The 144,179-nt window shown below is 43.9% G+C and overlaps 2 protein-coding genes across 3 annotated transcripts in view; both read left to right on the plus strand.

Annotated features, from left to right (window-relative positions):
• Positions 1 to 27,474: 27,474 nt before the first annotated feature.
• On the plus strand, positions 27,475 to 92,047 carry LOC143923852 (lactase/phlorizin hydrolase-like). The gene is made up of 17 exons (XM_077447774.1): positions 27,475 to 28,052; positions 31,475 to 31,545; positions 34,782 to 34,862; positions 41,817 to 41,922; positions 43,077 to 43,152; positions 50,728 to 51,397; positions 54,224 to 54,869; positions 57,166 to 58,719; positions 60,978 to 61,246; positions 63,919 to 64,209; positions 67,713 to 67,911; positions 69,830 to 70,029; positions 77,868 to 77,977; positions 79,173 to 79,307; positions 80,783 to 81,003; positions 88,805 to 89,047; positions 91,716 to 92,047. Exons 1-17 carry the CDS (start codon positions 27,500 to 27,502, stop codon positions 91,967 to 91,969), a joined length of 5,679 nt encoding a protein of 1,892 aa, XP_077303900.1. The 5' UTR covers positions 27,475 to 27,499; the 3' UTR covers positions 91,970 to 92,047.
• A 10,576-nt stretch (positions 92,048 to 102,623) lies between these two features.
• LOC143923851 (lactase/phlorizin hydrolase-like) overlaps positions 102,624 to 144,179 on the plus strand; it is a 94,747-nt gene continuing 53,191 nt past the window's right edge. For both annotated transcript variants that reach the window (XM_077447772.1, XM_077447773.1), the window contains exons 1-6: positions 102,624 to 103,211; positions 121,556 to 121,626; positions 127,015 to 127,095; positions 130,963 to 131,068; positions 133,512 to 133,590; positions 138,512 to 139,187. In XM_077447772.1, coding sequence (XP_077303898.1) covers positions 102,641 to 103,211; positions 121,556 to 121,626; positions 127,015 to 127,095; positions 130,963 to 131,068; positions 133,512 to 133,590; positions 138,512 to 139,187 — 1,584 coding nt within the window. In that variant the 5' untranslated portion in view covers positions 102,624 to 102,640. The remainder of the gene's footprint in view (positions 103,212 to 121,555; positions 121,627 to 127,014; positions 127,096 to 130,962; positions 131,069 to 133,511; positions 133,591 to 138,511; positions 139,188 to 144,179) is intronic.

Here is a 144,179-nt window from a genome sequence, read left to right on the forward strand (position 1 = left end):
TAGAGGTGGGCAACTTCTTAAGTGGAATACAATGACACATCTTTGAGAACCGGTCAACCACCATAAGGATAACAGTGTTGCCTTGGGAGTTGGGCAATTCCACAATGAAATCCATAGACAGGTGAGTCCAGGGCCTCTCTCCATTGGGTATGGGTTGTAGGAAGCCCACTGGAAGGTGTCATGGAGTCTTACTCTGAGCACACACGGGACAGGCAGCTACGAAGGCAGTAACATCAGCCCGTAGACTAGGCCACCAGAATTGTTGGGAGATGGCCCAAATGAGTTGATTCTTCCCAGGATGGCCAGCTGCCTTTGGAGAATGGTAAGTCTGGAGCACTGCAGTACGGAGACTCTCTGGGAGAAAGCAGCGGTCACAAGGTTTATCAGGAGGAGCATGGACCTGAGCAGCAAGAATTTTGTCACCCAAAGGAGAAGTAAGACTGGTGCGAACCGTAGCAAGGATACGATCAGGAGGAATCATAGGAACCGGAACCGACTCCAACTTGGAAGTGGAGGAAAATTGTCGTAACAAGGCATCAGCCCTTACATTCTTAGTACCGGGTAAGAATGAGACAATGTAATTAAAGCTTGACAAGAAAAGAGCCCATCGCGCCCTTCTGGGAGAGAGTCGCTTAGCCTCAGACAAAAATGTAAGATTCTTAGCTTTAGACAAAAATGTAAGATTCTTATGGTCAGTAAGAATAAGAACAGGCACAGTGGTACCTTCATTCTTTCAGGGCTAAAATGATCGCCAACAGCTCTCTGTCACCAATCTCATAATTGCACTCAGCAGGTGACAATTTCTTGGAAAAGTAGCCACACGGATGCATAGCGCTCTCAGAGTTGGGACGTTGAGACAGAAAGGCGCCAACTCCAGTCTCAGAAGCCTCAACTTCTAGGATAAAAAGCAACGTAGGATCAGGATGTGCCAACACAGGAGCAGAAACAAAGGCAGCCTTGAGAGTCTCAAAGGTCTTAATGGACTCCGGAGACCAACTCTGTGGGTTACCGTCCTTTCTGGTCATATCAGTCAGAGGCTTGACCAGAGACGAGAAGTTACGAATAAACTTCGATAGTAGTTGGCAAAGCCCAGGAAACGCTGCAGAGGGCGTAAACCCACGGGTCGAGGCCACTGTAGGACTGACGAAAGTTTCTCTGAGTCCATCGAAAAACTAGCAGTGGAAATGACATAGCCCAGGAATGTAACCTGTTCACGATGGAACTCGCACTTCTCCAGTTTACAATAGAGATTGTTCTCTCTTAGTTTCTGAAGCACACGACAGACATCTGTGTGGTGGCTCTCCAAGGACTTGGAAAATATGAGGATATCATCGAGATAAACCACCACACACAATTGCAACAAATCTCGGAGGACATCGTTAATACATTTCTGGAAAACTGCTGGGGCGTTACAAAGGCCAAAAGGCATTACCAGGTATTCATAATGGCCTGTTCTGGTATTAAACACAGTTTTCCACTCGTCGCCCTCCTTAATGCGCACAAGATTGTATGCCCCTCTCAAGTCAAGCTTCGTGTAAACGGTTCCTCCCTTGAGGCGCTCAAATAACTCTGTAATCAATGGAATCGGGTAGGCATTCTTAATCGTGACATGATTGAGACCCCTATAATCTATACAAGGTCTCAGTTCACCGCTCTTCTTTTTCACAAAGAAGAAACCAGCACCAGCAGGAGACGAGGATTTGCGGATGAAACCTTGAGAAAGTCAATGAGCAACATACTCCTCCATGGCCTTATCCTCCAAGACTGACAAAGGGTAAACCCGGCCACGAGGAGGTATGGCACCAGGTTGAAGATCAGGTGCACAATCATAAGACTGGTGTGGAGGCAAACTACCGGCTTGACCTTTATCAAAGACATCGCCAAAATCACAGTACTCCTCCGGCATGGAGGGGAGTGAAGCGGTGCACAGGACCTTGAATACCTTCAGGAAGCATGTCTCACTGCATTGTGGTGACCAGGAGAGAACCTCAGCATGGAGCCAATCAAAAGAGGGGTAGTTCCTCTGTAACCAAGGATAACCAATAACCAGCGAAAACCTGGGTGAGGAAATAACTTGGAATTGGATTATCTCATGGTGAAGAGCCCCTACGGCCATGGACAACGGAACCGTCTCGAGAGTCACATGGGCAGGCTGTAAAGGAAAAGGAGGTTCCTGCACTATTTTTTTGTGATTTCAGGTGTGACTTGCATAGACATCTGTGCATGACGTGGCACAGATGTCATCCAAGTAGCACCTGAAATCGCGCTACTACTTTCAAATTGTGCCTAATTCAAGTGAAGTAACACAATTTAACATCAATGTGAACCAGGACTAAAACTGAGACACAGGATCCCCTTCCATAAGTAAACTCTTCATGCTCTGTGTATATACTTTTTGGACTATTGAACTATACGTGTCTTTTTTAATCTTTTAAAGTCCATTCTTAGGATAATATGCTAATAGGAAAGTTCCAAAAGGAATGTAGCACTGTTTACATAGATATATGATTGCAGACTTATCTTTATACCTAATGCACTTTAAATATCTAAATGGTTATGAAAACATGAAAGTGGCCCGAAACACTATCCTTTGCCTCCCTATACTGTATAACCCATACACATCCACTACTTATTGGCACTGTAATACATTTTTCATGAAATCGTTTCTTACGTCTCAACAATTTTTATTGCATTTTCAAAGAAAAAGAACAACAACAACAACAAAAGACAAAAGAAATAAAGCTCAATGAACGAAATAATCAGATAATGGAAGAAAGAAGGAAAAAAGAAAAAAAAAAGGAAAGGGGGATGGAAAAAAAGAACAGAAAAGAAGGGAAAAAGGAGGAAAATGCTTGCAGGCTGCCATTCATTGTCAGGACAAAGTTGTGTATCAGTCAGGGCCGACTAAATTTAAGCTATAGATATGATTAAAAGGTGTCCAAGTCCATATTTATCAACCGCAGACACCAAATGTCAAAGTGGACTTATGTCCTCTCATGCATCTGGGCTGTCAGTTCCTCCATGCACATGATATGAAATAACTCCTTGGCCCACTCAGAAATCATTGGGATTAAATCATTTCTTACTGTGTTTTAGTGTTTCTTTGTTATGTCCTCCATAAACTTCATGAAACCCCCCCCCCCCCCCCCTCAAATTACTGTTTGACTCAAGGCTAAGCCTGAGCCATGGAATCTGGGTCATGGTTCATTAGAGTTCAAGGCTGGATGACTCACCCAAGCAGCTCTATGGTGCCTCCCCTGGTTCTAGAATGTTGGAGAATGTTCTAGAAATTTGTGGGTGTAAGCTAGGAGGGTTGTCTTGTATATTTAGGGGCCTTTAGGAAGTAGGCCTGGCAGAAGACTAAGTAAACCCTTAAATAGACATGAGTCATGCCAACAAGAGGCGTCAAGTGGAAGATGAACATGCAGTGCTGAGGAAGCTGTCAGTGGCCCTCGAGGGGTTTTTGCGGGCAATTTATCAGGGAAATGGCTAGTGTTGGTGCTTCAATCTTCCTGGCACCATGGTTGATATGGTGTCAGGATGATTGAAGCGCATTATTTCTATTATTACATTGTTATATAAAATGAAATAGTTCAAGTCACCATAATGCAGAATCAGTGGGAGCCCTGTGCATGTCACTTGCCACCGTCGCCTGCCACCAGATGTGGATTGTCACTTGCCTCGTCACTGAAGGGATATTTAGCTTAACCGCTTTCATTCTTTAAGAAATTCAGTGTCCATTTTGTGTCTCTCTAACATCCATTTCACAAATAGATATGCTCAAGTTTTGCTAATCTAGTTTTGTTTCTCATGTTACTGTTATCTTATTTAGTTGTTTAGTTTCTTGGAAAGCACATGATTTTTAGTAATCACTAGTTTCACTTTTGTTGTAGGCTGTACTTGTATATGATTGGATAATCTGTATGACACATTCAAAGGGCGGTGCTTTCTGAAAGCCCCCTTTAAATATTCACACCAAAGAATAAAGATTAGATTTGCTTGGAGAGACTTTGCTGTTTTGTGTCATTGTCTCAATGGGCTAATCTCACAGGCCTGTTGGGATTGGACATCACACTTTAACAGACATCAAAGGGGTTAAAAAACCACCTCTAGACAATCTACATTCCTTTCAGTCACCTGCCACAAGTTGCAGATTGTCATTTGCCATGTTGCCTGCCACCAGATGCAGATTGTCATTTGCCACATCACCTGCCACACGTTGTGGATTGTCACCTACTACGTCACCTGCCACACGTTGCGGATTGTCACCTGCCATGTCACCTGCCACATGTTGCAGATTGTCACTTGCCATATCGCCTGTCACCAGATGCAGATTGTCACTTGCCACATCAACTGCCACACATTGCGGATTGTCACTTGCCATGTCACCTACCACACATTGTGGATTGTCACTTGCCACGTCACCTGCCACACATTGCGGATTGTCATCTGCCTGCTACAATTGTCATTTGCTGTGTTACTTTCCTGCTAAGGTGGGGATTGTCACTTGCTGTGTCCCAGTCAGGAATCAGAGAGATTATGTAATTTCTCTGCTGTCCGCGGCTGCCTGCATAGTGAGGGTGGAACTGCAGGGCTGCAGGGTGGGAGCCGGGTGGTGAAAAATTATATCATCTCTCTGCTCCCCCACCTGCTGGCGGCTCACCCACAGAGCTGCCCAGTTGCCCACCCGCATGCTCACCCGTCCGCCGAGCTGCCTGCCCGTCGAGCCGTCCGCTCACTCACCCGCGACTAATTTTATCGGGGGTGGGGAATTTCCCCATTGCCCCCACTGGATCCACCCCTGGCGTGTATACCCATGTTTACTGGGTGTACATCAGTGTAACATTACTTTAATGAGACACATAGAGGAGTTCAGCCCACGAGTGGCGCTTCTAGTCTGGGTGTGGCTGTAGTGAAGTACAAAGAGTTCCACAAGTTTGTGATAAAGGCTGGAGCCTTGATTTTGGCCAATAAAGGGAATTCTTCCTGAATGTTTTGTTTTCAACCCACAGGATTGGAAGCCAGTTTTGCAACCTCTGCAGCCACTCTGAAAATGTTCATCAGGAACTTCTGAATTTACCGGAGACGTAAGGGTTTGTATATCAACCCCAACAATAAACTGATCTTGGTCTGTCAAATAGATGGTTTAATCAGTTGTTATATTTTGTTCCATGAGTGCAAAAAAAAACTATTAACCTAAACTCTTCCTGTGTTATTTCAAGGAGTCCTCCCAGTTCTTACCTTGTTCTACATAGCGTTTAGTCCCTATGCTATGGAGTGAGAAAAATGGGCAGATTCAGTAGCTTAACAGACAATTAGGCAGGGTGACATCAAGTCTTGCAGTTTTCATGCTTATAATGTGGTGTCATTTCACAAAAGGAATTTACAAGCTGAATGCCTCTCTGGCAGATAAAAATGTATTTTCCTGTACTTGCAGTTTCTTAAAAGGGATAAAGTAAAAAAAAATTGTCTCGTGCTATGTTCAATCGCAGAAGCTAAAAGGACCAAAATATTGGATAGGATGGCCTACAGGATGGTAAGGCCCGGCTGCTGTTTAATGTGAGCCAGAAATCATAGTCCAATACACTGAAACCAATACACTCAAGGTCCTCAACAATCCAAACCAATATGTGAATATTCCTTAAAATAGATGAATACAGTACAAGAACTTCCACAACACTGTACAAAAATCACAAAGTATTTATTATAAAAACACATCAATGTCCCAAGAGTCATATGACTCATACAGTAAAATAGCTAATCCATGGTATAAGGATCAATGTAGCAGTTGGGCAAAAGAAAATTATATAATTGAACAGTTTTCTGCAATCCAAGCAAGCTTACATATTCCGGGGGGGGTGTTTTGGCAGCAGTGACGGAAATGCAACCTCCCAGCAGTAGTGTGGATCAGTCAGAAGCCGGGGTCACTGCTGTCCGTACCAGAAGTGATGTCACCAGACTGCCAAAGAGGAGCCAAGGATGGAGCCACCTTCTGGAATGTTTAGAGAGGCTTGGAATGCAAACAAACCCAGGATGCCACGTTGTCATGATGACGCATTTCACGCATGCGCATTTTGTCAAGTCCTTAAAAGGTATAAAATATGTGGAATGGGCATGTATTGCAGAGATGGGCTTTTTCTTTTGTTTTATTTTGAATGAATGAATGAATGAAATACTTGTATAGCGCACAATGCAAACTGAATCGCCTCTAGGCGCTGTGGCGAGCTTTGATCATCTGCTAAAAGAGGAAGGTCTTGAGTTTTTTCCTAAAAGCCAGGTGATTTTCTTCCAGGCGGATGTTGATTTGTAGAGCATTCCATAGCCGAGGCCCTTGGACAGCGAATCTCCGATCACCCTTGGATTTATACCGGGCTTTGGGCACGAGGAGGAGGTTTTTGTTGGTTGATCGAAGACTGCAGTTTGGTGTGTAATGATTTATTTTCTCCATTAGGTATTGCGGAGCTTCTCTATGCACGCATTTGTGGGTGAGGCAAAGGGTCTTGAACGTGATCCGATTTTTTACGGTTAGCCAATGTAAGCTCCTCAGCGAAGGAGAGATGGATTCCCAGGGTTTTTTTCCTGTTATCAGCCTTGCCGCCGTGTTTTGGATCAGTTGTAATCGCACAAGTTGATATTGTGATAATCCTATGTAAAGCGAATTTGCGTAGTCCAGACGTGAATTAATGATTGTTCCAACTACCACTGCTTTGTCATTCTTTGGGATAAAAGGGATGAGTCTGCGAAGCATGCGTAGCAGATGGTGAGATCCACTGACTACAGATCCTATTTGCGCATCCATTGACATTTGTGCATCTAAAATAACCCCGAGACTCTTCGCTTTGGTCTTTGGGGAGATAGTCTGCCCAAAGACGGTTGGTGGAGACCAGGAGGTTTTGGTTGCGGGCTTATGATTTGGGTATAAGATAAGAAGCTCTGTCTTTGATTCGTTCAGCTGGAGGGAGTTAGTGCTCATCCAGTCCTCTATTGATTTGAGGCAGTTTTCAAGTTGTTGTTGGTGATCTTTTTTTCCATTTTACTCTTTGTATGCCATAAAACATATCCTACATACATACCACAAGTATCTTACTTTAAAAACATCAAGCCTAAGGTATAAAAGTTGTTGAAATAGTGTTAAATTAGATTTTACCTGTCATATTACCCCTGACTGTTAGAAATTTAAAAAACATTTGGCCTTTGGGACACATCTACCATTCTGCATAAAGCTAACTGTCTTAGTATAAGCTTAGATTGTATAAGCTTAGATTGTATAACCTGGCTCTGACATTGTTCTGTAAGTTTGGGCATAGTTGGCCTTTGAGCTCAGTGCATTTCATTGCAGTGCAACTGCCTCCTTCCTGCAGTCTGTCCAACTGATACGTTTTGCCTTTTTCAGGGTTTGCGTTACAATGATGAATTTGACAAAATGGACCTGATGGACCAGGTGGCAATCCATGAAGCCATCGAATAGCAGACAATTTTTATCACCAGAGCTGATGTTAAGGTAATCCTTGCAAAGTGGAAGACCGGTTTCCCTCTTTCTTCCATCTCCATTCACAAAAGGGGACTTTACTGACTTGTACCTTTTCTTCATGAGGCAGTGTTGAAGACAAGAATCCATCTTGATTGCTGAAAATCATGTTAGTAATGGTTATGACAGATCAAAGTCCCTGAAACACAACATAAACTTGTCTGCTCCAATCAGGTCAAGATTTGACTTCTTCTTCATCCTGGTTGATGAATGCACTGATGTACCATCATTGTCTGGGCTTTAGATATATTTTAGGGGGGAAAACTGCTGATAGACTGACCATTTTGGTTATAAACCCAACCGCTATTCCATACATGGCTTCAGTAGCCAGGTTTATTAGCCTTGTCCTCCTGCACCGAAGAATCCATTAATGGAGTGTACACCCTCAATGAAGTCCATAGATATTTGCTCTTTGCCTGGCAGATCAAACCTAAAGTAAATTTTATTATGGCAAGATTTTCTGTTTCTTCAATTTTTCATTTGCCCTTCCTCATTAAAATATCAACTCGTAACAGATGTAGCACCCTCCTAGGTAGGTTGCTTGGATGTACATAGTTTAGTGTAGTGTGGTCTCTTGCTTAACAAGGGACTGTTAGGTAAAACCTAGCAGCTTTCCTGCCTAACAGGAACGTTATCTGGTTTAGCAAGGGTACCCTGGGTGTTTCCCAGTGCTGCTGCTTCTGTGTGGTTTTTTTTTTTTTATTCTTTATTTTATTTTATAAATTATCACCATACAAAGGATAAGCAACAACTAAAAATAATTACATACAATCACCCCTTTATTGATCCAAATACTTTTCTTTTTTTGCCCCCCCCCCCCCACATGCGCCTTGTCCCTGTTGCTAAGAACTTTCCTTTTTCCTTCCACCCTTCTCTCTCTTTCCTCTTTTCTAATTTATTGGGTAATCTCCATCACATATCTCCATGAACTTTTAAACTTATTCCACTCTTTCCATTTATCTTTCCGTTCTTCCTCTTCTATCTGTTCCTCCCCCCTTTCATCCTCCCTCTCTAATTTTTGTATGATGTTTACTCCAAATATCCAATCCCGCGTTTTGGGGCTCTCTATAGCCTGCCATTTTTTTTGGAATTAAATGCTTTGCTACATTAAGCAGGATTGGAATTATCGATGCTTTATATTGTCTCATGGGTCTGTTTGTCCCATGAAACAAGCATGCCCATGGGTCCTCAGGGATGTCTTCATTAGTGATTATCTTTATTAGTTGTAAAATCTCTTTCCAAAATTTTTTAATAATGGGGCAATCCCACCAAATATGGCACATTGTACCTTTGGACTTACACCCCCTCCAACACTCTGAGGACTTCTCCCGTTGGAAATTTCTAATTCTATCGGGTGTAAGATACCATCTTGCCAGACATTTATAATTTGTTTCAGTCGTCTTAGAATCCATTGCGGAGCCATGAATCAGTTTCCAAATTTTTTCTAACCTATATTTGGTACAACGTGCTCCTATTTCATTTTCCCATTTCTTGACATATGGAGGTACTTCCAATTCCTCTCCCCCTAGAAGGATTTTATATAAATGTGCGATATTACTTTTCTAGTTTTCCCTCATGGTTAACCTCTCCATCTGTGTATAATCTTCTCCAGTTGGAATTGGGGTTGGTAATATCTCCACAAAGTGTTTTAATTGAATATACCTCCACATGTCAATTTTCATCATCTACGTGTCTAATTTAAGTTCTTGAAAGGTGCATATTTTCCCATTCTTTACTATATCTTTTAGTTGTGTATTTTCTTTTTTTATCCAGTTACCCCCACTACCCTTCTTCCTGGCTCAAAATATTCATTGTCCTTTAAATAAATCAAAGGGGAATTATATTTCCATTTTTTCTGTGTGTACCCAATCTCATATTTTAAGCTGCTGCTTCTGTGTTAGCTCCTCTGTATAAAAGCAACTTTGGACAGTTCTGGATGAACAGGAGTGACCCATGCAGATCAGCAGCATGAATATGGATGCCACCCCAGCCAATTACAAGCATAGGGGTACTTATATTCAGTGAGCACAAAGGAAGTGAGTCCAGCAGAGGAGGGGGTGCTGTGCAATTCTCAGCACCTGAAGCCATGCAGCCTCAGGTGGGAGGCCTGGAGGCTGAAATGCTAACCAGAGTGTTCAGAAGAGCTGAGTGAGGGGGAGCTGTCCTTTGGAGATATGGTTGCCACCTGTCCAGGATTCAATCGGATAGTTCGGGTTTTGAATCATGTGTCCGGGTTTCAGTCCACCTGAAACCCGGACACATTATTCAGATCAGGCTGTGGCTCCTCAAGTAACTGAGATAGTCATACACAAATCTGTTGCCACTGCGGGCGGCTGTTTGAAGGCCGGTACTGAAGGGTGGGGCGATAATGTCAGCAAGAGCAATTTAGCCACACCCACTCGCAAGCTCTGTGCGCTACATTACTACTCCCCTTGGGGCACCCAAATGTGTCCCAGGTCTTTTATAATCCTGTAGTGCAGTGGTCATCAACCCTGTCCTCAGGGCCCACTAACAGACCAGGTTTGCGAGATAACTGAAATACATCACAGGTGATATCATTTGCTGCTCTGTGATTGTATTCTAGTCTGCATCCCCCCAAGGTAATACATAAAACCTGGCCTGTTGGTGGGCCCTGAGGACAGGGTTGATGACCACTGCTATAGTGTATACTGCACAAAAAAAAATTGCCCTGTGCCACAAAAGTGTTTGGGTTTGGCTTGAAGAAAAGGTGTCAACCCTACTTGGAGATCTGTCTGGGATCACTGGAGGGTGCTGCTGGAGAAATGGAAGGAGGCTGCCATTCAGTTCAGAGGCCTTGTGAGTACAGACTTTAAAAGATCCTGGGATTTGATTCTTTGGTTACCCTCCTCTGTGCTAGGAGAGTCAGCTGCTGGGTTCATCAGAAAGGATATAATGGCTAGTATCCTAAAGAGCAACTGTCCATTGGTCCTACAAAGGACTTGCTCAAGGATGTATGGCATATCATGCAGTTATTTTACATTTCAGTTAAAGAAGCTGTCCTCGTATCTAGTTGAATCTCAGAGTATCCCACTCCATCCCTTCCCTATCCAATTTCTCCAATAAAACAACCAAAAACACCCCCAAAAAGCCCTAGACTGGTTATTGGAGTAATGAGCAGAAGTAAGAATGCACCTGGCAGTGGCTATAGAAGAAAATAGTATGTGTCTGGCTGGCTGGTTAAATACTAGCAGCTCCTTCGGGGGTAGTGCTACATGTCTGAAGAGTCAGAAGACTTCATGATGGAACAGTAGAAGAGGCTGCAACAGAGGGGTGGCTTTGGGGTCACTAAGCCAGGTCCGAGGATCACTGTCTGACAACTGGAGAGTATGATCTGGTTGTCTGAAGCCATGGTAAGGGTGTATTGCAACAATGAGGTGAGAATCTTGGAGCTTCAACAGTGGAGACAGGTTTGCTTCATGTGGTTATCCTCCACTTACAGGACATAGCAGTTCAAAGCTGCTGTGATTGAAAAAATCCCCCACAGTACCTTTTGTATCCCATGACCTTCCCTTTTACATTGTGAACTCCAACATACATACGATCAGACTTTTCAACGGACTTGGTCTGGCGGACAACCCGACGGACTTTGCAGCTGAGGTCCGCCGGACTTTCAAACGAACGGACTTGGCCACACACGATCATTCCAAAAGTCAGACGGATTCGACCGTGATCATGTAGAATAAGGAAGTTCATAGCCAGTAGCCAATAGCTGCCCTAGCGTCGGTTTTAGTGCGTCGGACTAGCACACAGACAACGTAATTTTTCGACTGGACTCGAGTCCAGCGGAAAGATTTGAAGCAAATTTTATTTCTAGGTCCGCCGGACTTTTGGGAAGAAAAAGTCCACTGGAGCCCACACACGATCAAATTGTCTGACGGATTCCAGTTCGCCAGACCCAGTCCGTCGACAAGTCCGGTCACTTGTACGCGGCATTACGAGCATGGCCCCTGATTCCTCCTGTATTGCATTGTATTTTAGCTATACTGTCTGCACTCATGTTTTAAAGTGCTGCACAAACTGCTGGCGCTATAAAAATCCTGTATAATAATAATAAGGAAATATTGCAAGCCTTTGCTTTCATATATGTTCCCTAGAGAAAGTGACAGCATGCAGTTACAAAATAAACTTCACCTTTTCGCAAAGTAGTAACTCCTATCAGCCAATCACAACCCCGAGGGTAATAATTTAGGTCATTATGGGCTGACAATAGTGACGATAACATTCATAATAAACCGTCGCCAATATAATTATTCACAGGTGTTTAAATTACCTTCCACTCTTCATGCACTGCCTAACCTGTTCTGTCTAATGACATCTGAGTAGTGCATTGACCCCGCAGAGTTCACATTCCTCAGCTAGGTACCAGCTGTACAAGTTGGCATCACACAACATGGCTAACCTGTGGGAAGAATAACATTTTATGAAACCCATGAGCTATAAATGTATTATAGCAGTATAACTGGCATGGTTGCTGGATTGCTGTTAAACTTCTTTTGCAATGCGTTTATTTGTGCAAAAGCATAACTGGAAAAACATGGCCACCAATAGACTTGCCCTTACTAGGTGGCTACACTACCTTGCAGGTTCTCCCCAAGACCCTAGTGTAGCCACCCTGATGTGTGAAGTCCCAGCCTGGACTGCAACTTTACTTTTCAGAAGCTTCATCCACACACTCAAGCAGCAAAGACAGTCATCTCTCTTATTAACAATCTGATCTGCCTAGCATAACTTACATCAACAACAATTTTCCTTATAGTATCCAGTATACCATGCATTGTGAGGAAGGGAATACAAAAAAAAAAATCCAAGTCTATTTTCTGTTCTTTTGCAACTTCCTCCTTCCTTCCTTCCTGTGATGACGTGGGTATTGAAACTTATGTCCTGAGGAATAGGGAAGTTTCTGACTCTGTATTCTCTACTTCCCTCAAACCTAGAAAGTAAACCTTCGGGAAGGCGAACCATTGTACATGAATGTGTATTTCTCCTGGTGTGAGGCCTGTAAGCTTCATCCGCAATGATATGTCATGAGGTGCATTTTAGTCTGGTGTGGAGTTGTCACTGATTTTAAGTACCATCAAGGTACAGATCTAGGCCTTAGCCATTGTTTCAGGTACAACTTGCATGTCATTTCTGTGCTAAGACTTTGAAGAGTGTTCCACCTTTGGGGTCCCTTTTGACTCTATTGGACCTTAAAGTGGTTGTAAACCCTTACAGACCACTTTGACCTAGAGGTAAGCCTAGATTAAGGCTTACCTGTAGGTCCAAGAAATATCTCCTAAACCTACACGGTTTAGGAGGTATTTGCAAAAAGGCAGCCACCGCTGCCGTAGACAGCGGCGCGCAGGCGCACTGAGCACGCCGCTGCTAACAGCGATATGCCGTTAGTGACGGCTCCCTGTGCATGCACGGGAGTGACAATCACAGCGCCAGAGCTACGATACCCGGAAAGAAGATGGACGCTCCGTGGAAGAGGGGACAGTGGTGACATCGCTGGCTCCTGTGTCAGGTAAGTGACACATAATGCGCTGCATAGTAGCCCATTATGCTTTACCTTTGCAGGGAAACAAAGAAGAAGTAAACTCATCAGGGTTTACTTCCTCTTTAATTTGGTCTTTTCTGTTTGCAGACTTCTCCCTATGAACCTTTCCAAGATCCCTTTGTCGCTGTTCATGCACAAAGTTGTCTTTTTGATTACCTTAGCTGCAGGGTCTTGGAGTTGACTGTGCTTTTCGGCAAGGAACCTTTCCTTGTTACATACCGTATATACTCGAGTATAAGCCGAGATTTTCAGCCTCTTTTTTGAGGCTGAAAGTGCCCCCTCGGCTTATACTCGAGTCACCGCTGTCTGACTGCTCGATCAGCGTATCGAGCAGACAGACAGCGGACATTCTAAAATTCAAAAGCCGCGCCTCCGCCTCCGCCTTCGCCTGTGATAGGCGGAACACTGAATTTCCCAGCAGTCAGTGTTCCGCCTATCACGGACATCCGCTCATCCTCGTACTACGGACGAGGATGAGACGATGTCCGTGATAGGCGGAACACAGGCTGCTGGGAAATTCAGTGTTCCGCCTATCACAGGCGAAGGCGGAGGCGCGGCTTTTGAATTTTAGAATGGCCGCCGAGAAGAGCGGCGATCCTGGAAGGACGGAGGAGGCTCGGGACGACGGCTCGGGACGGCGGCTCGGGACGGCGGCTCGGGACGGCGGCTCGGGACGGCGGCTCGGGACGGAGGCTCGGGACGGCGGCTCGGGACAGCGGCTCGGGACGGAGGCTCGGGACGGAGGCTCGGGACACAGGCTCGGGACACAGGTAGGCTGGACACACACACAAGGCTGCACGGACACACACACACAGGGATGGATGGATGGACACACACACACAGGGAGGGATGGATGGATGGATGGACACACACACAGGGATGGATGGATGGATGGACACACACACAGGGATGGATGGATGGATGGACACACACACAGGGATGGATGGATGGACGGACACACACACAGGGATGGACGGACACACACACAGGGATGGACGGACACACAGGGATGGACAGCCATGTCTCACCCTCGGCTTATACACGAGTCAATAAGTTTTCCAGTTTTTTGGGGGTAAATTGGGGGCCTCGGCTTATATTCGGGTCGGCCTATACTCGAGTATATACGGTAGTTAGTCAGGTTGAAAAAAGACACACGTCCATCTAGATCAACCATAAAACAAAAAAAATCATGCAATCCCATATACCCAATCCTATACCCACAGTTGATCCAGAGGAAGGTGAAAAAACCCTGAAAAGAAGGATCCAATTAGCTACAGCAGGGGAAAAAATTCCTTCCTGATCCCAGAGAGCATGGCTACTGGAGATGCAGCTTCAGGCCCCTTACCTTAAGATAGGCCCATTAAAAAAAAAAAAAAAAAAAGATCGACTTTGAGGGTCGTGGCTCAGAGACTAGGGGGTCACATAGAGCCCAAAATTAGGGGGTATGTAGCAGAAGGTCTACCCCACGACTGGTCAAAATGTGGGGCTCCTATCACCTATAGTCCTGGAGATACGGGGCTCCTTGCGCAGTCTGTCAGAAGCTACATACAGAGCTGCCAGTTTAAATACAAGCTGGCACACTGTGTTTGCAGCAGACTGAGAGGATGAGCTCACAATGCCTCTCACTTCTTGTCAGAGGCACTGAGCTCAATGGATAGCTTGGAGCCTGCGGAGTTTGACAGGCAGCACCGTCTGTCAAACTCGCTTGCAGTAGTAGCACAGTCCAACAATGTAAAACTGCCATTCAGCAATGTAAAAAAAAAAGGAGGCGGCAGTAGCACCCCATGAACGCCTGTCATCTGCTGCTATACCATTGAAAAGCAATACACCACAGATCACTTTTCAGAGGGCAGTAAGCATTACTGCAAATATGAAAGAAACTTGAAACACATCATTCATTTTACACTCACCACCAACCAGGTCACTCCCCGGCCACTTTCCATGTTAGCCACCTCTCTTCAACTTATATCACAGGTGACCATTTCCCAACCTTAAGATTACAGAGCCTACTCCAAAAGATATCACTCCTAGTTACTCCCCTCACCCGCTGATTGATATCCCTCCATGACCACCTCACACCCCCCTGCTGACAGACCTCTCTCCTCAGCCTGTCCCCACACACCTTCTCACCTGCTGACCTATGGATGGGGAAATCACCCCCGCAGTGCTATTGTGTTCTGCCAGTGGGGAGCCTTCCCAACCCACAGAATGCAATGATCAGTGTTGCTAACTATAGCTGGCAGCACTGACTGTTTTGGGAAAAACCTGACAGGCTGGTTGTACTCAAGTCGATTAATAGATTGACTTGTGTACAACCAGCTAGCCTATACATAGATCGACTATAGCTGGTCTCTGCTTAATTGGCTTAATTTCAATCCATGTATCCCCCACTTAGCCACTACGCAATCCCTAAACATCCTTCCACAAACCTTTACATTTTTCCTTCCCAGATTCCTACATCCTCCTTACATATACATAGTGCCCACTGTCATACCCTCCACACTTCTCTCCTATACATAGTGCCCACTGTCATACCCTCCACATTCTTCTCCTGTACATACTGCCCACAATCATACCCTCCACACTACTCTCCTGCAAATACTGCCCACAGTCATACTGTCCACAATCTTCTGCTGTACATACTGCCCTTGGTCATACCCTCCACTCTCCTTTCCTGTACATACTGCTTACTGTCATACCCTCCACACTCCTCTCCTGTACATACTGCTTACTGTCATACCCTCCACACTCCTCTCCTGCACATACTGCCCATGGAAAAAAAGCAAAGGAAGAGGCGCCTCTGGGTGTAGAGATAACATACACTTTAATTATAAAAACGTATTTAATACAGGCTACTCACATTTTGGATGTGATCTATGAGCATCAGCTTTTTCACAGACTTTGGAACATGGTTTCTGTCCTTCACTTATGGCAGCCCTGGATATGGAGCTCCTGGTTTTAAATGCTTTCCTTTGTTCTACTGGACAGTAGCTTTTATATTTATAATCATACGGATCTTAACCAGTTGCCGACCGCCGCACGCCGATGTACGTCGGTAGAATGGCACGGGCAGGCATAAGGACATACATGTACGTCCCTTGCCTCCCGCGGGTCGGGGGCCCGATCGGGCCCCCGCCCGGTGCCTGCGGCGGTCGGTTTTCGTCCGGGAGCGATCCGGGACGAGGGGGCGGCCATTCATTCATGGCCACCCCCTCGCGATCGCTCCCGACGAATAGAAATCCCCGGTGACATCACTTCCTCTCCTGTAATGTAAACACAGGAGAGGAAGTGATGTATTCTCTCCTCCGTGTCGGTATTTTTCGTTCCGACACGGAGGAGAGCGGATCGGTGAGTTGCACCAACACTCTACACACACAGTAGAACATGCCAGGCACACTCACACCCCCCCTTTACCCCCCGATCACCCCCCCAATTACCCCTGCCCCCCAGTCACAGTGACACCAATGTCATTTTTTTTTTTTTTTTTTTGCATTGGTGTCATTTGTGACTGTAATAACTGTTAGGGCAGTTAGAGTTAGCCCCCTTTAGTTCTAATGTACCCCCCTAACCCCCCCAATAAAGGTTTAACCCCGTGATCACCCCCCGTCGCCAGTGTCACTAAGGCTGGGTTCACATTGCAGCGGTTTATGAGAACGAATGTGATTCGCACCGCACTGCAGTGCAAATCACATCCGATCTCTGTGCGATTTGAGTTCAGCCATTCGCCGCACCCGCCACACCCGCCGCACCCGCCGCAAATTCGCACGGGACCCTTTTTTTGGCCCGCAGCAGAATCGGATCGCATGGGTGTTCACACCATGCGATCCGAGTTTGCAGATCGCACTGCGATATGCGAACTGATCTGGGGGTGTCAGTAACATTTCACTGACACTCCCAGCAGTTCGCATAGGGCAGTGTGAACTGCCGCCGGGAGGCATGCGATGCGGGAACCCGCCGCGGATTCGCGGCGTTTCCGCATCACTCCAGTGTGAACCCAGCCTAATAAGCGATCATTTTTCTGATCGCCGTATTAGTGTCACAGGTGACGCTAGTTAGGCAGGTAGGTATTTAGGTTCGCCGCAGCTTTTTATAGCGCCAGGGACCCCCATATACTACCGCATAAAGCCCCCTGATTGCCCCCTAGTTAACCCTTTCACCAGTGATCACCATATAACTGTTACAGGTGACGCTGGTTGGTTAGTTATTTTTTTATAGTTTCAGGGCACCCGCCATTTATTACCTAATAAAGGTTTAACCCCCTGATCACCCGGCGGGTGTCATTTGTGACTAATAACTGTTAGGGCAGTTAGGGTTAGCCCCCTTTAGTTCTAAGGTACCCCCCTAACCCCCCCAATAAAGGTTTAACCCCGCGATCACCCCCCGTCGCCAGTGTCACTAAGGCTGGGTTCACATTGCAGCGGTTTATGAGAACGGATGTGATTCGCACCGCACTGCAGTGCAAATCACATCCGATCTCTGTGCGATTCGAGTTCAGCCATTCGCCGCACCCGCCGCACCCGCCGCAAATTCGCACGGGATCCTTTTTTTGGCCCGCAGCAGAATCGGATCGCATGGGTGTTCACACCATGCGATCCGAGTTTGCAGATCGCACTGCGATATGCGAACTGATCTGGGGGTGTCAGTAACATTTCACTGACACTCCCAGCAGTTCGCATAGGGCAGTGTGAACTGCCGCCGGGAGGCATGCGATGCGGGAACCCGCCGCGCATTCGTGGCGTTCCTGCATCGCTCCAGTGTGAACCCAGCCTAATAAGCGATCGTTTTTCTGATCGCTGTATTAGTGTCACAGGTGACGCTAGTTAGGCAGGTAGGTATTTAGGTTCGCTGCAGCTTTTTATAGCGCCAGGGACCCCCATATACTACCGGATAAAGCCCCCTAATTGCCCCCTAGTTAACCCTTTCACCAGTGATCACCATATAACTGTTACAGGTGACGCTGGTTGGTTAGTTATTTTTTTATAGTTTCAGGGCACCCGCCATTTATTACCTAGTCTCACTAGTGTACCCCTAAATTTAGGGGTGTCTACTTTCCAAAATGGGGTCATTTGGGGGGGGGTTTGTGCCATCTTGGCATTTTATGGCCTTCAAAACTGTAACGCCCTTAGAAAGCCTGAAGGCGGTGCTTGGATTTCGGGGCCCCGTACGCGGCTAGGCTCCCAAAAAGTCCCACATATGTGGTATCCCCGTACTCAGGAGAAGCAGCAGAATTTATTTTGGGGTGTCATTTCACATATGCCCATGGCATGCATGAGCAATATATCATTTAGTGACAACTTTGTTAAAAAAAAAAAAAAAAAAGTTTGTAATTTTCCCGCAACTTGTGGCAAAATATAAAATATTCCATGAACTCAACATGCCTCTCAGCAAATAGCTTGGGGTGTCTACTTTCTAAAATGGGGTCATTTGTGGGGGTTTTGTGCCATCTTGGCATTTTATGGCCTTCAAAACTGTAATAGGTAGTGAGAAGTGAACTCAAAAATTTACGCCCTTAGAAAACCTGAAGGCGGTTCTTGGTTTTCGGGGCCCCGTACGCGGCTAGGCTCCCAAAAAGTCCCACATATGTGGTATCCCCATACTCAGGAGAAGCAGCAGAATTTATTTTGGGGTGTCATTTCACATACGCCCATAGCATGTGTGAGCAATATATCATTTAGTGACAACTTTGTGTAAAAAAAAAAAAATTTTTTTTTTTTGTCATTATTCAATCGCTTGAGGCAAAAAAATAAAATATTCAATGGGCTCAACATGCCTCTTATCAATTTCCTTAGGGGGTCTACTTTCCAAAATGGGGTCATTTGGGGGGGTTTTGTACTGCCCTGCCATTTTAGCACCTCAAGAAATGAGATAGGCAGTCGTAAACTAAAAGCTGCGTAAATTCCAGAAAACGTACCTTAGTTTGTAGATGTGACAACTTTTGCGCAAACCAATAAATATACAATTATTGACTTTTTTTTTACCAAAGACATGTGGCTGAATACATTTTGGCCTAAATGTATGACTAAAATTGAGTTTATTGGATTTTTCTAATAACAAAAAGTAGAAAATATCATTTTTTTTCAAAATTTGCGGTCTTTTTACGTTTATATCGCAAAAAATAAAAATCGCAGAGGCAATCAAATACCATCAAAAGAAAGCTCTATTTGTGGGAAGAAAAGGACACAAATTTTGTTTGGGTACAACATTGCATGACCGCGCAATTACCAGTTAAAGCAGCGCAGTGCCAAAGTGTAAAAAGACCTCTGGTCATTTACCAGCAAAATGGTCCGGTCTGAAAGTGGTTAACATAATATGGACTCTCATTCATATAATTGGATTTTTGGTTTCAATTGGTGAGAGACTGGTGGACATTGGGAAAAATCTTTGACCCTGTTTTTGCGTATTTACTTGTGTAACATACTGCCCATGGTCATACCCTCCACACTCCTCTCTTGTACATACTGCCCACTGTCATACAATCCACATGCCTCTCTTGTGCATACTGCTCACTGTCATACCCTCCACATTCCTCTTCTGTACATACTGCCCACTGTGATACCATCCACATTCCTCTCCATACTGCCAACTGTCATATCCTTCACACTCCTCTCGTGTACATACTGCTAGCTAACTATCTTTTGCTCCACACTCCTCTCCTGTACATACCACCCTCATAATACTTTCCACACTCCCCTCCTGTACATACTGCCCCTATCATACCCTCCACACTCCTCTCCTGTACCTACTTCCCCCATCATACCCTCCACACTCCTCTCCTGTACATACTGCCCACTGGCATACCCTCCAAACTCCTCTCCTGTAGATAGTGACCACTGTTATACCCTCCACATTCCTCTGCCTCACCTGCACATACTTCCCCCTTTTATACCACCCATACTCCTCCCCTATGCCTCTTACACACAAAAACATTTCTTTAAAATTATATTGAATATGCTCAATGTTACCAGCTCTAGAATGGGCATACTTTTGCTCCTTCTTCACCCTGTCTTCCTTCTGTTCTGTGCCTTTGGTCACTTGCCTTGGCCGGGCTGTGTTGCTGTCACTTCCACGCATCCTGGCTCTCTCTCTTATCCTCTCGCTCATCCTCCCTCCCTTACCCCTCACCCCTCTCTCATCCCCTTTCTCTCTCTCTCATCCTCCCTCTCTCTATTTCATTTAATTTGTTATAACAAAAAATTTCATTTTTAATTATTATTATTATTGTTTTTTTATAAAAAGCCCCACCATAATCCTCAGCACCAGGCCCATGATGTTCTTAATCCGGCCCTGCCAGAGAGGCAATCGGATTTCCCCTGGATCAACTAGGATATGACCAGTGGTGTTGAGGTCATGAGCTTCTTTCCTCCCCAAGGTGGATTCCTACTTTTTAATTCGGCTAAAGTCTATTTTGAAGTTGGCTGCATAAACCAAGTAGTCATGAATATGAACTCCTCTGTGTCCTGTGATGTGCTCCAAGAAATACATTTTACAGGTAAACCAAAAGTCCTATTTTTTTTTCTTTTGTGCTTTAATTACTACTGACATGTATATGTATATTTAAAAACTTGTACTTAGTTAGGGAATATATAGGTCACTATTGCTGACCACCTGCTGAAAATGCTAGCTTTCTCTGGTTTCAATATCATGTCAAGGTCTGTTGAAGTCAAACTCATATTTCTGCACATTTTCTGAGTTACCGACTGAGAGTTCTGAATCCACTGAATCTGAATTGCCATGGACCTGCCATTTTTAGGAGAAATTGGAAGGGGCACCCTCTTTATGTCCTCACCAATGGTTCCTTCAATACCTTTTTACTGATTGTGTTTCACAGTGTGAAATCTCTGGGAAAAAAGAATTAGCTGCCATAGAAGAGCATAACTGTAGTTCTATTACTTGCCTAAAATAATTGCATGAAGGTGTAAGATAATGTGTTGCGCTGTGTTCACTGTTTTGGGGGGCAGAATGTTTTTTCAGCAACTGCAATATTGCACACAGATACTGACATATGTTATTATATGTTGTTAGCTGAGTATATTCCAAGCTGCATTTAAGCTTGTTCAGGTTACTAAGTAAAAGAGAAAGCTTAAATTTATGGTGAGGGTGTAAAGGTTTGTTGTGAGACTTTGAGATAATTATTTACTAAAGCTGGAGTGTGCAAAATATGGTGCAGCTGTGCATGGTAGCAAATGAGCTTCTAACTTCAGCTTGTTCAGTTAAGCTTTCACAAAAAGCTGAAAGCTGAATGGTTTCTATGCAGAACCACACCAGATTTTGCACTCCCCAGTTTTAGTAAAGCAACCCCCCTTATGGCCTTCATTTCCTTACACTGAAGGATTCTATTGTTCTTAAATTAACTCTAATGGTGAGTACAAAAATCTTATTTTTTACCACTACTTCCATTATTCTAGTGCATTATTCTAAAAGTTCCATGCTATTACATAGTGTGTGTGTGTTTATGTATGTAAGGAAAAAAATAAAATAAAAATATATATATTTATGGTCGACGCCCTATGGCCGATACGGATATGAACAAATAGACTTACCATAAGATTTACAACATGAAATGGACCTGAAGTGTGCCCTGGTCTGATGGTTGGTATACCAAAATAAGGGGGCATACCCTAGATTAGAAATGAATATTTTGTGAAGAGAAATTAATTTGAGAAATGCCCTGAAAAGGGGATGGGAGGGTGGGTGCCGCGCACAGGAAACCGACAAAGACCACAGGCGAGCGGGCTGGTTAAATACCCCCCGGGCTCCTCCCATAAATTCAGGCCACCATACTGGCCTTCCTACTTATGGTCAAAGCCCTATGGCCGATACGGATATGAACAAATAGACTTACCATAAGATTTACAACATGAAATGGACCTGAAGTGTGCCCTGGTCTGATGGTCGGTATAACAAAATAAGGGGGCAAAAACATTCAGGTAGGGGTGTAGTTTTATTAGTTTTAGCTTAATTAGTTGAGCAAGTTTGGTGAATGCTTGTGCCATTTCCACCCGAGGATTGGGGATGTACCGGGCGAGGTAGGCAGGGTTCCAACTGCTTAGTCGCTCAATGACGTGACTTGGGACCCATGCTAAGATGCTGCCAAGGGTGCTCCAATACTAAAGAGTGACCACGGTACGGACCGGGGTCGAGGTGTAGGCTGCGTAGAAGAACCCCATGTGTTTGGAAAACTGGCAGGTACACAAGTGTTAGCACGAAAAGGCAACAGGGGACTAGAGTTTACGCGTTCCAGTAGGAGTGACAGTAGTTGGTCGAGTATGGTTATTCGACACCAGGCACTGTTTGTTCTATAGAAATGGACGTCTATCCTGGAGCCAGATTGCTGGGTTTTAGACACTGCAAGGTGGAGGGTGAAATGGTGTTGGTAGCGAGCCACGTAAAGACTACGCAGAACTTGGCCTGCGGGATTGCTGAAGGTGAACTTGCTGGACCATCAGAACCTGTAGTAGGCTAAGTAACTGGCTGTTTGTATGAGCAGGCTGGGCAGAAGGCCAAATTGCGAACTAGTGAAGATAGTAGACCTGTCCCAGAAGATGACAGCCTGGAATGAACATACAATGGACATTAAACTGGTGCCGCCAAGATAACTGCAGCAGTCTGCGCAGGAAGGACATAACTGAGAGCGGTCCAGACCTGGCTTCATCAACAAGATCAACCTCGGCCCAGTTGTCGGTGGTGAAAGCCACGGCCTGTCCTGTCCTGACATGACCCCAGAGTCGAGAGGCTGTCATGACCGGGTATAGCTTGAAGAGGGAGGAAGTCCAGGTAAACCCGGGGTTTAGGAGTATCCCTGATGCCATGGTTCTGTAAACCAGTGGTGGCCAAAAATTGCAGCGAAGCCTGTGGAGGCTGCGGCATTTGTCACTACCAGGGGTGACAGGGGCATCGTAGATGGTATAAACATCGCTATACCAATCCATGCAGTAAGGAACCTTCCGACATTGATAGGTCTGCTATTGCCACGGCATCTAAATTAAGGATCTGAGAGGGGTCCTGTGTCCGTGAGAGGAAGACCAGGAGGCGTGACATAAAGATCGACCCTGGATAATGGCCCGTATTGCAGATTTGAGCATTCATCAGGTGGTGTCTGTGTAGAACCTGGCTGCCAGTGCTACTAATGATAAATTGGCTAGGCCGTGGAAAACCACAAAGGGCCAGGTAGATGGCCGCTTGGATGACTAGACTGGGGAATGTGCGAGGATTTTATATGTCCCTAAAGATGGCAGTTGTGATGGGCGAGCGTTTGCTGTTGGCTATGGGCTGATGCCTCTGGATGCCTCGTAGTGGGGATCTTACTGTATGGGCCGTAAAGACAGATGGCTCTCCGGGTCCTGTAAGGATAAGAAATGCTGAACGCTGGCTAGGTATAGCCTGACCGTGTTACAAGAAGAAGCCAGTTGCGTGTGTCAACACGATCCTGGTGCAGGACGAAAGTTGAACTCAACTGTCCTAAGGGAGAGATGACAGACAGGAAACGGTGAGTGGTTTGTAAGAAAAAGCCACAGGAGACAAGTGGCCAATTAAGTGCTGCTGAAAATGACGTGTAGCCAGTTTGTGTGCCACTGAGAATGTGCTTGCAAAAGAATGATTGCAAGAAGCTTTACTAAGTCGCGTGCCTTGGCATGATTGCAAAAGTTGTGTTTAAACGTGTGCTTGCGACAATTGCATGGGAGTTTGTCACTGGAGATGTGTTCGTAGTGACTGTGAGAAATTTGTGTTACCGCATGTGCTTGCGAAGACTGCAGGAGTTGTGCTTGAACGTGTGTTTGGATGCGTGCTTGCAACGATTGCAAGATGTTATGCCAAGATGTGTGCTTGCAACGATTGCAAGATGTTATGCTAGGATGCGTGCCTGCAACGATTGCAAGGAGTTACACCAGGATGCGTGCTTGCCATGATTGTAAGGAGTTATGCCAGGATGCGTGCCTGCAACGATTGCAAGGAGTTATGCCAGGATGCGTGCCTGCAACGATTGTAAGGAGTTATGCCAGGATGCGTGCTTGCAACGATTGCAAGGAGTTATGGTAGGATACATGGGTAGCCAGGTCGAAAAAGACAGAAGTCCATCCAGTCCAACCACAAATCAAATAAATAAAGTATCGCACAACCCAACATACCCAATTCTACACCCACAGCTGATCCAGAGGAAGGCAAAAAACCCCAGCAGAGCATAGTCCAATTTGCTACAGCAGGGGAAAAAATTCCTTCCTGACCCCTCGAGAGGCAATCGGATTTTTCCCTGGATCAACTTTACCTATAAATATAAGTACCCCGTTATATTATGTACATTTAGGAAAGTATCCAGGTTTTTTTCCTAAAGCAATCTATTGAGCTAGCCAGGACTGCCTGCTAGCAATGATTGCAATAAGTTTGTGCCTGGACATCTGCTTGCAACGATTGCAAGAGGTCTATGCTCGAATGCGTGCTTGCAACGATTGCAAGAAGTCTATGCTTGGATGCGTGCTTGCAACGATTGCAAGAAGTCTACGCTTGGATGCATGTTTGCAACGATTGCAAGAAGTCTACGCTTAAATGCGTACTTGCAACGACTGCAAGATGTCCATGCTTGAATGCGTGCTTGCAACGATTGCAAGAAGTCTATGCTTAAATGCGTGCTTGCAACGATTGCAAGAAGTCTGTGCCTGGAAATGTGTTTGCAATGATTGCAGGGAGTGTATGCTTGGGTGCGTGCTAGCAGCGTGCAAGAAGTTGTTTCTTGGATGTGTATGGAATGAATCCAATATGAATCGGTCGTAAGAATGAAACGAATCTTATATGAGTCGATCGCATGAAATTAATCTGATAAGAACCAGTTTTAGAGTGTATGAATTTAATCTAATATAGATCAGACCGTGGAGAGTACGAAATGAACCCGGTACGAATCGATTTGCCGCTGAGGCGACTGGAATGGAAACGGGTTGTAGCGTGTATGAAAATGAAACTGAGACGAATCTTTGTAACTATATGTAATGAATCCTGATAGGAACCGGTCGTAAGGTGTATAAAAGGAAACCAAGATGCATTGGATTGTGCGACTATCAGGGGGAGTAGCAGTGAGGCGAAGGTTTTAACGAACGAATCAAGACCCTTGGCTGAAATTCGAAGCATGAAGGATCGATCTATAGTGAGTGTCGGACTTGGAGGAATGACAGGCAACATGCGAACAATACCTGTAATGCTGAAATGACGGGTGCGAACCAATGTATTGTTGGTATGAGTGGATTAGACTCAAGTGACAAGTGTGTGAAGTGAATAAGTGAAATGTTTGCCGTGACATAGGCTGACTGCGATAAACGACATTTCAGACGATAAGTGACGAGTTGAACTGTGGAGCATGTAATGAAATGCGACCAAGCCAATTGGGAACAAAACAACTGGAGCACATTGGAACGAATCAGTGCATCTCGAATGCGACCGATTCGAATCGGGGCACGGTATATGACGGTCAAATTAATGAAATATCTGTTATGACAGAGGCATAAGTCGGCCGTGCCGCGACTGCGACTGATATTGAACCAGACTCTGGAGTATGCACTGAAATGAGGCTAAAGCACTGGGGCACACCGTAGCGAATCGGTGCATCACGTATGCAACTGGATTCGAAACGGTACATGGCGGTGAAATTATTTTGATTGCCATGACAGAGGCACGAATCGATCATGCCACTGTTGCGACTGACCGTTAATCGTGCATGCTCTGGAGCATGTACTGAAATGTGGCTGAAATACCTGGGGCGCGCCGAGACGAATTAGCGCACGATGCGACTGGATTCGTATCGGAGCGTGATACGTGACAGTGAAATGATTTCCCATGACAGAGACATGAATCAGAGAACCGAAACCTGCAACCGACAATGAATCCTGACTCTGGAGCATGTACTGAAATGAGGCCGTAAACAACTGGGGCACATCGGAACGAATCGGTGCATCACGAATGCGACTAGATTCGAATCGGAGTGCGGTGAGTGACAGTGAAATGAGTGACAAAGTTTGCCATGACAGAGGCCCGAATCGGTCGTGCCGCGATTTCGACTGACCACGAACGGGACTCTGGAGCATGTACTGAAATGAGGCTGAAAAATACCTGGGGCACGCCGGAACTAATTGGTGCATCGTAGATGCGACTGGATTCGTATCGGAACGTTATACGTGACAGTAAAATGATTTCCCATGACAGAGGCACGAATCGGTGCGCCGCAACCTGCGACTGACAACGAACGGGACTCTGGAGCATGTACTGAAATGAGGCCGAAAAATACCTGTGGCACGCCGGACGAATTGGTGCATCGTAGATGCGACTGGATTCGTATTGGAACGTGATACGTGACAGTGAAATGATTTACCATAACAGAGGCATGAGTCGGTGACTCAACAAATGGGACTCTGGAGCATGTACTGAAATGTGGCCGAAAAAACAACTGGGGCGCACCGGGACGAATCGGTGCATTGTGGATGCGACTGGATTCGAATCGGAGCGCGGTAGTGAGAGTGAAATGATTTGAAATGATCTGACATGGTTTGAAATGGTTCGGCCTTGACATGGCACTGACCAGTGCCCATCAAATCCACGAGAAACATCGATTAGTCTGTGGAGCATAAAACAGTGGGACACGCCTAAACAAAGCTGTGTCTTTGCGTCGGTGTGAGGTACACAAAAACAAAGAAATGTTTGGTATGATAACGTAACGAGTAGTAGACAGACGTCGCGGCTGTGTGTAGGGTTTTACGAATGACTCGTAAGTTTGATATCGAGGTTTAGTGACAAGACATTTACAATGTATGAAATGACAAGTCAACCGAAAAAAGCCTACCTCCGACAGCCGAATCGACGCGTTAGTGCGTAAATTGCGAACGGGAATGAGGACCTCGAACAACTACGAAGCGGTAACTCACGGACGCTAACGAGTTTCGAAGAGTCGGCCTAGTGACGTCGTGCCGCGCACAGGAAACCGACAAAGACCACAGGCGAGCGGGCTGGTTAAATACCCCCCGGGCTCCTCCCATAAATTCAGGCCACCATACTGGCCTTCCTATATATATATATATATATATATGGAAAATGTGAGAAATACAAAATTTGATTATTATGTGCTATGAATAAGCAGAACCAGTCTCCTCTGTCCTGACCACCCAGCCATATGTGGCTTCCTAATTTTCAATGGGTCCCTTTGCTAAACCAAAGGCATCATGTCCTACCCTGAATCCTGTCTCTTTCAGATAATAATTAACACTTGTTCTGTTTAAATACATTCCATGTATTTTCTATATCATACATTAGCAAATCTTCATCAATAAAAAGCTTTTCAGCAGTTTTCTTATCAGTAGGAAAGATAATAAGGAGTTTATGGTCCCAGAGAAGGTATAAGTGTCCTAATACCGGTATGTTTGTACCTTCTGATCAGGATGGCGCTGGCCTGGAGAGGACTTATTTTAGTTCTCCTCTCATCACTGTATCATGGAAACTGTTCTGCAACTGCTAAAGACTTGATTACAATTGCTGGACCTCTTAGAAGTAACATCGAGGACTTACACAATGCAGCAAGGACATTTGATGTGTTTGATTGCCACGAAAATGATGTACATGAGATGAGAGAGCGGATTTTGGTTCTGCAAAAGAATGGAGTCACCCACTACAAGATACATTTAGTAGAGAGCTCCATGGTCAAGGGTGACAGTCAAGTGCTGTGTTACAGGAGCCTTCTCCAGGTCCTGGCTGAGGCTGGGATCAAACCTTTAGTAGTATTGCATAGTGGAGATGTGCTATCCATCCGCCAAACTACTGAGCCTAACATGTATGTAGACTATGCTGACTTTGCCTTCCGCACGTTCGGGGACCTGGTCCACACGTGGATCACCTTCGATATCCCCAAACATGAGACAACTGTCTCTTTAAAAGATCTGCTACAGGAACATGTGAAGATATCCAGCTTATACCGCAGCAAGTATTCCACAACTGGTGAGACGTCCTGTTGCATTTTGAATTATATCATGTTGAAGCCCTTTGTATTAGGTTGTACCTTAGCAACCAGATATTTTGGCTGTTTTCCTTATTATTGCCCCCTTTTATAAATGGGCATAAACCAATCTGCCACTTCAGAGTAGCCTTTTCCTCTGTTATGTCACTGTACATCACTGTTAAAGGGCAGTAATCACCTGGTAGAAATTGATGTGATCAGCATCCTGCTCTCTCCATGGTGACTGTGACAGAAGTTGGATGCCCATGATCATGCCTTGGTCTTGGAAATATCTAACAATTAGATCCACTATAATTATAAGTGAGGATCTGCATACTAGTAATTTGTAAAACATGACTCACTGGCACAAAGAGCTGCTTGTAGTAGGCATTAAAGTTATACTCCACGTGACTGCTACACTCCTGGGGAGCCTATGCTTATCATACCTGAGACCTTGAACAGGGCCGGGACAAGGGGTGGGCAGGAGGGGCGGCTGCCCCTGGAGCAATGGTTTATTGCAGGGGTAGGGGACATCCTGACCCTAACCCTAAGGGAAAGGGGGGTGCAATTTGGTGTCTTTGCCCTGGGCGCTGGACGACCTTCTCCCAGCACTGATCTTGAGCAATGGTATCCTCTAAAGCAATGATTTGAGATGCATTGCTGTGTATGCCTAGGTTGTAAACCATTTCCCCAGCTAGAGTTCCCAGCAGTATGGGTCCTGGTGGTTATTCCACCTAAAGCAAGTCTCAGGTGATTTTGATTCAATTCCCTGCTCTCCCAGGAAACATACGATGTAATTTCTCCGGTGATCTATACCACCGGGGTTAATAACTTATATCCTGATTCTTACATTCTGGACAAAATAGTTTATTTTTCATTTCATACATAAATCAAGTCTCTTTGCTCATCAGAGATATTCAAATACCTTTCCCATGCGGCAATATAAGATGGAATATGCAATTCTGGAGATGTTATCAATTCTGCAGTTGCCCTAGAAAGGCCTTGTCTAGTGATTGGGCCCATTGCGCATAATTGCTCAAAAGCAGTAGGCCCAAGCATTATCATAGGATCAAATGGTAAAGATGTAAGATAGTGTCATAGTTGGGGTGCCTGCCATATCATAAAGGTGGTGATAGCATTGACTGAATATCAGCTATAGACTTCCATCTTCCCGAGTCCCTAAAATCTTGCATTCTGATTTTATTCATTTCTATAAATTGATGGGATTTAGGATCAAATAGTCCTGGTACAAAATCTGGGCTTCCAATCACTGGTGTCATAGTTGTCATCTTTGAAGGTTTTATCAACCTCGGTTTGGTTAAGCACGCTACTTTACAGGTAGTGCCCATGATAGGATGTTCCCTTACCTGGTTGGGCATTTATTACATGGTAACCATGGGCAGGCCTTAAGTGGGACGGTCGTAATGGATTGTTCAATAGATATCCAACTCTTTGTCCCTGTGTGGTTGCACCAGTCTAAGATTCTGGATAGATGTACTGCTTGGTAATAGCGGACTGGGTCTGGAAATACCATACCCTGACATTTTTTAGGCATAGTAAGTATCTGCCTTGATCCCAGGTGGGCAATCTGCCCATAGGAATTGTATAAACTCCTGGTTTAATTGGCTTAGAAAGTTAGCTGGAATTGCCACTGGCAAAGTCTGGAATAAATGCAATAATCAGGGCATTATGTTCATTTTTAAAATACTGTTCTTTCCAAGTCATGTATGTGTCAGATTTCTCCATCTCCTAAGATCGCTTCTAATATTAATCAATTATGCCAGAATGTATTGGTTATGCACCGTGTAAGATATATTCCTAAATACTTAAGTTTCTCCATCACCCATTTAAACGAGAAGCTAGATTCCAAAGCAGAGACTGTAGCTTCTGGAATTTTTCCCTTTGATGTTACTTTTGGTGGCGCCATAACCAGGGCAGCTGGCGAAGCCACAGAAACGAAGCCCCACAAGTCTTTCTGTGCAGGGACACAAGTACCAGCCTTAGATCTCCTCTGTGCTGGCATATAGTTTGATATACCCTCTGCAGCCCTCTGATGATCACCAGATGTGATGGGTCTGCCTGGTCTGCTCAGAGCTCAGCTCATCAGTGTCTTCATGGCTCCATATCCAGCCCCTCCCCCTAACTTACACTTTTGACACTTTTTGGGGGCCAGCAACAATAATAGAGTGATCAGTGCTAAGAAATATGCACTGTCACTGTACTAATGACACTGGAAGGGAAGGGGTTAACAGGGCCAATTAAAGGGTTAAATATGTTCCCTGGCAGTGATTACTAACTGTGAGGGAGGTGCTTTGCCTTGGGGAATATAAAGACCAGGACTGGTGCTCCTACTAGGCAGACAAGGCAACTGCCTAGGGCGCACTGCCACTGGTTATTCTACTCCTGCACTGTCCACAGAGCTTGCAACTATACACCAGGCAGCCACTCTGACATGTGTCAAGCAGTGCCACCCCCCCCCCCCCCCGCATGGCTCTCTGCTCTGGCATCATGTGTTCAGCAACCACCCAGCCCCCCCCCCCCCCCCAGCAGGATGATCTCCGCCCTGATGCGTGTCCAGCAATCCCCCCTCTGCTCTGAGATCATGATGTCACATCAGCTACACACTTCTCCCAAGTCTCGCCCCCTCCGTCTGTGAAGGGTAGGTGGGCGGGAAGATTAAAAACAAGCAGCCAACAGCCACACTGAAAAAACGCTGAATGAACCAGTGAGCCCCTGGGGACCATTACAAGAGAGTGAGCACTTTCACTGAACAGACCCTGCTCCCTTCTCTCTCTCTCCCTGACCCCCCTCTCTTCCTGACCCCCTCTCTCTCCCTGACCCCCCTCTCTCCCTGACCCCCCTCTCCCTGCCCCCCCTCTCTCTCTCTCTCTCTCTCCCCCTCTCTCTCCCTGCCCCCCCTCTCTGCCTGGCCCCCTCTCTCTCCCTCTCCCTGACCCTCTTCTCTCTCCCTGACCCCCTCTCTTCCTGCCCCCCTCTCCCTGACCCCCCCTCTCTCTCTCTCTCCCTCTCTCTCCCTGACCCCCCTCTCTCTCTCTCCCTCTCCCTAACCCCCTCTCTTCCTTCCTGCCCCCCTCTCCCTCTCTCTCTCCCTGACCCTGAGAGAGGGTGAGTGGAGAGTGCAGGATGTTAATTTTTCACTACTAAAGTAGTTTACAGCATTTACGTTATAAAAAATCCTTTTAGTGATTGAGAGTGTGAAGTTGACATTTTTTTGTTATAAAATCGGCAAGTTCACTTTGTTTGAAAACATTTTTCAGCACACTGAGCTCAAAGGGTTGCCTGCTGTAAGTCATTACACCTAGCCTGATTTCTAGTTGATAAAGAAACAGGTTTTTTATATCTCCTAAAAAGTAGATATAATTAAATCTAATATATAACAATGTTTTTAAAATTCCTTCATCAGGTGGACAGCTGTCAATTGCTGCAGATCCAGCCCTTGTGGATGTATTCCCTACCATTCAAGAACATTTCTTGGTAAACATAACCTCTTCACCAACCATTTATGCACTTATATATGTTGTTTTTTTTTTTGTTGTTGTCTGTGGTATATAAACTAAACAGCCAAATGCACAGAAACATAGCTCAAGCAAAATAATATATCATAAAAATAATTAAAGCAGGGACCCTTGGTGAAATTCACTCTGGATAGCTACAGCTCAAGTTTTGTGGCTGTCAAAACCCCTAGCACCCATCCTATTATCTAGTGGGAATGCACTTAGATTAGATCTTATTGGTCTTGCATATACCAAGTGGCATATATACTTTTGGGGCAAAGGTTTTACAGAATCTCCAAAAGAGGCCCTGCTTAACCAGAAATTGCACGCTTGCACAAACACCCAAATTCAACTGACATTCTTGTTTACCGCATCCAAACAAGTTCTTGCTAAAGCATGGTGGTCCTCAGACCTCACGATTGCAAAAGTTAAATGGAAAATTAATTGGTCGCTATTTTTATTTATTTTTTGCTTTTTTTTTCCTTGTTTTTTAGATCAGATTTTATTTTGGATTTTTTTAACACATAAACATACAAAGAAAAAGCAAAAAAAGCATATCACCAAAAATATTATCAAACCTGCAACAAAAAAAAAACGAAAGCAATCCCCACCGTTAACATATAGCAAACATCAAACATTGCAGATGGAACCTATTTTACCAGCAGACCTAAATCTGAACAGACTCATCCCTAGCTTGAGCCTGAACTCATATGGTCTAGCCATGGTGACCAGATTGAGTCAAACCTCTTAGATGAGTTTCTAAGAAAAAAATATGTCTGTCATAGGAAATGCAATTATTAAGATCAAATATCCAATTGAATATAATCAGAGGATGCGGGGAGGTCCACTTAAGGGCAATTTGTCTCCGAGCCACGGACAGTGCACGTATGACAATAGAACACTTTGGTGGCTTAACCAATAAATGACCAACAAAGCCCAATAAGCATGTAAGAGGATACACTTGAAGGTTCACCTCTAAGATTCCATTAATTAAAAAAACTAGCCACTGCCTCCACTTATAATTGGCCTTTGCAGCAAGGAGCACATGGTAGGGGCAACGCATGTCACCCCTACGACATGTCGTAGACCATAAAAATTCCCAGCTCAACTCATCAGCCAGCCTGCAACCAACCAAATTCTCCTGTCTAACAATTTGCGTTAAAACTGGGTTTAGTTTGCACACATTTGCAAATACATGCGTAAGCTGCAGAGACCCTACATGGCACCCCAGCATTATCTGCAGTCCTAACTCTGAGAGCCTCCATAGTAGAAGCATAACTGAAGTATTCTTACTTGGTATATTGATAAGAGCCAGCCACGAATCCCAAAATATTCCACTTTTTATCACTTTTATTTCCCTTATTAAAAAATAAATAAAAAATAAACCAATAAAAAAGGGACAAACTTGATGGAACGCTTGGTCTTTTTTCTGCTGGCACTTTTCTATGACATGGTTTAGTATGTTGTAAGCCATGAAAATGCAGCAGTGCCAATTCTATATGGAAAATAGAATAGTAAAGTGGGAACAAATAATGGTGGGTGGGAAAACTCCAAACCCCATGCAGGAAAATTGCAATACCAATTCCAAAAAGTTGGAACGCTGTGTAAAATCTACTTAAAGCGGAGTTCCGCCTGGGAAAATAAATAAAAGCCAGCAGGTACAAATAGTGTAGCTGCTGACTTTTAATATAAGGACACTTACCTATCCAGGGAGCCCACAATGTCGGCACCCGAAGCCGATCTTCAAATTGACTCCCGGGTGCTGCCGCTGCCATTCTTGGTAAGTGAACCAGGCAGTGAAGACTTTCAGCTTCACTCCCGGGTTCCCTACTGCCCATGTGTGAGTCGCCCTGCCCGTTCTGAATGGTCCCTGAGGCACACAGGTCCCAGAAGACAGCGGGGGTGGGGGGGAGGGAGGAGGAGGGGCCAGACATGGCTTAGTTTGCTGCACAATGTGCAGCGTTCTTTTGCAGGAAGTGGGAGCAAATACCTAAATTTGACAGGTATTTGCTCCACCTTGAAAGCTGCCAAATGTGACACCGGAGGGGGGGGGAGGAATCCAATCAATGGAACTTCCATTTCTGGGTGGAACTCCACTTTAATCACTTCCAGTCCAAGGATGTCATATGACGTCCTGGACTTTGAGTGGGGATATCTGAATGCTAGACGCAGCTGCAGGCATCAGTCAGATATCATCTTTTTCAGCCAGCGATTCCCTGCACTGTAAGAACAATCATAGCAGCAGTTCAGCCATTTGATCATTCTTACAGATAGCAGGGGCGATGCCCCCCCTTCCCACCGCTCTCTGGTGCTTCTACTGGCTCGTCCATGCGATCGGCGAGCTGGAGAAGGAATCCGCCAGCGCCAGGCGTTGAGCATAGAGATTTCCCTTGATTAGATGGTCCCTAGTCATCTGTTTGACCTTTGGAGGCCCAGGTGGGACGTTGTGATGTCACATTCGCCCTGGCGGAAATAAACATTGCCGGGACTCGGCTGGAAAGGCAGAGATCGTTTATTATTTTTTCTGATCCGACATCTCTCCATAAAGAGGACCTGTCACACACTATTCCTATTACAAGTAGCTACATTTAAAGAAAAAGTGTAAAAATAAAAAAGTAAAAGCAAAATAAACAATGAAAAAATAAATAAAAATTGAAAGAGCCCCCGTCCCGCGTGCTCACGCACAGAAGCTAACGCATACGTAAGTCGCGCCCACATATGTGAACGGTGTTCAAATCACACTGTGAGGTATCGCCGTGACCATTACAGTGAGAGCAACAATTTTAGCCCAAGTCCTCCTCTGTAACTCTAAACAGGTGACCTGTAAACATTTTGAAAGCGTTGCCTATGGAGATTTTTAAGTACCAAAGTTTGGTGCCATTCCACAAATGTGGGCAATTTTAAATTGTAACATGTTAGGTATCTATTTACTCAGCGTAACATAATTTTTCACAAAAAAATCTGGCTAATTTTACTGTTTTTTCTTTTTTTCTTTTTTTTTTAATTCATGAAACTGTTTCAAAAACGTGTTTGAAAAATTGCTGCTCAAATATTGTGTGATATAAAAAGTTTAGCTCACTATGCTTCACCTATAATTAAAATAAAACCTTTGGCAGACTGACACTTTAATTCGTTTTTTTCTAACTTTAATCAAATTATTGTGTTCATTTAGAGTAGAATAAGCATTTACGTCTTTATATATTATTTATTTTCCAGGAGTCAGTGGATTTCCTGGCACTAAACCTGGAATATAATTGCCAGGATTCTAACCTACTGCCAACATGGACAGCCTATAAGGTAAGATTTGTGGCCCGCCATAAGAGTTATTGTTTTGTTTTTGTAGACTGCAGCCTACGATTTGCCTTATTTTTTTTTTTTATTATTATTGGTCTGTTATTGATGTATGACGATTTACATTATCTGATCCCTCCCTTGGGTGCTTTTTCTTTTCCGTTTTTCTTTTTTGCATTAGAACTAGACATGTTCAAAAGGAAAAAAATTGTTTAGTTTCATTTCGTTTTAATTCGTTAATTAATTAATTTCGTTTAGTTATATTCGTTAAATTCGTTTTCGGATTTCGTTTTGTCTTCTACCGAATTCGTAAAATCGGTCGCATTCGAAAATATTTCAACCAAATTCGAAAATATTTCAACCAAATTCGAAAATATTTCTACCGAATTAGAAAATATTTCTACTGAATTCGAAATGATTTGAACATGATTTTAAATTATTTCAACCGCATTCGAAACTATTTCAACCGGATTCGAAAATATTTTGCGACCCAAATTTAGGGCAATGTATCTCGGGGTCATTTGGTGCTAGAAACCCCAAATTAGGAAATGTTGTATTGCTAGTTCTATTGTGTTTGCATACCAAATTTGGTGTTTCTAGCTATAAGTGACCCCGAGATATGTGGCCCCAAATTCGGGTCGCAAAATGTAATTCTCTGCTGCAGAAAAGTGCTTGACATTTTGTGACTCGAATTTGGGGCCACGTATCTCGGGGTCACTTGGTGCTATAAACCCTAAATTTGGATATGTTGTAGCACTAGTTCTATTGTGTTTGCATACCAAGTACCAAGTGCAGAAAAGTACTTGGCATATTGCCCATATCTGGGGTCACTTGGTGGCAGGTGACGTGGCAAGTGGACAATCCACAACTTGGTCACGTAGCACTCGTGGCAGGTCACGTGGCACTCGTGGCAGGTGTCGTGGCACTCGTTGCAGGTGTTGTGGCAAGTGGACAATATACAACTTGTGGCAGGTGACTTGGCAAGTGGACAAATACAATACACAACTTGTGGCAAGTGGACAATGACATACAGCACTTGCCTTGCGATCGACATCTGTGATCTCTTCAATCAGGCATGCTGACAACGTCATTGATACCAAAAAATATAAATGAAATAAGATGTGTGTGTTTTTTTTGCACTGGTACACTGCAAGTATAAAAAGTTGATGTGGCAGATATATATAAGTAAGTATAAGTAACTAACCATCTTCCAAAATTTCTAATTCAAATAGAAAAGATTAGAACAGAATAGAAAAAAATATAATTTAATAGAATAAGGAAAGAGAGAAGGAAGGGTTTTTAGGGACTTTCAGGAAATCATGGCCTGGTAAGGTCACACATTTCCATCCCTAGGGACTGTTAATGAAATAATGGCCTGGTAAGGTCATACATTTCCATCCCAATGTAAATGATGGGGAAGGGGGGGCTTTTGCAGCCCCCAAAAAGAGGGACTTTACATGAAGCACGTGACTGCAAAAAGAGTAGTTGGGTGATCATTTTATTCACATGATACTAGAACATACAAGTGATAATCACAAATTATGTGTAATCATACATAAAATGCACAAATGAGTCATAAAATAGATAGACATACACTGTAATATTCATATCAATGGTAAAATGATAAAGAAAATAGTAACAAAAAATAAAGCAATAATCACTTAAGGTGAGACCTCAATAAAATTCCCTAGTTCACCACAATCAGAATGGGATACAACCATAATTAAACGATATAGCCTGCAGGACCTAAGGCCTCATTAAGCCTGTGAGGATGAATGGTTGGTCATATTATAGAGAATCTGAATCTGAAGAGAACACGGCAAATATTGGCTCTATGCGTTTCGTGGCTTTCATGCCACTCGTCAGGAGCAAGCACATGTAGTATCGGTATCTGTAAAGATATAAATTTGAGCAAAAACAGGATGGGCAAGAGCAGATATAATCAGGGGTGGGGCGTAAAAACCCCTATAACTACTGTATGTATATATACTCACTAGGGTTCTATATAATGATGGTGTAGTGGCGGGGCACCGCAAGCCATCCAGGGTACCCTCAACCGGGAGCCGCAGCAGGGGGCCCCGCAGAGACCCAACTACTCTTTTGCAGTCACGTGCTTCATGTAAAGTCCCACCCTCTTTTTGGGGGCTGAAAAAAGCCCCCCCTTCCCCATCATTTAATAGAATAAAATAGAAAGAATATACAACCATCTTCTGAAATTCGAATTTGAATAGAATAAATTTGAATTTCGAATAGTATGAATTCAAATTTTTAAATTAATTAATTTTAAATTTGGATAGAAAAGATTATAATAAAATAGAAAATAGACTAGAAAAACGATAGAACGGAATAGAATATATTAGATATTATTCTGTTCTGTTCTATTGTTTTTCTAGTCTATTCTTTTATATTCTATTAAAATCTTTTCTATTAAAATCAAAATCATTATATACTAAATTCGAAATTTCGGAAGATGGTGGTTTTATAATATACATATATATATATATATATATATATATATATATATATATATATATATATATATATATATATATATATATATATATATTTCTTTCTTTCCGACATTCGAATTTCGTATAGAATGAATTAGAATTTGAATTTTATTTTATTCTTTTAAATTATATATTTTTTCTATTCTGTTCTAATCTTTTCTATTTGAATTAGAAATTTTGGAAGATGGTTAGTTACTTATATACATCTGTCACATCAACTTTTCATACTTGCAGTGTACAGTGCAAAAAAACACACACATCTTATTTCATTTATATTTATTACATCAATGAAGTTGTTAGCATGCCTGATTAAAGAAGTCACGGATGTCGATCGCAAGGCATGTACATATGCTGTATGTCATTGTCCACTTGCCACGTCACCTGCCACAAGTTGTGTATTGTCCACTTGCCATGACACCTGCCACGTGACCTGCCATGAGTGCCACATGACCAAGTTGTGGATTGTCCACTTGCCACGTCCCCTGCCACAAGTTGGTTCCTAGCACCAAGTGACCCTGAGATATGGACAATATGTCAAGTACTTTTCTGCAGAAGAGAATGACATTTTGCGACCCGAATTTGGGGCCCCATAACTCAGGGTCACTTGGAGCTAGAAACCCCAAATTTTGAGATGTTGTAGTGTTAGTTCTACTGGGGTTTCTAGCTATAAGTGGCCCAGAGATACGTGGCCCCAAAGTCGGGTCGCAAAATGTAATTTTTCAAATTTGATTCTAATTTTGTTTGAATTCATTAGCATTGTAATTCAGATGCATCCGAATGTCCAAATAATGAAAATTCATCCGAATTTCGATTCGGAACGAAACGAAATGCACATGTCTACTTAGAACACGCCTCTCTATTTGGGAGCTTGAGGCACTATATCTCTCAACTACTTGCCACCAGTAGGAAGTCCATGGATGTCCTCGGGTTTCAGTAGTTATACCGGGATGATGCATGCACCTACAGTCATCATCCTGGTATGGATCTTTTCCGTCAGCGATTATCTTTCCATCAGAAGTGATTAGAGTGGCTTATTAGCCACTCAATCACTTCAGGGGTGGTGGAAGGGGGGTAATTTAACTTGTTACATTGCATACCTTGCTCCCAATGGTTACAGTCTATTATTCTGTCTTTGTATTTGAAAATTCAAAATAAAGAATTTTATATATATATATATATATATATATATATATATATATATATATACTATTTAAAAAAAAAATAGCTTGAAAGATATGCTTAACTGTTTCAGCCACTCCAGAGCCTTACTCATTACTATGAATAAGGCCCGGATTGGCTGAAACATGGCAGTATAACCATCAAGCAGCTTTTTAGACTTTTGATGTAAAAATTATTAGCAAGGATCGTTACTGGAGTGCCGGCTTGTGTTTATAATGATCGTTACCAGAGTGGCTTGCAGAGACTAAAGCTGAGCACCAGTGTTCCCTGATGAATGGAATTGGGTGAGATCAGGTGTGCACATGTACAATGAGAGATTATTGACAAACTCCGCAATGTTGCACGTGCACATACAGTCCATTGTTCTGTCTTTGTATTTGAAAATTCAAAATAAAGAATGATTAAAAAAATAAATAAAAAATAGCTTAACAGATATGCATTCGTGTTTCAGCCACTCCAGAGCCTTACTCATTTCTATGAATAAGGCCCGGAGTGGCTGAAACACGGCAGTAAAGCAGCTTTTTAGACTTTTGATGTAAAAATTATTAGCAAGGATCGCTACTGGAGTGCCGGCTTGTGTTTATGATGATCGTTACCGGAGTGGCTTGCAGAGACTGAAGCTGAGCACCAGTGTTCCGTGATGAATGGAATTGGGTGAGATCAGGTGTGCACATGTTCAATGAGAGATTATTGACAAACTCTGCAATGTTGCCCGTGCACATAATGATAAACAAGGGATCAGTCATAGATATATTTATTAAAACAATCCTTTGCTCAAAAACAGTCATTTGACACAAAAAATAAACAAAATAATTTGGTAAAATTTTTATTAAATGTTCTACCAGGACCGATATTCCTTTTCAATAGTAATTTTTTTTGATGATGAAACCACACTTTTAGTGCAGTGTGCTTCAGAAAAATACAGTACCCGGGCCATTTTACTGGAATATTCAGCCAGATTGGCAGTCCCTTTCTACATGTTTATCTCTCTAACACCAGTTGTCAATTTCCCCCACATGAGCTGATCTTTTAATAATCCACTATTTCCTTTTCATAGGCAGAATGTGGCTCATAACCATAGGGGCGCACGTAGGGGGATGCCAGGCATGCATGGGCACACTCTTGACACCCCATGTGGCTCAGATTCCCCCTGCTGCCTGGGCCCCTATGTCATTTACTTACCCCTTCCTTTTCTCAATGGAGCCGCTTCACACATCTCCGAGCGGCCATGGAGCGAACAGCAGAAGGGTCTTGTGCGTCTTTGGCTCCGTTTCAGCTCTGAATTCAGGCAAAAATTCAGACCTGAAACAGTAAACAGGGATGCACCGGACCCCCTGCTGTGCCCCGCGCCATACATAGTGTGAATCTAGCCTAAAAAAAAGGAGATAATTAAGAGCTTAGAAGGGAACTGAAACTGGAGCATGCTCAGTAGATGTGGCAATGGCTGGTCTACATAGTCTCAGGCTGCAACGGGGACACAGACAAGGAAGGAGGGACAGTGAACAGCAGGATCAACCAGGATTTTTGCAGAATACAGATGAATGAATCCCATTGAGTATGAACTATGTAAAAACAGGTGTTTGAGCAATGGTTTTACTTCTAATTCTAACATTACAGGCTGTAGATAGGGCTATACACATGCTGCAGCCTTGATGCTTTTCTTCGCAGCCCCAGCATTTTTAACTTGGCTAGCAGAGTTTAACAGCCAGTACAGCCTGTCAAGCTTACCCATTGAGGTCAATGGAAATGTGCCGTAACAGCAAGCCAACAGAATCTCCTCTATAAAGCGGAGTTCCACCCATTTAAAAGTCAGCAGCTACAAAAAGTGTAGCGGCTGACTTTTAATAAACAGACACTCACCTGTCCCACGGTCCAGCGATGCGGGCGCCCGAAGCCTCGCTTCTCTCCCTCTCCTCTCTGCTGCACCGGCATTGCAAGTGTGGGCGCCCGGCTGTGGCTTCACAGCCGGGCACGCACTGCGCATATGTGAGCAACGCAGTGCATTATGAATGGCCGGGCAATCTTTTGGGACCTGTGACGTGTCACAGGCGATTGCAGGGAGGGAGGGGGGAGAGGTGAACTTCCTTCCGGCACCACGGAAAACTAGGTACACGCTCCCCCCAAAAAAATGGCATGCCAAATGTGGCATGTCAGGGGGTCACGAGTACTTAAAGTGGAAGTTCCATTTTTGGGTGGAACTCTGCTTTAATGCCTGCCAGCCGCTGCTATACAGCCTTCTGGAAAGCAATCCTCCACTGATCGGTTTTCAAAGGGCAATAGGCATTGCCGCCAGTGTGAAAGAGCCCTTTGAAGCTGATAATGTAGCCTCTGTGTCAGGCAAATAACTGCTTAACTAAGTTTAAATTGTATAGATTGTTTGGGTAGGCTGCTGGTTAGTCTGAGTGCTTACAATGGGCAGCTTTTATTCCTGTATGTAAAACCTTTATCCAAAAAAGAACAAAACTGTTTGCTGGAACTGCTTATAAAGTGTTAGATGGCTTTAATTTGTTAGTGTATCTAAATCTGATACTCCAGCTAACACTCCCCTCCCCCCAGATTAACAATGCTGCTGTCCTAAGGTGTCTTTGTTGCTCCTTAAAGTAAAAACATATTTTTTTTAAATAACAAACATGTTATACTTACCTCCACTGTGCAGCTCGTTTTGCACAGAGTGGCCCCGAACCTGCTCTTCTGGGGTCCCTCGGCAGCTGTCTCTGCTTCCTCCCGCGGGTACTTCTCACGTTCATGTGAGCTCCCTCGCATGGTGAGAAGCACCTGCGGGCTCACTCCCGTGATACTGCCGGCGGCTATAGCCGCTCGCTGTTTCACACGGCCCCGCCCCCCGGCGCTCCGCATCAGTGGATGTGATTGACAGCAGCGCTGCTTTCCATCCATCCACTCCAGCCAATCAGCGGCCAGGCTGAGCAGTGAAGAGGACGTCCGGGGCGAGCGCGGGATTTTCGAGGGGTCAGGTAAGTAAAACGGTGGACTGGGGGCGCTGGCAGTGTCAGATGTTTTTTCACCTTAATGCATTGAATGCATTAAGGTGAAAAAACATTTACCTTTACAACCCCTTTAATACAAAATGTAGCCAGCCTAATATAGAAGGTATGTTACTGGCAGGATCAACAGGTAAAACTAAAGGAAAACAAGCATAAAAAGAAGAAAACGAATACAGCCACCACATCTAATGACTGGTAAGTTGCAATATATTACTTTTTGTTTTTGGATTTAACAACGCTTCAATTGTCTTTCTTCTTTACATTTTTAGAACCTGAAGAAGAATCTAAAGATTTTAGTCTTTGGTTTATCCCTCACAAACTGTAATGGCAATCTGGAGAGCGGTAAAAATCTTATGCCATTTAACATACACACAGGTAAGAAAGTGTCATATTTTATGATATTATGGCTGCATCCAGCTTAGACATAATCCTCCACCCTACCTACCATATACTTACCTTTTCCTTTGCCCCCCCCCCCCACACCTACATTCAAAGAAGCCAATAGAAAAGATAGTACTTCCAGGTACTGAGGATCATGTGACTCACTCCATGTGACAACACAGGGCCAATCAGTGGAATCCATAGCCCTGTGTGAGCTGTGACTCCGAAAACTCATATTTTGCAGAGGATTTTCCTCCAATTCCAGCAGCTAAACAGAGCGGCGGGGAGTGAACCAAAGCTAAGTATGTTTTTCTGGAGAGGGCAGAGTTAAAGAGAAGCTGTTGATTTGCAAAAAATGATTTATTTTACATTCCTTGATAGACACAGCTCTTCTAATTCTTGAGCATAGGGTTTTAGCACCACCTACAGAAGTAGGACACTAGACAGAAAAGAATACAGAGAGAATATAGAGCTTTTTTCACTTTTTGTGCAAGGCTTCAACTTCCATTGACAGGAACAGGAAGTAAGGCAAGATCTCCCCAACAGGTCTAAAAAATGGAAATAACAACCCTTTAGCGACACCAATGCCACGTACACATGATCGGATTTTACGACAACAAATGTGAGCTTGTTGGTGGAAAGTCTGACCGTGTGTATGCTCCATCGAATATTTGTTGTCAGACTTTCCGCCAACAAATGTTGGCTAGCAGGTTCTCAAATTTTCCGCCAACAAACTTTTGTTGTCGAACTTTCCGATCGAGTGTACACAAGTCCGTCGCACAAAAGTCCACGCATGCTCGGAATCAAGTACGAGCCGGAAGCGCTCGGTCTTGTAAAACTAGTGTTCGTAATGGAGATATCACATACGTCTTGTATGTCACTACGTTCATAATTGTTGGCCAACATTTGTGTGACCGTGTGTATGCAAGACAAGTTGGAGCCAACAATCCACGGTTTTGTTGTCGGGAAGTCCGATCGTGTATACGGGACATAATCCTCGACTGTATCCAAAGTGAACAAAAAAGGTTTGGTTGAAGTTTGACTTTAAATAAAGAGCAGACATAGCTCTAGTCTACCCCATTCCTCGTCTATTTTTGTTCACTGCTTGTTGTGTCTGCAGGTTAATAACTCTGATTTCTTCTTTTCAGCTATAACTGGGACAGGCGCCACCTTCTTGGGATATGATGTCAACAATTTCCTCCCTGTATCTTCAGGCAAAGTAGGGTAGGTAATTGTGGGGTCAGTTTACACAAAAATGGTGCTTATTTATTGGTTTAGTCAGACATTTGTTTACATCTTTTATCTCTGAAAACTCCCAGAAATAGTTCAGAGACCCCAAGAGGTAGAAGAGAATGCTTTGTGAAGGGTGGAAAGAAGCTGAATGTGTCAATAACCAGCAGCGGCCCGTCCATTAGGGGCACCCAGGCACCATCCCCTCTCTCCTCTCCACCCCCTATATGCAGTGGATAGATTCATGCTATGCATGAATCTATCCACGGCCGCTGCTGCCTCCCCCTAGTCATGTGTCCGGCCCCTTTCGGGTCCCTGTGTGCTCGAATTACAGCAGCCAGGGTTTTTTGAATCACCTGATTCGAGCCATAGGCTCTAATAGGCTTCAAAATTGTGTGGGCTCGGGTCACAGAGGATGCTACCGGAGCCCACCCAGGTGTGTTGCAACAGGGAATGAACATTCGCTTTTGCAACACTCATCCTCCTCCCGGTCAACCAGGTATGAAACCCATTTCCCGATTGGCCAAAACTTCAGGTGATCCTATTGGATGCCTATCGCCAGGAGGAGCAGAGAGGAGATGCACCGCAGAGAGGACTCCAGGAGAGGACACCAGAGCCCACCATGCTGTTCTCACCACCCGCATCCATGGTAAGGACAGCGGGTGGTGGATGGGGGGTGTTAGCGCCGGGCATGGGCTAACTGGCAGTTGTGCTAGTGCTGGCCCGGGGGTTGTTTGCTGCCCCCCCCCCAAGAAACCCCACCAGCCGTCACTGTCAATAACTGTCCATAATGGTGCTAAAAGATAGATGATTATCAAGGGGAAAATTCGTGCTTTAAGCAAGAGAAGGCTGAAGGTCATCACAACAATTAAAAAAATGTGTTAATGTACTGCAGACTTATCTAGGAGAAGGGGGGGAAGACCGAAGCAAGGTGAAGATGACAGGATTACATTACCTTCGTTCCTCAGCACATTAGAATTCACATTCATGCCATTAAACCTTTAACCACTTGACCACTGGGCACTTAAACACCCTTAATAACCAGACCAATTTTCAGCTTTCGGTGCTCTCGCATTTTGAATGACAATTACTCAGTCATGCAACACTGGAAAATAGAAAATTTAGCAGATTAGTAATTTTTTCTTCATAAATTTTGGCCAAAATTTATACTACTACATATCTTTGGTAAAAATAAGTACAAATTGGTGGATATTATTTGGTCTTTGTGAAAGTTATAGAGTCCACAAGCTATGGTGCCAATATCTGAAAATTGATCACACCTGAAGGACTGACGGCCTATTTCAATTCTTGAGACCCTAACATGCCAGAAAAGTACAAATACCCCCCAAATGACCCCTTTTTGGAAAGAAGACATTCCAAGGTATTTAGTAAGAGGCATGATGAGTTTTTTGAAGTTGTCATTTTTTCCCACAATTCTTTGCAAAATCAAGATTCTTTTTACTTTTTTTTTTTTTTTCACAAAATTGCCATATTATCAGGTTATTTCTCACACACAGCATATGCATACCACAAATTACACCCCAAAACACATTCTGCTATTACTCCCGAGTATGGTGATACCACATGTGTGAGACTTTTACACAGCGTGGCCACATACAGAGGCCCAACATGCATGGAGCGCCATCAGGTGTTCTGGAGCACCCAGGACAATTCTGACATTTCTCTCCTACATGTAAAAATCATCATTTATTTGCTAGAAAATTACATAGACTCCCAAAACATTATATATGTTTTTTTAGCAAACACCCTGGAGAATACAATGGTGGTCTTTGCAACTTTTTATCTCGCACGGTATTTGTTTCAAATTTATCTTTATTTATATTATGAAACATACATTCAAAAATTTTCCATTCAATTTTCACATCATTGTAAAACATTCCCCATACACAACAAAAACATAACAACACAAAAAAAAAAAAAAAAAAAAAAAAAAAAATTGTCATTACTGATCCATTCAGTCCCCCACCCTTACATAAATTCCCACAATTTTCCTGAGGTACTCAATTCCTCCCATTTCTTCCAATAGTCCGACATCGGTTTTTCTACATATCCCTCTTGTCTAATCTGTTTCTCCATGAAACACACCTCGCTCATCTCATAGTTCCACTCTATTATTGTTGGGGCTACTTCCTTTTTCCATTTCTGTGCTATTACAGTTTTAGCTATTGTAGTTATTTGATAAAAAAATTCCATCTCTTTTCGTTTTAGTTTTTCAGGTGTATGGGAGAATAGTATTGTCTTTATATCAAGATTTATTCTTATACCTGTCAGTTCCTGATATATTTTTATTATCTTACCCCAAAATATTTGGGGCACGGTATTTGTGCAGTAATTTTTCGAATGCTTTTTTTTGGAAAAAAAACTGTTTTGTGCTTAAAAAAAAAAAACACAGTAAAGTTAGCCCAATTTTTGCATAATGTGAAAGATGAAGTTACGCTGAGTAAATAGATACCTAATATGTCACTCTTCAAAATTGCACACGCTCGTGGAATGGCGGCAAACGTCGCTACTTAAAAATCCCCATAGGCGACGATTTACATTTTTTTTACTGGTTATATGTTTTGAGTTACAGAGGAGGTCTAGGGCTAGAATTATTTCTCTCGCTCTAACGTTCGCAGCGATACCTCACATGTGTGGTTTGAACACCGTTTTCATATGTGGGCGGGACTTACGCATGCGTTCGCTTCTGCATGCGAGCACATGGGGACAGGGGCGCTTTAAAAAAAACATTTTTTTTTATTGTTCATTTTACTTTATTTATTTTAGTTTGACATTTTTTTCCCCAAAAATAATTTTTTTGATCACTTTTATTCCTATTACAAGGAATGTAAACATCCCTTGTAATAGGAATATGGCATGACAGGTCCTCTTTACAGTGAGATGTGGGGTCAATAAGACCCACATCTCACCTCTAAGCTGGGAAGCCTGAAAAAAAAAAAAGATTCTGGCTTTGATCGTATTAGCGATTCGGTAGAAGCACCGGAGGGCGGAGGGCGGCGGGAGATGTCTATGGCTGGGTATTGCAGGGTATCACCGACTATGGCTGGGTATCTCAGAGCATGGTGTTGCAGAGTACTGCGTTGCAGAGCATTGCAGGGTATTGGCGGGTGTTGCAGAGCATTGCAGAGTGTTGCAGGGTATTGGCGGGTGTTGCAGAGCATTGCAGAGTGTTGCAGGGTATCGGCGGGGGTTGCAGAGCATTGCAGAGTGTTGCAGGGTATCGGCGGGGGTTGCAGAGCATTGCAGAGTGTTGCAGGGTATTGGCGGGTGTTGCAGAGTGTTGCAGAGTGTTGCAGGGTATTGCAGAGCGTTGCGGAGTGTTGCAGGGCATTGCGGAGTGTTGCAGGGCATTGCAGAGTGTTGCAGGGCATTGCAGAGTGTTGCAGGGCATTGCGGAGTGTTGCAGGGCATTGCGGAGTGTTGCAGGGCAATGCAGAGTGTTGCAGGGCAATGCAGAGTGTTGCAGGGCATTGCAGAGTATTTGCAGGGAATTGCAGAGTATTTGCAGGGAATTGCAGAGTAATGCAGAGTATTTGCAGGGAATTGCAGAGTAATGCAGAGTATTTGCAGGGAATTGCAGAGTAATGCAGAGTATTTGCAGGGAATTGCAGAGTAATGCAGAGTATTTGCAGGGATTTGAGGGGTTAATTTTCGGTGAGCAGCGATGTGGGCACTGCAGATGCAGCCCACATCGCTGCTGACACCGATCTCTTCCCCCTCCGCTGTACCGATCGGTACAGAGAGGGGAGGGAGGAACCGGCGTCATAACATGACGCCGGCTTGTTTACAAGTGATCACTCCGTCATTTGACGGAGCGATCACGTGGTAAACGGCCGCAATGAGCGGCCGTTTACCGTGATTCGTGATGCGCCGGGTCCACTGGACCCAGCGGTCACGGATGCTCTCGTGTGCACGCCCCAGGGGGCGCGCGAGAGCAGAATTCTGGGAGGCCTTTAATTAACGGCCTCTCAGAGTTAAACAACCGCCCTGAAGCCGTTAATCGGCAATGGGCGGTTGTTAAGTGGTTAAACAAATACATACTTTGCCATTGCCAGGGAAACCAAGGCCAGACCACGCAGCAGTATTTCTCCGGAACCTTAGCTTTGCCCAAGTTATGTAACTGACAGAAGAAAACAAACTCCAAGAATGTCTTCCTGAATCTGAGATACTTTTCCTTTTTCTCTTTCAATGATTTTTATAGTTTTTATCAAAAGGAAATAACAAATATATACTTTTTTTTTAATCCCCTGCAGATTTTTTAAGATTGCCCACTTAAAAAGAAATGAAGGGTGTATAATTTTTATCATAGGTGTATTTTAACCTCCCTGGAGTTATGATTATGTCAGATTTTTGATGCTCAAAGTGGTACAATGTGCATAGAAATTTGACGTTTTATTTTATAGGCCTGTAATTCTTAGGAATAAGGCCCCTTTCACACATGCGGACATTATGTCCGTATTTCATCCATCCGTTTGTGGATGAAATACGGACATACATGCATCCCTATGGGATAGCGGGTGTCTGCAGATGAACATCCGCAGACACCCGCTATCATCCGCCTCCGCTATTGTCCGATTCTGCAGACGGAGAAAAATCCTATTTTTCTATCCGTCTGCAGAGCGGATCGGATGAACATGGACAGACGGTCCGTGCTCATCTGATCCCCCATAGAGGCAGGCCCTGTACATTATTCCACGCAGCGTATGCTCCAACAGGTGGACAAGAGGTACAGTGTCACTGATGCATGCACTGTCACTGCTCACCATCCTTGTGGCCTCCTCAAACGGCTACAGAGATTAGTAAATGAGGTAAAGCTTCACTTTTCAAAGAATATCCAATCACAGGCAAGGAACATTTAAAAAAAAAAACGCATTGTTGCTTGCACGGGATTGGATGATGGAAGTCAGCAGGGCTTCTGCTCATTTACTAAGCTCTGGAGCAACTCCATTTTGCAAAGTGCGCACTCTATTTGCCTCTAGTAAATCAACCCCATATCGCCTATAAACTATGGGATAGATTTAGGACTTTTTATTTTTTTTTTATTTTTTACTAGTAATGTAAGCGCTCATCGACTTTTAGCCAGACTGCAATTTTGCGGTGGACAAATTTGACACTAAGTGGCACTTTTTGTGGACCAGTGACACCAATACAGTGATCAGTGCTAAAAAAAAATGCACTGTCCCTGTACTAATGACACTGGCAGGGAAGGGTTTAACAGGAGCAATCAAATCGTTAAATGTGTCTCTAGGGGGTGCTTTCTAACTGTGGGGGATGTGCTTTGACTAAAGGAAAACAGAGATCCTTGTTTCTTAGCAGAAACATAAAATCAAAATTTTCCCCTTTGGCAGAATGGTGGTCTGCCTTGTTTACATAGGCCGACCGCCGCTCTGCCTCTCTCTGAATGATCACCGGGTTTCTGGTGGACATCAGGTCTGCCAGACCCACTGATTGACCCCCACTGTGTCCAATCACAGTGGGAGCGGGCCTCTGGCTGTGCGTGTGCGCCCCATACCAGGAAGAAGAAATCACATACAGGTACATGATTTCACGCTTAAGGCCTGCCCTGCCACAGTAAATGTACATGGGGCGGTCCTTAACCTCTACAGCCCAAGAATTTACCCCCTTCCTGACTAGAGCACTTTTTGCATTTCGGCACTGTGACATTTTAACTGACTATTGCGCGGCCGTGCAACGTTGTACCCAAACAAAATTGACGTCCTTTTTTACCCACAAACAGAGCTTTCTTTTGGTGGTATTTGATCACATTGCATTTTTTATTTTTTGCGCTATAAACAAAAAAAGCGTCAATTTTGAAAAAAAAAACAGATTATTTTGTACTTTTTGCTATAATAAATATCCCCCAAAAATGTATAAAACATTTTTTTTCCTAAGTTTAGGCCGATATGTATTCTACTACATATTTTTGGTTAAAAAAAAATCGCAGTAAGCATATATTGATTGGCTTGTGCAAAAGTTATAGCGTCTACAAAATAGAGGATAGATTTATAGCATTTTTATTATTATTATTTTTTTTTTCTACTAGTAATGGTGGAGATCTGCGATTTTTATCATGACTGCGACATTATGGCGGACACATCGGACAATTTTAACGCATTTTTGGAACCACTGGCATTTATACAGTTATCAGTGCGATTAAAAATGCATTGATTACTGTAAAAATTTCACTGGCAGTGAAGGGGTTAACACTAAAAGGCGGTGCAGGCACAGCGCTTGTGCAGTATGGAAGACAAGGAGACTCCAAAAGTCTCAGAAAAAGAACAGCGCCTGCGCACTGAGTCCAGGTTGAAGCCCCACCCTCCAAGTGGACATACGGTTGCTCATAGTAACAGGGCCCCTCGCTTCCCTCGGCTATTTTATATTCTAACTCTATGTCCACTTGGATGGTGGGGCTTGAATCTGGACTCACTGTGCAGGCGCCGTTTATCTTTGGAGATGTTCGGCTTCTCCTTGTCCCCCGTGCTGCACAAGCGCAGTACAGGGCGGACACAATGTGATGGGGGACACTATCTGATAGGACACCGACGGTCATCGCGACTGTCGGCCACGAGCATCGGCACCCCCCATGTCTGCTATCCGGACCCCATGAGCCCACATACAGTAACGTGGTTTTGCACAGGGGAGCCAATCTGCCACAGTAAAACTGCGGCGGCTGGTCCGGAAGCAGTTAAAGTGACACTAAAGGTTTGTTTGTTTTTTTGTTTTTTTAAATAACAAACATGTCATACCTCCACTGTGCAGCTCGTTTTGCACAGAGTGGCACTGACCCTGCTCTTTTGGGGTCGCCCGGTGGCTCTCTTGGCTCCTCCCCAAATCAGATAACTCTGTGGGAGAAACGGTCTCCCGGGGGGGGGGGGGGGTTATCTTGTGGGCGCGGTCCCGAGTCCAGCATTCGGTGTCTATAGAGGCATAATGCAGGCCTCGGCCACGCCCTTCCGCTCCCACTTCTTTGGATTTGATTGACAGCAGCGGGAGCCAATGGCTGCGCTGCTATAAATCTATCCAATCAAGAGCCGAGAACCCTGGGCAGAGAGAGAGAGTGCATCCCCGCGGGACAAGTTCGAGGGTTCAGGTAAGTAAAATGGGGGGCTGGGGGGCCGGTCACTGACAGGTGTTTTTTCACCATAATGCATAGGATGCATTAAGGTGAAAAAACGCAAACTTTTACAACCCCTTTAAGCGGTTAAGGGCTCATTCACACTATACATGCATGAAAACTGATGGGAACTGAGGGGAAAACTGACATTAGTTTCACATCAGTTTTCCTGTGCAGAAAAAATCTGCATGTGATATCAGTGTTGGGGTGTAAACAGGGCACATAGAGAACAATAGTTTTTTTCTGTGCCCTTGTAGAAAAACTGATGTTTCTGCAACAAGGCCTTTTTGTTTCAACTGAAACCCTCGCAACCAAGAGAAATTTTATATTCAGCAACAACTTACATACAACAATGTAACTTTTCTGGGAAAATGATTTTTCCCGTTTAGATTGCTGGCACCATGGGAAAAGGCTGATTGTTTCTTTTGTTGCAGATCACAGAAGCAGTTGGATAGATCTTCACGGTCAGCATTTACCACTGTTTGGGAGAAGTTTGCCAGCCAGACACCAGATGAGCGTGATGCCTTCTTATCCGAAAGATTCCCTGGTAATGTTTTGTGGGGTTCTTCTTCTGCTGCCTTCAAAGTTGAAGGGGGTTGGACTGAGGGAGGAAGAGGACAGTCTATATGGGATGTGTTTGGAGAACAAGGCAATGCTCAAGACAATGCCACTGGAAATGTGGCCTCTGACAGCTACAATAAGATTGACTATGACGTGAACCTCCTAAAAAGTCTACAGTCTAAGGTCTACTACTTCTCCATCTCCTGGTCCAGAGTCTTCCCAACAGGGCGAAAGTCCACAGTTAACACATCGGGGGTGAAATACTACAATAAACTGATTGATAGATTAATAGAAGAAAATATCACACCAATTGTGGCATTATACCACTGGGATCTACCCCAAGCTCTGCAGGAGGCAGGTGGCTGGCAGAATGAATCCATCATTGATGCCTTTGAGGAATATGCTGATTTCTGTTTTAGCAGTTTCGGAGACCGGGTGAAGATTTGGATAACCTTCCATGAACCCTGGGTGGTCAGTTATGCGGGTTATGGCACTGGAGAACATGCCCCTGGGATTAAAGATCCAGGGAACGCCTCATTTAAGGTGAAACTTAAAAAAAAAAATAGCATAATGTGTTTTCTAGATTTCAATCTTTTTATTACATTTTTATGCATTTAAGAAAACAGAGCACCCACGAGGGGGAAAAAGTAGACAAACACTTGGGTACAAATTCCCTTCATGGGGTAACCAATATAGTGAAGACAAAGTATTCAATTAGGGTATAGAAGAGAAATACTATTACATCTCAACAATTGCTACAACGTTAGAGGAAAGAGCAGGTTCTAAAGAGGTCATCTCTTTTATTCGACATTCTCCCTTGCTGTCTTAAGCCCCATACACACTATCAGATTTTCTGCTGATTTTTTTCCTTCAGATTAACCAAAACTTAGAAGTTTCAATGTGTATGCAATCAGGCAGGCCCTTGCACTAGATGGTTTTGGTAAATCTGAAGGAAAAAAACAGCAGAAAATCTGATCGTGTGTATGGGGCTTTACTTGCACCAAGTGCCTACACAAAAACAAATTACTATCAAGCAGAAATTTCTTGGATGTCCAAAAGAAGGAAGAAGTAGGCAAGGCACGGGAGAAACGTGAAGAAGATTAGAGAGAAAGGACGGAAGTAGAAAAGATATGATCAAGATCCCCAGGATGCATTATGCCGCGTACACACGACCAGACTTTTCAACATCAAAAGTCCGTCGGAAAAAATTCCGGCAGATCATTCGATTGTGTGTGGGCTGCAGCGAACTTTTGATTTGCAAAAGTCTGACAGACTTTAGAAATGGAACATGTTTCAAATTTTTCCGCCAGAACTCCGCCGGACCCAGTTCCTACCGAGAAATAAGTACGTGTGTATGCTAGTCCGACGGACAAAAACCGACGCGAGGGCAGCTATTGGCTACTGGCTATGAACTTCCTTATTCTAGTCCAGTCGTACGTCATCACGTTCAAATCCGTCGGACTTTGGTGTAATTGTGTGTGGCCAAGTCCGTTCATTTGGAAAGTCCATCAGAACTCTGTCAGAACTCCATCAGAACTCCGTCAAAAGTCTGTCGGACCTTGTCCCTCGAAAAGTCCGGTCGTGTGTACGTGGCATAAGACTCTCCGCAGTTACCACAGCCAGATTTCCTGGTCTTATCAAACGTCGACTGGGTATATTTGAGGAGACACAAGAGTTTATCGTTAATCATTATCCAGTTTAGTTTTCGAGCAACGTATTTAATTGACACCACTGACTGGTTCCAACACCTAGCTCAACCTACCTGGTAAAACCCCCCCAAAAAAAAATACACAACTACTGAAATTCCAACAACAAATGTCTGATGGAGCCTACACACAGTCGGAATTTCCGACAACAAGCTCACACCGGACATTTGTTGTCGGAAATTCTGACCGTGTGTACGCGGCAATATGAATAGCGTGTGAAGTTACAAAGCACAACCAATGCATTTGGACCAATATGGCTGCTTTTTGGCTCCTGAGTACTAATGCAATTATATACACACCACAAAACAATATAAAACATGTACACCCAAAACATTCCATATATATATAAAGTATATCTTGAAAATGATTTAGGTCTCCAATTGAGGATAAAATCAGTCCTTCATTCTTCTTCCCATGAAACATCTAATCCTGTCTAAAGCTTAGTACACACTACTAGTTTTTGTTCATTCAACCTAGTGGGCTGAACTAAAAAAACAGACAGTTTAGGTTGGAGCCACTATACTAACAATCCGATGCTAGTACAGCGATATCCGCTGCTGTTCTATTGTGTTCTTACAGGGGGGACCCCCCCCCCACCAGAACACTTCGGCAGCGCACTCAGTCATTGGCTGATGACCAGCCTGCAGACCTTTATCGGTCACAGTCCTTCAAAAGAAACCAGCCGAATGACTGGCCTCTGTCGGACCAGCTGCAACACACACAGGTCGAATGTCAGCCGGCTTCAAATGAACCGGCTTATGCTGCCCGACATACGGCCAATGTGTACGGGGCTTAAGAAACACTACATTATATGTAGATACTGTATTTCAACCCAAAGTACATGATAAAGACCTTCAGGTTGAAATGTGTCATCTGCATATCTGACGTCTAGTGGTGGAAAAAATTTCTGCAAGAGAAATCGCTGGAGAGGTGGTGAGTATTGCATTTAACACCTCAAGGGAGACTTTTTTTTGCTCGGAGTTGTGTTTTAAGAGCTGACTTTAGGGGTTAACTGTAAAGCGATCAGAGAGGACAGGGTGTGTAAAGCCAAAACTTTTTTATTTTTATTTAGGCTGGGTTCACACTTATGCGAATTCGATGCGGGTTTCCCCATATCCAATTCGCATGACAGGAGACTGTGACCAACTCTCAATGGAGCCGGTTCACACAGTTCCGGGATGACCGCGGTCTGTACTGGAAAAGGGTCCTATCTATCTATGGCTCTTTTTCTGGTCCAAATTCAGGCAAAAATTCACACCTGATTAGCACCTGCAATGGAGAACAGGGATGCACCGGACCCCCTGTTGCGAGTTGCGACCACAGTTACTGTGAACCCGGCCTTAGACAGTAGAGAAGGGAATAACAAAAACCCCTGATGAGTTTTTTTTTTTTTTGCTACCTCTATCCCATTGGGGTGATTTCCTTTCACATTCTGTATTAAGGTATAAAAGAAGAATGAGAGGACAGCTCCCTAAAGTAAGAGAAATCTGCTCCCTCTAGACAGCAGTAAAATCTGATAGGGGTTGTAATCCTATTCCTATCCAAAACATGGAAAACATTTTGGCTTGATATATACTTTAGCCATATTTGAAACTTTATGATTTGTCATTCTGTACGTAGAACTGCCTGCTCAGTAACACTCTTTCTTACGTTGTTTTCACAGGTTACCCATAATATTGTGAAGGCTCATGCAAGGGCCTGGCATGTCTTTGATGAAAAGTACCGTGCCGAGCAATATGGAGCGGTGGGCATCTCTCTGAATTCAGACTGGGCAGAGCCAGCTAACCCCAATGACCCAGAAAGTGTGAGCGCTGCGGAGCGATATGTCCAGTTCATGCTGGGGTGGTTTGCTCATCCTATTCTGTTGAATGGAGACTACCCTGAGGTTCTAAAGACACAGGTAAACCAGAAGAACACCCAGTGCCCCAGCATAGTGGCTCCATTGCCCACTTTCACTGAAGTGGAGAAAAACTATATTTTAGGTACTGCAGACTTCATTGGGATCTCGCACTACACAACCCGACTGGTCAATGTCTCTAGCAGCTCTGTTTGTGAGTCCAGCTATGAATACATTGGTGGGTTTACTACACATGTGGATCCATCCTGGCCAACCACCGCCTCTCCATGGATCTCAGTTGTGCCATGGGGCCTCAGGAGGCTTTTGAATTTTGTCAAGGAAGAGTATGGGAACGCAGTAGTGTCAATATATATAACTGGCAATGGAATGCCAACATCCAGTACAGGAGATGTATTCAATGACACGGCCAGAGTGCAGTACCTGACCTCCTACATCAATGAAGCTCTTAAAGGTAATGCCCATTGAATAAGAAATGTGATATTTATAAGGGTTGAGAATTTGCATTTACTGTAAAGAATATCTGTTACTTTGCCCGTTTGCTTCTCAACCCATGGATACTTGCCTTACTTCACCACTTAACTGTCAGTGCCCTCAGAAATATCGGCTTATTCTAGTATGGAAGAATATGTGACCTCTTATTAGACTGGTGGTACATAAGATTGATAGATTAACTTGTGTATAATCAGCTATCTCATACTGTCCAGCTTCAGACCCACAGTCAGGGCTTTTTTCTCAAAAAATAAGTGCAGGAACTCCCCCCTCCCAAGTCACCACTTGTCTCTGCCCCCTACCCACCTCCAACCACCATCCCATGTTTCCACCACATGCCCATCTCTCAGTACCACCTCTTTTAGCCCTTGTACCCACGGTAAGAAATTCCAACGGAAAATGTCCGATCGGACCGTGTTGTCGGATAATCCGACCGTGTGTGGGCTCCATCGGGCTTTTTCCGTCGGAATGTCCGACCAACAAAGTTTGAGAGCTGGATATAAATTTTTCCAACAACATGATCCGTTCGGACAAAGTCTGATCGTTTGTAGAGAATTCCAATCGGACAAAGTGCCATGCATGCTCAGATCGAATTAGGAGACCAAAGCTATTGGCCACTAGCCTCAACGTAGTCCCATCGTAACGAACGAACCTCATCACCTTCTGAACGATCACATTTTCCGACAACTTTGTCCTACCGTGTAACACCAGTTTCGGACAAAATCCGTCTGAAAAAATCTGACGGATTTTGTTGTCGGAATGTCCGACCGTGTGTATAAGGGCTTAGAGAAAACAGAAGTATAATTTTGTGGTGCTAAGTAATCTGTATGGAATTTGGTAATTATAATAAGAAAAGCAGTAAAATGGATCCCATGCAGCTAGCGACAATAGCCCCCCCCCCCCCCCCCACCCCCAAGCAAAAATAGACAACCCAAACAATAATAGATCCCCCCCTACAACAATAAATGGCTTGCAACAAAATATCGCCTCACAACAGGCCCACCCCAGGAACATAGACCCCCACCTGCAAAAATAGTTCTTCCAGCAGCCAGCATCAATAGACCCCTCCTTAACAGATCGCTCCCAGCAACAATTGACCACCAGCAACATAAGGCACCCCCAGCAACAATAGACCCCTTCCTCAACAATAAATCCCCCCAGCAACAATGTATGCTCTAGCAGCCAGCAACAATAGATCCTACAGCAGCAAGCATTAATAGACCCTCCAGCATCCAGAAACCATATACTCCTCCCTCAACAGTAGATCCCTCCCAGCAACAACTGACCCACTAGCAACATAAGATTGGAGGGTCTTATGTTGCTATTGTTGCTAGCAACAATAGACCCTCCAGCAACAATAGATCCCTCAGCAGCTGGTATCATTGGACCCTTCAGCTTGCTATTGAGAGCCAGGAGCACCAGCGGGGGACACGAGAAGAAGAGAATCGTGGATTATCTGTGCAAAACACTTTAATTTAATGTACAACATATCATATACAGCACAGGAGTCAAAATTATAATGTACAAAACACTGAATGCAGTCAGGAGTATAACATACAATATAACATATAGTGCAGGGGACAGAGAAATATAATGTACACCATATCATTTACAGTGCAAGTGTCAGGAGCATAATTAGCAACATGGCAAATACAGATCAGGTCAGATGTCTAATGTGGGAAATGGTGAATGCAGTGCAGTGGACAGGACTGTAAGATACAGCACAGCGTACAGAGTGCATTGGTTCGTAATATTTTGTCCCTAACGCGTGGTCAGTAGGAGAAAAAATGCCTCAAAGCTGGTGTAAGAAAGTAGAGTAATAGACCCCTCATGTAATTGAGAGCCCCATTTTGTTTCCCCATTAAGACCACTACAGTGTCTGGGTGTCTGTGTGGGTGCCTAGTGTGGATAGTGTCTGTGCATAATGTGGGTGAGCAGTATCTCACCTCTTCCCCCTTTCACCAGCTTTTCCACTTCTTCATCTTCTAAGCACTGTTCCAATCGCTTTGATGGACAACCTTATTGGTCAATAGGGATGTGCTGCAGCTAGAGTGGGGCCATGTCAGGAAGGTTTGGGAGGCTGCTAGCCAAAGGTGCAAACGCTTCATATCTGCCACATATTACCCCCCAGTGGTGCTTTAAATGTTAATTTGTCATGCTTTATTGGAGTATCCAGTTGATATAATAAGTCATTTTTAACCCTTCCTTACATATTTTGTATATATTCTGACCTTTGTGCCTCCTTATTCCACTTGCAGCATTCAATTCTGACGGTGTAGTTATAAGATCCTACATAGTCCGGTCCCTCTTGGATGGCTTTGAGGGCCCTGAGGGATACAACCAGAGGTTTGGCTTACATCACGTTGATTTCCAAAACGCAAATAGACAACGTACCCCAAAAGCATCCGCCTACTCATACTCCACAATTATTGCGAACAATGGCTTTTCTAGCTTAAAAACTGACAAAAAGTTTTCAAGTGCAAAATGGCTGCAGTCTCGAAAGTTGGCTCCCCAGCCAGCCTCGGAGGTTCCTTCAAAAGCAAAAGTTGTGTGGGAGAAGTTTTCAGGGCAGACAGCCTTTGAAAGAGACATGTATCATTATTCAGCTGTTCCAGAAGATTTTAAATGGGGTGTTTCAACTTCGGCCTACCAGGTGGAAGGAGCGTGGAATGAAGATGGAAAGGGGCCCAGTATTTGGGACACATTTACACATGTACCTGGAAATACATTTGCAAATGACAATGGGGACATAGCATCCGACAGTTACCACCAGCTAGATGCAGACTTGTACATGCTTAGAGGCTTAGGAGTAAACAGTTACCGTTTCTCCATCTCCTGGTCTAGAATATTTCCAACTGGACAAGGCACGCCCAATGACAAAGGTGTTGACTACTACAACAGGCTCATTGATGGTCTACTAGCAAGTAAAATTTCTCCAATGGTGACCCTCTACCACTTTGATCTTCCACAAGCTCTCCAAGATTTAGGTGGCTGGGAAAATGACGCTGTCATTGAAGCCTTTAATGACTATGCTGACTTTTGCTTTAGGACATTTGGAGATAGGGTCAAGTTCTGGATGACATTCCACCAACCGTACACCATTGCAACAGCTGGGTATGGGACTGGTATACACCCACCTGCAGTAAAAGACCCTGGGTATGCTCCATACAGAATAGGTCACAACTTGTTGAGAGCCCATGCCAGAGTCTACCATACTTATGATGATAATTATCGAGGAAACCAACAAGGTGTGATCTCATTAAGCCTCAACACAAACTGGGTGGAACCCAATGACCGAACAGACCCAAAGGACATTGAAGCTGCTGACCGTTACCTGCAGTTCACACTGGGGTGGTTTGCTCATCCCATCTTCATAAATGGTGATTACCCTGAAGCCATGAAATGGCAAGTGGCCAACAAGAGTGAGCTACAGGGTCTCTTATCCTCCAGACTTCCAACTTTTACAGATGAAGAGAAGGCCTATATCCAGGGCACAGCTGATGTTTTCTGTATTAATATCTACACCACCAAAATAGTTCAGCAGAAAATTGTCAGCCTGCAACCCCCATCTTTCAGTACTGATATTGACATTGTAGAAAGATTTGATGATAGTTGGCCTACCACAGCTTTTTATGATGTTTACAGGGCAGTAGCCTGGGGAATGAGGAGGCTTCTTAATTGGGTTAAAGAAGAGTACGGAGATGTCCCAATCTATGTCACTGAAAGTGGACTTTCAATGGACAGCAACCCAGATTTTGATGACATTGCACGAATAGAATATTACAAGACATACATTGATGAAGCATTGAAAGGTCTGTAAACTGCCTGTCTGTCTATCTATATCTATCTTTTTGTAGGCTGCCGCTGATGACTTCCCTCTGAAAATTGTCTAACTGGTTATCATTTTGGTTTGCTGGCTTTTCTAATTTCCAAGTCATAGGGATTGATTTACTAAAACTGGAGAGTGCAAAATCTGGTGCAGCTCTGCATAGAAACCAGTCAGCTTCCATGTTTTTTGCCAAAGCTTAAGGCCGGGTTCACACAGATGTGTATTGGATGCAGGTTTCCCCGCATTCATTTCTGCAAAAGCGGCTCTGATTACCTTGGGTTAAAGCCCCCCCCAACTTTGTCCTCAGGCCATACATGGTACAAGCAGGGTCCTCTGCAGATAGTTTCCAGTAATGGACAACCATAAAAGTGATTTTAAACTCAAGAAGTATAGGATATTGAAAAAACAAATCTTAATCCTTGCCTCAGCTGTCCCAGGTCAGCTCTAAGACTCACATGACCGCTGATCACTCAGTTCTCTGCCTCAAGATCTCAGTAATGGCAATCTGCTCTGAATCTCCAGCACTCACAGGAGCTCTGGACTGGACAGGTTATGGATGCGGCTGGCTGCTGCTCTCATCTCCATGCTGGGAGGCGCAGCCAGTTGGATCCTGACAATATTGTCAGGACCCTCCCAGAGCCTGGAGCAGCCCATCTTCATTAGCTGATAGTGGACAAACATAGGTGTACTCCTGTAACCCACAAGAGAAGTATGGCCAAAAAATCTTTTGTCATAGTTATCTTTTAATCCATTCTCTGCATTAAGGTAAACCTCACCCCATCCCTAAACACTTGCCTGAGTCCTGTCACCGATCCACTGTTGTTCTGGCTGCTTCACCACCCTCTTCTCTTCCTGGTCTCACAGGAGACACTGAGGGCAGTCGGAACCATGAGCTCCTGTTGTTGTCAGTCAAACTCCTCTGAGGAGGGAGCAGGGTCGTGGCTTACCAGTATTGTGCTTGTCTATGGGTGCACACAGCCAAGCTCGGGAGCGCGCCTGCACGGGTGCCCCCATAACACGAGGCACTGAAAGGAAGGAGCAGATAGCGCCAGTGGGCGATTTCCAGAATAAGAGGTAAGGGACCATTCCCTGCAATATCATTGCACAGAGCAGGTAAGTATAACATCTTTTTTAATGTAGCCTTTAATATCCCTTTGAAGATACAAATTGCAGTATTGATGTAATGAGGTCTCTCTCTGCATCATTTTATGTCAGTACAATGCGTCATGATGACACACAGTCCATGACGCCTTGCCATCAATAGATGTCCTCAGTCTGTAGGGTTAAATAATGCTGTGCTTCGTTAAACTCACAAGACAGGGACATCTAGCGGCAGAAATGAATTACAGCGCCACTCTCTGGGGGCTGTAAGTATTGCATGCAGAGCTGCTTTTTGTTTTAATTCGATTTTCTTTATAGACCAGAGTGGTGTAATGGTGGTTGGATGAGTGTCTCACAATATTACAGCCCAACACAGAGGTCAGGAAAGGCAGCATCCATGTTTCTGATGATATGTGTAAATGGTGGAAGCCTTATTTGCTAATTGCACATAAAACTGTGTTCCTTGTTTATTAGTGTAGCACAGTGACTGCGCTTCTGTATTCCCCTTTTTCCACAAAAGCCTGTTGTGAGAGCTCTGTCAATAAGTGTACAGTAAAACCTTTGGATTGCGAGCATAATTCATGCCAGAAACATGCTTGTAATCCAAAGCACTTATATATCAAAGCGAATTTCCCCATAAGAAATAATGGAGACTCAAATGATTTATTCCACAACCATCTATTCATAGGTCCTTCAGTTTATAGTCCATATAAAAAGATTATAGCAATGTGACCAGGTTGTGTAATCATAAAATGTCCATTCACAAATGGAAGCCTCCACAAGGGGATTAGAAGCAAAATCCAGCAGGAGCTACAGAGTATTAAAAAGAACAGAGGCGCCTCTAAGTGTAGCAATATGTTGCTAAATGTTTTACCTTCATTAAATGTAACCAAATTGCTACACTTAGAGGCGCCTCTCCTCTTTTATACTCAGTCGTGACATGACGCTACTTGTATATCAAGTCAAAATTTATTTAAAACTGTAGCTTGTCTTGCAAAACGCTCTCAAACCAAGTTACTTTTAAACCAAGGTTTTACTGTGTAGTGAAAACAAACCATTGTACTGATTGTTGATTGTACTGGAGGATGTTCCTATAAAACTATAAAATTTGATTTTGAAAATTTTTACTGTTTTGTGAAGCTTACAGCATTGATAGTGTCAATCTAAAGGGTTACTGTGCGTGGTCACTAATGGACACCTTTGAGTGGGATCAAGGATACCGACTCCGGTTTGGACTTTATCATGTGGATTTCAATAATCCCAATCGCCCAAGGACAGCCAAGCGCACAGCCATTTATTACACTGAGGTGATACGCAACAATGGAATATTACAGTCTAGAGATGATTATTTCCTGTATGATGAATTACGCCCTGACTTCGCTTGGGGTGTGGCCTCCTCGTCTTATCAGGTACCGTAATGGTGTTTTTCTGGATTTTTTTTCCTGATAGTTTCCCTGACAGGCATAAACATGTATTTTCCTGTGAAACTGCAATAACCCGTAGTCACTGATCACATGTGGGGTTACTGTAGCCATTTTAGTTAAAGATAAATTTTGACTGGTTGCTGCAGGTTATTATTATTATTATTATTATTATTATTATTAATATTATTATACACGATTCATATAGCACCAACAGTTTACGCAGTGCATTACAATGTAGAGAGTGGCAGCACAATTACAGTACAGTTCAATACAGAAGGGACGGGAGGGCCTTGCTCGTAGAGCTTACATTCTAAAGGGAGGGGGTGGTGGTACAGAAGGTAATAGATGCGGGGAATGATTTGATGGGGGTGACTCGGTGACAGCTGTTAGGTGGGTGTGGGATAGGCTTGCTATACATTGAAATATACATTGGATAGGATAGGATTGGAAATATACATTGGATAGGTTGCTATACATTGAAAATGACTAACTGCCTACTTAACATGGAACTCTGGCCACAGTTATACCTTTTCAAAAATTAAAATTGATTGTGCTGAGTGTCAAAATTAAAATGATTTCAGTGACTAAAAACTAAAACAGTGATGGCTGCACTGGTGTTGTGCTATCCAGATAAAGTGCTAGTGCATCGATAATCAAATTAAACCAAATAAAGTGTTTAAACAAGCAGAATTCATGCAAGATAGATCATTTCATAACCATCCAAAAATAATTAATGTACAAAAAAGTGCACCGTACAAAACAGTCCATATGCGGGACGCCCAAATCCAAAAGATGCTGCGTGTATATATACACCACTTCACACCAGGGTGCGCACCCCACTCACAAGCTGCTTACCAACAGGTAAGACCCCCCCCCCCCCCCAAAATGGAGGTCTGGCTGCACTTTTAGGGAGAAATCCCGTTGTGATGGATGGATGGATGGCACTGTCCCGGTCTCAGGAACGATGATTTCAAAAGTAACTCCTGTACCTCTTGATGATGTCCTATCGCGTGAAACACGTCGAGTGGAGCAACAGTGGGGATGTAGTCATGCTTGTGAGGGTGCTGGCTGCGCTGATCTGGTTTACATGCTGTTTTTGACCTGGTTTTATGAGTAACTTTTTTATCTAAACAAATGCTAGTATTTTATATTGCTACACTATGGGGTTGAAAGGGCAAAAAAGCTGTGAACTCTCCATGTGCAGTTTCTCTAAAGCAAACGAAGCTCAGGAAGTGATAAATATAGAGAAGGGACTCATAGATCGCAATGTGCAGTTGCACCAAAGCTTAGTAAATGGGGTAAAGCTTCACTTTGCAAAGAACACCCAATCGCGTTCAAGGAAAATGAAAAAAAAAACAGCATTTTTGCTTGCACATGATTGGATGATGGAAGTAAGCAGAGCTTTGGCTCAGTTACTAAGCTCCGGAGCAGCTGCACTTGCACACGTGCAAAAAAAAATGCTGTTTTTTATTTATTTTCCTTGCATGTGATTGAGTATTCTTTGCAAAGTGAAGCCTTTCCTCATTTATTAAGCTTTGGTGCAACTGCAACTGCACTTTGCAAAGTGCACAGCCAATTTGCCTTTAGTAAATCAGCCTCTATGAGGCCCTTCTTTACATTTATCGCTCCCTAAACTTTATTTGCCTTGGTTACTTTTGAAATCATTGTTCCTGAGCCCCAAAAGTGTGCCATTCATCCATCCCAGTGGGATTTCTCCCTAAAAGTACAGCCAACGCTTTGCTTTAGTTTGGATGGAGTTGCAGTTAGAAGCTGTATAAGGTTTTTTTTGCTGCTGGGTTTCTGTTAAGGAAATAATCCTCACTTTCTGTGTGGTCACCAAAATAGGAAGCAGCAGGTTCGGGCGTTTGACACAGGCACCATTCAGAAAATTATTTTTTTTCTCAACAAATGCAACATATTCTCTGATTGGATTAAGTGGGGAATCAGAGTGCTGACAGCACATGCTCCACCTAGTCTAATCAGAAAATTCTTGCAATTCATTGAGAAAATGCAAAGCATTCTCTGGATAGCACCTGTGCCAAGCGGCCAACCTCCTTTGTTTACAATGCAGCAGGGCAGCCACTTGGCACAGGACCCAGAAGCTAGCAGCAACCACAGTAGTAGTGGTGCCTACAGCAATGATTTCCAGCTTCCACGAGGATTCCACAGGTATGGTATTATCCAGTTTGTACCTGCAATCCTCCCTTAATGCGTGTTACCAAAAGGGGAAAGAAGTAAATCCAGCCCTAATGGATAAGTTAATACAAGCCTCTGTATTTGCTGTATTGTAATTGGCAGGCTTAGGGCTTTTGGATTTTGGACATCCTTTTTTGGCCCTTTCCTCCATTCAGTTGGGGTAGGTGGTAAGCACATCATGAAATATGAGCCTCCATTGCTTTAGAACTCTGGAAACGAGCAGGGTCCAGGTCTACGTGACAGCAGGAGGGGTCCCAGTACCCAAAAGACCCACATCATATGTAAATGGTCCACTTAAATTAAAGGGTTGTTGTGCAGTTGGACAGTGTTCACAAATGGCTCATCCACCATTTTCGGACCACTCTTATTTTTTTATATATATCATTAAATCATTAGTTCACAGGTCAACATGTACCCAGGAATGTATTGTGCCCTAACCCCATCTCCATTCTGATCTGTAGATTGAGGGAGCCTGGAGAGCAGACGGGAAAGGGATTAGCATCTGGGACCAATTCACACACACAGATTCAAAGATTACAGATGGAGGGACTGGAGATGTAGCATGCGGCAGTTATAACCGCATTGATGAAGATGTAGAGATGCTGAAGAGTCTGAAGGTCACCCACTACCGCTTGTCCATCTCCTGGCCAAGAGTTCTCCCAGACGGTACAAAAGACGTTGTGAATGAACCAGGGGTCAATTACTACAGTCGCCTGATTGATACCTTACTGAATGCCGGTATTACTCCTCAAGTAAGCAAAACATTTTTGTTTCCTTACACTTTAACTCCAGTTTTCAAAGTCCAAAATTTTTTCCTTTTCAACAAAGTGGATACTGATGACCACAAGTTAGCTGAAGCTGAACATGCCGTAATTCATTCTTATGATTGGAAGATTCCCTCTTTAACCTCCCTGGCGGTATGATTAGTTCTGGTTTTAGGTGCTGAAAGCGGTACAATTATTTTGCATGGAAATTTGGCATTTTATATTGTAGTCCTGTAATTCTTAGGAATAACTCTCTTAAATCTGTTCAAACCAGAGTCTAGCAGACATCCCGGGTATGATAAAGTTTATAATATAATAAATAATAATAAAAATTATTCAATAATGTAATTAAATCCTAAAACACTGAAATTTGCTCATTTGCAGAATTGTCGCTGTCATTAGATTTAGTGTTTGATGACGAATTTCCCCACAAATCGCTATCGCTCAATTCTGCAAGTGATTATAATTTATTATCGCTGTTTTCTAGTTGGTCTAAAATCACTTTTGACATAAAGGGACACTTTTTGGTTGCTATGGGCAATCTCCAAATTCCAGGCAGAAAAAACAGTATTTATAATATAAAAGTGCATGCAGGGCACTGCACAGACCACTAGGGACAAAGGGGGTGTGTAATTTTTTTATACAGTACTGTAATCTGTAAAATTACAGTACTGTGTGTGTTTTGTGTGTTTTTACTTTTTTGAATTTTAGCGCTGATCTCCGCTCCCGTGCGCCGTAACGTCACAGGGAACGGAGGTTGGAGGCATTCGGGCACTGTGTGAATTGAGCGGAGGACGGCTCGATCACACAGCGCGGAGGACATCGCTGGATCCAGGGGACAAGGTAAGTAACTTCTCTCTGTGTCCTCCCTGTATCCAGTGATGCGATCCCCAGTCTGGCTCGGGATTACCGCTAGGGAGGTTAAAGAGGGATTCCACCTAAAAAAAAAATAATTAAAAGCCAGCAGCTATAAATACTACAGCTGCTGACTTTTAATAAATGGACACTCACCTGTCCCGGGTTCCAGCGATGCCGGCAGCCGAGGCCGATTGATCGCTCGGCTCTCGGCTGCTGCCGTCACCATTCTAGGTGAGGGAATCAGGAAGTGAAGCGAATCGGCTTCACTTCCCGGTTCCCTACTGCGCATGCGCGAGTCGCGCAGCGCAATAGGAATTCTCTGCGCTGTCACTGGGACCCGTGTGTGTCCCAGCAGACAGCGTGGCAGGACAGGAAATGACATAGACTCCCACGGGAGTCTATGCCCAGAAGTGGGTGTAAATACCTGTCTTTGACAGGTATCTCCACCCCCCTCCCCCCTGTAAGGTGCCAATTGTGACACCGGAGGGGGGGGGGGGTTCCGATCAGCGGAAGTTCCACTTTAGGGTGGAACCCCGCTTTAATGAGACAACCCTAAATTTGTTTTTTGGTGTTTAGTTGATGATAGTGGATCAATATGGCTAGCAGATTTATTGTGTGATTTTAAATGTTTTTTTAACATTATTTGTAATAATATTTATGATTTTTTTAAGGAATTGTTATATTTTGGTGCCTTCGAAGTCCATGGTTTCGTTCAAAAACTCCCAAATTAAATGTTTCAGCTTAAAGCCTGGACACAACCTTTTTTTATTTTTCTTATAAATCTTTTTCTTAGTTTTTTAGTGCAATACCAAACGTGTGGATGTATGTATAAGCCCTTGTACACATGGTCGGACATTACGATGGAAAATGTCCGATCGGACCGTGTTGTCGGATAATCCGACCGTGTGTGGACTCCATCGGACTGTTTCCGTCAGAATATCCGACGGACCAAGTTTTCCAGCTTGGCTAAAAAATTTTCCGACAACATGATCCGATCGGACTTTGTCCGATTATGTGTAGAGAATTCCGATTGGACAAAGTGCCACGCTTGCTCAGATCAAATTCCTACACCAAAGCTATTGGCTACTAGCCTGAACGTAGTCCCGTCATAACGAAATAATGTCATCACGTTCTGAATGATCGGATTTTCTGACAACTTTGTCCGACCGTGTGTATGCAACAGTTTCGGACAAAATCCGTCGGAAAAAATCCAATGGATTTGGTTTTCGGAATGTCCGACCGTGTGTACAAGGGCTTAGACAAACAACAAACAAACTTACAGTTTCGGCATTCTACCCACGCAGGGGTAAATAAGTCACAAAGAGTAATATATGGTAAAACAGGGTAGCTTAGCCAACTGGCCGGAGTGTCCCTATCAATAACTTAAAACCCCAAAACCAAAACATGGTTAATAACTTAGCTTAATAGAGAGTGTAGGTGGGGTTGCCAGTAAAAGTTGTTAGTTGTCCACAGCCATGGCTGGTTCTGTAAGCCATTTGGCCCAAATTCTTTCATACTTCTTGGGGCAACCTCTGTGAAGGTATGTGTCTCTATAATAAGGAAGATCGCTATTAACAAAACATTTCCATGCGGTAAACGGAGGGAATGCCTTCTTCTTCCAGTGTAGTGTGATGGCTTTCCTGGCATAGAATAGTAAAAGACCAATCAGAGTCCTGTCTGCCAACCCAGAGGCTACGCCGTCCACCAGGCCAAGCAGGCAAACCTTTGGAGAGGGGATTATGGAAGTACTGGCAATCAGAATGATCACCGTAAGCTGGACACAACCTTTAACTGCTACCTTGGTGGCTCCTTTCCTCAAGGTCAGAGGTCTCCAAACTTTCTGAAGAAAGGGTCTGTTTATTGTCCTTCAGACTTTAGAGGAGCCAGATTGTGGTCAGCAGGAGTGGAAATATTCTTAGCATCAGTGGGAGTAAACATTGTTACATTTGGCATTGGTGGGAGGAATAGTGCTCCATCGTTGGTGTCATAGGGAGTCATAGGGAGTAATAGTGCCCCATTATTGGTGGTGTCGGTGGGAGAAATGGTATCCCATTATTAGTGTCAGTGGGACAAATGGTGGGTGCCCCATTATTGGTGTCAGTTGCCAGAACTGTGTCTTGTATAAGTGGAAGGAATAGTGCCCCAAGAGCCAAATAAAAAGGAGCATAGGGCCACATCTGGCCCCGGGGCCGCAGTTTGGAGACCACTGCTCTAGGTATTTTTGGAAATAGGTATTTCTGGAAGCTTTTTACTTCTGAGACATTGGGGTTGATTTACTAAAGGCAAATAGACTGTGCACTTTGCAAAGTGCAGTTGCACCAAAGCTTAGTAAATGAGTTATGAGTTAAGGCGTCACTTGCAAAGAATACCAAATCACATGCAAGGAAAATATTTGAAAAAAAATGCATTTTTGCTTGCGCATAATTGGATGATGGAAGTCAGCAGAGCTTCTGCTCATTTACTACGCTCTGGAGCAAGGGCTCTTGCAGAGTGGAACTGCTCTTTGCTAAGTGCAAAGTTTATTTGCCTTTAGCAAATCAACCCCATTGGTACATAACGTTTGCAATGTCCTATCACCATCTAGCTCACGTTATCACAACTTGGCAGTAAGACAAATATATCTTTACATCCAGGTGACAATATATCATTGGGACCTGCCACAAGCTCTGCAGAATGTAGGTGGCTGGGAAAATGAAACTATAGTGGAGAGATTTAGAGACTACTCAGAACTGCTGTTCCAGAGACTGGGGGACAGAGTGAAGTTCTGGATCACCCTCAACGAGCCATATATCATTACCTATCTCGGATATGGAGAAGGCTCATTTGCACCCGGTAAGTGTTATGAAACTACATAATTCACTGGATTTATTAATCTATGCAGGGCCAACTCATTGGACCCAGGCAGCACTTTGAGAGGGGCAGCAAATTGAACCACGGCCGCCTCTCCTTCTCTTCTATTTACCCAGCAGTTTTGTGTGTCATGATGACAACTACCCCCAGGCCACTCCGCATGCCCCTATATTACCCTAGTCCACCCCTATAGTGCCCTAGCCTGTCTATTTATTACCCTAGCCTGTCCATATACTACCCTAGCCTTCCCCTATACTGTCCTAGCCTGTCTATAAACTACCGTAGCCTGCCACTATACTGCCTTAGCCTGTCTATAAACTACCCTAGCCTGCCCCTATACGTCCTTAGCCTGTCTATAAACTACCCTAGCCTGCCCCTATACTGCCCTAGCCTGTCTATAAACTACCCTAGTCTGCCCCTATACTGTCTTAGCCTGTCCATTTACTACCCTTGCCTGTCCATATACTACCCTAGCCTGCCCGTATACTACCATAGCCCATCCCTATTCTGCCCTAACCCACCCCTTGAAATTGAACATAATGGTATGTCAGAAAATTTTGCATATAGACAAGGTGCTGTTGCATGCAAATCTGACTTTCTGATGAATGTAATTTTCATTTTAATTATCATGGTATAAAATAATGGATATGTGGGCCTTTTGGTGGGCATGATTTGGTGAGCATTCTTGGACCCAGGCAGCACAATGTCTTGGGACAGCCCTGAATCTATGGAATATACTTTTCATCTCAAATTGAATGTGCAGGCTGCTGGAGAAGGGTTAAGTGTGAAGTATTAAAGCTTTTGCTGTATGGAAGAATTTTAAGTGACATTTTTAGCAATGAGCTTCTACCACTCTTAGTAAATTAGGTAAAGCTTCACTTTGTAAAGAATACCCAATCACATGCAAGAAAAAAAGTCCAGAGCACACGCAGGTTCCTGTGTCCATTCGGCTCCCATCAGCGCTGGACGCCACCCACATGAGCCTACCCGGTCCAACCTCAGTTCCCGCCTCGCGGCTTTCATATCTGGACCAGGGCAACTCCGTTTGTCTATCAACAGGAGCAGTCACACGCCCACCTATACACCACCAAGAGAGAGCGGAATGCCATCTAACCGCAGTCCCACCCGATCCCTGTCAGTACACCAGCTGGCTCTGCACACTGACATGTGAGATACGGCGCTTCACCTTCCCATGGCCTGCAGCCTAAGGGGTCCTTTGTCCGGCCGAGTGCAGCAGGGAGATTGGCCCCTCCCCCACTGCCAGGCTCACTCCATCCGTGGATGCTGTCAGCTCCTCATTGCTATTGAAACCTCAGTGACACCGTAAGCTGTTTATAATATATTTATTCTTCCCATCATCCACATCATCATTGTATTGACTTTGGATTTTGGCTTTCTTATGTGCATTATTTATTAAACTTGTTTTTTCATGCTGCTTCCCAGAGACTCTTTTCTACTCCAAACCCATTGAGCGCTGTCACCCCTGGTTTTGTATTGCTGTCACCCATATTCTCCAGTTATGGTCAATGTCCAGCTGCCCTGGGTTTAGCCCCTACTATAACACCTGAGATCCCTTTTCACATGACCACAGTTGAGCGCTGATGAAACTGTTGCTTTTTTCCTCATTTATTAAGCTCTGGAGCAACTGCTCTTGCAGCGTGCACAGTCTGTTTGCCTTTAATAAATCAACCCCCCCCCCGTGACAGTGGTTACATTGACAAATATAGAGGGTAAATCTCCCCATCAGGAACACAGACCACAATAAAAAATAAAAAACAGGTATCATAACCCTTGACCACTCCAAAGCTAAACTTTTGCCATTGGTTAAACTTTGGTATAAAATGATACATGTACTTTGAGGTGACCCTGTTGATCGGTAATGTTCTCTTTCTTTTACCAGGCATTAGGTCCCCTGGTGATTCGGTGTATGTGGTAGGACACAACCTAATAAAGGCTCATGCAGAGGCCTGGCACTTGTACAATGACAAATACAGAGCCACACAGGGGGGACAAATCTCCATCACCCTCAACTGTGACTGGGCCGAACCCATCAACCAATACAAGCAGGAAGATGTGGATGCGGCACGGAGATACTTGCTGGTACGTTGTATCTGTTTGAAAAATAAAGTGGTATTAAACCCAAAATCAAAAAATTCATATATTGCAGCTTTTTCCACCCAAAAGGGGAAGCTCCACTTGTTTGCACCCTTCCCCCCTCCAATGCCACATTTGACAGTTTTTGGAGATGGTACCTGGTTTTGACAGGTACCCACTCCCACTTCCAGGTAAGATTGCCAATCGGTGATCTACAACATTTCCAACGGACCAAGCTGTCCTGCAGATGTAGCAGTTAGGCCACATTCATGTCTGAGTGTTTAGGGAATGCAGTTGGAAACGTGCATTTATGACCGCATTTCCAAAAACGTGCAAAAAGTGTTAAAATTCACAACACGCTTACAATGCCATTATTGCTTAAGCAGTCCTGCGTTTTCTTTTTTGCACGTGTATCATGAGTCAAATCATGTTTGGCTCCATGCCAAAAAGAGGTAGATGAGCTACTCTGGCACATTTGTTGTGCATAGGGCAGCCTAGTCAACTGGGCTGCCCTATGCTGTCACGTGTATCTAAAAACGCGATGAATCATGAAGGTGGGAATTAAGGATGAGCCGAACACCCCCGGTTCGGTTCGCAACAGAACCTGCCAACAGACCTAAACTTTGTGTGAACTTTAGAACCCTATTAAAGTCTATGGGACTCAAATGTTCAAAATCAAAAGTGCTAATTTTAAAGGCTAATATGCAAGTTACTGTCCTAAAACGTGTTTGGGGACCTGGGTCCTGCCCCAGGGGACATGTATCAATGCAAAAAAAAAGTTTAAAAAAGAGAAGTTTTTTCGGGAGCAATGATTTTAATAATGCTTAAAGTGAAACAATAAAGGTGTAATATTCCTATTTCGTACCTGGGGTGTGTGTATAGTATGCCTGTGAAGGGGCGCATGTTTCCCGTGCTTAGAACTGTCCCTGCACAAAGTGTAATTTCTACAGGAAAAAAAGTAATTTAAAAGCACTCGCGGTTATAATGAATTGTCGGCTCCCTGTAATACAGAGAACAGTCATTGAAAGTCATTGATTAAAAAAAAAAAAGCGTGGGGTTCCCCCAAATTCAATTACCAGGCCCTTCAGGTCTGGTATGGATATTAAGGGGAACCCCGCGTCAAATTAAAAAAAAATTATGTGGGGTTTCCCCCAAATATCCATACCAGACCCTTCAGGTCTGGTATAGATTTTAAGGGGAACGCCACGCCAAATTAAAAAAAAAAATGTCGTGGAGTTCCCCTTACAAATCTATACCAGACCCTTAATCCGAGCACCCAACCTGGTAGGCCGCAGGAAAAGAGGGGGGACGAGAGAGCGCCCCCCCTCCTGAACCATACCAGGCCACATGCCCTCAACATTGAGAGGATGCTTTGGGGTCCCCCCCAAAGCACCTTGTCCCCATGTTGATGAGGACAAGGGCCTCATCCCCACAACCCTGGCTGGTGGTTGTGGGGGTCTGCGGGCGGGGGGCTTATTAGAATCTGGAAGCCCCCTTTAACAAGGGGACCCCCAGATCCCACCCCCCTCTGTTTGAAATGGTAATGGGGTACAAAAGTACCCCTACCATTTCACAAAGAAAGTGTAAAAAATTGTTTAAAAAGACACACACTGTTGCAAAAGTCTTTTATTAAAAATGAAAAAAATAAAAAAAAGATTCCAGCAGTGGTAATCCACTCTTGCTATCCAGTGACGGATGATCATCTCTCCGGGGTCCAGCGATGGCTGATCTGATCCAGCGATGGGTGATATCTCCCTCCAACGTAGCGCATCCATCCTCTGTCTGTGGAGATAGAGGATGGATGCGCTGCGCTGGAGGGAGAGATCACCCGTCGCTGGATCAGATCAGCCATTGCTGGACCCCGGAGAGATGATCATCCGTCGCTGGATAGCTGGACTCTACGCCATTTTTTTAAAAAATTTGGCGTGGAGTTCCCCTTAAAATCCATACCAGACCTGAAGGGACTGGTATGGATATTTGACAGGAACCGAACGTAATTTTTTTTTTTATTTGACGCGGGTTCCCCTTAATATCCATACCAGACCTGAAGAGCCTGGTAATTGAATTTGGGGGAACCCCACGTTTTTTTTTTTTTTTTTATCAATGACTTTCAATGACTGTTCTCTGTATTAGGGGGAGCCGTCAATTCATTATAGCCGCGAGTGATTTTAAATGACTTTTTTTCCTGCAGAAATGACACTTTGTGCAGGGACAGTTCTAAGCATGGGAAAACATGCGCCCCTTCACAGGCATACTATACACACTAGAGGTCGACCGATATATCGGCCGGCCGATATATCGGCCGATATTTGCCGTTTTTTTAATAATCGGCATCGGCCGATTTGAGCTGATAAAAAGCCGATTTAGAACTACAGCGGGACTTTTCTATTACAGAAGTCATTTCAGTCAGTGTAAGTTGCCTGAGTCGTCATAGAAACCCTTTCCTCCTCTCTGGGCAGACTGCCAAGAAAAGAACTAAATGATACAATGTTTACACTTGAATGAATGAAATCATCTCTGTGTGTAGAAGTTCTCAGTTTAACCATTTAAAGACTAAATCTTTTCTGACACTTGTTGCTTACAAGTAAAAATCCTGTATTTTCTGCCAGAAAATCACTTAGACCCCCCCAAAAATTATATATATTTTTTTTAGCAGAGATCCTAGGGAATAAAATAGCGGTTGTTGCAATATTTTATGTCACACGGCATTTGCACAGAGGTCTTTCAAATGCATTTTTTTTAGGAAAAAAATACACTATTTAAAAAATAAAAATAAAATAAAATAAAAACAGTAAAGTTAGCCCATTTTTTTTTTCGTCCAAAAGTTTTGACTACCTGTTTTTATTTAATATATAGGTTTTTTTTTTTTTTTTATCTAAATCATACATACAAGTAAACTGATTGGAGGTTTGTTTTGTTTAATAAATGTTTAAATGTAAGAAATTTTCTGTATCGCTTATGAAGACTGCTTTCACACTGGAGCGGGCAGGCGTTGATGGTAAAACGCAAGTTTTAGCGGCTCTTTACCATCATTTTGCTATTTGGCTGCTAGTGGGGCACATATAACCCAGCTAGCGGCCAAGGAAGAGGTTAAATGCGCCCATGAAGCACTGCTGCCAAATCGCATTGCATGCGCTTCAGCAGTGGTGCCCATTCATATCAATGGGCAGGAGTGGTGGAGGAGCGGTATACACCACTCCAAACGTGCTGCTTGCAGGACTTTTTTTTTTTAAGATCCTGCCAGCGCATCGCCTCAGTGTGAAAGCACTCTGTCTTTCACACAGACTGCAGGGGAGCCATTTTACAGGCGCTATTTTTAGCCCAAAAGCGCCTGAAAAACGCCCCAGTGGGAAAGGTGTGTTAGATCAAGGGGGATTAAAAAATTAAAATAAAAAAGGAAAAAATAAATAAATAAAATAAAATCGGCCTAACATATCGGCCCAAAAAAAATCGGCATCATATATCGGCTATCGGCCACCATGATTTCTAAATATCGGCATCGGCATCGGCCAGAGAAAAACCCATATCGGTCGACCTCTAATACACACCCCCCAGGTATGAATATTATACTTTTATTGTTTCACTTTAAGCATTATTAAATCACTGCTCCCGAAAAAAGTTTTTTTTTTGCATTGATACATGTCCCCTGGGGCAGGACCCAGTTCCCCAAACACTTTTTATGACTTGCATATTAGCCTTTAAAATTAGTACTTTAGATTTCTCCCAAAGACGTGTACAGGGTGCTCTGTGGCTTTTCGAATTTGCTGCGAACACCCCACTCGAAGCTCATCCCTAGTGGGAATATGGTGTTTTGCATGGCTGTGTTTTTTCTTGCCAACTCCTCCTTCCCATCCATAAACAGTCCAGACATTTGGCTCACACAGGGAGCTTGGGAGTCATTTGATGTTAAGGGTCATCACCTTGTGATTTAAAGAGGAAGTAAACCCTGATGGGTTTACTTCTTCTTTGTCTCCCTGTAAAGGTAAAGCATAATGGACTACTATGCATCGCATAGTAGCCCATTACGTGTCACTTACCTGACACAGGAGCCAGCGAAGTCACCGCTGTCCCCTGTAGTACCATCTTCTTCCGGGTATCTCTGCTCCGGCCACTCACAGCGCCGGCATATCGTGATAGTGCGCCTGCGCGCAGCTGTCTATGGTGCATGCGCTGTTGACAGCGGTGCCTGTCTTTTTGTAAATATCTCCTAAAATGTGTAGGTTTAGGAGATATTTCTTGGACCTACAGGTAAGCCTTAATCTAGGCTTACCTGTAGGTCAAAGTGGTTTGTAAGGGTTTACAACCACTTTAATCAAACCATCAGGTGTATTTAGAAGATGCTTAGCATCTCCTAGAGACTCATGAGATGCTTTAACTGCTTACCGAACATGATGGGAGGCTATTTTTTGCCATGCAGCAATGCAAATCATTGCAGCAGCTGTATGTGCATACCATCATAAGGCTGCTTTTGCAGCTTGGAGCGTTGTTTAGATGGGGGGGCTCAAGAATAAACTAGGTTTTCCTGCTCCTTCTCACATTGTAAGCCTACGAGTTGCTTAATTCATCCCATTCTGTTTTATTATATATTCTTACAATGTTGTTTTAAGTTGTTTTGTGGGGGGGATCAGCAGCGGATGGTAACATGGTGTGTGCTCTATAGTTCTATATGATAAGTGTACCAGTAGGTATTCATTTGCAGTTTTATTCTAAACAGGTGAACAATTAGAGCGGAACTCCACCCAAAAGGGAAAGCTCTGCTAGTTCACCCCCCCCCCCCTTCAATGCCACTTTTGGCACTTTTTGGGAAGCTCCCACTTCTGGGTAAGATCGGCGCAGCAATCTATGAGCATTTCCTGCCCCCCTCCTCTCCCACTGCCTTCTGGAACACACACAGGTCCCAGAAGACGGCGGGGCCATTCATAATGCGCAGCACGACACGAACATGCGGAGTAGGAAACCGGCTGTGAAACGTAAAGGCTTCACTGCCGGTTTCCATTTCTTACAATGCAGGAGCCTGCACCCGAATCCGATTGATGAGTTGGCTTGGGGTGACGACATCCTGGACAGGTAAGTGTCTTCATATTTAAAGTCAGCAGCTGCGGTATGTGTAGCTTGTGACTTTAAATTTTTTTTCCAGGCTGGAGCTCCTCTTTAAGAAGTGGTCAGGGTCGGGTTTTATTCTGGTCAGTAGTGGCTATAGAGAAGCTTAGGACAGTGGCGTTGCTATGGGGGTGCGGCCCGCACCCGAGTGACACCTGCCGGAGGGTGACACCTGGCCCAGACTGGCACCAGTGCCACATTGAGGGGGTGCTGCGGCTCCCTCCTTCCCTTCTGGGATCTCCTCTCCTGGGGGAAGAGGGAGTGAGGCAGAGATAGACTGGGTGCCAGGGATCCGACCGCCCCACACACACCTCCACACAGCGTGGCCGCAATCAGATCTCTGTCCCTGGTGGCTGCACTCACTGCCGCTTCCTCATCGGCTCTGACATGTACACAGGCAGGGAGGAAGAGCCAAGGATGTGGAGGGACACCATCCACACTACAGCACCTGCCCTGAGGTATGCAACAGAGTATTGCAGAGGAGGGGGACATAGGGGTTGGGGCATTGGCAGGTAACAATTATGCTGCCAGGAGTGATTTTAGGGGGGTTAGAGAATAGGTGCTAGGAGGTGCTCTTTGTTTTGGGTTAGAGAGGACTTATACTAGAAGCAGGAGGGGGTAGATTTGAAGTTTGACCCTCTCCCCCCCCCCCCCCACGCAATTCCTCTCCCCTCCCAAAGCACCCCCTAGCACATATCCTTTCACCCCCCCCAAATCAAAGATCCCATCGCGGCTCCATCCACCCCCCCATCCTATCCCGGCTCCATCCATGCCCCCTGATCCCATACCCGCTCATCCATTCACCTGATCCTGATCCCATCCCGGCTCAATTCATACCTCTGATCCCATTCCGGCTTCATCAATCCACCTGATCCCATACCGCTCATTCATCCCCCCTGATCTTGATCCCATCTCGGCTTCATCTATCCACCGATCTCATCCCCGATCCATCCATCCATCCCTCGATCCCATTCTGGCTCCATCCATCCCCCCTGATCCCATCCCGGCTCCATCCATCCCCCCGATCCCATACCCACTCCATTCATCCCCCTGATACTATCCCCGCTCCACCCCCCCCTGATCTCATCCCGGCTCCATCCATTCCCCCAATCTCATCCCGCTCCATCCATTCCCCCCCGATCCCATCCTGGCACACTCCATTCCCCCAATCCCTTCCCAGCTCCACCCAACCCCCGATCTCATACCTGCTCCAGCCACCCAACCCCCGCTCCTGATCCCATCCCGGCTCCATCCATCTCCTCGATCCCATCCTGGCTCCATACATCCCCCCCTCATCCCATACCTGCTCCTTACATCCCCCCCTGATCCCATACCTGCTCCATCCATCCCCCCTGATCCTACCCCTGCTCAATTCACCCCCCTGATTCCATACCCACTCCATCCACCCCCCCTGATCCTATCCCCATGCCATCCACCCCCCTGATACCATCCCCGCTCTATCCACCCCCCCGATCCAATCCTGGCTCCATCCATCCCCCCAATCCCATCCCAGCTCCATCTATTGTGGTAGGTTATGGGGGGAGGCCCGCACCGACCCACTAGCCTGCTTAGTGCCGGGGGTGGGGGGGTGAAACCATGTATTACCGCACCAGGTGACACCAACCCTAGTGACGCCACTGGCTGAGGAAGACATTGATGACTCGAGCTGTCATCTTGCAGTCAATTGGTCTCAGTCCTCCTGCTTGCAGAACAGATACCCCCCATCCTCCAGTACTGGATTTCACTGGGGCATCTCTCAGCTATAGTCACCTCTTTACACTGAACATTTTTATTTCTTCAGTCAGGCAATAAATAATGTTATAGTAGATGACTGAACATCTAGTGATGATTAGTAAAAAAAATGTGTTACCAATCAAAATACAAAAAAAGGCTGCCTCTTTGTTTCTTCTGCCTGCTGTGCCTCAGCCTCATTCACATTGACGTACTACAGTGTACACCCCTGCGAGGGCCATGTTTGCCCACATAGGGATGTACAGGTGTTCTGTGTATCCCTGTGCAGGCAAGTACCATTCATGTCAATTGGGATGCAGCAAGGTGCATGGACACAGCCGCTGCTCCCAATCTGACAGCCGTGTGGGTTCGAGTGCACAACCCCCAGCGCAGACAGTTTTGGCCTTATAGTAAGTCCAGTCCTGTGTCTATTGCATTATTTAGATACCGTATTTGCCGGTGTATAAGGCGACCCGGCATATAAGACGACCCTCTAATCTTACAGGACAAAAACGCTTTTAAAACTGTACTTACCGTATAAGACGACCCGGCTTTCGAGGCTTCAGAGGCTTCATATTTCTTCCTTCTTCCTGCATTTGCTGGAGCCAATCAAGGTGAGCGATGTATTCTATTAATGAATACAATGCCTGCTTGGATTGGCAGAGGCTGTAACATCATCAGCCTGCGCCTCTCTGACTCTCCAAGCCAATCCAAGCAGGCTACAGAGTAGCCTGCTCGGATTGGCAGAGGTCATTACTCCAATCCGAGCAGGCTCTGTATTCATTTTAATACATCGCTCACCAGGATTGGCTCAGCGGTATATACTGTATGTAGCCGAAGCTACATACAGTATTACCGAACACCAAGCAGCCATCCGAGCGGCTGACCCAGCGTATAAGACGACCCCTTATTTTTGGCCAATTTTTTTACATGTATAAGGTTGTCTTATACGCCGGAAAATACGGTAATAGATTTTATCACATAAATAATAGTTCTCTACTTTTTGCCTTTAGTTTTTTGGTGGTTGGTTTGGATACCCAATATTCAAAACAGGGGATTACCCTGAAGTCATGAAGACCAATGTGCGGGAGAGGAGCCTTGCCTTTGGATTGCCAAAAAGTCGGTGAGCATTACATGTTACATGTCACCTGAATACAGTATGCATAGGATTACATGACACATGAGCCCAGTATGCAGAAAGACCTTTGTTACATGGTACGTGACACATGAGACCCGTATACATAGGGACCAATGTTAAATTCTTCATGACACATGAGTCCAGTATGCAGAGAGACCTCTGTAAACTAATACAAAGATAAGAGTGCCGCTCAAAGCTCCAATGTTTTCAATCTATTGATTCCCACTGTCCGACATACGGATAGTTGCAGCTCCAAAGGAGCCTCTCCCACCCGAATAGATAGACAACAAGTAGAAGATAGGAGCCCACTCCAAAGCTGCCCAGTTCTAAGACTTTAAAACAAGTTTCAGCTTTTCCTCTTCCCAAACCATGCACCCTCTAACACATTTCACCCACTCCTGGGCTTAGTCGTAGCAAGACATGATACAGGAGCACAATATGCACAGGTACCTTTGTTACATGTCACATGACACAAGAGCACAGTAAGCATGGGCACATTTGTTAGATGTCATATAACTCATGAGTACAGTGTATGCGGGGACCTTTGTTACATGTCACATGATACATGAGTACAGTATATGCAGGGACTTTTGTTACATGACACATGAGTACAGTATACACATAGACCATTGTTAAATGACACATGACATTTGAGTACAGTATGCACACATGTAACACATGAGCATGAAATGGCTGCTTCATAGTGCATATGTGCACTGCAGCCCCATTCATTCCTATTGGACAGCTGTATTCCAGGCAGCAGGTATTTGTGACAGCATTTGTGGCAGCAGGTTTTACAAAGTAAACTGGGACTTGACCTACATTTGTGGTAATGAGTGGCCATTTTTGGGAGAAAAGCTATGTGGTTCTAAGCAGGGTAGCACAGTGCAGATCATTGATCAGGGCTAAGGGACATATGAGACTAAAGCCGGGTACACCCTACACTTGGCTGAGAGTGCTGATCGGGAGTCGGTTGGATGCTGGCATGCAAATCCGACATACACACGGGCCGAATGTTGGACGTTTTTTTTTTTTTAAAACAGGCAATTGTCTCCTGACATCCTGTCTTTCTGTATGGGGCTTTAGTGAAAAGCACTCAGAGTGCAAGAAGTTAATCATGGACAACTGTACAAAGGTAAAAGTGTCCTTTAATGTTATCTTTTTGCTTTTTTTACCACAGTTTGCCAGAGTTCACAGAAAGTGAGAAGCAAAGGATTAAAGGGACATACGATTTCTTTGGCCTTAACCACTACACTACAGTCCTGGCGGGGCGAGCTGTCTATGAGCTCCATTACCAAGCTTACGAAGGAGACAGGTAAATCTCAAAACAGGGACATTATTGTAGTCGTTGTTCCAACATTAATGAAATATACACTGTGGATCGGACAGGCTGCCTGACTTCTGCTCAGTAGAGGGCGTCCTGTTCTGCAACATATTTGACCATTGGTGGTGAATTGACCAGATGGTTGACCTGTGTTTGGATCGCCTCTGACTTTGACAGTTGTTAATATCAGCAGAGAATTGGCATTTCAGAACACAAAGCAAACTAAAGGTTATTTTGAATAATAAATCTCAGTTAAATCAAATTTTCACATATATGACACTATGGGGTTGATTTACTAAAACTGAAGAGTTCAAAATCAGGTGCAGCTGTGCATGATAGCCTTAACCTTGACCCAAAAAAAAAGAATGGAAGCTGATTGGTTTCTATGCAGAGCTGCACCGGAATTTGCACTCTCTGATCGTAACAAATCCACCCTATGGGAGAGATTTACTAAAACTGGTACACACAGAATCTGGTGCAGCCGTGCAGCCAATCTGCTGCCAACTTTAGCTTTTTACACTAAGCTTTGACAATAAAACCTAGAAGCTGATTGTTTTTTGTATAGCACTGCACCAGATTTTGCACATTCCAGCTTTAGTAAATGTCCCCCTATGTGAACCAATTGGCAATGATGGTGGTGGGCTTCTGTTCAGCTCCAACGCTCCCACAGGGCACAATGCAAGTCACATTATCAGTAAAATAAATACAACTGATCTAAGCAGGACTTCAGTTGGGAAAACCAGTTATTAGACTGAAAAAGGGACGCCATGCTGGAAAATGTCTGATGTTGGCCAGCGGTGAAAAAAGTAGAATAACAACGGCAGTTGGCTGTGTTTCCCAGTTACTTCTTTTACTAGTCATATTTTTACAAAATGAGTATCAAATAAACAATAATAAAATGTATAAGTGATCTTGTCCTTAAAAGGTCTGTAAATATTTCTTTTTTTTTTTTGCGAAATCCTGAAGAATTAAACCTCCAACTGGGTTTTTATATCTGTCATAGCCTCAAGCTGTGGCAGTGAGATGTCTGTGCTTACATACCCACCCATGCACACCAGATACAGGTTTAGCAAGGTGGTCCAACTGTTCCTGATGATTTCGGTTTTGTTTTTTTTGTAACTTTTATAGTTTGGGGAACACAAGTGGGAGAATGGAAACACCTAAATGTGGGTTAGAGCTGACCCAGGGTCTAGCAGGGAAATCTCACAATTGGTGGCTTTAGGAAGCCAGCAGATGTTACTACAGCACTGCTGCAACTTTAATATTGTCTTTGAATGGACCAGCCCTTTAATGCATATGAAAATAAGGAAATTCAAATAGCCTGTACTTGGAGAATGAGCACTTCTCTCAAATTCCTCCCTTTAGCACTTGTCTAAACCTTTTCCCTACACTGCTGGCTTTCAGGAGGCCTGGATGTGTATAAGATGGCGGTATGTCCAACTAATAGATGTGTTTTATCATGACAGAGGAGTCTACCTATGGAGTGACCGCACCTGGCTTGGGTCAGGCAGCTCCTGGCTAAGGGTGACTCCTTTTGGCCTGCGAAGGTTATTAAACTGGATAAAGGAGGAATTCAACAACCCCCCCATCTATATAACTGAGAATGGAATATCTGAACGTGGGACAAACTTGAAAGACGTATGGAGAGAACACTACTACAGATATTATATCAACGAGGCCATGAAAGGTACAGAACAGAAGTATTTCCTTATAACTGAGCATATCATTGAGAAATATATTAAACTGCATAAAAATACATAACCATAGGCTACCATCAGGGAATAAATGTCAAAATGGTCAGTAGTAAAACTCCCATCTGTCTGAGGTGGGAAAGAAAGATACATTTTAGCAGATATTGTTTAGGGAAAGGACATACATTATCCTTGTCATACATGCACCCCCTCATCCTCCAACCACCTTGATTATTTTAGTGTTCAATATTTTTATTGGGTTTCATAAACAGAAAAGAAAGCAAAATAAAGAAGACAGTGAACCACATTTACATTATACATTATAACAATATTGCATAGGTGGATTCAGGCCAAGAGTTGAGGATACAAAACTTATCCAGACCGTGCAAAAATAATACATGGCATGCGAAACAGAAAGAGAACAACTTTATGTAGGAAAGCCTCCCCTCCAGACACCCCAACTGGGAACATGCTGTATCTGGAGGAGCAGGCACTCCACTAACGCAGGAGTGAAGTTCTCAATGAGGATGTTAAGACAAGCTGCCTGTTGTACAGTACATTAAGAGAAACAAAATATTAACTGGGTTGCAAGTAAACCATAAACTATATAAACCTGAACAAGTATTGAACAGTACATCTTAAGGTATGAGGTTGAGGAACTCGAATCAGATTATACCTTCAGTGTAATGTGGTATTGCGAAAAAGCAATATAGATACGAAAGAGAAAAAAAAAAACAAAAAAAAAGGGGGGGGGGAGAAAGGGGGTGGGAGTGATATAGGGGGAAGAAGCAGGTGTTATAGAGTATGTTGTACTATAGTGTCTATATTGTAAAAGTGGTAAGTCAGGTGTGTAGAGGGCGTTGGTTGGAGAACCAAGCATCCCATGTTTCCCACCGCCTTGCTGTTGTGGTTAGGTATCCCTCCGCTATAGCGTACATACGTTCGTACGAACCATAAGTATGTACCAGGCGAATAATTTCCGCACAGGAGATATGTGCAGAGGATTTCCAGTTGCGGGCTATTATTAATCTAGTCACCAAAAGAATCTGTGTAATTATACATCGGAGGTTGTGCGGGTAATTCTCTATGCCTATGGACAGAATTGCCATTTCAGGGGACGGTTTAGTAGGAATGTTAGTGACTTCTGCAATGAGGCGGAAAACATCTACCCATGAGGTATTGATTATGGGGCATTCCCATATGACATGATAAAGGGTGCCTGGGGCACCGCATTGACGCCAACAGTTGGTGCTTAAGGAATCATTGTAGGAATGTAGTTGCGTGGGAGTAATGTACCACCTAAGGTTAAGCTTATACGTAAGTTCCCATAAGTTAGCTGATTTTGTTGTTGTATAGGCGGAACGTATTGTAGATTGCCATTGTTGCGGAGAGAAAGTAGCACCAATATCTCTTTCCCATTTAAGCATAGGGGGAAGTTTATCGAAAGTGGTTTTACCTTTAAGCGTAGCATAGAAAAGCGATATGCCTTTAGTTGGGGCTGTAGTGCTAGAAAGATATTGCCAGAGTTTCAAGGGCATGGTAATTTGAAGGTGCGGGTGTTTGATCAAACAGTGCGATGTTTGAATATATTTGTAGTAATCTTTTTAGGTGAGCGAAAAGGTACGTTGCAATGTGGGGAATGAATGGAGGAAGTCAGAAGAGTATAAGTCTGCAATATGTGTTATACCTTTATCTTTCCATGGGGTTATCTGTATGTGGGGTATGAGCAGGTTGAGGATGTCTATCGGTATGGGTATTTTACATGAAGTGTCAGAGGCAGGTGAATTAGTGAGGAGATAGGAGAATGCTGCTACTGATGCACGAATGGTCGGAGACATAAGTTTGTCAGATTTGCGTAAAGTGGGGGCACTCAGGAGCCACATTTTCAGGTTGCCACTAGGGGCCTGGGAAGCTTCAATGGAGCTCCAGTGGTTAAGAGGGTCAGGAGTGAACCAGGCTCTTAGTTGTGCTAAAATTGCTGCATTATAGTAGTCTTTTATATCAACAAATCCCATACCACCTGCCAGTTTATGTTTTGTAAGAGTCTTGTGGTTTACTCTAGGCCTTTTGCTCTGCCATACAAAGTGTTTGAGAAGGGAATGGGTTTGCGTAAAGAAGGATGTGGGTAGTGGGATGGGCAGCGATCTGAAGAGATAGAGTAATCGCGGAAGTAGGATCATTTTGAAGGCAGCTAACCTGCCTGCACTGGAGAGCGTCATTTTAGATAATCTAAGCAAATCTGTGGGTAGAGCATGCAGGAAGGTTAGATAGTTAGCTTGGTAGAAGCCAGTTGTGTTAGCAGTGAGTGTTATACCCAGATAATTGAGAGTTCTTGCGGACCACGCATAATGGTAGCTGTTTTGCAAGAAGGTTCGCTGCTGCTCAGTTAAAGCCATAGGTAAGATATAGGACTTGGTAGTGTTTACTTTATAGTACGAAACATAGCTGAAATCATCAATTATACTTTGTACCGAAGCCAGGGAGGTAATAGGGTTGGTTAATGCAAATATAATATCGTCAGCGAAAAGGCTGATTCTGTGATCAGATTTTCCAATAGAGAAACCAGAAATGGCATCGTGGGACCTAACTTTTGCCGCAAGGGGTTCTATCACAAGATCAAAAATCAGGGGCGAGAGGGGGCAACCTTGCCTAGTGCCGTTTGTGATGAAAAATGGGGTAGATAACATAGAAAGACAGTAGACTTGGGCTGAGGAGGTAGAATATAAAGCTAAGATTGCAGTGAGGATAAAACCCTGAAAACCAAACTTATTAAGGGTTAGTTTTAGGTATTGCCAATGAACCCTATCAAATGCCTTCTCCGCATCCAAAGAAAGGAGCAGAGAAGGCACTCGATGGGTCGTTGCATAGTGTATGATATCGATCATACGCCGCGTGGCATCGGAAGTCTGGCATCCTTTGATAAATCCTGATTGGTCAGGATGTATTAATAATGGTAATAGATCAAGGAGTCGAGATGAGATCACTTTTGCGTACAATTTCACGTCATGATTGAGGAGAGAAATAGGGCGAAAATTCTGTGGTAAGTTTGGGTCTTTCCCTGGCTTTGGTTTGGTAACAATTAAGGCTTTGAGCATTTCTTGAGGGAAGGAAGCGGAGGAGGCAGCTGAGTTGAATACAGAGGTTAAGTGTTCAGTAAGCGTCGAACTAAATAACTTATAATACTCTCCTACAAAACCATCCGGGCCGGGGGCTTTGTTGTTTGGTAGGGTTTAGATGGCCTTGCCAATTTCAGCAGGTGTGAATGGAACGTTTAGACATTCCAATTGCTGAGGGGTTAGTTGGGGTAAATGGACCGAGTTTAAGAAGTCCTGAATGTGAGAGGGTTGGGGCTGGCGAAGAGAGGAATCGTCAGTGAGGTTGTATAGGCCACTGTAGTATTCACTAAAGGCATTGGCAATATCTTGCGGGTTGGTCAGTTTAGATTTGGTAGTGGGGTGGAACATATAGGGTATGGGCGATTGATCTGACGTGAGAGTAGTTTACCTGGTTTATTGCCCTCAGCAAAAAATTTCATTTTAAAGCGTTTTTGCAACTTGTCATGGGATTCTAATAGCAAGGTTCTGAGCTCGAGTCTTGGGGAAGTTAGTTGGGATTTAAGTGCCGAAGTTGGGTTTTGTTTGTTCAGTGAGTCAGTGGTTTGTATTTTGGTAAGAAGGTCGTTTAGCTGCTGCCTCCTACGCCTCCTGTCCCTAGCTCCATATTGGATGAATAGGCCTCTCATGTATGCCTTATGAGCTGACCATAATATATGAGGATCATTAACAGAGTCCTTGTTGTGGGAAAAAAAAGCTAGTAGATTGTCCCGTAATAGACCAACATATGGGTCAGTTTGCAGGATCCTAGTGTTAAGTCTCCATAGATAGGCTGGAGGGGATTTTGAGGAGTCCTCAATGGTTATACTAACCGGAGAGTGATCAGACCAGGTCGCAGAGTGAATAGTTGAGGAGGAGATTTTTTGTAGAGTCCAAGGGTCCGCAAGAAACAAGTCTATACGTGAGTAAGAGTTGTGGCAGGAAGAGAAAAAAGTAAAATCATTTTCGTCAGCGTGCATACATCTCCAGACATCATAGAGACGAAAGTTAGATAGAAGGGGGTTCAGAGCTGGTCTGCGTCTTTTGGTGCGAACAGAGGAGTCTAATGTGGGATCAGGAGTGCAATTAAAATCTCCGCACCATATCATTGCACCCTGTTGAACTGCAGCAACTTTCTTATGGAGCTTACGGAGGAAGCGCGTTTGGTGTACATTAGGAGCGTATATATTGACAATAGTGTAAGGAACAGCATTTATCAAGCAGGTTAGAATAATGAATCGCCCATCGGCATCTATAGTAACTTGGGTGAGCTGGTACGGTGCACATAAGATATCACATTGGGTTTGCTTGGCTAATGACCATAGGGAGGCCCGTTTAGCAGGATGGTTTAGCCTTTTGGCATTGATGGAAACAATTTTGATGGTCATGTCTGTGGAGGCGGGTCAGAAGGAACCGTAATATCCGGAGATGTTACCTGGAATGCAGCAAAAGGAAGATGGAGATCCCAGATGAATTGATATATGGTTTCCAAGGGTGCTGCAGGAAGATTCGTTGGAGGGTGATCGCGGCTTGCAGATAGAAGTATACTCGTCGTTTGCTGGGTTGATAGATAGACACTCTGAAAGTCCTGTTGGGAAAGGGTAGAAGGGAGACAAACAAACAACAACAACAAAAAAAAAAAAGGGGGGGGAATACAAACAGAACTAGCTGCTGATCGTGAGGTAAGGGTAATAAAGCCTATATAGAGGCTCTAGGTAATGTGAAAGGACGCCTGTGATTTAGGCAAGAAACCGTATTACGTCTGCTAGGAGTAGCGAAAAGAAGAAAAATAATGAAAGAGTGTTTACGATGGAACAGTCCTGAGCACAGCCGTGCTAGAAAACACTAAGTGGGGGTAAAAGAGTTTTTTTGTACCGAGTGAACCTAGATTACATCTGAGCGGCGTGTAAAGACCATAAACCCGGGATCCTAGGGAGGGAGTTGATTCCTGCGGGATCTTGGCGGGAGGGATTGAGAGGACATAGAGCCCGTGTTGCTCTGATCCATGGGGACCGTTTCAGTAAGAACAGGAATGATGTTCCAATCTCGTAGGAGCCTCAGACCTTGTTGTAGTGAAGTAACTAGATGTTTCGATCCTTCATGCTGGATAGATATTTTGGCGGGTGCAGCCCATTGGTATTGGATCTGATTGTTACGTAACGCCTTCGTGATAGTATTGAGTTGTCTGCGTCTACTCAGAGTATGCTTAGATAAATCAGCGTAAATTTGCAGGTGGCCGTATGGTTCAGGGAGAGAGGGTAGTCCTCTTACTTTGTGCATAAATTGCTCCTTAATGTGGTAAAAGTGTACCCTGAGAATCACGTCCCTGGGTACAGCATCTGAAAGGAAGGCAGGCTTTGGCAATCTATGTATACGATCAATGACCAGTTCAATGCCTTTTGCCTCAGGGAGTATAGCTTTAAGAAGATTTTTCGCATATAGGGGTAGCTCAGCAGTCTGAACGGATTCAGGGACTCCACGGATTTTAAAGTAATTGCGTCTGGCTCTGTCCTCTAAATCTGCGATTTTATCCTTAAAGAGGGATTCCGCCAAAAAAAAAAATATTAAAAGCCAGCAGCTATAAATACTACAGCTGCTGACTTTTAATAAATGGACACTCACCTGTCCCGGGTTCCAGCGATGCCGGCAGCCGAGGCCGATCGACCGCTCGGGCCTCGGCTGCTGCCGCCGCCATTCTAGGTGAGGGAATCAGGAAGTGAAGCGAATTGGCTTCACTTCCCGGTTCCCTACTGCGCATGCGCGAGTTGCGCCGCGCAATAGGAAATCTCCGCGCTGTCACTGGGACCCGTGTGTGTCCCAGCAGACAGCGCGGCAGGGCAGGAAATGGCGTAGACTCCCGTGGGAGTCTGTGCCCGGAAGTGGGTGAAAATACCTGTCTTTGACAGGTATCTCCACCCCCCTCCCCTCTGAAAGTTGTCAATTGTGACACCGGAGGGGGGGGGGGGGGGTTCCGATCAGCGGAGGTTCCACTTTAGGGTGGAATCCCGCTTTAATCCAACAAGTTTCTTGGGCCTGTGCTTCTTGAGCATCAATCATGTCGTTCACTGTGACAGTGACATCTCCCATATTGGTCTCAAGCTGCGTGGCTCTGTGTTCCAGAGCAGTAATACTTAAGCCAAAGTTCTGTATTAAAGATAGCATGTCTGTCTGCAAAGAGCTTCTGAGGGACATCAGCATCTCTTTTAGAGTAGTGTCCATTACTGCTTGTCCCACCGTAGGAAAGGAAGCAATGGCGTCAGGCTGCTGAGGTAAAATATAGGGCATGGTGGCGGCCTGGGCACTGTCCTGAGGTGATTCATTGTCTAATCTCATTTTGGATTTTGCTGGGCTGTTAGCTAGCGGTGTACCCGGAGGTGAAGAGTAAGAGTCTCCCCTTGTAATAGCACTTACCAGTGCGTTGTCTTGTGTGGAGATGCTTCCCGCACAGCGGGGAGAAACAGCTGCCTCCGTCAGACCACAGCGAGACAGGGCCGCGGCGCCATTTTGACTGCGCCTCTCGGACGGCTGGTACATGTACGCCGTCAATTTCCGAGGAATCCGGTCGTCCTTACGCTTGAGGGACATCCCACCTTCGCTGTGCGGTGGATGCGCCGGTCTTTCAGTGAGAAAATACTCCCGGGGAAAGCTTTCAGACGCTATGTCAGGCCGTCAGTGTGGAGAGCTCTGTGATCAAGCGTCCATCTTGGTCACGCGCCGGACACGCCCCCCCACCTTGATTATTTTAAGTGTATCTAAAGCCAAAGCCTGGAGACCAATGTCAATGAGAAGGGTTATCAACCCTCCATAACATTTTTTTTCTGAAAAAACATGACAATTTTTTTGTATTCCTGTGTGATTCACATGCAGTTCTGTGCAGTGCAATTTTAGCCCATTCATTTTGAATGGGCTGAAATCACATCACACCAGAAGTAGTAGAAACTCACTGCAACTGGATCGTATGGTACTTCTGTATCATGTGATCCAGTGCTGGCAAACACACTGCATTTGCAACCTGCATTTAGGATATAATTTACTTAATATTGTCACAGGCTGCAGGTCACTACCGCAGTGCGTTTTGAATACGGTGTGGGAAACACGCACAAAACACAAGTTTCCTGCACCGTATTCTGGTGTGAACAGGCCCTATAATGATTTTGTTGTTAGTATAGAGCAGGGATCCTCAAACTACGGCCCTCCAGCTGTTGTGAAACTACACATCCCATGAGGCATTGTAAAACTCTGACATTCACAGACACGACTAGGCATGATGGGAATTGTAGTTCCTGAACAACTGGAGGGCCATAGTTTGAAGACCCATGGTATAGAGAGTCCACTAGATGGCACACAATATAATATATCCATTTTATGGGCCCTCCTATGGAGTACCCCTAAAACGTTTTATCTCACACTTTATTGACAACAGTATGCTGGCTTTCAGCTGTCCATGGCCTTTTTAGGAGTTAGGAAAGTTTTCCCACTGGGGTCCCAAAAAAGGGAAAGAGAATAGCCAAAACTTCACTGAAAATGGAAGAACACCTTTTTGATGTGGTTAAGCTTTACATTTAGGTATTAAAGAATACTTCCTATTGCTTGTTACAAAATAAAGTTAGTGGAGAAATGTTGGCCAAACCTTATTGGTTAAATCTAGATTAGGAAAAACAAATCTGACATTTTAAAATCATTGTCTATGTTTTTTCCCACACAGCTGCCAAACTGGATGGGGTGGACCTGCGTGGGTACTCAGCTTGGAGTCTCATGGATAACTTTGAATGGGCTATGGGTTACTCAGAACGCTTTGGTTTGTACTATGTCAACTTCTCAGACCCGGCTCTGCCTCGCACTCCCAAGGATTCTGCCAAATTCTACAGATCCATTATTAGGTGTAATGGTTTCCCCAATCCCCGGAATATCTCTCATCCTTGTTTCCAACCAGAGAATTTGCCTGAAGGTGAGTCAAGGGGAGTTTTGTGTGACCTAACTGGTTTGTTGTCATGTTAGGTCATAGTGACGAAAATAAAGAGACCTTGCTGTTTATGTTAAAGCGGTAGTAAGCCGCAGCATAGTTAAAAAAAAAAATACCTGTAAGGCAATTGCATAACGCATTATGAAATACTTACCTTAGAACGAAGCCCTTGAGCGTCCCGTGCTGTCACCACTGAGAAAGCTGACATCTTCCCCCCTGTCTTTCTTCTGGGTTCGCGCTCCCCAGGGCTGTGAGTGGCTGGAGCCGTGATAACGTCACGGTATGCCAGAACTTCAGAGTGCATGCGCCGGTTACGTCACCGGCTGCATCCAGGGTGAATATCTCTTAAACTGTGCATGTTTAGTAAATATTCATTTTACCTACAGGTAAGCCTTTTTAAAGGACTTGTCTGTTGCTTGTACATCCTTTTCTTGTGTCTAATCACCACAAGACAAAAGGGGAGCTGTGATTTATAGCAGTTGGAGGGACACATTTTAGCACAAAGTATGTAGGCGAAGAACTATTATTACACAAAAATGTAGTACTTTTTTTCACCTCTACGTTTATGTTATACTGATTTTTCAAAGTAACAAATACGCATAATTATTAACCTGGCTACAGTGATGTGATTATGTGGAAACTCTGTTCCCCTGCCTCAAATAGAAGCAGCTCCTCTCATATAGACCCAAAAGAATTGCAGAAGTAGAATTCTGGTGTGCACCTTGTAACTGCATGAGGGACCTTTTAGATCTAGACCCGTTTTTGCTGTCACATAGACCTGAACCCTGCTCATTTCCTTGACAGGTGAGAATTAAACATTCCTCATTAATCTCTCCTTATAATTGAATGAGGGAAAAGGAGGGGGCAGATTTATTATAGGGCTTTTCAATGTACTGTATGTCTGTCACTTTCTTCATTTCCAAAAAATTGTATTATTTATATTTCAAGAACAATACAAAGTGATATAGATTCCATTGAACACACCAAGTAATATAAAATGTTTCCCATACAATACAAGCAAAAGAAAAAATAAAGACATTTTTGGTGGTCATAGAAAGCAGTTAAAGAGCTTCTGGGTACCATTACATCAGCTGAGGTCTGTCATTCCACTAACATAGAGGTGACCCTCCTCGTATGTCTCCGGGGCCTCCCCACTGGGTGGCATTATAATGCTTGTTGAAGGGGACTTCTTAAGATTCACTTGAGCGAGAGAGTAGATAAGATTGTATAGTCGTGTCCAAAATAATTTCGGGCATGTGAACCAAATTTGGAATGGTGTACCCTCCTGGCCACACCCTCTAAAACAGTGTGGAGAAGCCCCCTGGGGCATAGGATACCACCAATGATTTATCAACTGACCAATGACATCATCAGTTGATAAGGAGGATGTCAGTCGCCTGTATAGCATCCTTGTTTGACCCTCCCTTGTCTCTCCCCATCTGCTTTGGGGTTACATTAACTGAGTGATGGAGAAAAACTGAGGAAGAAGAGAAACATTGAAATACTAATCAGTACCATTTTGCACCTCTAACGTTGGGTCTCCTATGTATGTGGATGTTGCTGCATTATGTAAAACAGTTAGAATAGTGTTTACATTTTAAAATGGGTGCCTCAAGACTCTGCATAATTTTAAAGGGTGTCTTGACTGAAAAAGTTTGAGAAACGCTGCCATATCTCAACATCACTTTATAATTGGTCTCTATGATTGAGGTTTAATATAGATCCTGAAGGTACACTGTGCCAGCTTGTACCAGTCATCCAGCACAAGTATCTCACCCATATCTTGCTCCAAGTTCTCCATTTAAGGCAACTTGGTAGATGTAGAGGTGAGTATGGTGTAAATCTTAGATATATGGCCCTGCAGCTTGTTATAATTCCTGTATAGGTGTTGCTTTGATGTAAAAGTGGTCAGGTCAGAATTACGTTTTAAAGAGCTTAGAAAATGTGCTATCTGGGTATATAAATATATACATCTGCAATTTGCAACAAGCTCTTGTTGGTCCACCAGGTAAAGTTTTGTGGAGTGATACACAGGGTGAAAGCGGGGTTGTGGAGTTGTGGGACTAGGAGGCTATGCATGGATGTGATTTTTTAGGTAGTCAACAACCATCCCATAAATTGAGCAAAAAGGATTGAGTTGGACGGAGGATAACAGGTCTATCCTTAGCCAACACATCAAGTGACTAATCTTTCTGGATGGGTGAAGAGAGGACTCCAATTATATCCATAAAGGAGAGGACTTCTGTGTATGAAATCTTATTAGCTGTACCAATTGTGCAGCCTGGAAATACTTGGCTAAGTCGTCTGCCACTTTTTTATACTAGTGTTTTATCTGTTCTGATAATATATAAGCATGCTTGCCGGTATGGCTGCTGATTGGCTGCCGGAGCAGCAAATCTGCACCTCTGGTTCATTCAAATCCAGCCCCTTGCCATGGATGAAAACTGGAAGCAGCTGGAAGGATCAAGTCCATAGAATGCAGGGATATGATGCCACTTGTAGGTTTATCAGCACCTGAATTGCAGTTTTTAAATAGTCAGCAGTGGGGATCGGGGGAGTTGTATAATATGGCTGTAGGCCACTCGACATAAGGACAAATCAATTTTTTTTAAATAGCTAAGCTTCTTACTAAAGATCTTGTTTTTCTCTTTAGATACAACCCCCAGCACATCAAGCACCAGCAGCACCAGCAGCACCACCAGGAATACTCAGGCAAGCGGCAGCCCAGAACCCACCAAGAAAACAGAATCTGTCGGTTTCCTGGGATTGGACATCTCTATGAAAGATGCCTCCACTGCCTTGTATGTGGAGTTTGCCCTGCTACTCACTTCTGTCTTGGGCATTATTTTATCTATTGTGATGTACATTAAAAAAGGGAAAAAGGCAGTTAAAACTGAAGCATTCTAACTGCATTTGTAACTAATGTATAATGTTATATAAAAGATCTTCCTGAATGGCCTGAAATAAACTGATTCCAAACAAAAATCGAATTTTTGATTGTTTGTCTGAGACTTTGTATGGTCAACCACATAGTCATCCCAAATGTAATATACCAGTTAACCCAACGCATAACCAATTCCTTCTCAGGTTCAAGACACCTCTAGGTGTATACTCCTGCTTCAATATTCTTTGTAGAGCGCCCCAGAAGCTTAAAATCGTGAGGTGCCATACATAGAAAATTGCAACCATAGCAAGCATGGCTCCTGTGTAGCCCTTCCCCTTCATGCTGCCTTTGCCCAACTATTGAGGAGGATATGAATGACATTGCTGGCCAATAGAAAGGTGCAGTGGGCAAGAATGAGTGGGTGTTCACAGGGACCAGGCAAGCACTGGCTGCAACTTCCATTAAATAGTAAAGCAGGATTTTCAGCTACTGAGGTACTGTTCGAACAAACTGAATAAACATGAAGGAACCCTTGAAATAACTTGCTGGTCTCAGGTAACCCCTGCTAATAATTACTATATCTACAGTTCAGAATACATTAGTGTGATGATCACCAGGAAGAATGTTCATTACATTTTTGGTCTTTACAGATAGCTTAAAAGGTCATAGTTTCAGTGGTTACTTATCTAAGGGGTAGAAATTATTCATTGTAAGGTGGTGGTGCTGTGCGGTAGGATGACTAGTGAAGAGGATAAAGATCTACGGTATAAGGTGCAAGTGACAATCAATATGTAAAAATGTAAATATAAATATTATACCCACAATATTTGTACGTTAAATTTGCAAATGCACGGAAAATCTTCAATATAAAGTGCAAGTGCAGATGGCATACAATGTATACAAATATATAAATATTCCCACAGTAACTTGATAAAACACAATATAGATTGCATAGTAAATAGGAAAAAAACCTATGCCCTGTACACACGGTCAGACATTCCGACGACAAAATCCATCAGATTTTTTCAGACGGATTTTGGACCAAACTTGACTTGCATACACACGGTCACACAAAGTTGTCGGAAAATCCGATCGTTCAGAACGAGGTGAAGAAAACCACGTGCAATGGGACTATAAAGAAGGCGGTAGCCAATAGCTTTCATCACATAAGTTATTCTGAGCATGCGTGGCACATTGTCCGTCGGAATTGTCTACACATGATCAGAATTTAAACAATCGGATTTTGTTGTTGGAACATTTTAGATTCAGCTCTCAAACTTTGTGTGTCAGAAATTCCAACAGAAGAAGTCTGATGGAGCCCACACACGATCCAATTTTCCAACAAGATCCGATCGCACATTTTCCGCAGGAAAGTCCAACTGTGTGTGCAGGGCATTAATGTGTGGACAAAAAGAAAGGTGCAATACAGTGCAGTACACACAAAATGTCCCATGTGCCACCTTAGACACAAGTGGCAATCAGAAAAAAATAGTTCATAAAGCAATCAAAAGATGATGTGTAGGTGATGATGCCCTTCACCATAACCAGTGACTAAATGGCTGATGCCCAGCCAGTCCAATAAAATGACACCTCAGTGTGCGCTAGCCTCTCACCTTACTGCTGCAAGGTAACAGCATTGAACTAGAACGGATGCTTCAGATGGCCTCTGGGGGTTTTCTGGGGGTCCCTCTACAGTGTGGTGGTAGCCCACCCTGTTTCCCCAAAGCTTTCTACATACTGAGACCTTATAGATTTAGAGAATTTTGGGAAGAGAGGGTGGGCTGTAAAAGCTTCCTTATCAGTAGGTCTAGCTGGTGATGCCTATGATGGGTAAATCCTCCTAGATGGTTTCCTTGGTGCCAATAATAAAGGTAAAAGGAAGATCTCGGATAGTGTAGTAACGTTTGGTAAAAGGTTTATTAAAATAAAATTGTGGCTGACACACTCACTTTTTTGAATTATGTTCATAAACAAACAATCTACGAGCAGCGGGCTTGTATTCCTGCATCACTTCCGGTTTTGCCTATCGCTCAAACCGGAAGTGATACAAGAATAAACCTTTTACCAAATGTTACCACACTATCTGGGATCTTCTTTTTACCTTTATTATTGGCACCGTGGAAAACCATCTAGGAGGATTTACTAGACATGTGCAAAAGGAAAAAATTTGTTTAGTTTAGTTTCGTTTTAATTCGTTAATTAATTAATTTCGTTTAGTTATATTCATTAAATTGGTTATATTCGTTTTCGGATTTCGTTTTGTTTTCTACCGAATTCGAAAAATCGGTCGCATTCGAAAACATTTCTACCAAATTCGAAAATATTTCTACCGGATTCGAAATGATTTCAACATGATTCGAAATTATTTAACCACTTGCAGACCGGACCAATTTGCTGGTCAAAGACCAGACCCCTTTTTGCGATTCGGCACTGCGTCGCTTTAACTGACAATTGCGCGGTCGTGCGACGTGGCTCCCAAACAAAATTGATGTCCTTTTTTTCCCACAAATAGAGCTTTCTTTTGGTGGTATTTGATCACCCCTGCGGTTTTTATTTTTTGCGCTATAACCAAAAATAGAGCGACAATTTTGAAAAAAATGCATTATTTTTTACTTTTTGTTATAATAAATATCCCCCAAAAATATATAAAAAAAAATTTTTTCCCTCAGTTTAGGCCGATACGTATTCTTCTACATATTTTTGGTAAAAAAATCGCAATAAGCGATTATTGATTGGTTTGCGCAAAAGTTATAGCGTTTACAAAATAGGGATAGTTTTATAGCATTTTTATTAATAATTTTTTATTATTATTTTTTTTTACTAGTAATGGCGGCGATCAGCGATTTTTATTGTGACTGCGACATTGTGGGGGACCCATCGGACATTTTTGGGACCATTATCATTTATACATTAATCACTGCTATATAAATGCAGTGATTCCTGTGTAAATGACACTGGCAGTGAAAGGGTTAACCAGTGGGTGGCAGTGTAGGGGTTAAGTGTTCCTAGGGGTGTGTTACTAACTGTGGGGGGGTTGGGCTTTCATTTAGTGAACACTGATCTCTGCTCCAATCACATGGAGCAGAGATCAGCGTCACTAGTTGCTAGGCAGAATGGAGAAATGTTGTTCACACAGCATTTCCTCCATTCGGCCGCTCCGTGAGACGATCGCGGGGATGCCCGCGGCGATCGAGTCCGCGGGTCCCGCGACCGGACTCACGGGGGTCCCAACCAGCGCGGGAGCGCGCCGCCGGCGGCGTGCTCCCGATGGCAGGGCGGCATTGAATATTGGACGTACCTGTACGCCAATATTCCTGCCCGTGCCATTCTGTCGACGTACATCGTCGTGCGCTGGTCGGGAAGTGGTTAAACCGCATTCGAAACGATTTCAACCGCATTCGAAAATATTTTGCGACCCGAATTTAGGGCCATGTATCTTGGGGTCACTTGGTGCTAGAAACCCCAAATTTGAAGATTTTGTAGTGCTAGTTCAATTGTGTTTGCATACCAAATTTGGTGTTTCTAGCTATAAGTAACCCTGAGATATGTGGCCCCAAATTCGGGTCACAAAATGTAATTCTCTGCTGCAGAAAAGTGCTTGACATTTTGTGACCCGACTTTGGGGCCACGTATCTCAGGGTCACTTTGTGCTAGAAACCCACAAAGTGGTTGGTTACTTATACTTACTTATATATAACTGTCACATCAACTTTTCATATTTGCAGTGTACCAGTACAAAAGAAAACACACACACATCTTATTTCATTTATATTTATGATATCAATGAAGTTGTCAGCATGCCTGATTGAAGAAGTCACGGATGTCGATCGCAAGGCAAGTGCATATGCTGTAGGGCTGAAATGATTAATCGATATTATCGATAATAATCGATAATGAAAATCGTTGTCAAACACAGTAGACCTAGCACTACAACATCTCCAAATTTGGGGTTTCTAGCACAAAGTGACCCTGAGATACGTGGCCCCAAAGTCGGGTCACAAAATGTCAAGCAAATTGGAATCGAACTTCGTCCGAATTCGGTTGAATTCGTTAGCATTGTAATTCGGTAATTCGGATGCATCCTTATGTCTGAATAATGAAAATTTCTCCTCCCAAAACTCTATACCTCTATAAGGTCTCAGTATGTAGAAAAGCTTTGGGGAAAGAGCGTGGGCTGCCACCACACTTAAGGACTAGTAAACTGCAAAATATTACATTTTTGTTCTTGGATTTAGTTATCCTGCTGTGATCCAATTTTGATGGGATTTCTAGTGTGATTATGTAGTGCAACTTTGTCACTATATGGTTGCATTTTGGATGTGGCTTACATATTCTGTGAGGCCAAAATCACACTGTTTATAAAATGAAAGTAGTATAGGAACCATTTTTTTAAGGTACGCTGCATGGAGTCGCATTGTTGCAAACAGGCACCATTAAAAGCACTGTGATTTCCATTGTCATGCAATTGTGCAAATGTGACTCAAGGTGCATCTGAATTCGCACTAGTGTGAACCAAGCCCTAATCTGAGTTCATTAAAATCCCCAGATTAAATTTGAATAATCAACATATTAATCATTTAAAATAAATATTGGCTAAAACCATAGTATCATTTTCCCTAAATATTTTTCCCCGATCAGTCATATGATTGGTTACTCATTATACCTGCTAATCATATCAGAAAATTGTAGATTTGTTGATTAACAGATTGCAATAAATGCCCCTATAACTGGGATCAAAGACCAAACTGATCCCGATAAGATATGGATATAGCAACACATCAACAATAAATACAATCATGTGTCATCTGACAATCATGGCAAGTCCAAAAACATTATAGATGAGCAAATTGGCAATTTTCCTTGGAAATTTCACGGTGCTCACTGGGTAATAAAATCCCAAGATTTCTTTCTGCATTGCACAGACTTCTTACCATTGCAGCTTTGATTTCAAGGGAGAATGGTCTCTGGACTAGGGATGAGCCGAACACCCCCCCGGTTCGATTCGCACCAGAACATTCGAACGGACTGAAAATTCATATGAACTTTAGAACCCTATTAAAGTCTATGGGACTCGAACGTTCGAAATCAAAAGTGCTAATTTTAAAGGCTAATATGCAAACTATGCAACAGACAACACCAGCAATAAGGGGTATCTTCAGGTGTATACTGCGCTGGAGGCACACAACACCCACTTTAACTCCTGCAGATGCCTGTATTAGAGAACACTAGCAATAAAGGGTAGATACAGGTGTATACTGCGCTGGAGGCACACAACACCCACTAACTCCTGCAGATGGCTGTATTAGAGAACAACAGCAATAAAGGGTAGCTACAGGTGTATACTGCGCTGGAGGCACACAACACCCACTAACTCCTGCAGATGGCTGAGAAAAGAACACACTGTCCCTGCCTATCTAGCTCTTTCCCTGCATGCCAACACACTACACAAGGCCGCCAGCGTGGCGGCCTTCTATAGTGTGGGGCGGGTACTAAACCCCCTGAGCTATAATTGGCCACAGGCATCGTACGCAACCTGGCAGGCCACAGGAAAAGAGACGAGAGAGCACCCCCCTCCTGAACCGTACCAGGTCACATGCCCTCAACATGGGGAGGATGTCCCCATGTTGATGGGGACAAGGGCCTCATCCCCCCAACCCTTGCCCGGTGGTTGTGGGGGTCTGCGGGCGGGGGGCTTATCGGAATCTGGAAGCCCCCTTTAACAAGGGGACCCCCAGATCCCGCCCCCCTGTTTGAAATGGTAACGGGTACATTGTACCTCTACCATTTCACAAAAAGAAAGTGTCAAAATGGTAAAAAAAAAACACACCGTGGGAGAAGTCCTTTATTAAAAAAAAATATATATAAATTCCAGTGATGTAATCCAATAAATCCATGCTCCTACTACAGTGATGTAATCCAATTCTCGATCTCTAGCGATGGATGATCTCCAGCGACTCCAGCGAGGAACACGCACAGGATCCTGCCTCCACCGGAGGCACCCAGCCAATGACGTGGCGGCAGCTTGACACTTCTTAAGTAGCTGAGGGTGGGGCCACCTGTCACGTTACCCCGCCCCCCTCTGACAAGGGGAAACGCCGGGGTTTCCCAGTGACGTGTGCAGGTGACCCCGCCCCCTCTGATGCAACGCAGGATTCCCATTGCATCAATGGATGTGGGATATTACATGTTGATTGATGGAGTCTTCATCTCCCTCTTTTTCTTAGACACAGGCTGGAGGAGCATGACACAGCCTGTGACTGGCAGAAATCCGCCCACACCATGTTATTGCCAAAAAATAATAAATATTTTATTTAAAATATACAGTGTATTTGTATGACAATTTAAAACAGTTTATTGATATTTTTATTATTTTTATTCTGTATTCCAAAGGCTGTTTTTTTATTTTGAACATGTGATCAGCAGCAGAGGACTAGAAGCTCCTCCTGCTTTTGTTTCCTTGCAGACAGGCTGGGAGAGATCTAGGTCATGTGGCAGCTGTATATCGATTATGAAAAAGGTACTAAGATGTTTATATTTAGTAAAATAATTACAGTACTGTGACGAGAGTCACTTTGAGCGAGGGGCACGTGAAACCCAGCTTACCTTAGAGGGGTCAGGAAACTCCTTTCCCAGCTCCCCAGGCCCCTATTATGTGTAAGTTACCCTTTGTCTATTAGGGGCACAGGGTGACCCGAGAAACCCAGTCTGGTCTGCACTAATCAGACTCCGTGCAACCACACCGGACTCAGCATTTCATTTTACCCCTCAATCAGCCAGGTTGTTTACACTATGTTTAGAACACTGGCATTGGACATTTGAACTGTGTACAGGCAGACATGCTCAAGTCATAGGAGAGGAGAAGCTCCTTTAACAGGTCTCTCCATGAAAGAAGTGGTCTGCACGCCCAGTTACTGTTTGAAACAATTGTTGAAAGGTTAAATGTTTCAGTACCATCAGTTGTAGGCTGCATGCCCAGATTTTGTTTTTAGATGTGTTGAAAAGTTTGAATGTATCTGTGCCTGATGTAATTGGATGTAAAGTTTATCCCACCCTGTGTCTCTGTGCCGAGGAGAGGGAGGTTGTCTCCAGATATTTATACTAGTGTCTGTTCTTTAATAAAGTCTTATGCTTTTATTCAAAGTGACAAGGTGAGCTGAATGATCTTGGATCATGCTGTTACTGGGCAAGGGAAGCTTATACGGCTGACATACTACTCTTGAGTATGTAGTAACGGAAAAAGCTGCGCTAACTTATATATACGTGATATATATATAACCCCTATTTATGTATTCAATAAAGAGACAATCCAATATTATAAAAAATTGTGAAAAATAAAGTCCAATAAAGTCCAATTGAGTAAGAGGTGAATGAAAATTATGTATGTACAGACACCACCAACGTGTGATCCACCACATAGATTTCACGTTTACCAGAGACAAGCTTAATTAAAGCCCGTAAATATCCAAACATCAACCCGGTAACGGCACTTCCACAGACCACCTTGATATTATTCATGCAGCAAGGAATGTTTCGGATTCCTTGATCAAACGTCAATAATAGACCAGGGACGGCAGCGATCATACAGAGCACACCTCCGTCATAGGTTCATAAAGATGAAGAAAAGACTTTCCACCAGAGGAATGCCGGGCACTCTCCTCTCCACTCTCCCTGAGCTCACCTTACAGCTCTCCCTGAGCTCACCTTACAGCTCTCCCTGAGCTCACCTTACAGTCTTGAGTATGGGGTCCTTCCCAAGCGCCATCATCCACATGTAGAAATAGAAGGGACAATGTAAATCAAGCAGTGTGCATTTTGTATCACCTTAAGTAACCTATGGGTATTGGATAGTGTATATAGAGGTTTTCTATTTGAGGGTGTTGGTTTTCTTTTCCTTTTTTTTTCTCTGTTGGTTGCACTGCATGGACTTTGTGTGTTTTTTTCAACAAAATTAACAATGTAAATATTAGCCTAAGAGTCCATTCACACAGGAGCGACTTTGGATCTGACTTGAAGTCGCCCCAAGCTGCCTCTAGTCCCCTCAAGTCATGCGACATGATAAAATCGATGTAAGTGAATGAGAGCCATCTTAATGCACACTACGGAAGTCGCTCCGACTTCAGAAAAGGTTCCTGTACTACTTCAATCCGACTTCTAGGTGACTTGTACCCATTGATTTCAATGGAAGTTGCCTCCAAGTCGGATCCCCGTCTTAACTGAAGCAACTTTCCAGGAAGTAAAAATAGTTTTATAGGAAAACCCCTCCCTCCCACAGAGCTGATTATTATGTGATTGGCCACTGGCAATGTCCCCTGTCCTCTAGGCAAATTCAAGTTGCTTTGTAAGTTGCCCCAAGTTGCGCTGTGATTCATACTCAAGTCGTGTCCAATTTTCCTCCCAAAGTCGCGCTGGAAGTCGTATTGCCCCTGTGTGAATGGACTCTAATGCTAATGCTTTCCTACCACAGATCACTACAGTGTTAATAAAAATTTATTTTGATTTGATCTGATATCCTCCTACATAGAATGTTTTACTTTCCCATGCAGCTGAGCTCTCTCCTCATATCCAAGAGAGGATTATGGTTTTGGATCTAGAGGTTCTGACCAATGAATGAAAAGAGGAAAACATGTACTGTATATACATTACTTGCAAAACTTTCTGTTTTGTTTTTTTATTTCAAAAGTCCACTTGATTACCACTTAAAGTTTATGGTCGAAATGTAAAATCTTACATTAATTGCAGATTGGGATTAATCTGAACAATATTAAAGTTTGTAAGGTCACTTTGTGAAGATCCTGACACATTTACTTTTTTTAATTATGCGACATGTGTTATATATAAAAAGAACATGTTCCACTGTCATGTGAAAACATGACTAAATAATATATTAGTTAAACATTAGATTAAATGAACATCAAAATAACACCAAAGGCCATACAGTTATGAAATGTGCAAAATTCTTCAAATTCAGTGCAACACCCAGTGCTCAGACAAGTGAGGCAAAAATATCTTCTATCTTCCAGATCCAAAGACCTTTCAAGATCTATATTTGCATCTGTGAGCTTTATTACCCCTCACATTAGGTAGAGGTTATCTCAGCTCATCCAACCTTCTCATGGAAACCGTTGGTGAAAACAAGCCAGGGATAGAGCTCTCAGGGCAGCCACAGAAGCCAATCAAACCATCAATCAAATGAGAAAAGGAAAACTTCAGCGTCCAGATTAAAGCAGGAAATTTATAAAAAATCTACTTTAAACAGATCAGTGAATACAGGCATTGTAACAATAACATCTGTCCTACACCCTCATGAACATCTCAACGTCGCCAATATTTCCTGCCCTGCCTGATGTACGTTTCGTCTGAATAGACGTCTTCTGTGAGGCATTAGGGTTAGCCTAAAAGGGTAAGGTTACAGCAGCCATATTGATAATATGCTTGAGCTTTGAAAGAGAAAGCATAGGGAGTGCTCCATAGAGTAGGGTGACCGGACCTCCCGGATTTCTAGGAAAAGTCCCCAATTTCAAGATTCTATCTAGGGAAAAAAAGTGTCCCTTGGAGCTGCGTGTAATCCTTATACCTCCTAATTTTGTCTAAATGCTCTGGACTCTCAGCTAAACCCTATAGGTTTATTACATATACATAAACCCTTTCAGACAAAGTGCACTTATTCTTTTATGTCTTCCATGAAGTCACATTAAAAGAACCCTTTCCCAGTGGCAGTGCCCATCATACCCTGATTAATTTTCTTAACAGCAGCTTTCCTATTAGCCTTTAAAATTGCAAAAAGGTAATATCATGATTTGCCTCTCACAAAAAAAAAATAGTGATAAAGCCCAGAATAAGGCATGGATGCCAACAATTGGAGAAAAATCAATGCATGGAGCCCCCAGTTAATACTGGTGTTATTTCTTTGCCATCCACTAGACCAAGGGTGTCCAAACATATATTTTTTAATATGAAAGTAAAAGAGGGCAACATAAAACTAGTGTAATATTTGACACTGTTTTTGCTAAACTAACCCATCATTATCTGGTTGGTTGGATGTAGTTGGATGTAGTTGCAATTCTCAATGAATTCTCAAGGTGCTCATCAGATTTTTTGGTTCTAATTTTGCCCTCTGCGTGCTTCGTCCTTGAAAATAGTTGCTTATTAATATAGGTGCTGCTGAAAACTGGGTAAGTTTATGACTTTGTGTTGTTCCACATTCATAGCCGTCTTGGGCCCAGGGGCCACAGGTTGGGCACAGTTTTTTTTTCTTTAATGTTACTATATAAAGGCTAAACAGCCATGTTTATTGTACAACTCTGTACAAAAGCACTTTAAAAACACAGATCACAGATGGTTAATGGATGCCTAGAAACCTGATGTGGTAGACTTGTTATATATTGGAAAAAATAAAATCTCAGAAAGAGAAAAAGAGGTGTATCTTTACGTGCCCAATGATTATTTGATTACAAATCCCACTGAAATTGTGAATCTGGAGTTAGAGTTGTGGGTATATGAAATGTAACAACATAATATTTTGAAAGGTGTTCTGTATATTTTATCTCATGTTGTAGCAGCCTCATTATCCCTTCATAAATTGTTTTTCTTAGCCTTTATCTGCATTGAAGATAAGACGGCCAGTGCTAATTTTATGGCTTTTATCATTCCATAAATAGCTTTCCTGGTACGGCTTAGGATACAGACTGGCCAGAATGGGTCTAGCCTGGGAAGGGCTCCTCTTGGTACTCATCTCATTCTTGTGTCAGGGAAGCTACTTGATAGCCGATAAAGACCTAATTGCCATTGCTGGACCTCTGAGCCAAAGTAAAGTGGGCCTTCATAATGAGGCAATGCCAAATAATGTACTTGGGTGCAGTAAAAGAGATCTACAAGTGATGACAGAACAGTTACCTGTTCTACAGAAGTATGGAGTCACCCATTACAAGATTTATCTAAATTGGAACTTTCTACTCAAGGATGAGACTCAAGTACATTGCTACAGGAACCTTCTTCAGGCCTTGGCCAGTGTTAGCATCAGACCTGTTGGTGTCCTAAATATTGGAGATCTCAGTGGTCTTCCAACATCCATCACTGAAGAAAAAACAACAGAACTCTATATAAAATATGCTGACTTTGCGTTCCAAACATTTGGGGATTTGGTTCACATCTGGATCACCTTTGATGTTCCCAAAGAGGAGATACCAAACCCTCAGTATTTGAAGTTTTTGATTGAAGCACATGAGAAGATTTCCACTTTATACCACACCAAGTATCTAACAGCAGGTGAGAGTTCAGTCACTGCTGGTTAATTTTGTCAATGAACTCCAATCTAATTGCATAAACCTCATACATTTAATATACATGTACTTTTAAAGACAAAATAAGAGTATTTAAGTTTCTATACAAAGGCTTTCAAATGTGATATCAATAAAAACAGTTTTTATAACAGCGATAAAGACATACGTAATCTGACAGTGCCGTTATAGATTTCTATTACAACACTTTTAGATATAGTGTCAATATGCTAATTTTTATAAACTTTTTTTCTCAATGTAAAGAGGACTTGTTTAGCTGTGAGCACCATAGTCTTGCCATTATGATTTAGCATGCTGGCTTGCTATAGAAGTACATATCTTTTAATTGCCCAGCTTTATCAAGCTGCAATAGCACCTGAAGTGCACGTCTGGGCAAAAAAAAAAAGATATATTCAGTACATCTCTCAAATATATAAACATTTTACCCTTTTTGAATAGATTTTCTTGTCCACATCAGTGCCTGACCTCACAAATGCGCTTCTGGAAGAATGGTCAAACATTCCCATAGACACACTCCTAAACCTTGTGGACGGCCTTCCCAGAAGAGTTGAAGCTGTTAAAGCTGCAAAGGGCGGGCCAACTCAATATTGAACCCTACGGACTAAGACTGGGATGCCATTAAAGCTCATGTGCATGTAAATGCTTTTGGAAATATAGTGTATATCTAATGATCCCCCTAACTTCTTGTTTGAGCAGACAATATAGTCCCTTTGCTGAAATCCCTGTGTTGTCAGCCCTGCCTGTCTCTCTTCCGAGCAGGACAGTAGGAGAAGGTGTTCTATAGTCCACAGAGAGAACTGAGCAGGGCTGACAACACTGATAACTGATAGAAATACAGCACAGGTAAAGTCTGTAGAAAATGACAAGCTCAGCGGACTTCCTGCAGGTATTTTTTTTTTTGCATTTATTAAACAAATATGAAAAAACACAATGGTATATCACATACCAAATGTAAGCAAATAGATACGTTTTTATAAGGGTAGACAGCCAAGGTTTCTGTGTTGAGAGTACATTCAGGGCATGCTCCCAGCACATTGGCCGGACTATCCTAGACAGCTCTCGGTCTGTAGTCATGATTGTGAACCGATGGGGCAGGCTTCTGATCATGTGACCATTGGGACAGCCAAGCACAGTGGTCATATTGTTGGGAAGTCTGTCCCACCCCCCCCCCCCCCCCCCCCCGCCTCCAGGCATGAAGACCCATGTAAGGGGACACCAGGGCTGGGCGGGAAGGGGTTAAGGTTCTGTGTTGGGGCCATGCAACCATCCGCGTGTACCGCTCAAACTCAGGTGTGTGGGTGAGTCTGCACAGCCGGTGCATATCCATTGATTATATGCTCAGTACAAAAAAAATTAACAAACAGCTCTTCACGCTGTACAGGGCTCTACGTCTATGTTAAATGAACCCCAAGGTACTAAAAACTGTATGTCTGCCTGCCCCTCCTTGTGGCATGCTGACAGTGTGCCATGCAGTAAAGCAGTGGTTACACCCAGAAGCAAAAAAATGAGATCCTTGGAGCTCGGGTGGCTTGTTTGAACCATTTCTCCGCTATACAAATCAATGGAAATAAAAAAAGCAGCTTGGAACAGGTTAGTTCAGGTCAGCAGGAGCTCTACAGCAGGTCAAATAGACTCATCATTTAGCTCTGATTGATTTTAGAAGCATCCCAAACTGATCTCAAATTCATATTGGAACCTTTGTTATTATCTCCCCATTATCATGACATTGAAGGTCGGGTCATGCTTTGAACTTCGCACTGAGATAATTCTTGTTTGTGCAAACCAATATCAGAAAGTGATAATGCCTTTATATCAGAGTGATAACACCATATATGAGAGAGATAATGTATCTTTGATCTAAAACATTCCATAGACTTGTATTTCTGTAGCATGCTACCAAAGAAACAACTATAAAAATAATTATTTAATTTCCAATATATATTTGACATTCCACGATTAAAGACAGGAAGGTCAATCCACTGATGCATAATTCATTTATTGCACTGCATTACTTGTGCCACCTATTTTACATTACTTGTGAATAAAACAAAACTCTCATTTTAATGAATTCAAATAAATCAGGATTGGTCTAGGCAGCAGGCAGGAACATGGTCCATAAACAGGCAAGGGTCCATGCAGGTAGCAGGCAGAGACATGGTCAGCAAATAGCCAAAGCATTGGTGTATTCAGCAGGCAGGAACATTGGCCATAAACAGTCTAGGGTCGGTACAGGTAGAGATGAGATCAGCAAATATCTAAAGAATTGGGCCAGGCAGCAGGCAGAAACATCAGGCTTAAGGGCTTCGGTCAGGTAAGACCATGACACAGGGATAAGGAATTTTTCCCACCCAAAGCACTTCAAAGCCTCCAGACACGGATCAATCAATCCTGGAGAAACCCAGAGGAAACTAAAAGCTTAGTTTTCTCTGGTAGGAAACAATACTCTCACTCTGAATATGTAATCAGATCAGTCCAGGCAGCAGGTCAGTTTAGGTGGAAAGGCAGAAATGTGGTTGATAAACAAGCTAGAGTCAGTTCAGGTGGCAGGCAGAGGCATGGTCGATTACTCAGGCCAGAATCAGTGCAGGCAGCAGGTAGAAATGTGGTTCAAAAAACAGGCAAGTGGTCAGTGCATATGACATCAGATACAGGGAAATGGCAGGTAGTTGGACATATGAGAAAAATCTTCACCATACATTCACTAATATCGTAGTGAAGTATTGTAGATATGGAAGCAGTCTCCTATACAGAGGTCAGGTTAGGAGGGACAATGGGAACAATAGCATTGGGTGCAATGCCTAATTGTATTATTGGTGCACACACAGCATTTTATGGGGGTTTTCGGGCTGTTTGGGTAGTAGGGATAATATTGGGGACGTGTCTTTCGGGCAGCCTGCTTACTGCATTAGAATTAGACATGTGCAGAGTAAAATATTTCGTTTCGGAATTTCGTTTTCGTCCGAAAAATTAATTAATTTAGTTACTCCCGAAACTCGTTTTTATTTATTTTGTTTTTCGTTCAAAAATTGCATTCGTCCGAAAATCCAGATGAATTACGGTCGAATCTGTCTTTGAAGGCTTATGGTGTCTGTCGAATGTATAAAGAAGATTCGACTGAGCTAGTATATAGCATACTTCGTGTGAACTTTAGAACCCTATTAAAGTCTATGGGACTCCAACGTTCAAAATCTAAAGTGCTAATTTTAAAGGTTAATATGCAAGTTACTGTCCTAAAAAGTGTTTGGGGACCGGGGTCCTGCCCCAGGGGACATGTATCAATGCAAAAAAAAGTTTTAAAAACTGCATTTTTTTCGGGAGCAGTGATTTTAATAATGATTAAAGTGAAACAATAAAAGTGTAATATTCCTTTAAATTTCAGGGGGGGGGGGGGTGTCTATAGTATGCCTGTGAAGGGGCGCATGTTTCTGGTGCTTAGAACTGTCCCTGCACAAAGTGTCATTTATGCAGGAAACAAAGTCCTTTAAAATCACTCGCAGCTATTATGAATTGTCAGCTCCATAATACAGAGAACACTCATTGAAAGTCATTGATAAAAAAATTTAAAATAAAGCGTGGGGGTCCCCCAAATTCAATTACCAGGCCCTTCAGGTCTGGTATGGATATTAAGGGGAACCCTGCATCAAATAAAAAAAAATTGACGTGGGGTTCCCCCTAAAAATCCATACCAGACCCTTTATCCGAGCACGCAACCTGGCAGGCCGCAGGAAAAGAGGGGGGGATGAGAGAGCGGCCCCCCTCCCTCCTGAACCATACCAGGCCACATGCCCTCAACATTGGGAGGATGCTTTGGGGGTCTGTGACCCCTCAAAGCACCTTGTCCCCATGTTGATGCGGAGAAGAGCCTCATCCCCACAACCCTGGCCGGTGGTTGTGGGGGTCTGCGGGCGGGGGGCTTATCAGAATCTGGAAGCCCCTTTAACAAGGGGACCCCCAGATCCCGGCCCCCCCCTGTTTGAAATGGTAAGGGGGTACAAAAGTACCCCTACCATTTCACAAAGAAAGTGTAAAAAATAGTTAAATAAGACAAACACACTTTTGAAAAATTCCTTTATTAAAAAAAAAAAAAAAAAAGATTCCAGCGGTGGTAATCCACTCTTGCTATCCAGCGACGGACGATCATCCCTCCGGGGTCCAGCGATGGCTCATCTGAATCAGCGCAGCGAATCCATCCAGCTTCTGTCTCCATGGAGGAGACACTGCGGGGATTCCGGCGGCCTGGCGTTTGTTATATGCGGAGGGCGGGGCCACCCGTCACCTGGCCCTGCCCCCCTCTGATGCAGGGGGAAATCCGGGCTTCCTCGTGACGTATGGGTGACCCCGCCCCCCCTCTGATGTAAAGGAAACCTGCCTGTGTTACATCAGAGGGGTGCGGGGTCACCCATACGTCATGGGAAAGCCCGGGTTTCCCCTTGCGTCAGAGGGGGGCGGGGTCTGGTGATTGAATTTGGGGGACCCCCTCGCTTTTTATTTATTTATTTATTTTATCAATGACTTTCAATGAGTGTTCTCTGTATTACGGGAGCCGACAATTCATAATAGCTGCGAGTGATTTTAAAGGACTTTTTTTCCTGCATAAATGACACTTTGTGCAGGGACAGTTCTAAGCACCAGAAACATGAGCCCCTTCATAGGCATACTATAGCCACCCCCCCCCCCCCCCACGAAATTTAAAGGAATATTACACTTTTATTGTTTCACTTTAATCATTATTAAAATCACTGCTCCCGAAAAAACTGCCATTTTTAAAACTTTTTTTTGCATTGATACATGTCCCCTGGGGCAGGACCCGGGTCCCCAAACACTTTTTAGGACAGTAACTTGCAGAATCTTTTCTCTCTGTCAAATCTTTTTTCTCTGTCGAATATTTTCTCTATATAATCTTGGACTAATAGAGGTAAGGTTACGCACATTCGACCACAGGTTCTATAGACACAGATTGTTATTGTCAGAGTCTCGTCGAATCTCCTATTCTATATCGAACTGTTGTAACAACGAAAATGAAAATAAAGCATTTATTTATGTCGGATCTTTCGTTTTTCGGATTCTGTGCTTTCGTTATCGTTTGTCAAAACGAAAACGAAAATAGCTGAAATTCGGACGAAAATGCATTCGGACGAAAACTAATGCACATGTCTAATTAGAATGGTATTCAAGTGTAGAGCATCCCTGATAATTAAAGTATGTGATCTTCCCCTTTTAATACTTTAGATAGGAGCCGGGTCTTTCTGTGGACTTATAATAGATGATGTAGACATTGTACAGGGCCAACTGGAAAATTATATATGATATATGGACAGTTTTTTGTACCAGTGGATTGATCTTCTGGTGGCTAAATATGGTTGTAACATTTAGTCATTATAATCGACACCTCTTATGAACTGATTGTAGTTAAATATGTAGTTATCATATTTGTGGACTGGACCGTGCCTTCCTTGGGTTTCCACTGAGGTGTCTTTGCTCCTATAACGTAAGCGGTCTCAATATAGCGTCTAAACAAGGTCAAATCCTCTATCAAATGCACAAACACCAGGTTAGCGTGCTTCTACTGCAAGAGATGCACTTTTACTCTGAATCCACCCCCTCTTGCTCTAACAGATACTTCAACAGGTGAATCCATAGTACACATCCTACACAGAAGGCCAGAGGGGCCTCTATAGCCTTTCCACAAAGCACTCCCTATCAATCTGACTGACCATATCTTTGATACCTATTGGTGAAATTCTTGCTGTGGGGGACTAAATTTACAGTAGCTAACGTATATCTACCAAACGTAAATCAAGTATCCTCAGCTCTGCAGTACCTCCAGATCTTAGCTGGCTTCACAGAGGGCAAGCTTATCCTGGGTGCAGACTTCAATGCCCCACCGGACCCACTCCTAGACTCTTTCACGTCATGATCTTAGTTGTCTTTCCCTAAATTACAGGCACTAAAGCGGGCTTTATACGACTTACATCTCATTGATGTGTGGAGGGTACTGTACCCTACGTTTTGTAACTACACCCATTTCTCCCATGCCCACAAGTCTTACAATCACATAGACTACTTTCTAGTGGAACATAGCTGCTTGGATTAGTCCCCCAACTGCGAAATCGACTCTATGATATGGTCTGACCACTCTCCCGTATACCTGAGCCCCCAGATTCCCTCTACACTGGTTAGAGAATGGTCATGGTGTTTGAATGACTTGATGCTTACAAATTCAAATGTGTCACAAGGGTCTCAGATGCCATATCCAATTTTTTCACTAATCACGGCGAGGACCCTACTTCTCTGCCAATCCAATGGGAAGCACTAAAGGCTGTCCTATGAGGCTGCTTTATTCAAATCGGGGCCCACATGAAGAAGGAACGATCCACTACCATTGTGGCTGAAACTCAAATGCGTAAGAGCTTGGAAACTGAAGACAAGCGCTCCCCTACTGTGGAAACTCTCACTGAGGTATCTCACAGCTTTGGTACGAGGTGTGTACGCGTTCATATGCGGATAAACTCACTCTGCACCAGTATCAATTCCGAGACAAATGCAGTAGATCATTAGCTCGCTCCTTACACCCTAAGGCACCATTGGCGTTTATATCCCATATCCAAGACAAATTGGGCAACTCAGTTTCCACACCCTCCCAAATAGCACAGAAGGATTTCTATCAGTCTCTATATAATATCCATACCTCTAGCTCCCCTTCTGAGGCAGAGGAAAGCAAGGCATGTTATATTGCAGGGACAGCATTACTCACACTGAATGAGGATGATATTAAAGAGTTAGAGGAGCCCATCACTACAGACAAAGTTGCTAAGGCCATAGCGGCCACCCTGGCTGGTAAAAGCCTGGGCGCTGATGGCTTTACTCCTAAATTCTACAAAAACTTTGAACTGCTCCTTAAACCCTTCCTAACTAAAATGTTAAACTCTCTGTCGGACGGTTCAGCATTTCCACCACAAACATTATAAGCTCATATCTCCCTCATCCCTAAACCTGGCAAAGACCACACTCTGTGTGCAAACTAATGACATATCTCGTTGATAGGGGTAGACCTAAAGGTATCCACCATTGTGTTGGCTAAGCCCCTGTACACACGGTCGGAGATTTTGCCAACCAAATCCGTCGGATTTTGCCCGTCGGATTTAGTCCGACGGATTGTGTCCGAAACTGTTGCATACACACGGTCGGGCCAAGTTGGCGAAAAATCAGAACTTTCAGAACGTGATGACGTAATTTCGTTACGATGGGACTACATTCAGGCTAGTAGCCAATAGCTTTGATGTAGGAATTTGATCTGAGCATGCGTGGCACTTGGTCCGATGAAAATGCTCTACACATGATCGGATTAGGTCCGTCCGGCCCAGTTGGTCGGGAAATATTTCCAACATGTTGGAAAATTGGGTCGGACGGAGATTCGGACGGAATCAGTCCGATGCATACCACACACAGTCGGATTATCTGACGACACGGTCCGATAAGACTCATTCCGACAGATTCTCCGACCGTGTGTACAAGGGCTTACAGATTTTAGATCTATCTAATCTGATACATTTGGACCAGGTTGGGTTCATGAGTGGTCGCGAAGCTCGGGATAACAACTTGAAAAATCTTCTCTTAGCTGACTATGCCCGTGCCCATGACATACCGCTCTGTCTCCTGACAGTTGATGCTGAAAAAGCATTTGACCGGATCGACTGGCAATTTCTTAGACTGTCACTACAACAAATAGGAGTGGGTCCCCACATGTTATCCAAGATAATACTCCTCAATGTCTGCCAGAATTCGTATTAACAGTTCATTATCCCCTGCATTCCACAACCATAATGGAACGAGGCAGGGATTCCCTTTGCCCCCCCCCCCCCCCAATATGTCCTCACCATGGAACACCTAGCTGTAGCCTTACGTAATAATATCTCTATGATGGGGATCTCGATAGGTCCTATTCCCATCAAACTTGCCCTATTTGCGAATGACCTGCTGATGTATGTGACAAATCCCCAATTATCCGTGCCCTCTATATTACAGGAGTTTGAGGACTTCGGGACAATGAGTAACTTTAAAGTAAACCACAGTAAGTCAGAAATTCTCAATATCTCATTACCTGGGATGACCTTACAACACGTCTTGACTTCTATTTTTTAGACAGGCTCCAAGGTTATTCGATAGTTAGGGATCAACATCCCCACAGAAGCTTCCTGACTTTTCTCTACAAATTTTATTCCCCTACTCCTCAAAACCCAAGTGGATCTCTCCTCATATGCAACCACGCAGCTCTCATGGTTAGATAGGGTGAACGCTTTGAAAATGGATGTGCTACTCCGATTCTTATATTTATTCCAAACCATTCCTATTCATATCCTGATCTTGTATTTTAGGAAGATTCACTGGCTCACCCTAGAATTAAATATGAGACCCTCTCTCTCCCGAAGACTGGGGGGGAAGCAGGAGCCACAGATGCTTCTTTGTACCACAAGGCTGCTGTACTTACACAGATTGTAGATTGGTTTCATCATTCTACATCAAAAATCTGGGTGCAAATAGAAGGCCACTTGAACTCGATCAAACTTCGTGTTCTTTCAGGGACCCTTGTGGATGATTGAAAAGATCCATCACTGCTGGCGGATCTTACCCATCACACAATTCAAATGTGAGAGCGGATGATCTTGTCCAGTGATGTCTCCAAACAGGTGGGACATATGACTCCCTTCTTTGGGTCCCCAGCAATCCCACCTGCTATGTATAGATCGAAATTTGGGCCCTGGAGTAAAGATGAACCCAGGAGACTTGCCTAAGTCCTCCGTGCTGATCCATCCCTGATGACTGACTCCCCCAACTGTTCGCTTCCTCACTCCCCGACACACTGGCTTGAAAGACGACAAGTCTTATCATAAATTTGCAGTTTTCACTCTCTGTCCACTATTTTATCCTAACCATCAAGTTTTGACGATCTACTTCTACAGACTGCCCCCCCGACCCATGTAATCTCACAACTTTACTCTATGCTTCTCAAAATCCAAATACGCAGTCCTGGGAATTAGAACTACAACATTCTATTTCACGAATAGAGTGGCAAAAATGTTTCATACTGACATACAAGCTCTCTTCTGCGACCTCAGTCCAAGAGAAGGGATTTAAATTGGTTGTGAGATCGTACAGATGCCCTGTAAACATAAAACATATTGACCCCTCCCATTCAGACGCCTGTTGGAGATGTTTGGGTTCTAGAGGAACTATGCTCCACGTCTGGTGGGAATGCCCTCCGATTAAAAAATTCTTACAAACGATATTTGACTTGTACTGCAAGCTTAGGGTGACAACCCTTCAACCTACACCAGAAATAGTCCTCCTCTCCATGATCCCCGGCTCACTGAAATCAGTCAAAAAAGATGTACTATGTAATTTCCTTGCTGCGGTGCGGACATTAACCTCTGACATTGTAAATCGCTGAATTAGCCCTCCCTTGCGGATTGGGCTATTGAAGTAGCATGAATAAGAAAGAGACTTGGAACATCTGCTGGCCCAGGAAAAAGACAAAGAGGAACAGTTTTCCATCACGTGGACCTCTTGATCCATGTTTCCATCTTCTCCTCAATTTGTGACATGGACTGAGGGTGAACCACCTATTTCCACCCCACAGCCATGATGGCATGCCTCTATTCTTTCCCCTCTCTCCTAGAGACCTTATTTCTGCCTTACCACCCTGCCTTCTACCAATTGAAGTGTTCCCATTGCCTATGGAATGAGTAGTGATCCCAAAAGCGCTTATACTTTGCAAGCATAACACTTGGCTATTACAATCATTATATGTTTCTACTATATGTTCGTGTATCCTGACCCCTGTCAGGATGTTGAGTATTCCCCAAAAACAATGTGGTTTGATTTATTTAATATATTGTTGCGTTATGTTAAATATACAAAAGAACATAAGGCCCCAACAAACTGTAACTGTACCTCATGGTTATGATATAATTGTATATCTTTAACTTTATTTTGAAATGTTAACATGGTCTTGTTTCAATAAAATAAGATTGAACTAAAAATAAATTGGGGAAAAAAAATAATAAGTGGCTTGATTTTGTACAGTTTATTGTACTGTATTCAGGGTGATTTCAGGGAGGGAGCAGGACATTATAATTGAACTGTAGAAACCTGATTATTATTGCATAGCGTGATCTGGACAAAATGGAGGAATGGAGTGGCGTGAATAGGGTGTGTGGACCAGTAGGAGGGAAGTTAATTTATTTGTTGGGAGTCCTATATTCAGTGTAAATACAAGGAAATTTTTGCTGGGCATACAGAACATTGGTCCACAATTAAATTCGATAAATCATTGGTAAAAACCAAAAAATTTTAATTAATTGGGTGTATGATTTTTGGTTAATATGAATTAGAGGGAAGCCATACAAGATTTGAAAACACCCCAGGGACACTATTATAGGCCTTAATCCTTAGTGGGCTGATGGTGTTTTAACAGTAAATCTCTGTAAAATCACTATAAAAGCTCAGTAACTCACAGATCGGCACTTACAGGCTCAGATTGGTTCTATTTCCCCTCACACATGCTCTCTGTGTGTGGAGAGGGCAAACCAATGCTGCAACGTGTAGTTTTTGTTTACATTTTGTGATTGCTGCGATTGGACACAGCAATCACTTGGCACAGGGCCGATCATAGTGGTCCTGTACCATGATCGGTGATGCACTGTGTCCAAAGGACACAACTATCACAGACCACACCGCTGGGCACCTCCCGCAGGAGTGTGCAAGCTCCTAGAGTGGGAGGACATACTCGTACTTCCTCTCAGAATGATGTAAACCCATCACTACCTGGTCACTGTGCTTCTCTATGTAATAGAAATCATGACAGGTAAAAGAAGATGGTAGTATGCTGTATATAGCTTCCTGATAAGATTACAGTGCCCTGCCTTAGTACTCCGCACTAGAACCCTCAGCGCTGATGCAAGCAGTGTGCTGTTTCTTAGGAGGTGTTATGCTTCCATGATTGCATGGACTAAAATACAATAAACAAAGGGGTGTGTGATGCTGGATGTCTTCCAGCCAGAATCTGGCTCCATCTGATTTGCATCAACTTCTAATGCACACTGTAAGAAGCTTATGAGTAAGCAAGTTCAGTACAGGATTCTGCACAACTGTGCAAGACAAAGGGCAATGCTTAAGTTGAGCTTTGAAGTTATACTAAAGTCTCGTTACAAAATAACAAACATGTTATATTTACCTACTCTGTGCCGTATTTTTGAAAGAAAGGGGGAAATGAATAAAGGGGACTGGAGGGTAACCAACCCCCGGGACTTTATTAACGGCACCAAATATGTATAAACGATAAGTAAAATCAATAAAGTTTTATTCAGTGTACAAAAAACATTTTTCAGATAAAAAAGACAATTTTGTCCATATACATACAAAGTAGAAAATATGAGTATACAAAAGTTGGTACATAAGCCTACAAGACTCCACAAATTACCACATTTATATACAATTTAAACTGCATTGTTTCTTTCCTACATGTTTCGCTCTTCTGAGCTTCCTCAGGACAATTGCAGCATACAGCAATCAATAGAAAACTGAAAATATACAAAAAATAAATAAATAAACATAAATGGTTCTGTACACACAAGAGACCCCTGGGAGGCACAAAAAGTGTCCACCCAACAGGTTAACACAACCAATTAAATAAATCTGGTAATGGATTCATTCAAATCTAACATTTTAGCCAGAGAGGAATGAATCGACCACCTCTACAATATTGAACAACAGGACATAGTTTTTATATGTACTAAATAACAAATTAATTCGTTAAGGGGAACAGACACTCACTCCCATGAGTGGCATCCCAAATCTATTGAATAAACAAATAATAATATAATTCTCCATTATGGAGATTGCAGATAGAATTATAAGAAAACAGACAAAAAAAAGCAAAAAGAACATCTTACCCCATATAGTTGGTGAATTCATATAAATGTATATCATTATTTCCAAATGTTGTAAATATTAATTTTTGCTTAGGCGAGAAAAATTTAGATTCTCCTCCTTTTCCACCAAATAGGTGGACTGTGATGAGAGCAGCGCTAGGGATCCCCAATCTCCCCCACGAGTCTGCAGAGGCACGAGAAAAATATATATAATGTATCTAGGCCATTTAAGTGTGATCTTCATATGGCAAAATAAATATTTGAAACATAGCTGGCAATACCCAGAAGGTGGCTGAATTAGAACCAGTTGAACATGCCCAATAACAGCAAACCCCGTGTGTTGTCAGATAGAGATTAAACGAAATATGTTTTTGAACACGAGAGATTTCTCTGTGCTGATCTAGAGAACGAAGAGTAAAAAAGGGAGACCACATCCCCATCAATGATATATATCTACCTCAGAGATATAGAGTACATAGTTCCAATTGAGACTTCAGGAGCATCCTTCAGGTCCCATTAAAACCATCCCATTCCTACCTGTTTTGTAAGGCAATAGTAATGTAGTCAGAGAGATTCGAATACTTCTCCGTCTGGGAGCGGCCCCACGTGTCTTCTCCCGTCGCTTGTCTGAATGACACTAACAGGACCCGCGTCTTAACTCGTGTCTCCAGCCCTGCGGGCACACCTATAGGGAGGATCTCCTCACTGCGCGTAGGTTCTCTATTGCGCATGCGCAGAGGACGTAAATCACGTCCATGCAGTGCATCGGCCATTTTGGAGTATGGCCAAAGTCAGGAAGTTTGCCAGTAATGGTCTGTCCATATCCGCACTCAGACTTAGCATGACGCTTTGTCAGAGGCAGGCGACCATGATGGACAAAGGGCAGTATGCCCTGGTCTTCTTCTCGGACAGAACAAAATGCAAATAAACGGGGATGGGGATGGCCCAAAACAATTGCCACTCACCATATGATCCCCGGTTTCAAATGATGGTAAAAGAAAGTTATTTGCGACAAACAGACAAGAAAAGGAAACCTCACATTTAGAAACGGGGCGGGCTGACCAAACCCCTAACTGGTTGGAATGGGTTATAGGTCAAACCCGCCCCGGGGTGCCCGTACAGACTCAAGAAGTGGAAGACATTCAGAAGATCCCTTATAGAATACGGAGCTCCCACCACAGTCCACTAATTATCCAATGTTAACCATAGTGTATTACTAATGGTACAATGCATTTTATTTAATACAGTATATTTTTTCTTCTCCATCCCACGGGGAAAAAAAAAAAAAATCATGAATCTTAAAATCTAAAGAAAAGGTTTGAAGCTAATCGCATCATTGAGTCCGGGAGATCGAGTGGCTTCCAAATTAAATATCCATCGGGTCTCTCGTTGTAAGAGAGTATGATTATAGTCCCCCCCCTCTATCTCCCGGAGGGACATATTCCAATGGAAAGAAGTGCATGAGGTTATCATTAAACTGATGATATAAACCAAAATGTCGACTGATTGGGGTTTCCATCTTCTTCCCCCGCACCAGGGACACATGGTCCCTGATGCGGTGGAAGAAGGGACGTTTTGTCTTCCCAATGTAGAAAGCATTACATTGACAAATCATGATGTACACCACCCCCACTGATTGACATGTCACAGCAAATTTGGGCTTAAATAGATGACCATTTGGCAAACGTATAGATCCCGACGCATGTAGGTATCTGCAAAAACCACACTTATGGCATGGGGCACATCCTGTTCGTTTGAGTCCCACCTTCAAAGGAGGGGAAAAATGGCTTTGTACTAGAGAGTCCTTTAAAGATCGTGATCTCCTGTAAGTAATGCCCGGATAGTCCGGGAGATGTTTAGCTAAAAGGGGATCCCCCTTCAGGAGATACCAATATCTCTGAAGGATTCCTTTTACTTGCAAGTGTTGTTCGTTGAATGTGGTGATAAATCTAACCTCATCAATGGTCTTTGATGGTCTATGACTATGTATTAAGGAGGCCCTACTTTGTTTCCTAGCTTGCGTATATGCCCTTTTTAGGCTTTTATTACTGTAGCCTCTTTGACGAAGGCGCAGTCCTAATTTCCTAGCCTCTAAGGCAAAATCTCCATGATTGCTACAATTCCATCTTAGACGGAGATATTGTCCGTATGGGATGCTCGCTATCAGAGGGGACGGGTGTGAGCTGGATGCATGTAAAAGCGAATTTGCCGCAGTGGTTTTTCGGTGGAGAGTGGACTGAATCCCTCCCCCCAAATCAGTAAAAATTTGCACATCAAGGAAAGTTATCCTAGAAAGGCTCTTTTCCATGGTAAATTTTAAATTAAAGGAATTCGTCCCCAACAAGTCCACAAAGGTATCTAAGTCTTCCTCATTACCCATCCAAATAAAGAAGATGTCATCAATTAATCTTCGCCACATTGGTATCGAATCAAAAAATCGTTGTAAATTTTCTTGGCGAAAGATCTGGCGCTCCCAGCCCCCCAGGTACAGGTTGGCATATGAGGGAGCACATTTGGTCCCCAAAGCCACCCCCTGCACCTGGAGGTAATGGGAGCGCCCAAACATAAAGATGTTGTTGGTGAGAATAAAATGTAGGAGATCCAAAATGAATTTCATATAGTTGGGAGGGATGCGCCCATCCTCCACTATGAAACTCTCAATTATCTGAACCCCCAAGTCATGGGGGATCGAATTATACAGAGCCTCTACATCCAAGGTCACTAGCCAGGTCCCCTCTGATAGCGAAATCCCATCCCACTTACTGCGGGCTTTGGATGGGATTTCGCTATCAGAGGGGACCTGGCTAGTGACCTTGGATGTAGAGGCTCTGTATAATTCGATCCCCCATGACTTGGGGGTTCAGATAATTGAGAGTTTCATAGTGGAGGATGGGCGCATCCCTCCCAACTATATGAAATTCATTTTGGATCTCCTACATTTTATTCTCACCAACAACATCTTTATGTTTGGGCGCTCCCATTACCTCCAGGTGCAGGGGGTGGCTGTGGGGACCAAATGTGCTCCCTCATATGCCAACCTGTACCTGGGGGGGGCTGGGAGCGCCAGATCTTTCGCCAAGAAAATTTACAACGATTTTTTGATTCGATACCAATGTGGCGAAGATTCATTGATGACATCTTCTTTATTTGGACGGGTAATGAGGAAGACTTAGATACCTTTGTGGACTTGTTGGGGACGAATTCCTTTAATTTAAAATTTACCATGGAAAAGAGCCTTTCTAGGATAACTTTCCTTGATGTGCAAATTTTTACTGATTTGGGGGGAGGGATTCAGTCCACTCTCCACTGAAAAACCACTGCGGCAAATTCGCTTTTACATGCATCCAACTCACACCCGTCCCCTCTGATAGCGAGCATCCCATACGGACAATATCTCCGTCTAAGACGGAATTGTAGCAATCATGGAGATTTTGCCTTAGAGGCTAGGAAATTAAGACTGCGCCTTCGTCAAAGAGGCTACAGTAATAAAAGCCTAAAAAGGGCATATACGCAAGCTAGGAAACAAAGTAGGGCCTCCTTAATACATAGTCATAGACCATCAAAAACCATTGATGAGGTTAGATTTATCACCACATTCAACGAACAACACTTGCAAGTAAAAGGAATCCTTCAGAGATATTGGTATCTCCTGAAGGGGGATCCCCTTTTAGCTAAACATCTCCCGGACTATCCGGGCATTACTTACAGGAGATCACGATCTTTAAAGGACTCTCTAGTACAAAGCCATTTTTCCCCTCCTTTGAAGGTGGGACTCAAACGAACAGGATGTGCCCCATGCCATAAGTGTGGTTTTTGCAGATACCTACATGCGTCGGGATCTATACGTTTGCCAAATGGTCATCTATTTAAGCCCAAATTTGCTGTGACATGTCAATCAGTGGGGGTGGTGTACATCATGATTTGTCAATGTAATGCTTTCTACGTTGGGAAGACAAAACGTCCCTTCTTCCACCGCATCAGGGACCATGTGTCCCTGGTGCGGGGGAAGAAGATGGAAACCCCAATCAGTCGACATTTTGGTTTATATCATCAGTTTAATGATAACCTCATGCACTTCTTTCCATTAGAATATGTCCCTCCGGGAGAAAGAGGGGGGGACTATAATCATACTCTCTTACAACGAGAGACCCGATGGATATTTAATTTGGAAGCCACTCGATCTCCCGGACTCAATGATGCGATTAGCTTCAAACCTTTTCTTTAGATTTTAAGATTCATGTTTTTTTTTTTTTTTCCCGTGGGATGGAGAAGAAAAAATATACTGTATTAAATAAAATGCATTGTACCATTAGTAATACACTATGGTTAACATTGGATAATTAGTGGACTGTGGTGGGAGCTCCGTATTCTATAAGGGATCTTCTGAATGTCTTCCACTTCTTGAGTCTGTACGGGCACCCCGGGGCGGGTTTGACCTATAACCCATTCCAACCAGTTAGGGGTTTGGTCAGCCCGCCCCGTTTCTAAATGTGAGGTTTCCTTTTCTTGTCTGTTTGTCGCAAATAACTTTCTTTTACCATCATTTGAAACCGGGGATCATATGGTGAGTGGCAATTGTTTTGGGCCATCCCCATCCCCGTTTATTTGCATTTTGTTCTGTCCGAGAAGAAGACCAGGGCATACTGCCCTTTGTCCATCATGGTCGCCTGCCTCTGACAAAGCGTCATGCTAAGTCTGAGTGCGGATATGGACAGACCATTACTGGCAAACTTCCTGACTTTGGCCATACTCTAAAATGGCCGATGCGCTGCATGGACGTGATTTACGTCCTCTGCGCATGCGCAATAGAGAACCTACGCGCAGTGAGGAGATCCTCCCTATAGGTGTGCCCGCAGCCCGGCGGTGACGTCAGACGCCGCCGGGCTGGAGACACGAGTTAAGACGCGGGTCCTGTTATTGTCATTCAGACAAGCGACAGGAGAATAAACGTGGGGCCGCTCCCAGACGGAGAAGTATTCGAATCTCTCTGACTACATTACTATTGCCTTACAAAACAGGTAGGAATGGGATGGTTTTGATGGGACCTGAAGGATGCTCCTGAAGTCTGTATGCTGCAATTGTCCTGAAGAAGCTCAGAAGAGCGAAACATGTAGGAAAGAAACAATGCAGTTTAAATTGTATATAAATGTGGTAATTTGTGGAGTCTTGTAGGCTTATGTACCAACTTTTGTATACTCATATTTTCTACTTTGTATGTATATGGACAAAATTGTCTTTTTTATCTGAAAAATGTTTTTTGTACACTGAATAAAACTTTATTGATTTTACTTATCGTTTATACATATTTGGTGCCGTTAAAAAAGTCCCGGGGGTTGGTTACCCTCCAGTCCCCTTTATTCATTTCCCCCTTTCTTTCAAAAATTTTTAACTGGGATGTGGCACTTTTCTATAATATATACTTATGTGACCATTAGCCTTTTTCTATATATATCCTTTTTCTACTCTGTGCCGTAGTTTTGCACAGAGAAGCCCGAATCCTCCTCTTCTCGGGTCCCTCTTCAGCGTCCTGGCCTGACCCTCCTCTTGAGTGCAGCTTGCTATGGGGGCACCCGAGGTGAGCCGCAGCTCTGTGTGTCCATTCAGACACAAAGCGACGGCCTGGCCCCACCACCTCACTCTCCTCATTGGCTCACTGACTTTGATGGACTGTCCCAGCCAATGAGGAAGGAGAGTCCCAGACAGCTGAGTCTCTCGTGTAACATCGCTGGATCAAGAGGGGACTTGGGTAAGTATTAGGGGGACTGAGGAAAGCTGCTGCACAGAGAAGGGTTTTTATCTTAAAGCAGTTGTATAACCGCAAAACTAAAAAAAAAAAAAAACTCTGCAAGGCAAAGGCATAATGAGCTAGTATGCACCACATACTAGCGCATTATAAAATACTTACCTTAAATCAAAGCCCCAGTATTGCAGTCTGGTTCACACCGAGGGAGCTGACATCTTGCCCTCTGCGTTTCTTTGGGGTTCGCGGCTCCGGTGCTGTGAGTGGCTGGAGCTGTGATGACGTCACTCCAGGCAGAGGTCTTCTTACCGGCTTACCTGTAGCTAAAAATCACTAATTAGGATATACAACCACTTTAATGCATAGAATGCATTAAGATAAAAAAATAAAAAAAATAAAAAACCTTCTGCCATTACAACCACTTTAATGGCAGAAAACTTGAATTGACTTGTACTAGTGGCTGCTTCATTTTCTACACTTTTAACAGTTTGACATCTCACATAGGGAGGGTACACTTCTTTCCTGTATAAAATCTTCATTCTTGTTCTACAGCCTCTTTACTTTTATATACTTTTATAATATGTTGGAACTTATATATTTGCATTTATGTATACATAATTATACATTTGCTAATTTTATCAGGTGGGGAGTTGTCTGTTGCCCTTGACCCAGAAGTCCTGGATGCCTGTCAGTCAATAAATGGCAATTTCTTGGTAAGTAAACATTATTTTGTAGTTTTTGTTCCTCTGGTTTTATGGTATTGCTACAGTGCCTTGAAAAAGTATTCATACCCTTTGAAATTTTCCACATTTTGTCATGTTACAACCAAAAAGCGTAAATGTATTTTATTGGGATTTTATGTGATAGAGATAGGCCAACACAAAGTGGCACATAATTCCGACAGGAAAACCATCACAGCTTTTTCCAACGAGAATTCTGATTGTGTGTACTCACCATCAGAGTCTGCAAAAGACTTGAGACTGGGGTGGAGATTCACCTTCCAGCAGGACAACGACCCTAAACATACAGCCAGAGCTACAATGGAATGGTTTCGATCAAAGCATATTCATTTGTTAGAACGGCCCAGTCAAAGTCCAGACCTAAATCCAACTGAGAATCTGTGGCAAGACTTGAAAATTACTTCTACAAAAGTATTGACTCGGGGGGCTGAATAGAAATGCATGCCACACTTTTCAGATATTTATTTGTAAAAAATGTTGAAAACCATTTATCATTTTCCTTCCACTTCACAATTATGTGCCACTTTGTGTTGGTCTATCACATAAAATCCCAATAAAATACATTTACGTTTTTTTGGTTGTAACATGACAAAATGTGGATAATTTCAAGGGGTATGAATACTTTTTCAAGGCACTGTATGCTCAAAAAATAGTTTTGCCCGTGCTTCAGAATCAGCTTATTTTCTAACTTCAGTTATGACTTAAGCTATGGAATTAATCAGTATAAAAAACCCTTAAGGCGTCAGTATACCAAGACATTTTGGACAATTTCATGCTCCCAACTTTGTGGGAACAGTTTAGGGATGGTCCCTTCCTATTCCAACATGACTGCACACAAAGCAAGATCCATAAAGACGTGGATGAGTGAGTTTGGGGTGAAGGAACTCAACCCGATGCAACACATTTGGGATGAATTAGAGCGGAGACTGCAAGCCAGGCGTTCTCATCCAACATCAGTAGACCTCACAAATGCGCTTCTGGAGGAATGGTCAAACATTCCCATAGACACACTCCTAAACCTTGTGGACAACCTTCCCAGAGTTGAAGCTGTTATAGCTGCAAAGGGTAGGCCAACTCAATATTGAACCCTATGGACTAAGACTGGGATGGCATTAAAGTTCATCTGCGTGTAAAGATTAAGTTAAGGCAGGCGTCTCCATATTTTTGACAATATAGTGTACGTTCCTTTATTGGTCAAACCTAAACTTCAGCTTTAGTTATCCCGGATGTTATAGTGATGCACAATAAAGTGGAATTAAAGGGGTTGTAAAGGTTTGTTTTTTTATTTTCTAAATAGGTTCCTTTAAGCTAGTGCATTGTTGGTTCACTTACCTTTTCCTTCGATTTCCCTTATAAATGTTTTTTTCTTTGTTTTCTTTGTCTGAATTTCTCATTTCCTGTTCAGTAAGCTGTTCTGGCTGACTAAACACCGCTCAGATGATGGTGTGAAGTTTACTGAGGAGAAACAGGAAGTGAGAAATTCAGACAAAGAAAAAGACATTTAGAAGGGAAATCGAAGGAAAAGGTAAGTGAACCAACAATGCACTAGCTTAAATGAACCTATTTAGAAAATAAAAAACAAAGCTTTACAACCCCTTTAATGCCTTACAGTAGCTAAACTAACTTCGTAAAAATGTTCCCTCCCCTCTCCTTATCTTGTTTTTTAGTCCACTTTGGTATGGTCATATGATCCTGCAGCTCTAGCTCCCCTGTGACAGTGAGCAGCTGCTGCAGGGGAAAGGAGGAAGCCCTGACAACGGCTGGGTCATGGAAGCCTATGGGTGATGTCATGGCTCCCAGAACTCTCAGCCGTTGTCAGCACTCCCTCCTCTATCCTACAGCCACTGACACAGGAGAGCTGGAGCCGCAGGATCAGATGACCAGACTGGACTGCATTTAAAAAATGATAAGTATACACAGGGTAGGCAGTATAGATAGGAGAAGGGGGAGGGAACAGTTATAAGAATAGTTAGTGTTAGGCTTTAATTCCATTTTAAAGTGGTTGTAAACCCACTTTGAAAAAAAAAAACTAACACCTGCAAGACAAAGGTATAATGAGCTAGTTTGCATAGCATACTAGCTCATTATTTAATATTATGTAATACTCACCTGAGATCGAAGCCCTTGCTGTAGTGCCCCTACACAGCAGCGGCAGGCGACATCACTCCCGGGGGTTACTTCTGGGTATAATGGCTTCGGTGCTGTGATTGGCCGGAGTCCCGATGACGTCACTCCCATGCATGCATGCAGTAACGGCACACTCACTGAAGCAACGGCACATGCGCGCTGTTGCTTCAGTTTGTGTCAGTGTACATGTGCTGATGACGTGGGCACATGCAAATACAGGTTTAGGAGGTATCCTGGGTAGCTACAGGTAAGTCTTATTATAGGCTTACCTGTAACACAAAGTGGCCTGTAAGGCCGCGTACACACGGGCGGACTGTTGGCTCAACTTTGTCCGCTGAACAGTGTTTCAGCGGACAGTCCGCTCGTGTGTGGGGCTTCAGCGGACAGTTTCAGCGGACAGTTTGACGAACAAAGTTTTTCGGAAATTCCGAAAAACTGTCCGCTGAAACTTGGTTTGAGCGAACAGTCCGCCCGTGTGTAGGCTACTTTCGAAATGAGCAAACTGTTCCCGCTCGGAGGGAAGTCTGCTCATTTCGAGCGCGTGTGCAGGTAGGCGGGGCCCGCGACGGAGACGTCGCGGGCTCCGCCGCCTGGAATGGACTTAAAGGGGAACCCCAACGCCGAAAAAAATCGGCGTGGGGGTTCCCCCAAAGTCCACAACAGACCCTTGTCCGAGCACGCTACCCGGCCGGCCAGGAAAGGGGGGCGAGCGAGCGCGCCCCCCCTCCTGAGCCGTACCAGGCCGCGTGCCCTCAACATGGGGGGTGCCTTGGGGAAGGGGGGGCCGCGCGGCCCCCCCCACCCCAAAGCACCTTGTCCCCATGTTGATGAGGACAAGGGCCTCTTCCCGACAACCCTGGCCGTTGGTTGTCGGGGTCTGCGGGCGGGGGGCTTATCGGAATCCGGGAGCCCCCTTTAATAAGGGGGCCCCCGGATACTGGCCCCCCACCCTATGTGAATGAGTATGGGGTACAATGTACCCCTACCCATTCACCTGTAAAATAAAAGTACCCAAAAAAAAACACAACACACGAGATAAAATATTTTATTGCACAGCTCCGGGGGTCTTCCGTCTTCGGGGGTCTTCTCGCCGGACTCCTCCGCTATCTTCTTGTAGCTCTTTTGCTAGCGGAGGAGTCCGGCTTTCTTCCTCCCGGCCGCCGGCCTCTTCTCCCGACTTCGGGGGTCTTGTCCCCCTCTTCGGTTCTTCTGCCGGGCCACCGCGCCTTCTTATAGCTCTTTTGCAGGCGGTGGCCCGGTCTTCTGTCGCCGCTGTCGCCACCGCCTTCCGTTCTTGTTCTTCTTCTTGTTCTTCTTGTTCTTCTCCAGGAGATGTTGACACGTCGCTCTCTCCGGCCGGAATGCCAGAGCCGCGCTGTGCGGCCACTTATATAGTGACAATGGGGCGGTGTCACATGGTATATGTCACATGGGTTGGTCACATGGGTTGATGTCACATGGGGACTATGACATCGTAAGGGGGCGGGGTCACCATGTGACCAACCCATGTGCCATATACCATGTGACACCGCCCCATTGTCCCTATATAAGTGGCCGCTCAGCGCGGCTCTGGCATTCCGGCCGGAGAGAGCGACGTGTCAACATCTCCTGGAGAAGAACAAGAAGAACAAGAAGAAGAACAAGAATGGAAGGCGGCGGCGACAGCGGCGACAGAAGACCGGCAGAAGAACCAAAGAGGGGGACAAGACCCCCGAAGTCGGGAGAAGAGGCCGGCGGCCGGGAGGAAGAAAGCCGGACTCCTCCGCTAGCAAAAGAGCTACAAGAAGATAGCGGAGGAGTCCGGCGAGAAGACCCCCGAAGACGGAAGACCCCCGGAGCTGTGCAATAAAATATTTTATCTCGTGTGTTGTGTTTTTTTTTGGGTACTTTTATTTTACAGGTGAATGGGTAGGGGTACATTGTACCCCATACTCATTCACATAGGGTGGGGGGCCGGTATCCGGGGGCCCCCTTATTAAAGGGGGCTCCCGGATTCCGATAAGCCCCCCGCCCGCAGACCCCAACAACCAACGGCCAGGGTTGTCGGGAAGAGGCCCTTGTCCTCATCAACATGGGGACAAGGTGCTTTGGGGTGGGGGGGGGGGCCGCGCGGCCCCCCCTTCCCCAAGGCACCCCCCATGTTGAGGGCACGCGGCCTGGTACGGCTCAGGAGGGGGGGCGCGCTCGCTCGCCCCCCTTTCCTGGCCGGCCGGGTAGCGTGCTCGGACAAGGGTCTGTTGTGGACTTTGGGGGGACCCCCACGCCGATTTTTTTCGGCGTTGGGGTTCCCCTTTAAGTCCATTTCAGGCGGCGGAGCCCGCGACGTCTCCTTCGCGGGCCCCGCCTACCTGCACACGCGCTCGAAATGAGCGGACTGTTGCCTCGTGTGTGGGCGAGTCCGCTCATTTCAAAAGTTGCGCGGACTTAGTACGACGAACAAAGTTTGCCGTATTTGTCCGCTCAAAAAGTGCCGCGTGTGGGCGTGTTCGTTCATTCAAAAGTTTGAGCGGACTGTTCGACGAACTTAGTTTCGGCAGACAGTCCCCGCGTGTGTACGCCGCCTAAGGGTTTACAACCACTTAAAGAGGAAGTAAACCCTGATGAGTTTACTTCCTCTTTGTCTCCCTGCAAAGGTAAAGCATAATGGACTACTATGGATCGTATAGTAGCCCATTATGTGTCACTTACCTGACACAGGAGCCAGCGAAGTCACCGCTGTCCCCTGCAGTTCCGAGCGTCCATCTTCTTGGTGGGTCTCGCTGCTCCAGCGCTGTGATTCACCGGAGCAGCGATGACGTCACGGGAGCCGACACTCGCGGCATATCGCTGCGATCTGCGGCTTGCCCAGTGCACCTGCGCGCCACTGTCTACAGTGCATGCGCCGTAGACAGCGGTGGCTGTCTTCAGGTAAATATCTCCTAAACCGTATAGTTTAGGAGATATTTCTTGGACCTACAGGTAAGCATTAATCTAGACTTACCTGTAGGTCAAAGTGGTTTGTAAGGGTTTACAACCACTTTAAAGGTCATTTTAGATATTGACTACAATGTTTGTGATTGCAGGTTTCATCTTTTAACAAAAAAAAAGACTTTTTATGAAAACAATTCAAGATTGTGAGTCTGGGGGGATCATGTCTGTTTTTGAAGGCTCCAACATCACCCATAACATAATCTAGTCGAAGCATGTTTGCCATAGTATAGGAACGGATCTGGCATTCATTTTTGTCTCTCCTAGGAATCTGTTGATTTTTTTGCACTGAAGATTGAATACAATTGTCTGAATTCAGAAGAGCTGCAGGAGCAGACATCCCATCTGGTAAGGTGAAGATTTGCTACCATCTATGATATAAGATTTTTCTTCCAGGGGTGATTACTGTGTTCATTAGCAGTGGTAAATAGAGGATCGACCTTTGGATGTGTACTAAGGAGCGTCTAGCACAAATGTTCCTATCACCTAAAAAGTTATTTTGAAACAAGACCTCCCCCTTCTTCAAGGCTTGAGTAATGGATGTTAAAAGAATCACCAGGGGCGGCTTGTCCATTGGGGCACCCGGGTGCCACCCCCCCATCCTTGCCACCCCCTATATGCAGTGGATAGGTTCATGCACAGCATGAATCTATCTACTGCTGCCGCGGCAGCCCCCTATTCATGTGATGGCCCCTTTCAGGTCATCAGGCATATGAATTAGAGCGGCCAGGTTTTTTTTTTCTTTGGAGCACCTAATAAGAGTCATAGCCTCTAATAGGCTTCAAAATAGGGTGGACACAGGACGCAGAGCATTGCGTCTGGAGCCCACCCAGGTGTGTACCAACAGCGAATGAAAATTTGCTGTTGCAACAATAATCCTCCTCCCGACCAATCTGGAAGCAGGTGTTTCCTGTTTATCTTTTGTAGCACTAACCCCCCGAAGGAGCTGCTGATTATTTTTGGACTTACCGTTACCTTCTGTTCTCCTTGTGGCACGTCTAGGGGATGTCCGTGGTAAATAGCCCAGTAACTTGAGACTGACAACAAATCCACTTGAATGGATTTTATTTGCAAAACTCAGTCAATTGAACAGTCTATCAACTTGGGATCGGAGGGTTGGGAAGGAAGTTCAGGTACTCTCAATGTCAAAGTCCAAAAACTTTAAAGATCTTTCTTACTTTGACGGCATCCAGAGAATAGCCATTCTCAGCTGGATGAACACTCAGGTTGGACAGTCCTTCGCTCACAAGGCCTAGCAGCCAACAAGGTGCTTACTCAGGAACAAGTCTTTGCCACAGACGTAGTTGTAGAACACGTAGGGAAACTAAACTTGTGGAATACCTGGATCTTTCAGCCTGCTTGGCGATATCCACAAGACCGGATTATTTCAGTTACTTCCAATCCGTACATGATGTTCTTCTAAAGAGTCCTCCCCTGGAATGCTTGAAGTACACTGGGTCTCTCCCGAACCGGAGACGGCACCCAACCACCTCAGAATCCTCCTTTAGTTTCATTGCCTCGGGCTAGCCAGCTAGACATTAAAGTCGGGTGGATCCGCACCCCAGGCCATAGCCTTCCTGGGGGCTGGTCAGGAGGACCAGGACCATGAAGTCAGCACATCATACTGGACCAGAAACCCCGAACCACGTGACGTCCGCATCTTAAATACCCTCTCCCAGAAAGCACAGCGAGAGGGCCATTCCCACTGACCTGGCTCCAAAAGAGAGTAACTTAAGCACCTAACTAGACCATAGTTCCATGCCTGCCACAAGAGACAGTGCCCCCCTGTGGCCAGGCTGAACGCCTCACAGTCCAGTCAGACTGATGCAGAGGTCAAATTTAGACAATTATACCCAAACCAAACTGTAGTTTAGGCAAAGTTTAACTTTGAAAAACGCATAGCACATGCTCTTCAGGAGCCACCGCTACACCTATTTCCCTGTTTCCTGTTTCCCTGTTACCTGTTTCCCTATTGGACGCCTAGCGCCAGGAGGAGCAGAGAGGAGACACCACAGAAACTACTCCAGGGGAGGACACTGGAGCAGATTTCCCAGAGCCAGTCCCACTCTCATCGCCCGCATCGAAGGTAAGGGCAGCGGATGGTGGTGGTGGGGTGTTAGTGTCGTGGGGGGTAGTGCTGCTCCACCGGTGGCTCGGGGGTGGGGTTGTTTGCCACGCCCCCCCCCCCCCCAAAAAAAAAACACCAGCCGCCACTGAGAATCACAATAGAAAGCACTACTAGAGGACCTGAATTAAAGTGGGCATTCTAGGGCAGAATGTATTTGCATGCAGACCTCCCTAGGTAATGCCTACACTTGATGCTGAGCCTCCATGACTAAAAGAAATAAAATCCAATGAATGAAAATGGCAGGCCATGTACAGCCAGGGTTGGAAAGAAAGGCCAAGATGATGTTGGACATCCTCCAGCAAGGAAATGAGGCCAGTACTGTCAGAGTTGATGCAGCTTCTGATGCGCATTGTGAAAATCTCACAGATTGCACACACTTTCAGTACATATTGTAGTACTGTGCAAGGCTAAAGGAAAAACTGCAAGCAAACATCTAAAATACATACTGTATAAGGGAGCTTCAACCTGACAATGGATTTTTATTTCTGTCTATCCAGTTCTGAGATTTGCACAGCCCTGACACACATCACAGCCAAACTGCTTACCGCATTCTGCTATGGTTATGTGATTTAAAGCGGGAGTCCGCCGTTTTTTTTTTTTTTTAAAGCCAGCAGCTACAAATACTGCAGCTGCTGACTTTTAAAATAATGACACTTACCCGCCCAGCACGCCCGCGATGTTGGCACCCGAAGCCGATCTCTCGATCGTCTCTTGGGTGCTGCCGCCGCCAACTTAGCTATGGGAATCAGGAAGTGGAGCCTTGCGGCTTCATTTCCCGGTTCCCTACTGCGCATGCGCGAGTCGCACTGCGCAATAAGCATGGTCCCCGCTGTCTCTGGGATCCGTGTGTTTCCCAGCAGACAGCGGGAGACCTTCGGAAAGGGGCGTAGATATCTGCGGAAAGGGGCGTATATTCTGCAGATATCTATGCCGGAAGTGGGTGCAGATACCTGTACTGTACAGGTACCTGCACCCCCCTCCCCCCTGAAAGGTGCCAATTGTGGCGCCGGAGGGGGGGAGGGTTCCAATGAGCGGAAGCTCCACTTTAGGGTGGACCTCCGCTTTAACTTGGTTTCCAACCTGATCCCACAGTTTGGCTAGTCAGGGAAGGTGCAGTAGAAGAAGGATAAGTTCATCCCTTTGCTCACTCCTAAAAACTGAGTTTGAGTACAATATTGCATGACCACGCAATTGTCATTCAAAGTGCAACAGCTCTGAAAGCTGAAAATTGGTCTGGCCAGGAAGGGGGTGAAAGTTTCCAGTAGGCAAGTGATTAAAGTGGTTTGCCTTAATGGAAAAAGTGATTTTATTTCCTCGCAATATTACCAGATTCTAATGAGTATAGTACAGAGACTGCAAGCTAGGAACTCTAAAGCCCCGTACACACGAGCGGACTTTTCAACATCCAAAGTCCGACGGACTGATTCCGTCTGACTATTCGATCGTGTGTGGGCTGCAACGGACTTTTGACTCGCCAAAGTCTGAAGGACTTTAGAATATGGAACATGCTTCAAATTTTTCCGAAGGAACTCCGCCGGACCCGGTCCCTTCGAAAAATTCGCTCGTGTGTATGCTATTCCGACGGACTAAAACCGACGCTAGGGCAGCTATTGGCTACTGGCTATGAACTTCCTTATTCGAATCCAGTCGTACGTCATCACGTTCGAATCCGTCAGAGTTTAGTGTGATTGTGTGTGGCCAAGTCCGCTCAGCCGAAAAGTCCATCAGAACTCTGTCGGAACTCCGGCAGAACTCCGGCAGAACTCCTTCGGAAGTCTGTCGGACATAAGTCCTCTCGTGTGTACGGGGCTTTATAGGATTTTTTTATGTTTTCTTTGATTTTCAGAAGACACTTTGATGTTGGACAGCTGCAGTATTTAGCACAGCTCTCAGAGGACAGACATGAAAAAAAAAGCTATATTTGCAAACTTGCTTTATTTGCGCATTCAAAGTTGATAAACCCCCGTTCTTTCACCATGAGGATCAAACTAATATGTCTAGTTTGTAACTGTAACAGAAAAAAAATCTTTGTCATTTACTCCAAGTACCTGATTTTGTTTATTTCTCCGATCTGTCTTATTTTACAGAAAATCAAGAAAGGTCTGGAGGTTCTAGTTTATAGTTTGTCACTGAGTGACTGCACCAGCTTGAAAGAAGATAACCATTATTTCCCAGCATTTAAAGTTGCAGAAGGTAATAATATATCTTAAAGCTGAACTCTAGGGATGAAAAACAATTACCCTTGCATTTGGTCAACCCCCCCCACATACACACGACCGGACTTCCCGGCAGACTAGGTCCAACGGAATCAGTCCGTCGGACAATCCGATCGAGTGTGGGCTTATCCGATCGTTTTTCATTTAAAAAATCAGATGGACCTAGAACATTTTCAAATCTGTCCGACGGACTAAATTTCTATCGGGAAAACCGTTCTTCTGTATGCCGGTCCGGCGGACGCAAAGGAAGCTATTGGCTACTGGCTATTGAACTTCCTTTTTTAGTCTCGTTTACGTCATCACATTCAAAACGAATGGACTTAGTCCGCTGGTAACTAAAATCATATAACACCCAGTGACAAGTGTGGTAAACGACTGTAGCACTAACTCCCGAAGGAGCTGCTGGTTATTTTTGGGCTTACCGTTATCTTCCGTTCTCCTTGTTGCACGTCTAGGGGATGTCCCGTGGTAGATGGCCCAGTAACTTGGGACTGACAATAGATCCACTTGAATGGATTTTATTTTGCAAACTCAATTGAACAGTCTTTCAACTTGGGATCAGAGGGTTGGAAAGGGTAGTTCAGATACTCTCAATGTCAAAGTCCAAAAAACTTTAAAGAACTTGCTTGCTTTGACTGCATCCAGAGAATAGCCATTCGCAGCTGGATGATCACTCAGGTTGAACAGTCCCTTTCTCACAAGGCCTAGCAGCCAACAAGATGCTTACTCAGGAACAAAGTCTTTGTCACAGACGTTGTTGCAGAACACGTAGGCAAACTAAGCTGTAGAGCACTTGTAGGATACCTGGATCTTCCAGCCTGCTTGGTGATATCCACAAGACCGGATTCTCTCGGTTACTTCAGCCCTTCCAGGCTTTTTTTAAGAAAACCAAACTTTACGTGGTGTTCTTCTAAAGAGTCCTCCCCTGGAATGCTTGAAGTACACTGGGTCTCTCCCGAACTGGAGATGGCACCCACCCACCTCAGAATCCTCCTTTAGTTTCCTTGCCTTGGGCTAGCCAGCCCCGAGGCATTAAAGTCGGGTGGATCCGCACTCCAGGCCATAACCTTCCTGGGGGCTGGTCAGGAGGACCAGGACCATGAAGTCAGCACATCATACTGGACCGGAACCCCAAACCACGTGAGGTCCGCATCTTAAATACCCTCTCCCAGAGGGCACAGCGAGAGGGCCACGCCCACTGACCTGGTTTAGAAAAAGCACCTGACCAGACCACAGTTCCACGCCTGCCAGAAGAGACAGTGCCCCCTGTGGCCAGGCTGAACATCTCACAGTCCAATCAGACTGATGCAGAAGTCCAATTTAGACAAATATACCTAAACCAAACTGCAGTTTAGGTAAGTTTTAACTTTGCAAAACGCATTGGGCGTGCTCTTCAGGAGCCTGCCGCTACACTACTGATACAAAAATATATAAATATGACCATAAAATATCAATTTCTCCAACTATGTCATGCTCTAGGGGTCCAATTTTCCATGGATAAGATAATATTCTCTCCCCTTCATGTTATGGATAAGATAGTACAAGCAAGTTCAACCAAGGGTCTTACCTCTGTGACTTTATAGGGCGCTGTTGGATCCATTTCTATTAAATCTTCCCATTCGCTCTAGGGTTGGGTGGGAACAAGATATTGGCCCTATCTCTGAGGAGGTTTGGGATAATATCCTTCTGTCCTCACCTATTGTTTCTCTCTCTCCATCACAGAGACTAACTCAGATCCTTCACAGGGTATATAGAACTCCTCAATTTTTGTACAATATAGGGTTGAGATCTGAGCCAAGTTGTGCTAGGTGTGGTAATACAGGTACACTGATACATCTTTTGTGGTGGTGGTGCCCTAAACTCCAGAGATATTGGGCGGAGGTGGTTGGTACTCTTAATGGGGGGTGGCAGAAATGGCTCACACACACAGGAGCTGACAGACAGGCGGGGGGGGGGGAGAGAGGAGAGCAGCGGGATGGCGGAGGCACGTAACCTAACCTTAATCATGGTTCAGCAGCCATAATTACTGTGGACAGCACACACAGGGGGACACAGGAACAGGCAGGATCAAGCAGGTTTTTTACAGCATAGAAAGGGACATATTAGACAGCACATGCACTGTGATCTTTTTTTTTATTATTATGTTGCCTACACAACCCCTTAAAAATGTTGATATACACAGTTACAAATTTCTCATCTTTCTTTCATTTATACTGCTCTTCAAAACAAGTACAAGCTTTCCCTTCATGAAAATTGCCATACAATGGCTTGCAAATTCCTTGCTGTTTTGTATCTAGCCAATAGGAAACTTGGAAAACTGAAGCAGCCAGTCACAGTGCAGCGATAAGGGTTGCCGCAGGAGTAATATTTTTGCTTGCACTACATATGTTTTATTCCTGATTTAAACTTTATTTTTGCAGCGGTGATTGGCACTGGAGGTGTTTTCTTGGGCTATGACATCAACGAATTTCTGTTTCAGTCACATGATAGTAAAATAAGGTAAGACTACAGCTTGAATTTGAAAGCAAAGATTAATAATTTTCTTATTGGTATAACAATTAAAAGATAATAATGAAAATGTAAGAAATGTGGTTTACAAATACAGAAGTTTGCTTGGTCAATTTGTCATCAAAACATTTATATAGTGCGATATTAAAAATCATATTCAAAGATGAATTCCAGCTTTGGTATATGCTGAGAAATACAGGTACTTATCCATCATGCTTACCATCAGGGAGGGTGCGTAGCTCCCAACTGTCCCTGATTTCGAGGGACTGTCCCTCTGTCTCTCATTCCCTCTCATTTGTCCCTCATTTTGGTCTGATCCATATAGTTGTATATAAAATGCACTTTTTATCTTTCAAAAAGTGTTTCCCAGTGATAAACCTTTCATCCAAATTCTATGCAGAGCCTGGGAGAGAGACTTACAAATGTAACTCTCAGAAGAAAACTGGGAGAGAATATTCACAATCGCACACAAAGGTTCCCTCAACGTCACGACACAAGAAAACAATTACAAAACACTATCTCGTTGGTACTGAACACCCGAACTAATAAACAAATTCAACAAATATATACCAGATAAATGCTGGAGGTGTAACAACAAAATAGGCACATTCCTACACACCTGGTGGTCCTGCCCTAGACTACAGACTTTCTGGACCCAAGTCCATGACATCACCTCCCAAGTAACATCTGACCTTATGGAATTCTCGCCTGCCCGACTCATCCTCCACCACTCCACTACACCAACACACTTATACAGGAAATCTTTAGGATTACACATACTTAATGCAGCCAAACTATGCATAACAGCACATTGGGGTACTCCAGATGCCCCATCTATACCCGAATGGCTGAATCGAATTGGGAAAATAGAAGAAATGGAAGAGTTAATGCAAAAGATTGCCCTGACAAATTTGCCCAAATTTGGGCGAGCTGGAACCACTTTCGCTCCTCCGTAAGATACAAATCGATTATGGGACCAGAAAGATGACTCGGATTCCCTGGGAGGCTATCACACATCGAAACACCACTCAGATAAAACGCGGGGAACATCCTAGTCCTGGACTCCCCTTCACACACAGAAAAGACGAGGAGAGACTTCAAGCTCCCCCTCACTCAGCACCGAGACACTTAGGCCTACTCCAGTCCACCCCTAGTGCATGGCGGAGCCCAGAGAGAAGATCCCCCCGACCCTTTACTCTCCCTTTCCACCCTCCTCCCTTCCTTTCTTATTCTACTCTCCCCCTCTAGTACTACCCTCTGTTTGACCCGACCCCAACTCGACTACATCACCTACTACCTTGACACAGACAACTCGACGTACTACTCAACAGACCACCATAATTCAGACAGCCTTGTGCCCTCCCCACTAGAAATACCAGATATGATGGTAGAAACACCCCTGGGCGAGACTTCAACTTACCTAACGGGCGACATAACACAACTCCCATTCAAGGCATCTCTCACAGGAACTATCCTTTACAATCCCAACACCCAGACATATTGAGAGACATTCGTACGGAACCACCCCGAGAAGGACCTTTCATATCAGCCCAGGCAGCAGGTCTCAGAGCAGGGTGATTTACTCCATATTTTAATTAAATATGATACCTACCAAAAAATGTTTGAAGCACAAAACAAAATTTCAAATGTCTACACTGTCCAAATGCAAAATGTCTTTACAAAACTTTGTTTTCCCTTTGTATTTCCAATAAAAACTTGTTATGAAAAAAAAAACAAATTCTAAATTGCTGCATTTGTAGATTTTAAAAGCCAATATAAAGGCATGGTAGTGGTAAATAAAAAGCCCTTGTGGATGTAACTAATCTTTTTTTTTAGGTAATTTTCCTTTAAGGGGGCGTGGCATGGGTGTGTCCTATACCTACATACTTTTGCTAGTAGGTGTCCCTCATTCCCATCATTCCCATCTCAAAATCTCATCATTCCCATAATTCCCATCTCAAAATGTTGGGAGGTATGAGGGTGTTATATTGGACCCAATTTATTTATTGTTTGCAGCAGAATAACAACCCCAAACATACAGCCATTGTCATTAAAAACTATCCTCAGTGTAAAGAAGTAAAAGGAGTCCTGGAAGTGATGGTTTGGCCCCCACAGAGCCCCGATCTCAACATCACGTTGTCTGCCTGGGATTGCATGAAGAGAGGGAAGGATTTGAGGCAACCTACATCCACAGGAGATCTGTGCTTAGTTTTCCAAGATGTTTGGAACAACCTACCTGCCGCGTTCCTTCAAAAACTGTGTGCAAATGTACATAGAAAGCATTGATGCTGGTTTAAAGCCAAAGTGTGGTCACACCAAATATTGATTTCATTTACATTTTTCTTCTGTTCACTCACTTCGCATTTTGTAAATAAAAAAAATAAAAAAATAATCATATATTTTCATTCTTTCTTTACAGCATTTCTTCACACCTACCTAAAACTTTTGCACAGTACTGTATATACCAGGTATGGTATATACATAGCTACAACGCTCCAAGCTGGACTGATGTAGCTATGTATAAAATATTCATACCTGGAATTCTTCTTTAATGCATGGAAATAGACTGTATATACAAAAATTGGGATAAAACCTTCCCATTGCCAATTTACTTATTAGAAAATTAGTTATTAGAAAAGATACAATTTTCCAATCAGGAACAATAGTAAACAAAAACGAAGAATTCACTGATAATTTGAGTATAATTTATTACCGTACATACTCGAGTATAAGCCGAGATTTTCAGCCTCTTTTTTGAGGCTGAAAGTGCCCCCCTCGGCTTATACTCGAGTCATCGCCGTCTGCCTGCCCGATCAGCGTGTCGAGCAGACAGACGGCGGCCGTTCTACTATTCAAAAGCCGCGCCTCCCTGTCTGTGATAGGCGGAACACTCAATTTACCAGCAGTCAGTGGTCCGCCTATCATGGACATCCGCTCATCCTCATACTACGGACGAGGATGAGAGGATGTCCGTGATAGGCGGAACACAGACTGCTGGGAAATTGAGTGTTCCGCCTATCACAGACGGAGGCGCAGCTTTTGAACAGTGGAATGGCCGCCGAGGCGCCGACGCCGTCTGTCAGACGAGAAGAGCGGCGATCCTGGCATGGCAGAAGCACACAGGCTCGGGACGCAGGCGGGACGCAGGCTCGGGACGCAGGCTCGGGACGCAGGCTCGGGACGCAGGCTCGGGACAAAGGTAGGTTGGACACACAAGGCTGCACACACAGGGATGGACGGACACACAGGGATGGACGGACACACAGGGATGGACAGGCATGTCTCACCCTCGGCTTATACACGAGTCAATAAGTTTCCCAGTTTTTTTGTGGTAAATTGGGGGCCTCGGCTTATATTCGGGTCGGCCTATACTTGAGTATATACGGTAACCCATAAACATTATTATCTGATTGATGTGTTCAAATGAATAGAAACAACCAATTGGCAAACAATTAAATAGCCATAACTTCCCTTCTGATTGATTTAGACTTGGTTTAATTCAAATTTGATCAAACCAAGTCGATTGGCCATGGGGTAAAAATGATCAGTTGTTGTGCATCGATCGGCAGCACCAAGATGCTTTGATCATGATTGCAATAAAATTTTGATAGATCACATTATGAGATTGGTGGAAACAGATATGCAATGCATAACTTACAGTCGTATCTTCCAACTTAAAAATTGTATCTTGCGAGCAGCACAAAGAGCCCATCAGTTCTTTGGCGCTCATGTGCTAATAAGGAGCATGCTCATAGCAGAAAAGCACAAAGTAATACACACACTCAGAATTTCTGACAACAAATGTTCAATGGGAGCTTGTTGTCGGAAATTCCGACCGCGTGTAGGCTCCATCGGACATTTGTTGTCGGAATTTCTGACACCAAAAAAACTTAAGAACTGGATCTCAAATTTTCCGACAACAAAATCCGTTGTCGGAAATTTCGAGCATGTGTAGACAATTCCAACGAGCAAAATTCCACTCATGCTCGGAATCAAGCAGAAGAGCCGCACTGGCTATTGAACTTCATTTTTCGAGGCTCGTCGTACGTGTTGTACGTCACCGCGTTCTTGACGTTAGGAATTTTTGACAACATTTGCGCGACCGCGTGTATGCAAGACAAGTTTGAGCCAACATCCGTCCAGGATTTTGTTGTCGGAATGTCGGAGGGTGTGTTCGCTGCATTACAGTTTGATGCTTCACCCTTCATTGTCCAGATGGGGGGAGAACAAGAGACCTATAATTGTTAGGTACCTGCAGAAGGAAAAAATGAGGTCTTCTGCTATGCCAGACAGGGCTATACTCGGTAAATCTTAGGACTGTAAAATCTTTAGACAGGGTAAAAAGTTCCCTTAGATGTATCTCAGCTTTGTATTTAGCTGTCTTCCTGGAGTTCATCTTTAAGCCCTTGTACACACAGTCGGACATTCCGACAACAAAATCTGTCGGATTTTGTCCGACGGATTTTGTCCGAAACTTGTGTTGCATACACACGGTCGGACAAAGTTGTCGGAAAATCCGATCGTTCGTAACGTGATGACATTATTTCGTTACGATGGGACTACGTTCAGGCTAGTAGCCAATAGCTTTGGTCTAGGAATTTGATCTGAGCATGCGTGGCACTTTGTCCAATCGGAATTCTCTACAAGTGATCGGACAAAGTCCCATCGGATCATGTTGTCAGAAAATTTTATCGCCCAGCTCTAAAACTTTGTCGGTCGGATATTCCGACGGAAACAGTCCGATGGAGCCCACACACGGTCGGATTATCCGACTACACGGTCCGATCGGACATTTTCCGTCGGAATGTCCGACCATGTGTACAAGGGCTAATACAATAAAGCTGTTTAGTTTTTGTTCTGTATGATGAGATGAAGTTTATAGAAACCTTCTTTGGTTACTTTTATATTGCAGGTCAAAGGAGCAGCCAGAAAAGTCTTTATCCTCACAGTCAGCATTCACCACAGTTTGGGAGAAGTTTTCCACCCAAACTCCAGCAGAACGTGATGCCTTCTTGCCTAGTACATTTCCAAATGGCTTCTTGTGGGGCTCATCCACTGCAGCCTTTAAAGTGGAAGGTGGCTGGACCGAGGGAGGAAGAGGACAGTCTATATGGGACACGTTTGGACAACATGGCCACGCTCTTGACAACGCTACTGCAAATGTGGCCTCTGACAGCTACAACAAGATTGACTATGATGTATATCTGCTGAGAGGTCTACAGGCCAACACCTACCACTTCTCCATCTCCTGGTCCCGGATCTTCCCAACGGGGCTTAAGTCCAGAGTCAGCTCAGCGGGGGTGAAATACTACAACACACTGATTGACAGATTAATACATGAAAATATCAAACCAATGGTGACATTGTACCACTGGGATCTGCCTCAAGCCTTGCAGGAGTCGGGAGGCTGGCAGAACGAAACCATCATTGAATATTTCGCTGAATATGCGGATTTCTGCTTCAACAGTTTCGGAGACCGAGTGAAACATTGGATCACTTTTCATGAACCTTGGGTGGTCAGTTATGCTGGTTATGGAACTGGAGAACATGCTCCTGGGATTCATGATCCGGGGAATGCTTCATTCAAGGTACACAGCTGAGAGTTAAAAAGTTGAGAGCTTTCAGGTTATGACTATATATACACTATATTGTCAAAAGTATTGTGAAGCCTGCATTTACACGCACATGACATTTAATGGCATCCCACTCTTAGTCCGTAGGGTTCAATATTGGGTTGGCCCACCCTTTCCAGCTATAACAGCTTCAACTCTTCTGGGAAGGCTGCCCACAAGGTTTAGGAGTGTGTCTATGGGAATGTTCTTCCAGAAGTGCATTTGTGAGGTCAGGCACTGGACTAGAAGGCCTGGCTTGTAGTCTCCACTCTAATTCATCCCAAAGGTGTTCTATCAGTTTAAGGTCAGGACTCTGTGCAGGTAAGTCAAGTATCTCCATCCTAAACTCGCTCATCCATGTCTTTATGGACCTTGCTTTGTGCACTGGTACACAGTCATGTTGGAACAAGAAGGGGCCATCCCCAAACTGTTCCCACAAAGTTGAGCATTGTGCAAAATGTCTTGGTGTGCAGTCGCCTTAAGAGTTTCCCTCACTGGAACTAAACATCCCCACACCATAATCCCTCCACCACCAAATGATTTGGAGGGGTGGCCAAATACTTTTGTCAATATAGTGTGGATGAGTGAGCTTGGAGTGGATAAACTTGATTGTCCTGCACAGGGTCCTGTCCTCAACCTGATAGAACACCTTTGGGATAAATTAGATCAGAGACTGCGAGCCAGGCCTTCTTGTCCAACATCAGTGTGCCTGACCTCACAAATTCTTCTGAAAAAATGGTCAATGATTCCCATAGACACACTCTTAAACCTCGTGCACAGCCTTCCCGAGGAGTTGAAGCTGTTATAGCTGAAAAGGGTGGGCCAACACAATATTGAACCCTACGGACTAAGACTGGGATGCCATTAAAGTTCATGTGCGTATAAAGGCAGGCATCTCAACAGTGGGGGTTATTTACGAAAGGCAAATCCACTTTTCACTACAAGTGCACTTGAAAGTGTACTTGGAAGTGCAGTCGCTGTAGATCTGAGGGGGACATGCAAGGAAATAAAAAAAAAAAAACAGCATTTTAGCTTGTACATGATTGGATGATAAAATCAGCAGAGCTTATCCTCATTTCAGATCTTCCCCTCAGATCTACAGCGACTGCACTTCCAAGTACACTTTCAAGTGCACTTGTAGTGCAAAGTGGATTTGCCTTTCGTAATTGAACCCCTTTATCTCACAAAAGTGAGTACACCCCTCACATTTCTGTGAATATTTTCTTCTATCTTTTCATGTGACAACACTGAAGAAATTACACTTTGCTACACTGTAAAGTAGTGAGTGTGCAGCTTGTATAACAGTGTAAATTTGCTGTCCCCTCAAAATAACTCAACACACAGCCATTAATGTCTAAACCGCTGGAAACAAAAATGAGTACACCCCTAAATGAAAATGTCCAAATTGGGCCCAAAGTGTCAATATTTTGTGTGGCCGCCATTATTTTCCAGCACTGCCTTAACCCTCTTGGGCATGGAGTTCACCAGAACTTCACAGGTTGCCACTGGAGTCTCTTCCACTCCTTCAGGACGACATCACGGAGCTGGTGGAAGTTAGAGACCTTGCGCTCCTCCACCTTCCATTTGTGGATGCCCCACAGATGCTCAATAGGGTTTAGGTCTGGAGACATGCTTGGCCAGTCCATCACCTTTACCCTCAGCTTCTGCCCCCCTATCTCTTCAACCTCTGCAGCAATGGTGGCAGCACTCATACGTCTATTTCCCAAATACAACCTCTGGATATGACGCTGAGCACGTCCACTAAACTTCAACCATGGCGAGGCCTGTTCTGAGTGGAACCTGTCCTGTTAAACTGCTGTATGGTCTTGGCCACCGTTCTGCAGCTCAGTTTCAGGGTCTTGGCAATCTTCTTATAGCCTAGGCCATCTTTATATAGAGCAAAAAAAAAAAATTTCAGATCCTCAGAGAGTTCTTTATGAGTCACATGAGAAAATGGCTAATTGGGCCCAATTTGGACATTTTCACTTAGGGTTGTACTCACTTTTATTGCCAGCGGTTTAGATATTAATAGTTGTGTGTTGAGTTATTTTGAGTTATTTTCATGGGACAGCAAATTTACACTGTTATACAAGCTGTACACTCACTATACATTGTAGCAAAGTGTAATTTCTCCAGTATTGTCACATAGTTACATAGTAGGTGAGGTTGAAAAAAGACACAAGTCCATCAAGTCCAACCTATGGGTGTGATTATATGTCAGTATTACATTGTATATCCCTGTATGTTGCAGTTGTTCAGGTGCTTCTCTAATAGTTTCTTGAAACTATCAATGTCCCTCGCTCAGACCACCGCCTGTGGAAGGGAATTCCACATCCTTGCCGCTCTTATAGTAAAGAACCCTCTATGTAGTTTAAGGTTAAACTTATTTTCTTCTAATTTTAATGAGTGGCCACAAGTCGTGTTAAACTCCCTTTTGCGAAAAAGTTTTATCCCTCTTGTGGGGTCACCAGTACGGTATTTGTATATTGAAATCATATTCCCTCTCAAGCATCTCTTCTCCAGAGAGAATAAGTTCAGTGCTCGCAACCTTTCCTCATAACTAATATCCTCCAGATCCTTTATCAGTTTTGTTGCCTTTCTTTGTACTCGCTCCAGTACATTCTTCCTGAGGACTTGTGCCCAGAGCTGGACAGCATACTCCAGGTGCAGCCGGACCAGAGTCTTGTAGAGCGGGAGAATTATCGTTTTATCTCTATCTCTTTTTAATGCATGCCAATATTCTTTTTTAATGCATGCCAATATTCTGTTTGCTTTGTTAGCAGCAGCTTGGCATTGCATACCATTGCTGAGCCTATCATCTACTAGGGTCCCCAGGTCCTTTTCCATCCTAGATTCCCCCAGAGGTTCTCCATCCAGTATATAGATTGCATACCTATTTTTGCCACCCAAATGCATTGTTTTCCATTTTTCTACATTGCACCTAATTTGCCATGTAATTACCCACCCCATTAATTTGTTCAGATCTTTTTGCAAGGTTTCCACATCCTGCAGAGAAGTTATTGCCCTGCTTAGCCTAGTATCATCCACAAATACAGAGATTGAACTGTTTAGCCCATCCTCCAGGTCGTTTATGAACAAATTAAATAGGATTGGTCCCAGCAAAGAACCCTGGGGGACCCCACTACCCACCCCTGACCATTCCGAGTACTCCCCATTTATCACTACCCTCTGAACTCACCTTTGTAGCCAGTTTTCAATCCATGTACTCACCCTATGGTCCATGCCAACTGACCTTATTTTGTACAGTAAACGTTTATGGGGAAGTGTGTCCAAGGCTTTTGCAAAATCCAGATACACCACATCTACAGGCCTTCCTATATCTAGCTGGCAACTCCCCTCCTCATAGAAGGTTAGTAGATTGGTTTGGCAAGAATGATTCTTCATGAATCCATGCTGATTACTGCTAATGATACCGTTCTCATTACTAAAATCTTGTATATATCCCTTATGATCCCCTCCAAGATTTTACATACTATTGAAGTTAGGCTAACTGGTCTGTAATTCCCAGGGATGTATTTTGGGCCCTTTTTAAATATTGGTGCTACATTGGCTTTTCTCCAATCAGCTGGTACCATTCCAGTCAGTAGACTGTCAGTAAAAATTAGGAACAATGGTCTGGCAATTACTTGACTGAGTTCCCTAAGTACCCGTGGGTGCAAGCCATCTGGTCCCGGTGATTTATTAATGTTAAGTTTCCCAAGTCTAATTTTTATTCTGTCCTCTGTTAACCATGGAGGAGCTTCCTGTGATGTGTCTTGAAGATAAACACTGCAGTTTTGGTTACTGAAGTCCCCCGATTCTCTCGTGAAGACTGAGGAGAAGAATAAATTCAATGCCTTCGCCACCTCCCCATCCTTTGTAACCAGATGTCCTTCCTCATTCTTTATGGGGCCAATATGGTCTGCCCTCCCTTTTTTACTATTTACATACTTAAAGAATTTCTTGGGATTTTTTTTGCTCTCCTTCGCTATGTGTCGTTCATGTTCTATCTTAGCCATCCTTATTGCATCCTTACATGTCTTGTTGCATTCTTTATAAAGTCTGAATGCTGATGATGATCCTTCAACCTTGTCATTTTTGAAGGCCTTCTCCTTTGCCTTTATATGCATTTTTACATTGGAGTTAAACCATCCAGGACTTTTATTCGCTCTTTTAAATTTATTACCCAATGGGATGCATTGGCTAATGCCCTTATTTAATATGCTCTTAAAGCAAACCCATCTCTCCTCTGAATTCTTTGTTCCTAAGATTTTATCCCAATGTATGCCTTCTAGTAAGGTTTGTAGTTTAGGGAATTTGGCTCTTTTGAAATTCAGTCTTTGTATTCCCCTTATGTTTCCTATTTGTGTGATTTATACAGAAGCCAATTGACCTGTGGTCACTGTTCCCTAAATTGCCCCGTATTTCCACATCCGTGATCAGGTCTGTATTGTTGGTAATCAATAGATCCAGTAACGCTTTATTTCTAGTTGGTGCGTCTATCATCTGACCCATAAATTTGTCCTGCAAGACATTTAGGAACTGGCGAGACTTAGATGAATGCGTGGTTCCCTCTGCCCATTCTATGTCTGGATAATTAAAATCCCCCATTATGATAACATTTCCCATCCTTGCTCCTAATCCAAATTGTGATAGCAGATCAGTCTCCCTCTCCTCCCTCAGGTTAGGGGGCCTATAGCTTACTCCCAGTATTATTTTCCCCTTAGCTTCCTCATTTTGGAGCTCTACCCATAAGGATTCCACCTCCTCCCTAGCTCCCTTAGTGATGTCATCTCTCACATTCACTTGTACATTATTCTTGATATATAGGCATACCCCTCCCCCTTTTTTACCCTCTCTATCCTTGCGATCAAGGGTATACCCTTGAATGTTTGCCAGCCAATCAGGTCTCTGAAATTCCCACAAAAAAACCCTCCTCATACAATAGTATCTCTAGTTCACCCATCT

This window comes from Lithobates pipiens, unplaced genomic scaffold, assembly GCF_037356315.1.
Source record: "Lithobates pipiens isolate NorthernLeopardFrog02 unplaced genomic scaffold, aLitPip1_a1.2 Scaffold_22, whole genome shotgun sequence".
In the NCBI taxonomy this organism is placed as follows: Eukaryota; Metazoa; Chordata; class Amphibia; order Anura; family Ranidae; genus Lithobates; species Lithobates pipiens.

Coding starts and splice junctions, on each gene's coding strand:
- LOC143923852 (XM_077447774.1), top strand. CDS start 27,500: ATGGCGCTGGCCTGGAGAGGACTTATTTTAGTTCTCCTCTCATCACTG. Junction 70,030..77,867: donor CGGCACGGAGATACTTGCTG/GTACGTTGTATC, acceptor TTTTGCCTTTAG/TTTTTTGGTGGTTGGTTTGG. Junction 81,004..88,804: donor TATCAACGAGGCCATGAAAG/GTACAGAACAGA, acceptor TTTCCCACACAG/CTGCCAAACTGGATGGGGTG.